We start from the raw sequence: 113254 nt of genomic DNA, 5'->3' as shown, positions 1-113254 counted from the left end.
CATCAAAAAGATTTCAGTTCATCTTTTTTTTTTAATGCTCCATGTTTGGCTGCAAAAACCTTTTAGGGGTTCCTGGTGTAAACTTAAAGTGAAGTATGAAGTATGATCTGTGTGCCTTATACTGATCATCCTTTGCCCACTTGCAGGTTAAATATCAGGTGTTCCACGATACTGTCGCTCTTTCACAGTTTGTTTTGGAGCAGGACTGTAATTGCATTTTGAATTTAAACCAGACAAATTTGAAGGTGCAGGTGCAAAACGTTGATCTGTGCATTGTCACCTGGCGTCATCTGTCCCTTCAGTCTGTGGCACAGCGCTATAATTCATGCACATCCAATGACTGGTGACTGCCAGTAGCTCAGCTTGACTTGATGCAGACTGTGCTCAATCATATTTTGGGGAATGCAAATCAGCACAGCTGCAGGTGGTTAGCTAAAAATGGATTCATCACACTGCAGAAATGAAAATGGCGACAGTAATCTGTCACGCATGCCGTGCAAATAAAACATGCTACTGCACTGTAATTTGTTAAAAACATAACATGTATTTTGCAAACGAGGTTGAAGTAGTTTCCCACCAGACTAAAAGAAGCTGATGGAAGTTTTGTGGAGATTTACAACTGCGCAACATTTACAGGAAGTGTTTTGTAGTACCCATAGGAAGGTGGCATTGCTTAACTTTGACTGACTGGCTTGAATTTGCCTTTTCATGACCAAGGCATTGTGTCAAAAGATTAAAATCTTTATTTTTCTGAGGCACAAAAAGTCTTGATCCCTAACATAATTATGAAGGAAGAAATGCAGAGAAAAGCTGTTAAACACTGCAGCCCAGAGTGGACGCACAGAGTGGGGAGCCTTGAAGTCATCTAAAGATTTCTAACCCTTGTTTTATCTTGTGCACATCTAAGTTATGCCTGTTTTTGACTGAACAGAACAGCTGACCTTTGTTCACATTACTGTGGGCAGCTCACATCAGAAACACATCAGATGTAGAGAAGCATGTTTTAGTTTCATTAAGGGAAAAACTATGAGACATTTAAGTTCCGCCAACCATAGAAAGTATCAAAAAGGTCGTAGATATGTGACTTTGGAAGGAAGTTGCCTGCAGCTTACAAGAAAACGTATCTGCTTTGTTTGCTGTGGTTGAGCAGCTCGAGCTGTCGGTATTCTGGCTTCACCTCAAACGTTCTCATCAGCAGAAGAATGTGCGCATTTGCTTCTCTGTGGTGAGTGCGCATACTCACATGTGCACTTTCAGGACAAACAGGAAAACTAACAGAGTAAAATTGAATATACACATAGTTTTTAATACATTTTCTTTACAATGACATCAAAATGGCAGAAAAGTACAACTTTGCGTGTGATGCCCCTCTTTCAGTTTCAAGTGTTGAGTTGACCATGAGGCCGTGACACGGTCCGAAAGCATGATGTCACACGAAAAGTTAAAAGTAGAGTGAAAACAACAGGGTGAATTCCCTCCTCTGTGTTCAGGTTAAAATATCAACATGAACGTGAGCAGCAAAATAGGTACAGGAACAGATAGCATACGCGTTAAAAACATGACAAAATGCGTGGGAAAGTGACAGACGAGAGGTGTGCCTTCCATCCTGGTGGTCAACTGCCACAAAGTCAACCGTCATTTCACGATGCTGCTGATTGAGAAGGGTGGAGGAGACTTCTTCACGCCGACTTTGCTGCAGACAGAGAGATCAAACGCGCCAAGCTTACCCATGCAACCATGAGGCAATTATACACAGGGAACTCAAACGTTTGATTTGATAAGCCTGTTAGGAAAAATCCACTTACTTGAGCACTTTGTCTTTCAATGACAGCTCTATAGAGGAATAAATGGAAATGTGTGTTTCAATATGACAACAGCGTGACAGATTCATCATATTGTAGTCTTAATGACTTTGCTCCTCTGCCCTAATACGAAGAAGGTCAGGGAAATTTGTGAAAAAGTGTTCACAAAAGTCTTTGAATTATTAACAGTAATCAGGTTGATGAGATGTTACCATTGGACTTTTTAAATGTAATTTTTCAATGCTGTGTGCATGATAATTTCCAGTCACTTCCATTGTATTGTGGAGTCAGGAAGAGAAACATATCTGAAACCTGGGCAGATTAAACCAAACCTATCTGCATGGCTCAATACCACTAGAGGTAAGATAGAGTGCATGTTTTCTTTGTTGCTGTCTGTCATTTAATTTGACTCATTGAAGCTCCACTCACCCTTTTTCTTACAGCACTTTTTGCACTTTTTGCATTTATACTTGCAGCAGAATTGCACAATGGCAATGGTGAAGAGGATCGCCAGGATCCCAAAGCCCACAAGAATCCCCACTGCTGTTGAGTTTACCCTGCTCTCTGCAAATACAAATACAGACAGGTAATTAGATTTTAACCATAGATTAACACACTTTCACAGATCACTTTAGAAGCCAAGCCAGCTAAATGACAAAAAGGTTCTTTCTGAAATTTACAGGGTATCGTATTCCTGACATAAATGATTACTAACTGAAAGACTTCAGCATCATGGGAGACTGAAAGTCTCCCATGCTGCCTGGGCCTAATTGGATCAATATATTTGTTGGTTATGAATGACTATAGACTCTGATGGAATGAGACTGGGAAATCAATCTCCTGAGAGATGCTGACTCTGCCTTCATTAGCAGTCTTCGGAGAGACACTGAAATGACGAGTTCTGGCACATGATGTAAACAGCTGAGATTTTTTTTAATGATACTGTCCTCCACTGCAGCAGCAACAGCAGATGGAGAACCCTTTCTGCTTAACTTTCTTCATTTTTTCACTTTTCAAGCAACAGCTATACCGTATACATGCAGTAATGAAGTTCTACGTTTCCAGCTAACACAGTGAAAAGAGGTTGTGATGTAGTTAGAAGAAACAAGCAGAGTAAAACTGTGAAATGCACAACAAGCAACCCAACAAAACATTAAAAGACACTGGTCTGAAGAATTCGTTGGAATTCAATAACAGCAGTGTTGTAAAAGTAAAATACAGGAAATCTGAATCACTACGATGAGCAACTGTCTGAAAAGTCACTGTAAACAGAACTGAAATCAACTCAGGGAAAAGACTCACACTTACCACCATTCCCCATAGCTGCCAGCCAGGATGACCAGTGTTCTGTCTCTTCTTGTCAGCTCCCTGGCCTTTCGGAGTTGAGCTCTGCCACCCACTTCCTTGACTTTACATCTGTGTTTGTTAAATGCTTTGTCTTGAGAACTCTGTAATGTTCCTCCTTCACCTACGTCTGCCTGCTCATACCAGTCATTCTTTTAAAACCAGTCCATCTTCTTTCTTTATTACACATGTCTGCCACCCTCCCTCCATTAGCAACTCTTATAACAAAGTGGATCTGAGGACCTGAGGTCGTTCCCACATGGACAGTCATGCTTAGCAACCCTTGCTTTAAAGTTTCACACTGGAGTACTTTGATACTGTGCAACCTTGATGTATGACTGTCTCACTGAGACCCAGCAGGAAACTAAAACACAACTAGAAACTCTTGAACACTCTCACCAAGCCCGTGGAGAACTATTTTGAAACTACGACAGAGAGGCCTCTGACACGAAGGCCTCCGATGCCAGCCTCTCCTTCTTTAACAAATCATTAACAGACAACCAGGTAACACCTGAATCAAGTGGTGTGTGGGGACTCCCTGTTGGATGACTGAGTTATTACACCTCTTCGTCGCAATTGTTGAAAAATAACGGTGCAAACAGTAGATGAAACCAAATTTAACTATGGAAACGGTACCAAAACAGAAGTGCTGATACTGTCATTAACAAAATTCCACTAAAAAAAAAAAAATAATGTTCTGACAGTAAATGTTTTTCAGTTAGCATAAAAAGTTACAAACCCAGTATCTTCCATACAATTAAAATCTTGTGATATAAGTAGATACTGTCTTGCTGTAGATGTGTTTTCTCAAGAGACACACAATTCTGCATCATTGAACGCATACATAAGTATGTGACTACTGGACTGCAGGACTGAATTAAAATAAAAGACCTGCATACACTTGCTTCAACATTGTCTCTAAAGTGCAAGTCTGGGGATTCATTTTTAAAGCTTTCATGTTGGGTAAACATAATAATTGTACTACACTTGGCAGCTGCTCTGACACATTCTGGTGTTGTGACCTTTAAAAGAGGAGAATATTAGAACACAGACGAACTAAATAAATGCTTCTTAGTAAGTAGGACATCAGCTTGAAAAATTTGAATCTTAAAGACATCACCCTTCATCCACGAGATGTTATCAGTGGTGGAAAGTTTCCTGTTATTTAAGCTGTGCGAGTGATTCACACTCTGACAACATGAGTCTAACGGCAGATCACGAGCCACGAAATGTGTGAACGGCTACACAGAGAGTTGCCTGCCTGCCATTTACCAACGTTCATCAGGATGGGAGACTGCTTTCTTATACTGATAAACATGACTCACTTGTACTGCTAGATTGTGCTGATAGACAGGAATTAAAATTAAATCATATCTGAAGTTTCTGTGTACATCTGAAATTTAAGTGGAATTCAAGTTCCCCCTTCCATCCAACACATGTGTGGAGTCAGCATTCTTTTTATGCTTCCTTTATTTAATTGTCTACGCATCCAACTGATCATGCAGATGCAGATTTTATCCTATCTCAACCTGTATGCCCCTGACAATGTGAATACTGCATGGGTCAAAAAAGTCAGTCTTTCTCTTCCTATTTCTATCTTTCTTCTCAGTCTTCTACTGTTTCTCTCCTTTGGTCCAGACGGAAATATCTCAACAACTACTGAATGGATTTCCATGAAATTTTATGAATGCGTTCACGGTTGGCAGAGGATGCAATCCACTGACTTTGCAAATCCCCTGACTTTTCCTGTGATGCCACCATCGTGTCAAAAATTTCATGTGTCCGATACTTCGGTTTCTTAACAAATTTTATGTAAAACTACTGACACCCCCATCAGTCTATGCTGTACTTTGCCTTTAGCGCTAATTAGCAAATGTTAGCATGCTAGCACGCTAAACTAAGATGGTGAGCACGGTAAACATTGAACCTGCTAAACAACACCATGTAATCATTGCCACTGTGTGCATGTTAGCATCTTAGCATTCAGCTCAATGCACCACTGTGCAACCTCAAAGAGCTGTTACCATGGCTATAGATTCTTAGGGTATGTAGCAAGATACTCACTATTTACAAGATAGTTCACCATATTTACTGCCATTGCACTTGAGTGTCCAGATTTTGAGTGTAGATGATGCAAAATGATGATTGTAAGTGTAAGTGTAATGATTTGTAACTGTCCAAAATGTCTCTGTTCTGCTCACTACTGAGTAAACTATGATATTCTGGTAGGTAGTGAACGAGTGAACAAGGGGTGATTTTGGATACAATCTTCATCTTGCAAGAATGTTCTAATTTGCAATTCCAAGCAAAACGTAAAGTGAGTTAGTCATGATCTGCCTGCTCTGCAATAAAAATGAAAATTCATGTTTTCTCCACATTCATGTTTAGTCCATAAAGGCCACATATGGTGGGTAATTCAAAATTTGGCACCACATATTGAGCTCCTGTATAATCCTCTGGATATTTTTCAAAATGTTTTAAGAAGGAGGGAGAATTTCATAGTCATAATTTAGTCAGATCCTGCTTAAATCTGACAATCTCCTGTATGTACGATTTAGTGACATCTGGTGGTTAGTTCGCAGATGACTAACCCCTTACCTCACCCCCAAATTCCAAAGCGTGTAGGAGAGCCAATGGTGGCCACTAAAATCTCAAAAGACTGTCTCTAGAGCCAGTGTTTGGTTTGTTTGTTCTGGACTACTGTAGAAACATGGCGGTGCACATGGTGGACTGTGGAGGAGGATGACGATATAAAGAACTTAATTATGAATGTTATATTTAATTTCTGCCAAAAGATCCCCTAAATCCTACACACCTGACCTTTAACATAAGTAGCGATTCCCTTCTGTATCAGTGCCATCGAAGGGAATTAATCTAAATTTTGACCTTTTTTTTTGTATGTATTTGACACGTTTTCAGTTTCCTGAAAGAACTCTTATTAATTGTTTTGTTGTACAATTGAATTTTCTTTTTCTTTTTTTTCAGCTGATATCCTACACTTATTAACATTATTGCACAGACTTATCAAAGATGCCAGCAGGCAAGGAAACAGAGTGAAACAGCTAGCCTCACTCCAGTCCAGTGGTACGCTAAAATAATCCACCTACCAGCACTTCTAAAGCTCACTAATTAACATGTTAAATCTCTTTTCTTAATCACTACACTACTTGCCTTAAGCATAAAAACAAGTTTTTGGTTTTACGCATCCCTGACAAAGTCTGATGTTATATTTCATAAATATAATAAAATCTCAGTAGAAATATAGATGAAAAAAATCAATTCTAAATAGTGGGTCAACATCATTTTGGACAAATGCAGTCAGTGCCTGTGTGTCTGTGTGTTCATGAAGTGAACAGTAACAGCAAGCAGGAAACAATGTCATCTCACCATCACGGCACAGTGAGAAGTGCCTCTTGATAAGTGCAGTGAAAACTTGTCACCATCTTATGTTGTATAACCAGTGATATATTTCACATTTCTCAGCAGACAGCATGAGTGCTTCCTTATACTGTAAATCCATTCAATTAAAGCTGTCCGTCAGGTGAGGCGGGTGTCAGCTGACACAATTAAACCATAAAAAAGTGTTTTGTGGTCCCAAAGGACAGTGTCGCAGGGCTTGTATCACACGCATCTCATGCTGCAGTGTCAATGTTGAAGATAACATATTTTGGGATAAATATATAGTAAATGCATACAATTTTGGGCAGAAATGATGTATTATCATGGACATTCTTGGTGGCACTTGAATGCATATTTTCAATTCCATTTTTTACATTACTCTGTTTAACCTAAAATGTATTGCGTAACTGACCTGAATAGTTATTGCTTGAAGCCTCTGAGACACTTTTCTTTCAAATCTGAAGCATTTCAAGCAACATTTGCCATATTTAAAAAAAAAAACAAAAAAAGTTTTGTTAAAACTCTATATATATATATGTCTCCTAGATGACGCTGGGATGACATACATTCTTCAGAGTCCAGGGAATATGAAATGTGGAGGTGTTAATTATTAACCAGTTATTTTTCAAGCTGCACTTCCCCTAACGTTTCTCAAGCTTCAAGTTTCACAAAATACACACCTGAGGAGGGTTTGGATGCCTTGGTGGGTGGGGAGATGTTGGTGTAATGACTTTGATGGGAAATTGGGGTGGTGCACCTGTGTGTGTGTGTGTGTGTGTGTGAGAGAGAGAGAGAGAGAGAGAGAGAGAGACTTTGTGTGCTGTGGAAGAGGACGGCAGAGAAGTGGGGATGAAGGAACTGTGAGGGTGTTTCCTGTTGGCAACATAAAAGGTGAGCGGAGAAACTCCTCAGAGGAAGATGCTGAACTTCAGACACCAGAAAACGTCTCTCAACCAGTTTGCTCACTAAGCTTATGAGGCTTTTCTGACAAGGAGTGGAAGCTGCTTTACAGGTGAGGAAGACTACAGCGGTATGAGGAATTATGCACAGCAAAAAGCGAAATCTAAGCAAGATGTAACGTCCTAAATCAAGGCTATATTTGATTTTTTTGTGTCTGACATGATCTATGTCTATATCGGAGCATCTCACTTGTTTCAAGCATTTTTTGTCCTTAAGTATTTTATGTAGCGATTACAATCTTGCTGAGATTTTCCTACTAGTTCTGAGCAACGTAATGCTTGAAACTAGAATTTCCAGAATTATAAAGCTGTTGGACCAACACTGAAGTACAAAACTTGCTTTGACGAAATCAGAATTTGTTTGTATCCAGACAAATGTGCTTATTTGTACAACTACATTTAAGGTTACTGTGGCCTCTTTGACACCACATATTGTAACTGGTTTTAAAAATCTTGGTAAGGGAAGTTCTCTGGCTCTGTTGGCAGATCATTTTGCTGTGTGTCTGTGTTTAATGAGGTTTACTTCTGTAGTTTGTGCAGACTTGCTGTTGCTGCATTTCAGCAAGTAATTGACAACCTAATAGTTTTTACTTTTTCCAAAGAAGTTGCTGGGGAGTAACTCATACAGTTGATTGAGAATACTTTCAGTGGACTAACTTCAGCTCCAGTTCCTCACTTGGCACCTACTCTTAATTGCATTGTAAATAGAAAAATTATTGATGACAACCCTAAACTTATCTGTTAATATCTAACCCATCTGGACTATACACTTTTGGGAAAGTACTTTCCATGCAGCCAGTTTCACGAGAAAACAGCAGTGATTTCAGCAGCAGAACAGGTGGTTTCATTGACAAAGAAATGAAGAATAATGGATGGATGAATTTCATCTGTGTGGCGCAGACTGTGTGTTTGGCTGTCATGCTGTGAGAGCTGATGGGATTATGATTAAAATGAAGCAGTTTGACTCAGCAGAATAATACAGGCCTAGAGTCAAACAAGGGTGTACAATAGGCTTGTTAGATCTCTGAACTGCTCTCATCTTCTCTTTTGTGGCATGTGCAAACATTTTGTCAGCCATTGCTAAACCATGTGACTGCATAATATTCATGTGCGCTACGGTCTAAACTCTGAGGGAAATGTGCTATACTAGAGGGAATGAAAAATGGGCCATTTACTGTACATACACTTTGTGACAGTACACTACATATACACACTATAGTTGTTGTTTTTTTGTCTTTACAAACATGTAAATGAGACGATTTGGATTTTAATTGGCAAACACAAAAAAGGAGGTCATGCACCAGACTTCATACCAGGGTGGAGCCTCTAAATGACTTGTCAACTTTATGGAAACCTGAATATCAGCAAAGTTAGCAAAGATTATTGGTTGAAAGAGACTTTGTACTTTTAGACGTCATTGACCTCAAAGCAATCCGCTCCAAAAGCTCTATGTATCAATCTATCTACCTATCTAAATTACCTCCCCACCTACATTTATACAGCTGTCCATTAATCTGTTTTTGGATATACTGTGTGCTCTGAGACAATCGCTGAGGCCACAGACCAAGTTTTAGAAATGAGGAAAGGTTGGGAGTGAGCTTTAAGGTTCATTGCATTTAATAGTCCAGGTCAGCTGCTGTTTCTAACAATGGCTCTTTCTCCTCAGCCAACCTTCTCGCGCTCCCAGTCTTCTCCCTCAGTTGTCTATGCTCAGTGTCCCATAACATTCACAGTAGCTTAATTTTTAGAAGCACTGACCTAGTGACCAGAGTGGTCATCAAGTGCATCCTTCAACACTTCAGTCGCATAGGACAGAAACCTGCTGCTATAGCGTTTTCTATATGTTGCACATCTGGGCCAAACCAATCAGCAGGATTATGGGAAAAAAACGAGAGATTTTCAAGAAATTGAAAAAGAAATTTCGCAGCAGATCTGAATCTGCCTCATGTGTTGGACACATTAATTATTTTTACATTTCCTTAACAGTGCAAGATAGGGCATTTAACCTTGGTGGAATAAACTCCCTTCTTGTTACAATATATTACAAATGCAGCCACAGGACCACAGGCTATGGCCACAGATATTTCTATCTGTTTGCACCAGACAGAAATATCTCAACAGCCACAGATGGATTGCCATAAAATTAAGGACAGACATTCATGTTCTCCTCAGGATCAATTGTAAAAACATGGGATACTTTCAATTAGAACATCATGTCAATTTTTAATTTGTCCAATGACCAAAAGCCTGCAAAACTAATTAGTTTCCCATCAGCCTCAGCTGCACCTTGTGTTGAGTCCTAATTAACGGTTATGGTTAACATGGTAACCATTATACCTGCTGATCATCAGCATGCTAGAATTGTCATTGTGAGCATTCGCACGGCTGCTAGCACGACTGTAGACTCTTGTAGGTTGAGGCAGATGGCCGCCAGCCCAGAGCTTGGTTCTTCTTGAGGAATCTGCCTGTTAAAAGGAAGTTTTTCCTCGCTGCCGTTACCAAGCGCTTGCTCATGGGAAAATTGTTGCAATTGTTGGGTCTCTGTCCGTTGAAGAACATGGTCTGCCTGCTCCATGTGGGAAGTGTCATGACAACAGCCATTGTTGTGATTTGCTGTTATATAAATAAACTGAATTGAATTAAAATAGGTCAGTGAGTATATTTGTCATATTCCTGTTCTGCTCATGCTACGTGACATGGCATGAGTCACAATTGGATGCCAGACGCAAACTCCTGACTGATACCAACTGGCTTCTCATCTGACTGTCAAAACACAGGTGGAAAAGACACACGCCTCAGCCTCAGGGCATATTACTGCACACACACACGACACCACTGCTGACTTCAAGTTGTGTCTGGGTTTGTGTGTGTGTGTGTGTGTGTGTGCTGCACTGTGCCACGTCTGTGCTTTTGCATGTACTTGTATCTGCACATATGCCTGGCTGTGTGGGTGTATGTTTGGGTAAAATCTGAGAAGCAAAGAGGCACAGGAGGGGAGCTAAGGTGTAAAGGATGCAAAAGGGGGGCAAAGAAAAGACATGGTGTGCTTTATGTCCAGAGGGCTTAAAAGTTTGGAGTGGGAGGGGTGTGTGGGTGGAGGGACAAAACTGGAGAGGGCATGCAGGTAGGAAGAGACAGGTAGTAAAAGAGAGGCGGGTTCAAGAGTCAGGTTACCTGGAATACTTCAGTTTAGTTTTGTTTCGTCAGCAGGGCTTGGTCATTCAAAAACAACTCTCTGAATCTGTGGAGCGCAGGAACACAACGCTACACACCAGCAAGTCAGACACCCTTCAAGCCAGATTTAGTTACACTGCCAGAGAAAGAAAAGGTGAGAGAGAGAGAAAGAAGAGAGACTGAATCAAACCCGGTTTTGTAGTTTAAGTCAGAGAAAAGGGAGGGTGAAGAAGAGAGTGGACCGAGGACTTACCGTGGACAGTGACTTACTGGGGAGTCCCACCTCCAGAGAGGGAGGGCAGTGTTTACTCTGTGTTCACTGTCAAAAGAGGTGCAACTGGGCCTCACGAAGAAAGACAACTACATCATGTGGGTGAGTCCATCTGGAAGCAGAATCAACATGTTCATTGAGAAGATGGCAAGTCAGGTCACTGCTTTGCATTGGAGGCGCCATTTGAATATCGTCATCACTACATATCCTGGTAACATGTTTGTTATCATAATGTGTACTGTACAAAGGTCATACTAAATGTAGCCTTTGTTTGTTAACTCGTGTCTAGCCAGTTCCTGCAGTGTAGCAGCTATGTTGCATGTTGGATATGCTATCTGCATCTACATGGGAGCATTATACAGTCGCACAGCTGTAGCTGATATGTTTAGACATATGTTGCCTTGTGCAGTATATACAGTATCTAGTAAAAGGTGTGGGATCAGTAGTAGCTACTGCTGCAGGGAGGTAGAAACATGCACCCAGCTGATACTCATTAGTTTTATTTGATTTGTGTGGAAAGAACAGCTACCTGTAGGACAGACTAGATAGCAAAATCTTCCTTCCACTTCTTCCAGCCCAAAGACATGCTGGTTAGGTTAATTTGCAACGTCTGTAGGTGTGAGCTTGAATGGTCATCCAACATGTCATGCATAGCTTCTCAGAAGCCCTTTTGTGAACGTTTCAGTTATGAGGAACATAATCCAACAAAACAGAGAAGCAGCGAGGGTAACACCTCGTTTGAACAAAAGGTTTACCATGTCAAGGCTTGTGTCTGTCAGAGGCTGACCCAGTTGTGCTTTTTTGCTGGGGCAGTTCCACTAATACTTGGTTAACTGGCTAGAGTCCACTTCATAGGTCAGTCTGACTCAAACAAAATCAGGTAAAACATGTTAGATGATGATGCAGAAGTAAGACAATAGACATGCTCATGCTTGGCTAATGCCACATGATTGTTTTGAAATATTGCCCTGTCTGGCTCATGAAATGGTTTATGTAAGTCTTGGTACCAATGGCGACATTTGTGCTTTTCAGTGGCCGCCATCATCATACTGGCTGTCATGGCATGAACAGATAACATGAACAGATCAGCCATCTTTCTGGTTTCCCAGGTTGGATGGGCCTCCCATTTTTTTGTGCTGTCTCATTTAATCCTGCCATTTTTGCTCTCCCACTTATTCAAGTCATACTGTATACTATCAGGTGATGATGACCTAGTTTCTCCTACTGTTTTTTTTTTTCAGCGATGAGTATGTGTGATTTTTTTTTTTTTGAGGGTGTGTTAGAGTCAAATTATTAGTGTCTACTGAGGGCTCGCTCTTATGCAGGTTTTGTAAATCTGCAAATCTGTATCTGTTTTAGGCTCCATATGCTGTACTGTATCGCATCAGTGCGACTGATAATTGATGACGCTTCGGTCTTTTGGGGAAATTGAGAAGAATCACGTTACATCCGGTTACATAAAGTGAAAAAGTATATGGCTATAAACTAATTGTATGAAACAAGCTAGCATTTTTACTGCAAGTGAGTACAACACTTACGTTACATACAAAAATGCTGCAGGGCTTAAGGCACATAAGTGAAACACTGCTTATTTCAGAAAAAAGAAATATGAGAGAGATTTGACGACATGGCATGCAACGCAAAGGATAAAGTGTCTGGGTCTTTGACGTGTGCAGCTTTTATGCTTTAAGATGGACGTGATCATTTAAAATGCTGTCTTATATAAGAGTGTCTCAGGGAATTTCCAAGCAAAACAGTAGGGACCGGCAGAGCTGATTCATGGCAGGATAAGGACAGCCACCCACCCCCCAAAAAAACCTGTCCAGCAGAATTCCCCTCTCTCTTTATAGAGTACATACACTTTACTTGTTCCCCGTACTTGACTGACAAGAGCTGGCTGTGGACATGAAACAGCCACATCGGCCATTATTTTCACAGAGAGATGCTTTCAGAACCTCACTTTTGAGCACTTCCTTTAATTGAAGTAATTACAGCAGAGCGAACCTGACAGCAAAGAAATATGAAAATCAGGGAATTTACCGAATACTTTAAAGCAGAAGTGAAAATTAGACAACACTTTGTACTGTGACAGTGTTCCTCATTTAGTCATCAAAGATTATGCACGAGATGCACACAAAGCATCAATAAACATCTGTAAAACAAACAACAACTGTATACTGGAAGCATGTTTGTAGTTCAAACAATGAACGGAAAGATGTAAGAACAAGCCAAAGGAAGAACAGCAGGTAGGCAAAAGTGCTCTTCAAACCATTACTCAGTAACTGTATATACCATCTGCTGAAATCCTCCAATGGGCCAGGTAGCAGCCATACTGATGTGAAACATGAGCTATAATGCTGTAAGAATAAAAGCACACACATGCTTCACTATCTATCTGCCATAGATGTAAAGATCTCTCAGAGCTGGTAGGGATTCAGTCACTTGTTGTGTCCAAAATTCAGGCCAGAAATGTACCCTTGTTTAGCGAGATATTGTGGTTTAAAGTCAACCTATGTTTTGGAGGTATTTGCTTGCCATCTTCAGCTAGCTTAACGTTAGCCCCGCTGACAGCAGGTAAACAGCACCAAACTGAAGCCACAGGGTTCACACACCCTCCAACTCTGAACAATGTGACTCCTGAATGCTGATGTACCAGTTTTTTTTTTTTTTTTAGCTTAAACCAGTCAAGAAAAGACAACATTTAAAGAGTACTTACCAGGAGTTGCATCTTTCTTATTTTGGCCACACACCGCCAGTGCTAAGCTAACATCCCCGACCCGTCGCTCCACTGAAGGGGCCAAACTGACCATCAAAGAGCAAAGATTATTTGAGGGCAACTTCCTGTATATATAAATGCAAATGTTTGGGATTTTATGAGACTTTAATGGGTCAAGTGCTAGGTTAGATCTTAGGAAGGACCTACCATCATGGGCCATGTCCTTCAGTGCAGTGATTCCCATCATGGAACCAGGCCAGGACCTAACAGGGGGCCACAACATACTGTAAATGATGAAAAAGCAGAAGGAAAGAGACCTTTCTGCTACACAGATATTTGTTTTGTTTTTTTCTCAAGTATTATTTTACCCCTTCAAGCCTCATTTTAATTTTTCAGGGGAAAATAATCTGAGAGGAAAATCACTCAATTGTTGCCGCTGTACTGGGACATAACTAAAATGACTCATTTTGTAATCTACCCTACACATTACACACACAAAACAGACAGAAATGTACATTATGCAATTATGCAACTGAGATACAGCTGATATCTTGCTCAAGGCTACCATAGTAGCATGGGGCTTTAACGTGGTTCCTGTTCCTGAACGGCAGCCACCCCTCTCACTGTACCGTCCTGCATCATTACAGGGTGTCAATATCAGTTGCATTTGAATGGAGGACTCACGGGGTCCCAACAGACCGTGCCACACTACACCCCACGATACTGTATAGTCACATCAGATCACTTTCATGGTGGGGTCTGTCTGATAACAGATTATGGGAACTGCCTGGAGCATATGGAGTGGCTGCCATATGGGTATAAGGTGACAATTCATAGTAGCACACTATGTTCCTTGTGTGCATGATGGGTAATCCTTCTTGGCTCCTCCCATGGATAGACATTGTATTGTACACCTGTTTTGCACGTGGCTCAAGTGTTCTATGCTTTGCAGGATTTTTGGACAGGTGTAATTCATTCTCAAATATATTTGGACAACCAGATGTAGATAAACACAAAAAGTCACATGCAAACTGCAGATGACAGCTTGGATAATTACACTGAAACCTGCACACACAATTACACAATCACCTAAACCTCCACCTAGACGCACACACTGTATATTTTCACTCAAGCCATGCAATGCACACTGTTGTTTCGACACCTGTGCTCATCTTGTCTAATGCAACTTTGTTATTCTGTCCTCAGACAATCGTCCAGGTGCCTGAAGAAAGCACAAGACCATTGAATCACAGGCAGCCAGGTAAGGTGCAACGATGGAGGATTTATTTATGAATAATAAATACGCAGAAACTATAGTGTAGGATAGTACTAAGAAGTAGCAGCACTTTTTTTCTCTTGATTCATTCCCTCCATTGCTACGCCTCTTTTTCTCTCTCTTCATTCCAGTGGTTCCAAAGCCAGGTCGCCACAGAAGGCCCATGACGGCTCCAAAGCCTAAGAAAGACAAGGCGTCTAAGACGAAGACAGTGTTGCTCACTGTCTTGACAGTTGTGGTGTTACTAGGCATACTGGCCACCGCAGTATACTTCAGTGAGTCACAGTTCCTGACATTAGTTTTCCCCCTCCAAGGAAATACACATACACCACAGGATTGCATCATATTTCTGTTTCTGTATCAGCCATACAAGTGACACATGTTTTGCAAAGGTGTATTCGTGACAGGATTATGTGACTATCTATCAAATCATCCAAGCAAAGTGTTGCTCTAACCTCCGTTCTGTCCTTCTCTGCCAATGTGCCACTCCTTTTCCCTGCAGTTAAACAGCTGATTGACAGCAAATATTTCTTCTGCAAGCATTCCGTGAAGTTCATCCCAATAGACCAGGCATGTGACGGGAAAAAGGACTGTGCAAAAGGGGAGGATGAAATTACCTGTGTGGCTGGCTTTAAAGTCAACACTACCTATCCAGGTAAAACAAACACTTGACTCTGTCTCCCTTGGTCATCGCAAAAACAAAGCCTGGGAATATAATACGACTCCTCTTTTCTTCCTCTCTGTGCCACCCGTCCCTCCAGTGCGTCTCACGTCAGCTCGCCATGTCCTGCAGGTGTACAGTCCTGGCTCAGGCTGGCGGAGTGTGTGTGGCGATGACTGGACCCAGCAGCACACACAGACGGCATGCAAGCAACTGGGATACACAAAGTGAGTTCACACCCACCAAGGATGAATAGACTGTGTTGCAAATTTAATGCGCGGGTTATCTGAAATTAAGCCTTGCATCGTCCCCCGTCTGTCTTCTGTCTTACCAGGGAACCTCGGAGCACCAGTGTCCCAGTGGACGTTTTGATATCTTCCCTGAAAACCGGACCTTTCACAACTGTCAGGCCAGGGACCACGACCACACTCATACATCAGGCTACCATTGACCGGTGAGCAAGGCAGCGCATCTGTCATCAAATGGGGAAATTAAACTTTTTAAATGTCACAGTTCATGGCATTATTTGTCCCTGCTGCACAGATCTGAAGTCATCTAAAAAACAGTGATGTTTAGGAAATTCTTACTGTGCGCTGTTGCTTTTGACATTACTTTAATGTCAAGGCCGATAAAGACACAGCTGCTGACAGAGAGCTGAATCCCCGGTGAACTAGAAAGTGGACATTGTATTCAAAAAGAAATCATATTATTCACTTCTTTCCTCCATACCTCCTATCTCTGTTAAAAAAAACACACACATTTAGTTTCTCTTTCTCTTTCAGCTTTGAATGTTCTCTGCTGCCTCATAGTGCCCTTCTCACGGTTTCTGTTCCTAAAAAGACAGAAACTTCCACAGTTTTTGTTCCCTCTCTATTTCAACCCTATGGAAGTGAACAAAACAGCCAAATTATTGACGCAAACAGAGCAGAACAGAAATAGAGAGAGAAAGTTCAGCACGGGGGTCAGTTAGGTCAGTGTTCGACTGTGTGTTTTGCCTGTTTGCCCAACTAATTGAGGGACATGTGTTACTCTAAATATTTGACGGATGCCTTTTTTTTCCCCAACAGCAATGAATGCAGATCCAGATCTGTGGTATCTTTGTCCTGTTCGGGTGAGTTTTATTGTCAGAAAAGCAACCACCGTCACTAACATTGTTTACAGTTTCAAGAGGCAGAGCTGTGTGACCAGTTTCACAATAACAGGCTCCTGCATGTCTGTGGAAAAACTCTTTCTTAGCAACATATGACGAACTAGTTCACTTTATCCTCATGACAAATCATACAGGGGGAAAAGAAGCTTGTCTAATCCAAACTTTACTGTTTGAATAGAGGGATCAAGATGGGTAAATCAGCAAAGACTAAGCTAAAAGGTAGAAGGAAATGCTCTTTGAAAATAACTAGAAACCTTTGTTTTTTTCAGACTGTGGACAGGTGGCCTCTCAGGACCGTATTGTTGGGGGTACAGATGCTCTCATTGAGGACTGGCCCTGGCAGGTTAGCCTGCAGGTTGGAGGCAGCCATATCTGCGGAGGCTCTCTGGTGTCACCGCATTGGGTTGTCACTGCTGCCCACTGCTTTACTGAGTCAGTATAGTTTCCGTATATATACTGTTTCCACTGCACTTCCTTTGTGGTTAACGTTTAATACATCCTCACACTCCCTCATTGCTCTCTTTTTCTGGGCCCTTCAACAGTAAAAAGGAGCTGAGTCGCTGGAGAGTTGTGTCAGGCCAGACATACATGGGCTCACTGGGAGGCTCCTATGTGGACAGGATCATCGTAAACGGAGACTACAATCCGGCTCAAAACGATTATGACATAGCAATGATGAGACTCAGCAGCCCGATCAGTGTTGGAGGTTAGAGTTCAGTTTAATACTGATAAAAAACACACAGACAGAAATCACTGCCCATTACTGATTAATGATTATATTTATGAGCACATTGGTTATTTAACCTGGAACAGTCTGTTGTTGAAATTTAAACCTGAGCAGTTCTGATAAGAACAAGTGAAGACATATATTCAGTAGGCTTTACTCTACTGCCCTCCACTGGTGGATATGCCAAACAACAAACTCTTCACTATAGATACTGTAAATCAGAATCAGAATGGGCTTTATTGGCCAAGTATGTGTGCACATACAAGGAATTTGACTCCGCTTTAAACATTGCAAAGAATATACTTGCATAGGAAAAAAGCCATTCAATTCAGCCAGTGTGACCACTCAGTAGTTTTAACTGTACCTTTCAACTGCCAAAGCTATGACAAAAGCAAAGGCTAACATTTTCAAAATGAATGCACTGCCCCTGTCTTTCAGCGAGCCGCATGCCGGTTTGTCTACCTCCTAATGCCTTTGGCCTTCGAGCCGGAGACACCATGACTGTGACTGGCTGGGGACACCTGAAGGAAAACGGTGAGAAACCCTACAAAAACCTCATCATCGTCATCAACTGCCACCTTGTGATCAAGAAAAGACAACTCGTCTGAAGTTACCTCTATAACTCAGACGTTGCATGTCTGTTCTTTCCTCAGGTAAGGTTCATCCTTCGCTGCAGAAGGCCTCCGTCCCTCTCATAGACCGGACTACGTGTTCCAGCCCCACAGTGTATGGTGCTTCCATTACTCCAAGGATGATCTGTGCTGGTTATCTGGAGGGAAAGGTGGATGCCTGCCAGGTAACTGAACCACTGACAATAATATTATAACCTAACAACTACATTTATAATGTTTTACACTGGATCCATCTCAAGTTATACTTGTATAGGCTTGCAGTTCAGTATTAGTAGCAGTTTGTAGAATGAATGGTTTGAGTATTAAAATGTTATTGTGCTGTTATGAATCCCAGGGGGACAGTGGGGGTCCTTTGGTGCACTTCACCTCCTCTCAGTGGCATCTGGTAGGAGTGGTGAGCTGGGGCGTCGGCTGTGGCCAGGCGAGAAAGCCAGGTGTCTACCACAACGTTGAAGAGACGCTAAGCTGGATTCACACAGTCATCGACGTAAGTGTGTGGTGTTAGAGGTGTGTTAGTAAGGTCAGTTTTATTTGGCAAAACAAATACTCAACTAATGTTTTACTTCATGTCTCCAGAAAAACCCCTGAGGTCCTCCATCCACCACGAGACTGCAGTCCAGTCCAGCTGGGACAGACCGTGAAACTGAAAAAACACTTTGGTTTCATTGTGGTTTACTGAGAGACTGATGGAGAGAAAAGGGGAAGTGGAAGATCGAGCTCAGCAGCAATGCAGATGAACTGTTAAACACAGCCTTATGCATGAACACACACACACAAAAACTTTTTTTAGGTGTGGTTTGTACCATTTCAGGTTCTTATCTCAGGGGACAAGTATATCTATGTTGTTTTGGTATGTGTCGCTGTCTTGTCTGGGACGTTTTTAGCTTTTACAGTGTTGTAATCTGACAAACCCAAACCACTGACTCCAATGTCTTTTAAAAAGATTATTATCAATTTAAAATGCTGCTGTTGACATGATGATTTAGCAACAAGTGTACAAATGGTGTAAGTGTGAAGACTAGGCTGGCAGACATAATGTACTTGATTACTATTCGCTATGATTTTGGATGTGCAATGTGATATGAGGGTTCATATGGTACAGAAAAGCAACGAGAGACAGGGTAAACCTGTATTATGCTAAAGCCATCAGACATCAGTGTGAAGCCCCAGGTTAGTATCATCAGTGATGCAAAGTCCAGGAGTTTAACGCATTGATGGTGCTGATTCAGTTGATCTGATGCGTGTCCGTATTAAAGGGCAAATGCACCTTTTCACAGCACAGATGTGTGCTTTTGCTCCTACCACACATCGACTTATACGAGCACTTTAAGTGGAAAGTGAAAATTACTTGACGTTGCTGCGAGTACTCAACTCAAGGAACTAGTCTACTGATGCACTGAAGACTATAACTTAAATAACACTGGTATGTGTTCACAGGACCTCCACACTGAGTGCAATCAGATATGCTTTGTGCCTTCAGAGAACTCAGACCGTGGCCAGAATATTTGCTTTCACATTTAAAAGGAGGGAGCATCGTATGTAAATATGTGCATCTATTTGTAGCAAAGTAACAGAATTCATTAACCTGTATTTTTTGTTTATTTATGATCTCTGGTCTATAGAGACTGACACTAATTAAGTATAAATTGGCACTTTTAAATTAAAAAAATAATAGTTAACATATGGTATTATACTATATGATATTTAAAAAAAATTGGGACAAGAACAGCGTTTCTTTTAAGGTTTGCCTACAGTTTGGTGAGTGCCATGGTGGCTGATATCATTTGACTATCTATGTTATGTTTTGTTGATTTTTATGTACCTGTAAAATAGGTTGTCAATGCAATAAAGGCATTCTTCTTTAACTTAGCCAGTCGTGTTGTCCTCGTTCCACGCAGACACACCCTCTGACTCAAAGTTAACAAAAGGAACAACAACAGGATTTATGGAAATCCAGGAGATGATGCAAATGACAAATTTCATGCACAATCAATGGTATATCCCTTAAACATACAGTTTGGGTGAAGTTTTAAATATCTGCCTTGCCATGCTGCATCTTGAAAGATCTTAAGTGTGAAAAATTTACTGCACCTTCACGTCTCTGACTCCACTCTTCCAGTGTCACCCAGAGCCTTTAACTTGATTATACCGCCCCCCTATGGTGGACAGATGTCATTTTCTTTGTGTGACTAGCTTTCCAACTTTACCTTCTCCTTTGCATTTGTACCTTGAATAGCTTCAGAATCAGTTTTAGCAGCAACGCAGCAGGAAAAAAAAGTATTTGGTGTTAAGACTCTGATAATTAGGAGGAATGTAAACAGACACAGGCTTTAACTCAAAAACAAAGAGTCATCCTTATATGAAAAAACATTTATTTCCTGAATATCAGAGAACTACAAAAGCCACGACAAAACCCAACATGGATCAGTGTTGATGTACAGCAGCAGATGCGCTCCACCTGTTGGTGCGTTCAGGTGGTGGCTAATAAATGAGGTTGTGAAAACTGCCACCTCCACCTTGTCCCCTTATAGCCTTTATCTTAAGCCCCTCATCAGAACTGACTGACTGGATTAGTTTATGCTAAGCAACAGTAGCTGCTCAACTTAATTATTTAGTGGCAACATTAAGTAGACTGCATACTGAGAAAACTGAAACATGCACTTAGAAGTCACTGCAGAAACACTGCAGCAGCTCACTTGCTAATTAGCATTTATGTAGTGTGTCACTGTTATCTCCGTGAACTAAAGCTGGGGCCTTTGAATGGGTTATCCTGCATCAGAATAAAAAAAAAAGAGATGAAGATGGAAAAACGATTAAAATGTTGGTCAGGGAGAACTGAAGAGTTAATCAAGTTCATTTTTAGCAAGAAAGTCTGAAATGGATTGTGCGGGGGGTACACATTGTTGCTAGAAATGTAATAAAAAAACAATATGTTTACATAGTTATCCCACTTCACAGTCCAGTTCACCAACAGAAAAACAATCACATAATCCCCAGCACTGCAGACACATGCCATATCATTTACACTGATCTCCTCTTACCTCATCATCATCACTGTCATCAAATGCAACTCCTCTAGAAGACTGGCTCTGGCTCTGAGAGCTGTACTTCGTGAAGGATGACGACGATGATGCTGCTCTGTGGTAGAAAGAAAATATTTATATGTATTTTAAAACATAAGGCTGGTGGAGGTTTTTCCTGTCTTGAAGGGCTGGATTACCGCTGACTGAATCAAACATACCTTGGCGGGGGTCGGGTAGCTTTCATTACAGGCATATCTTCATCTGAGTCATCAATGGTCATCTGGGGATGGATGAAGATGAGACGCAGGGTTGGAGGATAGTAGAGTTAACATACAGACTAATATAAGGAGGTGTGTGTGTTTACTGTATGTGCGTGTTTTCACTTGACACACTTCATCTGCTGTGTAAGACGTGGCGGCTCCAGTCCGAGACGATCTCTGGGATGTAGCTTGAAACGCTGAAGAATAAGGTAAAAAGAAGACACATTGAAGGAAACAGACTCATACTCTGATAAAACACCAGGTTTCTCTGTGATGCCTTAGTCTGGCACTTTGCTGTATACAGAACATTAACTTGTCCACAGATCATCACGCTCACACTCTCCTACCTTGCATAATGTTTCTGCTTTGTGCTGTTGCTGAGGATTTCTGGGAGCGGCCCCGACCGGCTGGCTTCGGTTCAGAGGAAGCTGCACCTGGATGGACAGATGAAGGATTTATGATGCACAACATCAGTGTACACAGTCGTTTGCTTTTTGCTGCATTAAATGAGCCGTTGCTCATTACTGAGCTTTGTTTAACAGTGGACTTTTCCCCGTTCTACCACATCAGTGTCAAAATACAAAAATTCAGGACAAAAAAAAAAAAAATCACACAGTGAAAACCTGGTATTTTCTGTAAAAAAATCTCATACATTGCAACTGTACAGTCTGAGATCTAAGAATTTCATTTCCAATTAATCCAGCAGATGCACATTCTGTTTGACTGATGTCTCTTAATCTGTTTGCAGTTATGTATATGTAGTGTGTATACAGAGCATTAACACTGGTTCTGTTTCGCCCTTCACAGCAACCATCATGTTTGGTCCAAGCTGCCTCTCAGACGCTCAGTGGTGTATTTGCTCTGTGTCACTGCCTTGTGCCAAGCCTCCCTTCTTGAATAAACCTTTGGAATATGTATTTACCACTGTGTATGCTCCTCTACCTCACTTCGTAATTGTGACAGATAATACAGTAACTCACCTCTCCCCCGCCCCCGGCCACCCCGGCCCCTGCCTCCTCGCCCTCTGCCTCTGGTCGGAGGAGGGAACGGGACCGAGCCTTCGTCAGAGTCCATAGCGACATCAGCAACCTCATCGGACATGTCCAGGTGTCCAGGGTCATTGCCACGCTCCTGACGGTGAGCTTTAGCTCTGCTGATAGCCTGAGAAGGAGAGAGATAAAGCTCACACAGATAGACACAGCAGACAGCACAACATGTCAGGCTTCTCTGCATCCATTACTTACCTCTTTGATTTCATTCTCTTCCTCAGCTGTGTTCTTTTTGGAGTCTCTGAATCGTTGGATCTGATAATGTAAAAACAAGCACTATTACAGTGACTACGTGTACATGCACAAAATATTCCAATTAACGCCTTGATTCCAAAAAAGACAATATTCCTAACAAGCCATTTACACGGCAAATGAAAATTACTACCTCCTTGAAAAGGTTGCCATATTTGCGTATATCCAAAAACCTACTGATATCCAAGTCAAAATGGTTAAAAGTAGGTGAGTTTCTCCTCCTGACCAGAAATGTGGTGGTTACTTTGTGCATGCATCTCTGTCGTCTAGGCTACACACAGAGCTGACCATGAACAGCAAACGGGGGTAAAAACCTCCGAATGAGACCTATATTCTAAATGTGTTGTACTGTATACACGTCCATAAGAATGCTCCTAAAACAAGAATAATATCGGCATATCCCACATGTCTTACCTGGAAAATGCTCCGTTCAGAATAATGCCTAACTCAGAAAATCCAACCTGTGCTGTTTACATTTATGAAATTTGACCAAAATTAGACCCCACCCATTACCTCTGTGTCTATATCCTGCTCTGTGGTGACTCCTCTGGCCTGGAGGTGGCGCTGTGTCTTCTCTAACTGGTAAGTGATCAGCTCCTCAATGGCGTCTTTCTCATCTTTGTCTACAAACTCCTGAATGGCCTTCCCCATGCCCTGCTCGGTCAGGAGGGACAGCTGCACTGTCTGTGAAGATATGCACACACAGAATACACAACACAAGAAAATAAGCGGTATGACACCCTGTAAATATGAGACTGTGAATCAGTGTGTGGCAGCACCTGTTCAGCTGCCTCAAAGTACTGTTTAACCAGGTCCTCCACTCTCAGCCCCTCAACTGCTGTGGTTTTTAACAGTTTGCTGTAGTCAACGTTGACCTCGTCTGAAAAGCACAATGATTGAATCGTCAAACAGGCAATACTTTATCGATCTACGATGCGTACTGCAGATCCAGAGATATGTATTTAGTCCACATCAGACCTTTAACGCCCTCCTTTTGCTCGCGACGTCTGAGAAAGTGAATGATGTCTTTTGGGTTGGCCACATGTTCCACAAACTTCTGGCTGAAGCGAGATGTGTTGAACGCCTCGAAGCCTCCACTGTAGTCCACCTGGGGAAGGTGATGAAGAGGATGATTTTGAAAGGAGCGTGAATATAAAGGTGTGCACACACGTGAGGTGGGTAAATCTTACCCTCAGGCGGATAAGAGGTTTCTCTGGGGTGAGCGGGCATCCGAGTCGTTCTCTTTCAGCTTCTTCTAACATCTCTGTGACCTGCAGAATGGCAGACAGACAGAAAAAAAGATACAAGGGGGCAGATGGGGGTTCCCACACATTTTTACCAATGACTTTTCAAAACTTCTCCATAACTTTTCCACAATATTCTACCACATTTCCATGACTTTAAGTACTTTAAAATAAGATGGCTTATAGAGCAATCATAGTGTCCAATAATGATGCACACCACACACAGAAACACAACAATGCTATTGATTCCCTGAAAACCCTGCTAAGATGTCTGAGCAACAGATGTAAGACTGGCTCTACATGTTTGATGGTGACTGCAAGTGTTACCTTTGCATAGCACAAGTTCTCCACCTTCTTTGTGACCTGGGGTGTATCAGGCGTGAAGACGTCTTGGTAGTCAGCCAGCACCACATCCTGGATTAAGAACTGACGCACCGTCTTTAAGGGGATCTTTTCCAGGTTCATCTTGCGACCTTTCACCCTCAGCAGCCCTATGTGCCTAGATCCAAACAAACAGAGTAGTTTTCATCAACTGTGTCACGTCAAAACACACTCAGAATATGGAAATGATCATTCGCTGTGTGCAGGTGTCTATTTGTACTTCTTGGTAGCCTCTCCAGGGGACAGGGAGGTGGCTACCGAGCTGCCAGGCTGTGTCACATAAAAGAGCTGCTGTTCATTTCTGGTCGGTGTTATCAAACACTCATGCTCGTGGCCCCACACCACCAAGTCAAGAAAGTCGTCCAGGAACTGCTCAGGAATGTAGTTGGTGGGGCCATGCTTACTCCTAGAAAAAAAAAAACACAGACAGAAAATACATAGCAAATAAACAAACAGGATGACAACTGACACTGAAAAATAAAGCCATTTAAATCCTAAAATCACAATCTGGGTTTGGCTTTGTGAGGTAATGCAGAAAAGATTTACTAGTCCCAATACGTGGAGAACATGCCAACCTATTAATCTTAAAAAACACTGCCAAAATTTCAGATCTTCCCTCGCAGCTCACATCTTCTTTTCTGTCTAACTTCGTCTGAGATACAGAAACATAGAGTATGACAGTCTTTCAATATATCTCTAATGTTTTGAACACTTGGTACTGTGTGACGAAAATGTACAGCTCTTCCCTCGCAATGGTTTGGTCTCCAATAGAATACACATGCATGAACACACCTGTTCTGGTGGATGGCGAAGAGGTTAAACCAATCATCTTGCTCTTCTCTGGGGCGAAGCATGGTTACCTTATTGTTGACAAACATCCTGTACAAGCGCTCATCTGGGATGGAGCCTATACACACATTCACACACACACACAATTAAGACTGAAAAAACAATGTCTATTTGTCTCAATTCTACAAGAATGCAAACAAAGTATACACAAAACACACTTACCAAGACCATATAGGGCTATCTTAGAGGTGCCTTTCTGCAGGAGGACGGGACTAATCTCAACCTTCTCCACTGAACGGGAGTGACCGAAGTGATTGACGAGACCAGAAGCACTTAGCAGATCCAATGCACACAATCCTTCAGCCTAGAGGAAAATAAAGCAACTATGGTTTTAAAACAAGTATACAGGAACAACAAGACAGACGCACAAATGCACATACTTGCTTACAAAGATCTTGTGTTGGATCTAACACATTTCCTTCACGCTGGATGCAACTCACCCCAGTAGGATCATCGTGGTTACCGTGAATGCTGAATACAGGAATTGAGATGTTCAGGTTTTCATCCTGATAGTTAGCCCAGGGGAACCTACAACACATCAACACTGATGTAACATTCGTTCAACAAATACATTGTTTTGGAAGAATAACCGCACAAACACAGCAGAACTGACTGAGTCGTGTTGAAGTTGACAGTCTGATCGCTGAGAATGTTGAAGCGAATTGGCGAGTCTCCCATGCAGTATTGTCTTAGCATAGTGATGCAGTTGTGGAGGCACCGGCGTGATGGCTTGTTGTCATGGAACAAATCACCACCCAGCAGGATGAAATCTACCTGAAAGGTAAAAAAAAAAAAAAAAAAGCAGAGGGCATTTAGAACAGGTAGGCGTTGTTGATGTCCGTTTTGGTTTTCACCTCAGTCATGCATCTGACCCTCCACACAACTCGCACGCACCTGGTTTGTCTTGGCACATTTCAGGATCTCATCTAGGGTATTATAAGAGTCATTGCCACGGATAGCATCCTTTTCGAGGTAGCCGAGGTGAATATCTGTAGCAATCAGGATCTTGAAGGTATCCTCATCATCCCTAGAAAAAACACGCACTATACAGTCAAGAAGAAGAAACACAGCCCATACCTGGATATACAGTATCTGTACATTAGACTACACTGCACATTAGCTGGGTATAAACATCATTTATAATTCATTTGGACATTTCAGGAGATCTGATAAGAGAACAATAACAATACGTTTTGTTTTAAAGTAGTAATTTAAACAGACTCACAAGGTGTTCCCCGAAGACATGATGATAATGGGAATTTGAGAGGTCTGTTTGCACTTCACAGGTGGTCAGCAACAGGTTTCCCTGCACAAAATTATATCAATTTCAGAGAATGACACAAAAATATCAACTAATATTACAAATGCTCATGACGTATTCGAGGATCTTGGAAATACTAGCGATATTTAGCTATAGTTAGCTATACTTTGAGACAGCTAGGTATAGCTAACTAATAAGCAGTAGTAGTAGTAGTAACATAACTCACGGTAACTTGTACCTGAATGGTAACTTCCTGCGACGATGGTGAATTAACGTTAGCTTTCACTTTTGCTAGAAAAGTGCTGAGTGCCAGCTATCAGTGCGATAGCTAACACGAACTAAGCTTATGTTTACACTTCGGTTGGCCCTTACTTAGAATCAATATGTCTATTAAACGTTAATTAATTGATATTTTCTATGTACGCTATAAGCTACAACGTGTGAAAAACACTGCTTGAAACCCACCTCCTCTCTAACCCCCAGAATCGCTAAACTCTCCATAAAAATCCCGGCAAGTCTTGCAAACCCTCTACCCCGCCCCTCACTGATGGCTCACAGTTATTGTAGTTTTATTCTGAAGCATCAGCGTTCCAAACAGGACCATCTACGCGGAAGAAAAACTACATTTCCGGTAAGCAAATGAGGAGCATTTGTTTTAATCACAAAGGTGTGCCGATCATGCTGTGTCATAAACGAAACTGTTACTTGCTTGCGCTCACTCTGACGGGCCACGCTGTGAATCACATCATTCAAACCGCTAGAAACCCTGTGTTACGAGGCTCAAATGATGTTTTCTATCCACAACCCATATTAGCACTGACAGCACCAGAAATGGTGCGTAGCTAGCGAGCTGCTAGTCGTATTTTAAAAGACCTTGGCTGTAGCTTTAATTGAAACTATTGTAAGCATATTTTGCACATTTTATTCCCCGGTTCAGCTCAAGCGAGGCAGACTGGATTGGCTGCATTTCAATGGAGACTATGTCAAAAACACCCGCTGCTGCTGCTGCTACACGGGAGAAGGTAGCTTTACTAGACGTTGCATGATTTAAATTAAAAGAAAGAACGCCACGGGTGATATTAGCCATAGAGTTAGCTAGAGTATACGGAAAGCTACCTAGCAGCAGTTGCTACAACTCAGACCAGCTAATATTGCAGAAGTAGAATCTTAATGTGTTGAAACGTTAGTTCTGTTCTGTTCTGTTCTGCACGATTTTAAGGTTTTAGCTGACATTTATTTTACTTTCTGCACTTTATTTGCTGGTTGTTGCTCGTTATGAAAAGGCTACCACCACCACAGTACCTCTCTCACTGATATAATGTAGCTATCAGTATTGAAAGCATGGAGAATATTCGCCAGATATTGTGGATGCTGTTCAACATTTAGCCCTGTTTTCTCTGCAGGACCCCTGTCCACTGCCACCCAGTGGAGTAGTTTCTGACAGCCTGTCACTCCCATCCTTCAAAGAGTATCCTGGCCACCGTCCCTTCATCAACACACTCCTGTACCACACACCCCAAACACGCACACATCAGTCCTGTCGCCCATCATCACCCAGCAAGGCTTTCCCAGAGACCAGCAGCGCAGGTGACTTTAATTTGTGCATCGGTATGTGTGTATTATTTTCCCTTTGCAAAGTTTCCAGTCAGGTATTGTGGTGTTTCAGAGCTCCATGGTTACAGCATGTGTAACATGATGCCACACTACTTGAATGTCTCAGCCGCACTGACATCTATTCATTCTCTCGCATTGTCCCTATGCGACCTCTTCTTCTTCCATCCGAACCTAAAAATCATATCTTATTACACCGTGACTATAATCATATCTATATGCATCACATTCTTGTGTCTGATCTCTCACACACAATCCCTATGTGTGTGTGTGTGTGTGTGTGTGTGTGCGCGTGTGTGCGTGTGTGCGTGCGTGCGTGCGTGCGTGCGTGTGTAGCAATCCTGTCTGCCTTGAAGAACCTCCAGGAGAAGATCAGGAGGTTGGAGCTGGAGAGAGGACATACAGAGCGCAGTCTGCGCACTGTGGGGAGCGATGCATCGCGCACACGTCTAGAGGGCGACACTGTCGTACAGCGGCACTTAAATGATCAGACGGTAACAGAGAGAGCGATAAGTGGCCAGTCCAACTGCAACCAAGGTGCTTGTGTGATTAAGATCTAATAGCTTTTTAACTGACATTGTTTTTATTTTGTCTTTATCTCGTCATCCTTTTGTCTTATGGTGTGTCATTGTTCTCCTCCACAGTGTTGATCACCCACTTGGCTGCTGCGGAGTCTCGCTGTGTGAAGCTGGAGCAACAGCTGGATCACATGAGGAGGATGTTGCGCAATGCCAAGGCGGACAGGACCAGCCTACTCAAACAGCAGGTTAGCACCGTGCTCCTAAGTTTCATAGGCTGTGCTATAGATGCTAAGACTCTTCACCTAAAAATACACTCATGCATGAATACTTTTCAGTTAAAGCCTCGCATGTGTGAGTGAGTAGATTGGTGGAACTGTATTGATTGTTCTCTTTCAGGTTTCCACGGAGACAACCAAGTCAGCTGATCAACAGTCTGACACAGTGTCTGAGCATGCCCAGTTGGAGAAGCTGGAGCGACTGGAGCAGGAGTATCTTCGGCTGACACGCACACAAAACAGCGCTGAGGTGCACACAGAGACACAGTTTCTACACAGAACAAATCACACCAGCGTGTCTGTCAGCAAATTAAACAAGCTATGCATTGATGAATGATCTCTTTAAAGCCAAAAGTCATGCACTATCCAAGAATTAGGGCTGTGGTTCCCAATCTTGGGGTCAGGACCACCACATGTGTTCCTAAGATAGATCTTGAGGGGGTCACAATTGCATTAAAGGAGTAAGAAAAGGAAATACATTTATTTATTTGACACAAAATTATAAATGTTTTTTGACATTTCCTTAGATTTTTGCTTTTTTTTCTTGTGAATTGCTGAATATTTTTAACTCTCTTTGCCCCAGTTTAAGAGTGGCTCTTTGATTATACTGCTTGCAGCATATGTCCGCATGAAGGCCATAAACCTGTGAAGAGGGTTCACAGAGTCCTGATGATGATGCTGATCTACCTCTGTTTCCTCAGATCAGTTCAGAGGCCACGAGGGCAGTGACAAGAAAAAAATGTATTCTCTTTTTATTATAACCACAATAATGATGACTGTGTGTGTCTGAATGTGTCAGATGAAGATCCGGCAGCTGGAGATGAAGCTACAGGAGGAGGAGCACCAGAGAAAGCTGGTCCAGGATAAGGCCAATCAGGTCACAAGGCTTTGATTTGTGATTCTCTCTAGACTTAGCCTCACTGTTCACAGCTTGTAATGTTTCTTATACTAGAAAGGAAAGTCTGTTGTTTTACATACTGTATGCCTGAGGCTAAATGTGGGGGGCTTGTGTGTGTGCATGTGTGCTCCTCAGCTTCAGACAGGCTTGGAGGCCAATAGGATCCTGCTGCAGTCAGTTTCACCTTGTCTGTCCACCAGACAGTTCAAAGAGAAGAAGACAGATTCAAAGGTGAAGACCGTCACAGCAGAGGTTCAGGGTTTTCCTTCTGTTTGAGCGCACTGAAAATGTTTCTTTACCATTTTATGAGCACTTTTCTCTAAAATGCACTTTTTTCCTTTCTTTTTTTAAAGAAAAGCTTTAAGCATTTTCCTGTAGATGATGCTATTACTTATGTTTATTTTCTCTTTCCAGAAATCTTTACCACAGCAGTCGTCCTACACACAGCCACACTACAGACTGAGCCTCAGAGATGTACCGTTTGTTGCTGGAATGGTAGTACAGGCGTATATGCATTTTTTTGGCTTTTACATTGGAATAACATGATAATGTTAATGTTAATGCTGCACTCCCCTTACACTCTGTCTCTCTCCTCCTCTCCTGCATGGCTCTCAGTCAGTAGGCTGCAGCCACTCAGTCCGAGCAAACGTCCAGTCAGTTTTATCTCTCCTGAAGCGACACCAGCCGCACCTCTGCAACAGCCGTGTCCTCTCTAACAGCGCAAACGGCTATGAGACAGGTAGTCGCAGGCATTCGGACACTTCCTCTTCTTCCTCCTCTGCCAGTGGGGGGGAGCTCACAGAGCTGCTGCAAGCACTACAGGAGGAGCTGCGACTCATGAGCCTGTGAGTGTAGCTGCATCTGAGGTCTCTCTGTAAGGAGTGAATTGCTTAGAATGGTGTTAAAGTCGATTCTGTGTGTGTTTGCAGGGAGCAGGACGAGCTGATGAGGCAGGTGGAGGCCAGTGTTTCTGAACAGGAAAGAAAAGAACTTCAGAGGGAGCAGGAGAGGCTGCTGCTGAAAATGGAGAGGAAGGGAGAGCAGATCAGTAAACTCTACAAACACAAAACGCAGGCAGGTTCTCACACAGAAACAGTTTACACACAGACACGCTGCATAAGTACGATTTTGTTGAGTGATTCCTGTCTTTTTCCTCTTCTTGTTTCTCCTTTTAGATAAAGAAGTTGAGAAAGGAGGCTAATTCTAGGCCAAACGGTGGGAATGAGGTCAGAGTGACTACCACTGTGTCCACCAGAGGGCGTTCTGCAGGAGCAGTCAAAGTTGGACCAGGAGAGAGAAGCAAGAGGAACCTGAGGCTGCTGAGGGACATGAAGGCTCTGCAGACCTCACTACGGACCTGAAACCCACCAAGGCATTAACGCAGCACACTAAGTTAATCTTGTTGGTGCTATCTACCTACCTACGACCATTATCACACCATCAACACAGTCACTGACTGATGATCAACACAGATTATGGCAGGACATTGAAAACAGGTGTATGTTCATGAACATATGATCTCTTAAGAAGAATATATATTTGTTTGCTAGGAATATTGTACCTAAAAAGCCTGTTACTGGGTCTCCAACAGCCCCAGTGCATTTTTATCAAAAGAATCTGTTGTCTGATTAGTCATCTTTTTCACCAGCAGAGGGCATGAAAGATCTAATGAGCGCTAGAAAAGATATTTGAAGTTTTTTTGGGGGGGGGCATGGAAGCAAGTTTTACAGTAATGCACAACATAAATGAGAAAAACCCAGAAAAACTTTTTTTTTCTCCTTCAAGGGAGCCAAAATCCCATGGTGCTGAAAAATTCCTTGGTTTCTTGATAGTCACAGATTGTCAAATTTCACAACTCTTGATGAAGTGGATGCATCAGCCTGAGGCAGTGTAAAGAAACTGCAGCGATCAAATGGGTTGATACATATTTCTGCTGAGTGATTAGCCGAAAGATGCCCTAAAATCTAAAAAAAATACTGTGGTTAAAACGACTGACTCTTGATCTATGTGTCATATTGCAGATTTTTACTATGTGTATTTGTACACACAGATGTTGTGTGTTATGATCAGAGTATTTGTAATTATTTCTACAAATATAAGCTGGGTTTTGATATTTTTTGCTATCATGGGTAGTCTATTTTTGAGTGAGCATTTCTCTAAGAAATAAAGTATTTATGTTTGCATGACTACTGTACTGTTTTCTTTATTTTGGCTTGTTTGGCATATGCATTGGCAGCCAACTTTGGCACGGTACTTGGTTTTATTTGAGGATATTCCGATTAACCACTGTGGCCTTAATTTATTATGATTTTCTTCACTCCTCTGATATCTTTTTTTTTTTTTTTACCATTTGTTTAATGAATAATTGATGTGAAGTACAGTTTTTTATGTTAATATTGTAAATGCTCTTGACTCCAAACCTGCAGTCTTTTTTTATGAGGAAAAAACTGAATTGAACAAACTTAAATATATAATAAAGTAAAGTGGCTCGTCATGCAGAATGACCCCTTTCAGAATAATGTACTGCATATTATTGTATCAGACTGCAATTATTAATGCATTAATGTCTACATGACTTTAATATTGTAGCTGGCAAAAGTGGGGTTGATTTTAATTACTTTATATACTGCTGGGTGGGTGTGAATTTCCTCTAGGGATCAATAAAGTTTTATCTTACTGTATCTTAACCTATACCAATACATTACAATTTATTTGTTGATTGCAGATTTATCATGTAAATCTGCAAAGTAACTAGCAAATAAATGTAGTAGAGTAAAAAGTACAATATTTGCCTCTGAATTGCAGAACATGGAAATACTCACGTAAAGGACAAGTATCTATCTGAAAAAGGAAGTATTTTTAGACTCAGTGAAGAAACTGATGTGATGATGATAGAGGTGAGGCAAAACAAAGGAATGAAATCACTTTAAAATGCACTCACTTCCTGTCTGGATCATACTGTCGGTTAATAACACGCACGTGTGATTGCCCCACTTTCCAGCAGCGCTCGTGGCATTTCAGAGTGGAAAACGGCAGTTCATTTTAACCAATAGGATTCCCCCCATGTGATCCCCGAAACCAATCGGATTCAACAGCACATTCCCGCTGGGTCAGAGAGTATAAAAGCGCCCTGTCCAGCGAAAATCATCAGCCACTTCTTGCACAGGACTCATAAAGACCAAGCGGTAAGAGCTAGCTTAGACAGTTCCTCTTCTTAATCTCAACCCCGACGGACTTCACAGTTTCAGGAAACATGGTGAGCATGAAAACATACCTTTTCTTCACTCTTCGTGTTGATTCAAGTAAATTTAAAACTTTGAAGTGTGTTGTCAGGCTGCAGCGCAGTTTAGCTATACACAGTTAACCGTTATTAATTTGAATAAGCACCGTTAACGGTCTACATTTGAGCGTTGTTTAAAATAAACACAAAACGTTTGAGTTGAAAGACTGTTCACCAAACTACACCTTCAGTGGGTTGTTTTAATCGTAACTTTGGTAATGTTAGTGTAAGTTAATTCGACAGGGGACAGTCCAAACTGAAGTTCAGTCTGAGCTGCCAATTTCCGGTTTTCGTGTCTGCGCATCGATCCAGTTGGCGGAGGTCAATGTGCTTTCAGCCTGAAACATTGCTGTTTGAAGCGGCCTGGCCTTTATGAAACTGCAACCACAGGCTTTTCAAGCCTATTCACTCAAAGCTCGCTGGGCCTTTTGAACTGAATCTTTCACGTTTTGTTGGCCTTCTGCCAATCTGTCTTTGTATGACAGTCTTTAGCTAACGTTACAGCTGTGTTTGTTGTTCCACCACAGAAGTTTTTGCTCTCAACACATGATGTTCTTAAGTGCACTGTATGCCTGAATAACCAGCCTCTTTGTGATATCTTTGTTTCGAAGGGGTTTTCTGTTCTGCAAATAAATAACTGAATGTGCAACATGTCATCAGGTGACCTCAGTCATGATGATCTGGTTCTTTACAAAGAGCCTTTTTTTTAAAAAAGCCTCCTCCATAGATAGTACATTAGCCGTAGAGAAGTTCTCACCATGTGATGAGTAGCCTTCAGCGTCAAATTAAGTTTGTTACAGATGTTAAAAGAGCTTTTAAAGATTCAGCCAACCAAGTGTGTTTTTTATAATTCCTAAACTTTCTCCCACCTCTTTTCACAGCGCGAGTGTATCTCAGTGCACGTGGGTCAGGCTGGTGTCCAGATTGGCAATGCCTGCTGGGAGCTTTATTGTCTGGAACATGGGATCCAGCCGGATGGACAGATGCCCAGTGATAAGACCATCGGAGGAGGAGATGATTCCTTCAACACCTTCTTCAGTGAGACGGGAGCTGGAAAACACGTCCCCAGAGCTGTTTTTGTGGATCTGGAGCCCACTGTCATCGGTAAACTCATGAAATATAAATATTGAGGGTGGAGGGGAGATCTTCTTAAAAATCCCCCAGCCAGTCAAACCCTCCTATAATGTACGGTACTTCCCCTTAGATGAGGTGCGCACTGGGACCTACCGCCAGCTGTTCCACCCTGAGCAGCTGATCACCGGAAAGGAGGATGCTGCCAATAACTACGCCCGTGGACACTACACCATTGGCAAAGAGATCATCGACCTGGTGCTGGAGAGGATCCGCAAACTGGTGGGTACATTCAGAGCAGATTTTGGTCCTGAATATGAAATGAAAAGACAGAACTGTATCTGATGTGTGATCATTGTGTCTTGCTCTCTGTCCTCAGGCTGACCAGTGCACTGGCCTTCAGGGCTTCCTGGTCTTCCACAGCTTTGGAGGTGGCACCGGCTCTGGTTTCACCTCCCTGCTGATGGAGCGTCTGTCTGTGGACTACGGCAAGAAGTCCAAGCTGGAGTTCTCCATCTACCCAGCTCCACAGGTGTCCACTGCTGTGGTGGAGCCCTACAACTCCATCCTGACCACCCACACCACCCTGGAGCACTCTGACTGTGCCTTCATGGTGGACAACGAGGCCATCTACGATATCTGCCGTAGGAACCTCGACATCGAGCGTCCCACTTACACCAACCTGAACAGGTTGATCAGTCAGATTGTGTCCTCCATCACTGCTTCCCTTCGTTTTGATGGTGCCCTCAATGTTGATCTGACAGAGTTCCAGACCAACTTGGTGCCATATCCCCGTATTCACTTCCCTCTGGCCACCTATGCCCCTGTCATCTCTGCTGAGAAGGCTTACCATGAGCAATTAACGGTGTCAGAAATCACCAGCGCCTGCTTTGAGCCAGCCAATCAGATGGTGAAATGCGACCCTCGCCACGGCAAGTACATGGCTTGTTGCCTTTTGTATCGTGGTGATGTGGTGCCCAAAGATGTAAATGCTGCCATTGCCACCATCAAGACCAAGCGCACCATCCAGTTTGTGGACTGGTGCCCCACTGGTTTCAAGGTTGGCATCAACTACCAACCGCCCACTGTAGTTCCCGGTGGAGACCTGGCCAAGGTCCAGAGGGCTGTGTGCATGCTGAGCAACACCACTGCTATTGCGGAGGCCTGGGCTCGGCTTGACCACAAGTTTGATCTGATGTATGCTAAGCGTGCCTTTGTTCACTGGTATGTGGGTGAGGGTATGGAGGAGGGAGAGTTCTCTGAGGCCAGAGAGGACATGGCAGCTCTGGAGAAGGATTATGAGGAGGTTGGAACTGATAGTGTTGGAGAGGATGATGATGATGAAGGAGAGGAGTATTGAGCAGGCATGCATTCCACTGTATTGATCTCAGATCTGTGCCTCTATTGATGAAAAATAAAGTTTGTTCATTGACTGCAGTACTGTTCACTTGAACTTTTTTTCCATAGGGCAGAAGTACTATTTGAGAGCATTTTAAATAGAAGTGCAGAATCTTCTGTTTCTGTAGTTTAATGCTAAGGGCAGCTGCTTTCTTGGACAGTATCAAACTGGTTTGTGTAGTTTCAGATGGCATTAGTTTTAGGAAAACCTTGTTGTAAAAAAGGACAGTTACTCTGCTAACATTGCACTCCAAGCCACTGATAAACATCTTTAAATGACATATCTGCCTTAGATCAGTAATTAATTTGGTTCCCACACAGATCTAAAATGTAAATCCACTGTAAATTTCAAATTACCTGTACATTACCTACCAAATGACTTTTACAACATCAGGTGTTACAGTGCACCACTTATAGATCTTTTACCAATTGAAGGTGTACTTTATTCTTGGCTTGGGAACTGCCTGGGAAGAACGGAGGCTCGACACTGGTCTGGTTTAAAATAGGGTGTGGTATTCACATTGGCCCAAGGGAGGGATAGTGGGTGTCTCATGCTGACCGACAGGTGGTGTTTAAGAAATCGTGACTCTGCTGTTACTAGACTCGGTTTCTTCTGCATAAATGCATATCACCATCTCCAGATGCATAAAGAAAACATGACTGATTCACTAAAGTGTTGTAAAAGTTATTTAATTTTGACCAAGTTTGGCTACACAAACCCATTTCTTCAAATTCAGCAGAGTTATTTGATTTCATTAAATGCACAAAAACAGACAAAACAAAAAGGCTTCTACATGACACTGACCTACATGAATACAGTTTATTGCACTAAGCATCCAGTTCATCTACCAATTTGTCTCTTATTTGTTAATGCATCGGCAGTTTCAGAATAAAGTATCTGCCAAACATGTATTTCAAATATGAGCTCATGGGAGATTTATTAAAACTAGATTTTTGTGAATTGTTTATTTTCAGTTTTGGTATGAAAACAATGCACAACCACTAGTCTGTACACTAATTTTCAAACACTGACTAGCTAAACACTCTTTGCTTCTCTTAAAACAGTGATGGGTAAAGGAACAAGGCAGAACTATACTTCTGGAGAGTGCTCTTGTCAATGTAAGACATGGAGTTTAGAATCATTCTATATTTTTCTCCATCTCACAGTCACGAGGTAATCTGAATCCTTTGGGAAATAAATTTAGGGTTGCATATTTCCTCTGACAAAAATCCTATGACAGAATATTTTGAATGCTGAAAAGATGTGCACCTCGAAAGTTGAACTGATATTTGGCTATAAAACACAACAGGCCCTGAATATAATGCTGTGGAAAAGTGTGGACAGTTTTCTGCACTGAAACATACATGAAACCATGAACGCTACGCTAGCTCACAGGCAAACAGCCCAGCCCAGCTCCTGCTGCTGCCAATATAAACCAGCGGCTCGAGCAACCTCACTGCAACATGCAGTGATTGTTTCAAATAAGATCAATCCCAGCCTTCAGTTCAAGTATCAATCTGCTTTGTGTAGTTTCAGACAATAGTTTTCAGCGATACTTTGTTCTAGAGGGACAGTTGCTCTGCTCACACTATATTCTAAGCCACTGTTAAACATTTACTGTAAAACATTTAGGTTGATACCTGTATTTCTTTGCCAGTGTATGATGCTGTAAATGGACTGCATAATTATAGTTTAATTTCTGTGTTTTCATTCACAGTTATATGATGTGAGGACGTGCTGTTGAGACACCTAATGGAGCTTGTTGCTTCACTTTATTACTTAACTGCATGAGGTATGTTCTTTATGGACAGCAGTTTTCTTTATTGATCTGAGAAAAGTAAATGACTGGCATATGCTTAACATGAAGATTACATCCGTACCAAAACATGAAGTGTCAAATTCTATTAAATGTTTTGTGGATGCATCGAAATTCATGCATTTCTTACATGCATGTAATCTGTGAAATGTTGCTCAGCCTAAATGTGAGTCATGCAGGTTATACAGCGGACTCAAGAACAGTCTAACAAAATAATATGTAGGAGGTTTGATCTGAATCCTTGTAGAAGGGATTTGCTTTTGCTCTACTCACATGATCATAATGCCTGAAGAAAATAGCTGAACAGAATTCATAATCCAAGCATGTTATTGTAATGTAACAGCAGCGACGTCAGACATACAGAAAGCACATATACTCATAGAGGTGGATCAGAGAAAAAAACATGCAAATATCTAAAATCTTGACCAGATACTGAACTAAGATTTAAAAACTTGAAAATGTGTCTGGTAATATTTTGTCAATAGTGCAAGTCTAGTACTCGCAGTACTTACTACAATGTAAAGTTGTTCATAATTGCTTAGATTAAAATAACTATACAGTGAATCCATATAGACACACAGGTGATACAATATACAAATGAGTATATTACAAACAAATGGCACTGTAAGACTTTGGATAAAAACTTAAAGATGAGGTTATGGTTTGAGGGAGAGTAAATTCAGCACACTGATTTAGAGAGAAACAACTTGAATTCAATACTTTACTGTGAAAACTCTCAAAAACAGATGTATAACAGGGATTTCTCTTGAATACAAATCCTTACACTCCTGTTTTTTGTGCCAGCATTATTCAACTGTTGGAAGGAAACAAGAAATATGTCTAAAATCATTTCATTCTCATTTCTAAAGAAAGCAAAATGGAAAGATTTCTCGGTAAATGGGGACCTCTGGTGGTGGTAGAGGGTGTAAGTGAAAGAAAGAATGTCAGTCCACCAGGTGACTACCTAACTCCATAGTCTTTGATGAGCAGGCACAGGTGGCCCTGTTCAAATGACAAATACGGTATATTAGAAGGGCTTTGTGAATTATTATGTCTGAAATCATTTATGAGTAATTGGATCACAATGAATTAACCGGAGTGATCCCGGTGCTGTCTGAGGCAGCTGGTGGTGCACCAGGCAGGGGTGAACCTCCAGAGAATCGTCCCTGCGCTCCAGACTGTGAGCATCCATCTGGACCTTTACTTCAGCATTGTGCATCCTGAAGTCACCTTCACCATCTCCAGCATCAGGAAGTTCATCACCAGCCACTTTGTCCTGCAGAGACGCTGGGATATGATGCCTGAAGCGTGGAAGGACAGGCCCATGCTGCAGCTCCGAGGTAGGTGACACAAAAGAAAATATCTCAAACTACAGATTGTCTTTCCTAAGCAGATAGAAGAAGTATTTATGTTTGCTCCACGCAGGTCAGATGATCTGGATGCCCTCTCTGCACTGCATGTTCTATCAAGCTTCTCCTCTGCTGAGAAGCCTTCAGGAGCTGGAGGAGGGGGACATGCACCTGTCTGACATCGCACCGCATGACATCACCCGCGACCTCATCCTGCTCAATCAGCAGCGGCTGGCTGAACTGGAGCTGTCCAATCAGCTGGAGCTCCGCTTCCTGTCTCAGCACCTGGAGGAGGAGAGGAAGAAGACAGACAACTTGCTGTATGCCATGCTGCCCAAGCATGTAGCCAACCAGCTAAAGGAGGGCAAGACTGTGGAAGCAGGTTCACGGAATGGAAATGCCATAAATATTAAATAATCAGAGTGTTTGTGTGTATGACTGTCTGATATGGCAGCTGTGTGTCTCCATGCATGTGTCTGTGTATCCTGTAGGAGAATTTAAAGAGTGCACCATACTGTTCAGTGACGTGGTTATGTTCACTAACATCTGCTCCCTGTGTGAACCCATCCAAATTGTCCTCATGCTGAACTCCATGTACCTGCGATTCGACCGGCTCATGACTGTGCACAATGTTTACAAGGTACACGCGACAGGTTGAACTTGTTCAGTTCTGTTTGTTTTGTAATTATATATTAACTGTATTCATTTGGTGTTTCCCAGGTTGAGACCATAGGGGACGCCTATATGGTGGTAGGTGGGGTGCCCATACCTGTCTCCACGCATGCTGAGAGGGTGGCCAACTTTGCCCTGGGCATGATTTTGGCCACTAGGGAGGTCATTAGCCCTGTGACAGGAGGACCCATTCAGGTGCAAGAATGTTTGTGCTGCATTTCTGAAATACACAGTGGTGGAAAGTAACTAAGTACATTTACTCAAATACTGTACTTAAACCTGCAGTGCAGAACTTTTGCCTCTTACACAAACACTGTCAACGTGCTTATGAGGCTCCGCCATACTTCTAGTTGCTGCAGCCTACTCCCTTACTACAGCTGCTCCCCCTTCAGCTCCTGCAAGTGTATCACTACCGGTGTGCCAGCACAAGAATGTCACCATGAACAACAGATTTATAACCTGGCAGTGAAAGGCTTTTTTGGCAAGGACTTGAATATAATGGACGTTCCTATGTAAAAGTCCCTCTCTCCAGCTTTAAGTACAAATTTACAATTACAAGTACTGCTTGAGTATTTCCATTTTATGATGCTTTACACTTCCCCTCCACCATATTCCAGAGGGAAATATTGGACTTTTTACTCCAATACATTTATTTGACACCTATGGTTACTAAAACATCTCATCAGTTTATAATAATACATATGGAAGAATCGCAGATTAAAGTGCCCAAAACCATATGAAACTGTGAAAATTAGCTCCACCATGACCAACTACAACATTAAAGTTCTGCTTACGAATGAATAAATCAATAATAATGACCCAGTTATGTAAATGAGTCTGCATAGTGAATATATTTACTTTCGTACTTTACTTCTGTACTTTTGCAGGATTTTTGACTTTAATGAAAATTTTTGCAGTGAGCTAATGCTACTTTTAGTGGAGTAAATGAATTGAATACTTCTACCACTGCTGCAAATGCACGTGCTTTAAGGCTTTAATGCTCAAAATGTTTTCTGCAGTCCGAACCGTTTATGGCTTGTTGTATTTCCGTAGATCCGAGTGGGTCTCCACAGTGGTCCTGTGCTGGCAGGTGTTGTCGGGGAGAAGATGCCTCGCTACTGTCTATTCGGAGACACAATCAACACTGCATCTCGCATGGAGAGTCACGGCCTCCCCGACAAGATCCATTTGAGCCCAACCGTCTACCAGTGATGACGCACATATTCATGCAGGAAAACATGCATTCACACACACTTGAACTTTTTTTCTCTTTTTGATTTCCTCATCCTTTGTCCACATATCCCAGGGCTTTGAAGAATAAAAGCTTTGTCATCCAGAAGCGAGGGGAGATCGAGGTGAAGGGGAAGGGCAGAATGACCACTTACTTTCTTGAGAGGAACGGGGGGGGGGGGGGGCAGCAGATTATGGGTGTTTCAGATCTACAGACTGGGGCCAGACAGCAGGATGGTCAGATGAGCTGCCAGCCAGGTCTCCACAGACCAGGTCTGTTTGCTGTCTACTGATTAACTCTGCATCTTTTAAATTGAAGGACTTTCAATTGGAAATGTTGTTTTTTAAATGTCCTGCAGTCTTTGTCTGATATATATCAATCTCTTTCCCTCTCATCCTCACTGTCTTCCTCCACTGTAGCTTCCCAGAGGCAGCGCAGGGATGACCTCTGCTTGATCCCCATGAAATATGGAGACAGCCTGAGCAAATCCCTGCCCTCCTCACATACATCTGATCCCCAGACCGGCCCAGCCATGAAGCCCCGGGACTCAGAGAGCTACGGAAGCCTGCACACTGATGATCAATCAGGGGGTGGAGCTCCGGACACAGAGGATCACCAGTGCCGTGGAAACCAACAATCAAAGCAAACACACGGGAACCAGGTTCTGTGTGGTCCTGTGAGCTGGTAACTATCTGCTGAATGGCTGACGACTATAAATGATTAATCAAACAAGGTCCAGCATACATAACATGTGCCATCTCACTGTATTACATCAGCGAGCTCGATCTTCTGCATTGACAATGTTTCCCTGGAGTGAACGTGTGATACCTTTGGATATAGCAGATCAAATGTTATATTAAAGGCGAAGTTGACAGCATGTGCTTGTAGCTCATGTCTCTGTCTGTCATGCTAAATAAGAAATGCATTTGCCCAGACAGTGACTGACTCACAATAAATCGCATGAGCACAGAGGATAAAAATATTCAGTTATGTGACTTTTCATCTGTTTTCCTGCAATATAGTGAAGAATCATCAGGCTCATCCTCGTTTACCTGCTGCACTTAAACCAGCTTATCCATCTTGTGGTAAACTGCACTCAGAAGTTAAAGCTTGAAGCTTATTTTCTTATTTTCTTATTTTTCTTATTTTCCTTTTGCAATGAAGAAACATTTTGGCTGATGTCTCCTGAGTTTTGGCTAATTCGAAAACATGAATATAGCAAATGAACTTCAAATGGCTGCTTTTCAGGAGTGTGACCCAATTTGCCTCTAGTTGAATTTCCACAACACAAAATTCAGTCTTGTAATTACATGAACGTGATATTAATGTAATATTTACAAATTTTAAACTGACCCACAATAAGGATAAAAGTGAAATATAAAATGATCGTCTTAATCATGTCAAAACTATTGATAATAGTACAGAGCTTACAATGCCTTTAATGCTCATATTAGTGTGTCAGGCAGAGGTATATTTACATACATGAGAAGCAGATGCCACACTTTGTGATTTGGACTAAAAAAATACACTCTTTAGGAACACTGTCAAAAATCAGGTCACATGTTTAAACAAGCACGTGGCCCCTTGACAACCCATTTAAGTTTACATTGTGAGAAGAGACAAAGATGAATAAATAATGAGCGCGACGTTGCTAACGAGGCCTGAGTCGGTGGCCACAACTGTCCGTAAAAGAGCTGTCACCTGCGGGTGTTTGTCTCACTCCAGAAACGACACCCCAGGCTGGGAGAGGAGTCCGGACATCTGATCCTCGCCGCAGAGGGCCCCGTGTCTCATCACCGCTGACCGGGCCTGGATCGCCATGGCCGGATGAAAAGCACACCTGTAACCAGAGTCTTCTGTTTGTGTGGTCAGGTGTGATAAAATCGGTCTGCTGGCTCGCACAGTAAGAGCCCAGTCTACGCTGACCTAAATGAAGAGGCTAACCTGTTTTGAGGTTTAGTTCATGTGTGTGCATTTTTGTCTTATGGCCGCAGCCAAAGTCCTCAAAGAGGAAGTTCTTCTCTCAAGAATCTGTCTCAGTTATGGAAGCCAGCTCGGTGATTTTAGGCTCCTTGCTCAGAACCGGCCGGTTGGTGTAAATGTCATCCACAGGTAGAAGGAACGTCACAGTTTTTACCTTGGCCCTAGAAATAAAAAAAAATCACAGTTATATGATGACAAAACTACATTTCTGTGTTTAGGCTGCATTATGTGCCCGCCTGTACCTGTTTTTGTGTACATATTCCTGCAGGGAGTGCCTGTTGGAAGCTTTTCCCACTTCTCCTCTGGCTGAGTGACCAAAAATATTGTTTCCTTGCTGGATTTCTCCCTGTAGTCTTCCCCATCCAGAGTCACTCCTCTGTGCCCTGTCAGTCGCTCCCTCTCTCATGGTCACCCCTGACAGGTTGGAGCTTATGGAGTACCTTCGGACAGTCATGACAGCGTTCTCTGCGAAATAACGTGAACACGGTGCATTGGGATGGTTTCGTTTGCACAGTGCAGATGTGGAAGGAAAACACTGAGGAAATGTCTCATTTGAATGTCGTGTCAGCTTTCTGCGCCAAGTTAAGAATGTAATAACTTTCTGTGCATTAAAGTAAATCCGTGGCTTTCTTGTCCCCTTCACAGTTTGCAGGCCGAGTTGCATTGTGGGAAATGTAGGATCCAGTGTTTTTGGAGTTTGACCAGCACTAAGGACTAAAATCAGGTCTTGTCTCTCAGATTTTTTTGAAAATTCTGTGTTTTATTCTGTGTTTTGTGAGACATCCCATTGAATGAGATTGTGATAAGAAGTTGGTGGAGTGCTCCTTTAACTTGTCCTTTATTCGGTGGTGCAGTATTGAAATAAAATAGTAGAAATAAACAAATAAATGCAAGGTTGAAAGCAGCCACCTGTGCAGCTTTCTCTCACCTTTGTACTGTCCCTCCAGGACTGGCGCAGACGCATTTCGCCTCAGGTTCACATACGGGTTTTCCTCCATTGCCGCCCGCTGCTCCGCGGCTGAAGACACCGGGCTGTCTTCCCCCGGCGCTCCCCCAAACGGCCGCTGACCGTGGTCCCCCCGCAGCTCCCGGTTCTCCGCCTCCAGCTTCTTGATCTCATCGCGCATCTCCATGATGACCTGCGCCAGGCTGCGGGTGCTCTCCATGGTGCCGCTGCTGCGCTGCCAGTACCACGGCTTCCCAAAAACTGGCGGGGAGTCGCGCAGGAGAAGCTCACCGCGCTGCTGCTGGGGCTTCAACATGCTGCCCCCGGACGCTTTTTCAGGTCCTCCTGCTGCGCGTCTCTGTCTCTGTTGTGTGTGGCTCAATCTCGGCCCAGATCTTGTTCTGGGGAGATTATGTCGCCTTTCACCACTTATACAGCTGAAAGGGCTCCGGTGATCAGCCAGCAGCACACAATAGATGTTTTATTAATCAGCACCCGGCGTCCAGTTTCAGGAAAACTAAGCAGGGGTCGGAAATGAAATGTGCACTGTACAAGAGCTTGGATGGCGGGAGACCTACAAAACCTGCAGGATAGCGAAATAACACCAGTTTTTGACAGCTTTTTCGTCCTGCAACACGTGTTCAACTTCATGTTTCAGCTCAAGAAAAGATGGGGGAGATCAGCTTTTTATTCTTTTTTTTTGGCACCTCACTCTTCTTCCTCTTGTAATGCCCTTGTCTGTGCTGGGATTACAATATCCTCCCTCTAAAATATTAATTACATCTGTCAGCAAAGATAAATCTAGGACGGAAACTGAGAAAAGGCTTTTTTTTTCTCTAACTGTGATGCAGGAGATCATCCACGTAAGCATTTGAAAAGAAGGTTAAACTGTGTAGACTCGGTGCACCGTGAGGTTTCATTCGCTGCACTCAGGAGACAGAAGACGCCTCAAATTTGCTGAAAGGCTGCTAAATAAGTGGCCCACTCCCTCATTAATATGCATACTGTTTAATAAAGGCACAGGTCAGGGGGTTGACCCAATGATGACAAGCAGTCTTGGTCAAAAGCACATGAAAACAAAACAGGTGTTTGATATAAGAGGAGGAATCAGTGCAACAGACATCAAATAGAGGCAGGCCACACACAAAAGAGGGAAATTACAGATAATTACTCTCAATGGGACGTCCACAGCTGGGATTGTGTGGTCAGGTGCTGCAACGGAGCTCACGTGGCTCAAGTTGTAACCAATGATGAATAGACCAGACAGCCTCAGAGCGCACCTGTTGCTTAGTTGGCCCAACTCCAGCAAGAAAAGATAGAACATAACGTAGAATAAAACAGGAAATATTGTCAAGACGAGCCATTGGCTTGGGACCCTTCAGTCTGTGACCTGGACTGAATGGTGCTGGCTCAGAGCAACCTGACCCCACCAGAGTCTGGGCCGCTGGGAGGGAGACAGGCACACAGAAGCCGGTTTGTAGAGGAGAGAAACCCAATCAGCCCCCTCTTTCTGGTTGACAAAATAGGCTACAGAAGGGGAGGGAGGCCAAAAAGATGAGGCAGAGGGAAGGAGAGAAATACCGACTGCCTGGGAGGAAGGGAGTGTGTGAAGAGGCAGGAGGTCAGTACAACTCAATCTGCTGCACCTCAGGCCTGCAGCCACAGAGGGAGAGTGAAGAGACAGAGGTATGAATGTGTCAGCAGGCTTGTCACGCAGAAATAAAGACAGAAAGACGGGACTGCACCCTGCCCCTATGTTCAGGGCCACTTAACCTCTTTTTATGTGCGGTGCCACAACCCCGGGCTTAGCATCAATAAATAAACAAGCACTCTCCTGCTCTCTCTCCCTCTGCATGGTCAGTAATTATACCCAGAAAAAACTGACACCAGATCCCACGGAAAGCCGTTCTATGTCAGAGCACATGCTGAATTTCACTTTCAATGAAAGCTCAACCTCAAATTTATACTCTCCTGTGCAGTTGGGCCGCATAATACATGCATTTAATCATTAAGTTTCTGCAAGTTTCTGACTGCATTACTTTATTTGCCTCTGGCCAAATATGGATGTTTTTGAATCAAATACTAGGACTGAAAGAAGCCTCAAGAGGGTATGGAGTGACGTGTGGATATCCCAATAACAAGGGGCTTTACCTGGACCCACAGATGTTACCCTCTGCAGTTACAGAAAGGTAAACACACAACAGCCTACACACCAAGGCTCATTTTAGCATTAGCTACTAGTTGCACACAAACTGCTGCGTGTAAGGGAGTGTCAAAAATGGGTAGTTTGCCAAGAAAACAGCTGAATTAAACCAATGGCGTATTAAAATTTCACATTAAACCTTACTTACAGCAAAATCTACCAGAAAGAAAATTCAGCAAATCAGTTAATCAAATGAATGAAAGGAAGACAATCTAAAAACTCATCCAGTCGTCTCCCTGTAATTAATTAAAATCACTCTCTCCATTCATTCCTATTTCCAGATGGCATCTTAGCTCTGCGCACGCTAGTAAAACAGTCTGGCTGCGGCGTCAGTTGTGGTTATAGTGAAAACTTGAGTCGAGAATGAAGATGCAAAGCACAAAGGAAAACAGAGCTGCTGGGTAAACACAGTGGAGACAGACAGACCAAACAGCAGACAGACACACAGCAGCGATGATGAGGGCCTCGAGGCTCCATCGCGTCGAAACAAACGGCTCAGATTTGGATTCATTTGGCTGCTGACTTTGTTCTGACCCCTCCGACTTTGAAAAAGAAATCAATGATCCAAAACAAAGGATTGTTGCTTTTGGAGTCTGCCCTTTCATTCCAGGCAGGATTACTGGACAGCAACGGTAATCCTGCCTCTCGGAGTTGAGAGCATGTTGAAACTCTCGCTGCAGCACGTGCATCGTGGAGTTCCTGCAGTACATCTGATGTGCACGGAAAATGGACGGTGGAGCGAGATGACATGACAAGTTGACCTAAAGCGAAATATCTTTCTGCTGGTCAAAAACAACCCTGACCTCTTTTGTCTGAAAGCTTTGACGCAGCTGAACCTTTTCATCTTTTGCACTGTTAAGCAAAGTACCACTGCATATTATTAAGTTACTCACTGACATTTAGTCCTTGAAGAAAATGCAATAGCAGACAACACAGAGCACACCTGAAGAGTGCTGTACAGGTTCACACATGACAAATGGAGGTTGAACCTATACAAACATCCTGTTGTCTTATTATGTGTCAGTCTGTACTATTATCTGTACTATTATATGTGTTGGAAACAGTGAAGTTGGCGTCAGGAGGTGATAGATTTAAAGATTTGTACATCATCTTCTGCACCATGGACCAAAGCAAAAAGTCATTATCTTCATCTTTGTTTCAGGCTCATTGTACAATTCATTTCACATCTGTTGTGCAGCTGAAGGACCTCACAATTACACATAATTAGCTGCTGTCTGGTGCAGTCAATAGACGGGATATGAGGGGCTGCTGTGCACAGCTGAGGCACAGTTTTCTTTTAGAAAGCTCTTTTCCCCCGTCAACATGATTGGAAACCTGTGCAATCAACATGCTGAGAGACCTGGAGAGAGGAGATGTGAGGTGCAACGTCCTACGAGAGACTAGACGACGTAGGATTGCAGCATCGCTGACATCAGGGCGGTGAATGAAGAGATGCTGAGGAAAATTAATTTTGGACATTAACAAAATTTTATTTAAATGTTATACGTAAAACTTTAGTTTTTGTTCTTTTTTTTAAATTCAGCTAAACAAATATTTATATATCGCATATTTTATAAAAAGAAACATTTCAAACATTTTAAATATTAATATTTCTTATTTACAATTCAAAACAGTACAGGAAATAATAACAGTAACAATGCAATTTCAATCATAAAAATGTTACAAAACATACTTTTTTTTGTTTGTTTCTATTTGAAAATCGGCAAGCTGATATTTCCAGAACGTTAGCAAGGATAGAAAGTAGCAATGTGGAGCTGCTCTACATTCAAACAGGAACTGGAGGTGCGTTCAACTCTTCGGATGCTTCGCTAGTCAAATCTTTTTCCTTTTTTTTTTAATTCACATTAGTCATCTCACGATATCGCCGGAGATAGTTTGAAGTACAATGATAATCCACAGAAAAAAAATGTAGAAAATGTCATCAAAATGCACCAGAAAGCTTTACATGACACACACAGCTGAACGCACCTCGAGCTCAGTAAGGTCACTGTTCTCTAAAGGGACAGAGAGAAGGCGCATGTTGTGTGGTTGTGTGCATGTGTGTGCGGACACATGCACTGTGTGTATTTGTGAGCGTGTCTGTCAGTATGTAAGCTGATGAGTCAGTTGGCAGGGTGGGGGGGGGGGTCCGTATGACACATGGAACGAGTCTCTAAAACCAAAAACGAACAGTAGCTAACAGTCCAGCAGCCTGGCCTCTACTGCAGATAGTTTTCCACGACAGGACTACAGACTATCACGACCACAGTCTACACACTTCTTCCCTTGTTTTCTCTACGCTCGCCATCAGTCACAGCTCCACTCGCCCGCTGCGCCCTGCAGCAGGAAATAACTACAGTCAGAACAAGAAAACGAGCCGCTTTGAGGCTCAGACCGGCCCTCCGAAGCCATTTTTTTGTTGTGTGTCTGGGGGAGGTGTCCTTTCCTGGCACAAAGCGATTCCTGTGAGTCTATTGGCCATTCAGTAGGCGCTGTGCCGCTCCGTTCCTGGTTGTCTTGTGTGAGGAATCTGGACAAGAATAAAAAGCTAGCATTGGAACAGGAAAATGTAAAAGAAGGTATCAAGAGTAGCAGTTTGGGCTCTGGGACGGGCTGGGAAAGCAAGCACAACTCCAGTTCCCGAAAAGTTGGGATGCTATGTAAAACGAATTAAAACAGAATGCAATTATTCACAAACTAAATGTGTTTACAGTGTTCCTGATCCCATGTAGTCATATCTTTCATACAGTCATGTGTTCACAAAGTGGTGAACCTCACTCCATCCTGGCTTGTGAACGACTGAGCCTTTCCAGGATGCTCCTTTCATCCCCAATCATGATCCTATCACCTGTTACCAATCAACCTGTTTACCTGTGGAATGTTCCAAACAGGTGTTTTTGATTATTCCAATTAGCCTTTAGTTGCTCCTGTCCCAACTTGTTTGAAACATGCTGCTGGCATCAAGTTCAGAATAAATTGCAGAAATTTACAAAAATCAATGAAGTTGATGAGGAAAACCTTGAATATATTGTCTTTGAACTGTTTTCAATCGGGTATATTTCAAAAAGGAATAGAAGGTTAGCGCATCCTGTTCTATTTGTTTTACACAGCGTCCCAGCTTTTTTTGCAAAACAGGCTTGTAGCAATGTGACGTGATGCCTTTCATGAGTGAATCTGATGATGTGACATACCGGCCTTAGAAAGAGTGGACAGAGAGCTGTTAGAGAGAGATGAGGCACTGGCAGCAAGAACACTTTTTTGTAGCTGTAATGAGAGAAAAACGTTCAAAACGAAGCAGAGAGAAGCATGAAGCAATCACAGAAGCTGATGCCCATGAAAATGCTAAATGTCTCGTAAAATAATGCAAAGGAAGAGATGATGCTCGTGATGCAATGCAAGGGAATAACAAGACAAAACAACGCAGGAGCGGTAGAAACAGAAGTCTGGACACTCATCGGCCGATGCATGGCGAGACCTGTTCATTCATGATGCCAGACAGCTCGGTCAGCATGTCCCGGTAGTGAGCCCTCATCTCCTCCTGGTACTCCAGCTGGTCCTCCTTGATCAGACGCTCGTTCACATCCAAAGCCTGACCGCAGGCTTCTGCAAACTGCCTGCAGGGGGCACACAAATGCGCACCGATTTATTAATGCTGCAAATCACGACTGAACCATTGAACCTGACCTCTGATGACATACACGAGGATTCTTTTCAAATAGTCAAAAACTGTGCAACTGCAAACAGGCTTGCCTGATGGCTGCTTTTGACACTGTCAGACTTTACATTTTGGAGGACACTGGTGCATCCTTTCCCTTTTATTTACATATTTTACAAAGTTTGACTTACTGAAAGATTCACGCTGCTAAAGAATTTACCTTTAATCATGTGAATAAGAATCTTTAGTAAAAAAAAATGTCACACATTGTCAAAATCATTTGCTGTTGATTTGTTTTTATCCACTTGTGAAATGTATTTAACTCTAAAACAAGCATTGAAAACTATTATTATAAGCATGATGGATGTGGACTATCACTGTTCTCACGAAGAAGATGCAGGACAGCTTTTCTGTCACTTGTGTGTTATTTCCTTTCCTTTAATTTCTTACATTTTTATATGTATTTATTGTGCTAAAACTTTTTGAAAACATTTTGTGGTATAAAATTCCCCTGCAGCTGGATCGTGTGAACTACAGATGTGTTGAAATACATTTTCCCATGTACATACAATAACACAACTCTAGTTCGTCTTATTATAAGCTGTTGGATTCCTCGGTATACATTTGCCCTGTTACAGTTTTCACCCAAAGTTTGGCTTTATTAAATGCTTAAAGGCTGACTGGGCACAAAATTCACAACACTTTGCACTGAATTATTGCTTTTAATCCTACCTGAAGATCTCCTTCAGCAGTTTGACCTGGTTGTCTGGGTATTTCTTGGCATTCTTCTCCTCTAAAAACGCCCTGGCATAAGCCATAGGCCCTGCGTTCACCTGGAAGGGGAAGATCAGGTGAGACAAACCAAAGCACCCAAATTCACCCAAGGACGTGTATTGTGGAAGAATCCCCACCTTGACGCTGACGCTGCCCTGCAGCTTTAGCTGCAGCCGGATCATGTCCACCTCCTCCATGTTGCAGAGCTGGTTGAGCTCCGAGACTTTGCGTGACATCTCATCAATGGCCACCTCAATCGGGTTCATTTCTGTGCTCTGCTGCTCCACCACCTGGATACGCTTCTTCAGGTAGGGGAAGCTGGAACTCGCTGAAGGGGGAGAAACAACAAGCCACCAATCAGACCGAGTATACGTTACAGGGCAGAAATTCCACTGACATATGTGAACAAGCTCTTACTGGTCAATATGGTGCGTCTCTTGCACTGCTCCTCCACGTCTCCATGCTTCTTCCCTGACAAGGTGAACGGCGTCTCAAACACAAAGCGGTTGATGTTGTGATGTCTCTCAAAATCTGTCCTTTTGTCCTGTTGTTCCTTTTCGTCAAAGTAGGGCACCACGTATGTCACCTGGATGTAGGCAAACTTGGGGTCCAGGTCTTTAGGATTTACCTGTTTTCAAAGGACGTGAAGCAAACAGTGAATATTTTTGCATATATGCTAGCAATAATACAAGAAAGGCGAATCATTCGGCTTTGATGACGTAACAACTTAACTCTTTTAAACAGGTCAAATTCTTTCTCGTACCTTGTTGGAGTCCTGGATCATCTTGACATTATCAGCTCCAAACTTGTCTGAGTAGAGTTTGAGTAATCTCTGGGAGATTTCTGACAGCCCTGTCAGCTTTGGTTCTTTGTAGATAAACTCTTTGCTCTCCTCCTCCTCAAAGAAGCCCTACCAGAACACACACACACACAAACACACACTAATTAGCAAAGCCTGTTGCATGCATGGGTGTTTTTATGTATGCAATGCAAGTGTAATATTTACTGCTCTACACTGTACACGTCATTCTGATTTGATACTGCCCCCTGGTGGTTTCTTGGCATAACGTGTTAGAACAACTCAGCCCTAACAAGGTGCCGGTGTTAAGTTCTGGATGGGAGAGGTCAGAGGTCATTTTCAAAGCAGCACTGGAGCCAGATGTCAAAGGTGAATGAGGTTTATTATGTAGCGTCTTCCTGTCCCGTTTGACACCAGCTCTTCTTAATGTTTAGGGGGGAAAACAGCTTCATCGCTGGAGATTATGGGAGGTAAAATGGACCACAGCAAGCTTGACACAGACCCTTCAAAGGGTGAGAGCAGCACATAGTGGTAGGTAGAGTTAATAGCGGTAGAAGGAGAAGAGAGGTAAAAGTGGTTAGCTCTGAGGACAATGGAAAATCAAAGACTTACAAAACTTACCGCAATCTTGAAATAGAATTTAATTTAAAAAAAAGGAAGAAAAGAGCACACAGAGAAATTAAGGACACTGAAATCTGGTCTCCTTATCTTTCAAGTCTTTGTATCATTTCCCCTCCTTCTTTCCAATAACGAGAAGATTTCATATTCTCATTATCAATTTTTTAAACCCTTTCTTCACGTCACAGTCGTGAAATCCCTGCATGGAAATATCATTCCCTCATTAAAAAAAAACAGGAAACTGTGTCAAGGATCCAGGTTCTTAAAAACCAAGCCCGAACTGCAGGGTGCTTCTCCACAGATGAAGTCCGGGATTCAAAAACTCATAAAGCAGGGCACCTTTACGATTTAGTTAGTTCACCTTATTTACAAAAAAGCAACGTTCCTAACATACCCCTGGTGGCATCTAGCTATGTGAATTGTTGTGGCTTTATTTGCAGTAACGAGATCCTGGCCTTGGTTTGACACACACAAATCATTGAGAGGCTGCACTGGAAAAATTTGCAGAAACTGTGTCCTTTATAAAAGAGTACATGCTTATATTTTGGTCTTCAAACGTCAGTGAATAATTATACATTTATTTGTCTGGTAAAGGGGACACTGGGGACTGCATGCCATCAGTGAAATCTGCCAGCTGCAGAGGTTTAGCTACTGTTGTCCTGCTGTGGCATAAGAAGCCATAGGTGTGTCTTTCAATGTGTGTGTGTCTACCCTCTGCAGGGATGAACTGTCGCTCACCTGTCCATAGAAAGCTACACGGTAGTAGCGACCAAAGAGCCGCTTTTCTGAGTTCACCACCTCAGTCACCTTGAGATAGGAGCGATGGATGTCATAGTACAGCTCCGACAGCCTCTGTGGGCACACACACACACACACACACACACGTACAATGAGTATCAGCCCAATATGCACGTGCACAAAGAGAAGAAGGTTTAGCAGCCACCTTAAAATCCCGCCTCTTTTCAAAGACAGCGATCACAGGTTTGTTGATGTCGGCGATGAGCTCGTGCCTCTCTGATTTCCACAGGTAGTCCACGCACAGCTCCAGCTGCTCCACCAGGGTGTCCTACACATGGCAGCAAGACCAGGAAGCATATTACAGAGAGAAATCAACGTCTGAGGTTTTGTCAGGATTAAAGGCTAACACTGACCTCTGTATAGGGTGTGTCTTGTGTACCAGTGTCTTCCTTCATGGCGCCCTCCTCCTTGACATTAGGGCTGATGCACATAAACGCTGCCCAGCCCATAGAGAACGACGCTGGTGTTTCAGACAAGTGAAAGACATATCAGGGCATGTAATCCAATAGATGCACACGTCCCATGAACGGTCCCACATTATTGCTAGTGTTATGTTTAGCTTTTAAACATACAGATGCATAAAATGCATCCGGCACACGCGTTCTTGTATTAAGATACAAGACGTTTTACATCGTTTTAACAGTCAAGCATTCCGTTCTTGCGCACTCAAAGGAAAATTAAAAACGTCAGACGTGAGCGTGCGTCATATCAAACCCCAGTGACACTGAACAGCTTATCCAGTGAGACTTGGGTGAACAGTGATGTGATAACCTGACACAATCTCATATCATTAAGGCAAGAACAGTGGTCCTCAAAACATTTAACTGCACAATGTAGACAGCTTCATCCATCAGTGGAGAGGTTGAGATTTGAACTGGCACCAGACAAACGGATGTCCCTTCAATCCAAACCATGTCCACCTGTCAAAATCAACACCTTCCACCCAGTTGGTTTAAACATATCAGTGCACACCCGCTCCCTCCCACAGCACCTTGTCTCTCCATCATTGTGTTCTGAACTCCCAGCCCCCACCACCCAGCAGGCCCCAGGCGCACACACTCACTGTCTTGATCTCGGGAGGTAGTTAGTAAGGAGCTACAGTTAAAGACAGGGCTTTCTTCAGGGGACACACTGGACATCCTGGCCTTGTCAGCTCTCCAGTAGCCTGTTTGGTAGGAGCGGAGGAGGAGGAGGAGGTTTACAAAGTTCACGTCCACTTGCTTTTGCCTTTTATGCTCAAGGACAAGGCTCACGAATCAGCCGAGCCGCAGGCATGCTACGCTAGCTATTGGCACACAGGCTCAGTGCGTTAAGATGTCAGACGCGTGCAGCAAAAGACGGACACATGCTGTGGTCTAAGCGAGGAAGCATGCACACATACGAACAACGAACGAACAACAGATTTGCAGATAGAGGAACATGAAGCACAGCGACATCAGTCTCTACTTCTACTGGAAATCGTGAATGGAAATGTTGTTTGGATGCAAAGACAGACCAATACAATCCAACTTGAGTTCCTAATAAATCTTCACCACACAAAGACACACCCGAGTCACCGGTGTGCTTGCTTTCAGGCATACACATCAGCCTGCATGGTGATATGAAGGACTGACAGTTGTCATGACCATGTTAGCAGCGAGAAAGAGAGATGTGCAGATTGACAAAAGATGGCAGTGATTGGTGTTTCTGGTTAGAAGTTATCATGTCTGCAAAGATGCACACACTACAACAGCAATACCATAACCCTGCATATGCACAAATATCTGCACATACACAGAAACACACAAACCATGCTGCAAAAAGTAAAGTCCAAGTAGCAGCACGTGAGCACTAACCTCTCCTCTTCAGCGATTCAGCAATCAGGGCTGAGATGTGGATGTAGCACATGGCAGCCTGAGGGGAAAGCCAGACACATTACCGTCAGATTTAAGTCATACATAATACTAAAAGCCATGAAGTTCCAGAAGTAAGAGCACACTAAAAAGTATAAGGTGTATAACCTCTGAGAGGTCGCCATTGCGGACGTGAACCTTGGCCATGCTCTCCAGCCAGGTGCGTCGAAGCTCGGGGGTGCTGGCGTAGGAGTTGGCCAGACTGTACTGAAGATCCACCAGCATCTCTGGATCCTTCTCATGCTCCTTCATTTGGGCTGTGGCCATCAGAACCGTCCGGATCCGTTTGGTCAGGTCCTTCACCTCAGCAGGGAATGGAGTGTTCTGTCGAAAGTGTAGTTTAAGTACGAAAGCAGAATGAAACAGGACTATGAACCAGAATTATTGATAATAAAGCTGCAGCACAACCCTAGAAGCTGCTCTACCTTGAGTGGTGCATCTCCGTTGGCAAAGTTGTTGATGATAGCCAGCGACTGCTGGAACCTCGAGCCTCCGATGCCAGCATCTGCTATCAACTGGCTCACCGCCTTGATAACCTGATGTGGAAAGAGGAGTGTGGGGTGACGACACACGATTCACAAAACGCACAACCGTGCAATGATACAATTGTACTACATTTGATTTCACTGACCTGCAGATGTGAGCGGACTATAGACTTGCCCTTGGTAAACTCAAAGTTTTTCCTCATGAAAAAGTACAGCAGGGCAGCTGCCTCCGTCTGGGTGGAGCTGGAACGATGGTTACAGCACTTGAGGATCTCATAGCACAGACAGCCGCACAGGTCTGCCTTACCCTGGAAGAATGCACTGGGGAACTACAGGAAAAGATGAAGATGAAACCACACTGAAGAAAAAACAATGGGAAGTTTCACTTATAAGTCATATGGGTACGAGAAGGTTTCCTGGACCTTTTGTACAAAGAGCCTGAGTGCGGCGAAGATATGCCGTAGTGTGGCGGTTGATTGGTTGATCTGAAAGAAGAGCAAGTAGGTGTCCAGCACCTTCTTCATCAATGCATTTTGTCCTTCATCCAGCAGCAGCTGCTTCTGTATGAATGTACAGTGTGTAGGAAGAAAAAGGCAGAAAACACACATTTTACTGTCAAAGTTTCATCAGGCAGTTTTTTTTTTCTGATTGCACAGTACAGCTCTTAAAAACTAAAAAAAATATATATTCTAGCCACCAGATGGCAGTAGAGTCTCAATGGCCGGGCTTAAGAGTGTGCATGATTGACACAGCATTTCATTTAGTCCTTCAGAATGGTGGCGACGGATGTCTGTTTTTAAGACACACTGACAAGAATATGATATGAGAATATGAGTATAATATGAAAAAAAAACTTCTGGTGTGACATACAACCTTTAAATTATGAATAAAGGTGCTAAAGCCATACATTTAAAGGCATTTGTTTGCATTTACAAGTAATTCTCACATCCAAAAGCTGAGGCCAGAGCTCTGATTCAACAAAGCGTTATTAATAAGACAAATGAGATTCAGAGGCTTCACATATCAGAAGTATTTTCATCTTAACAAAAGAAAATAGATAAGTAAGACAGTAATTGTACTTTCAATTGTACTTTTGCACGCCTGAGGAAGACCATGGGTCAACAAAACAGAACCATAACCTGATGAAGGTCTGTGTACCAAAAATCGGTTATCAAATATGTCTGACTGCAAGTGAAGAGGAGTGCACAGGAGGCTTTGGTTCATGGTTGTAATCCATGAGAGGAACACAGACCTTGTGATGGTGAACAAAGAGCTCCAGGACATCGAGCACAGTGAGGGACACCTCAGTGGACAAGTTCGCCTCAATGTCTGTCGGACTCAGCGTGTCTCCATCCTGAATATTTCCATCTGGAAACACAGTCACATATATGAATAACGCCAGTCCATCTTAGTAACTCTATACTCATCTCAGTGAAAACGTGTGTGCTACCTGTCTCCATCATCTGCAGCAGCTTCGGGTTGGTGAGAGCATTCTTGCCTCTGATGATGGGCATGGTCTGGGAGCGAGCATGTCGGTGACCATCCCCTCCAGATGATGCCATCCTGGAGGCGACAGCAGGGGTCAGCGGCTAGCATCGAACACAGCACTCGTATGCATCATTTTGTCTAATTTCACACAAAAGCTATGGTGCCAGGTGTAGGCCAACCATCTCTAAGGATTTTTGCACATTGCTGGGAAATATAAATGTCACCCACGTCACAAGGACACGCTGTTATCGGGAGTCTATTAACACATGGGAGTACAGAGACAGAGGCTGGCAAATCACACAAAACACTGCAGGTATGAGGAGGGGGCATGCTGAGAACACAGTCACAGTCTATAACATGGAAACACACAGTGGTAACATCAAAGATGAGTATACACAGGACAAGGATGTCTTTATCTAAATCCAAGTGTTCATATTATTGTTGTAGGTTGTACCTGTATTCAAATAATCTGGAGTTTCTTGCTATTAAAAGACAATATTTACATCTGGAGCCAATCACCAGACATCATTAGCATTAAGAACAAATTCCAGCAACCAAAGACTCAGTATCTCTGAAAGAGTTTAACTCTGTCATCATGGCTGAGGTGTTTTCCTGGTGGAGGGTGATTACCATTGTGGGAAGAGGCTTGAGGGATGAGAGGACTGGGAGGGGTGGTTAGAGCCCTTCAGGGTGCCATTGGCGTGGGCGGACTGGGCCAGCTTTACTGCCGCTGCTAGCTTCCTGTTCACGAGCCAATCACATCAAAGCTAGCATTAGTTAGTTTAGTCGAGACCGTCATTGTTTAGTGACAATCATTATCATCATTAGTCGGCTAATAGCTGCCTGCAATCAATGAAAAAAATGGCTTTACAGTGTAAAGGAGGTGCAGGAGCTCCAATTTGACCTTGGTGTGATGGGAGCGGCTAGAGTCAGAGAGGAAGCTCAAGCATCTCATATAGAGAGGGAGGTCAGCCAGATGGAAAGGTTAGTGGCGTGGCAGAGTTAATGGTTTTGTTTGCCATTAGTACATGTAGTATCGCATGAATCAACTCTTGGTCAAGCGTTAGTGGAGAGCAGAGGCTCGCAGTTAGCATTAATGTTAAAAAGTGGACAGCGAGGAGATTAAGATGTAGAGATGAAACCAGTACAAGCTGCAGCACAAATCAGCTTAGTAACTGGATTTCAACAAACAGATGCTCAACATATCATATTCTCATGACGCCTGAATGAAGCTGGATCCGGAAAACGACTACCAGTTTAAACAAAGCAAAAGGTGCCTCTGCTGGCCAGAGGAAAGAGGACACAAACGCTGTGTAAGGCAATCAACACAACAGCCTCAGAGCCCATTGAGGAAACTCATTCGAGCCAAGCAGCGGGTGGAGTCCAGCCAGTCATGAGGCAGCACATGGAGACAGGTGGACATGCAACATCAATGAGGAAAATGTGTAAAAAATGTAAATAAAACTACATAGAGGACAAGCATAAAAAAAATTCCCTGGTTATTCATCATACATGTCAGTACACAAAGGGTCACTGATGCAACGGGACATCAATAATGTGCAGCCGCACTGATCCATTAACAGCAAGCAGCATGCACAGAGGGGGGGAGGGGGGCCATGAGGCATGCACTGTGGTGGAGAAGCTACAACAGCAAGGTTGAACACAAATTATTTGTTGGTGTCATGTAGTTTAGACTGTGCATACGCGCAGGCCTGTACCTTAGCTGAAGTCTAAAATATGGCTTCGGTTAAAGAGGTGAAGCTCCTGGAACAACACACAAGCTACTACTGACTATAGCTGCTAGCATCGCTGGCTAACTTAAAGGCGCTGACGATCTATTCGATCAATCAGCTTCTTAACAAACGCTGGAGCACGACAAGAAAGCAATTTTCTGCCAAATTTGGAACAATTGTGTTTATTTTACAGGACTCTGTATTTTTCTTTTTCTTGGTTCCCTTCCGGCTAGCTTGAAGTGGGCGGGGCTCAGCTAGAAAGTCATGATATCGCGCACCTCTCTGCACCAATCAGGTTTTAGCAACAGTTGACGACAGTCTAATGACAGTTATTGGGTTGTTTGCTTATGTCGCCGAGCTGCTGTCAATCAATCAAAATTCTGATAACTTTCATTGTTGCTTTAATGATCATTTTTTAATATCATTTAAATGTTATAACCACCTTTTTTAAGGGCTTTAATGATGACTCGTCTCATTGTCTTTCCAGCTTGCTGGCTGGCTTCACACTGCTACTATAATTCATCGCTCCTGAACTTCAATGGGTGCCTACACTGACTCAGCCGGGCATCAAATAGCTAACAGAGAGAGACACTGAGACAGACACAGGCGTAAGACTGTGAATCCCCCATGGCCTGGTATTACAGACGAATGTTAAGTAGCTAGCAGCCCCAGACAGGCTCAAATGCGTCTGCAGCTATCTTTACTCTGTTAATGCCTCCACACACAGTAAAGCAGTGTGCTCTCCCAGCCTTTTGTTGGCTTACATCTCAGCATCTCATTGCTGAAAGGAAAAAGAGGGCTAATTTAATTAGCTGGGAGGAACCAGAAGATGGAGGAGTCGAGCGGTGCCAATGGCTCCGCTCCAGTAGGAGCGCGCACACACACGATGACAACCCCCATCCTGTGCCTGCCAACTACTACAATACAATATCCAGCAGTGCTTTTCTCTCAACAGCAAGATCCAGGAGTCCCCCCCCCCCCCCCTTGAAGCTCATCCCTGAGCGTGCACACGCATACAGAGCACATATTAGTATTTCTGCCTGACTGTGCCTGATTCATTTGTTTGTGTGTGTTTGCACATAATGCGTCTGCGTGGCTGCATTTGCACATGTGTGCATTCACGGGTGCGCATGATTATATGAATTATGTATCGGTGGGGGGGTGTTACGACCTTTGGCTGCAGCATGTATGTTGAGTTAATAAGCCATTTCCATATCTGCGGCGCTACGATAAGTGCTTGTGAACGAGACCACGTCTTTGTCTCTGGAGAAGGCAACGAGGACACTCACCTGGCTATGTGGCGTTTTCCGAGGAACCTGAAGTGCTGAAGACACAGCCTGAAGGGAATGCAAAAATATCTTGGGTGACGGGTGAAGGTTTTGCTTGTTTTTAAGCGTTTTGTAAGTTAAGGACAGAGAATAAAGGAGGTGCATGTGATCAAACTGAGCTGCGGCCTCGATGCTGACAAAACAGGAAACACAGACAGTTAATTAACTGCGCTGTGCAGTGGAGCTCTCATTGGAAGCACAGTCTGTTTTTCTTCTCTCTCGCTTGCTGCGTCATTACTTTCATCTGTTCCCTTCTGGCTACATTCTTCACCCCCCTTGTCTTCTCCTCTCACTCTCCTGTCCCCTTCCCCGTCTGTCTCTCTTTCTCCCTGTGCATCACTAGCTGTGGTAGCACTCTGCCATGAAGAAAGACGAGCACTCACTCCAGGATGTTAAAGAAGTCTGAGATCTCCTGGTGAATGGCCCGGTGCCAGTAGGACACCAGCACATCTGGAAACAGGCAAGCAAAGAAGCATCATGTCAAACATACACAGGAGCAAAAGATGGTATTGGAGTGATTGAAACACAAAAAAAAGAGTTTTAAACCTGCAAAAAAGTGCAGATATCTTTGGTGGTAAGTATGAGAATAATTCAGAATTGTCTTGATCTGAGCATATGAGGAACCCGTACATGTAGCATTATAGCAAATATAATAACCCATAAATAGCATTTGCTGGACTGGAATGTGTGAATCCTCTGCATGCATGTTTTAAAAACATAATTTCTCACCCTCAGATATGGTTTTCATGATGTGCAAAAAGCACATGAGCAGACTGCGGGTCTCTGCCTGGTCCAGCTTGTCACAGCGAGAGCCGTAGCCTATGAGGGACTGCGGCCGTGCGAACTGAGGAGAAACATCCAGACAGAGGCACAGTCAGTGATATACGGCTCGCATGAGGGTTGTTTTTTTGTAGGTTTCAGCAAGCTGGAGAGAAACTTGGGCACAATGAGGATTTCACAAGCTTTGAGTTTTCAGACAGTTCTTGCCAAAGTTTGATTCCAGGCAATGTGGAGAAGGTTTATAGACATGCTTGATGGCATGCGGCAAAGGTGCTCAGCTGCACTTGAACACAGGAATTACATGATTAGTCCAAGACCACCTGGGCTAATTTCAGTTTTTCTTTAGTTGAGATTGGAGCAGAAGTCCACTATCTCTGGTCCAACATGGAAGTCAGAGAGCCATTTATGATGTAGAAATTATTATGAAGCACTCACTTGCGCACTCACTCATTGCAGAAGATGTGTGTTTATACCAAACACAAGTACCAGAGGTATCCAATCCACCTTGATTCTTTTGACGGATGTGCTTGCTCCTCTACCAAAAGGACTATATCTGACGTGTCACAACACAGAAGGTGTCTCTGCTCTCTTAACTCTTTTCTCACCTTCTCACATCCGTCCATCTTCTCACTGTTCCTGTCACTGTTGCTCGGGTTGGAGTCCACACTGATCAGAGAACCACGAGAGTCAGCCTGGTTTCCCGTGGCAACTGCCAAGGATGAGAAGGCTGGTGTGCAGCGGGCGAAGGGGGAGGGGGGTCAGTATCAACGTCCTGATTCACACATTTTTATATAGAGACACTAGCAATAGACAGACAGTCACACACAAGCACATCCCAAGCTGCTACCTGTGATGGAGTTGAGTACTTCTTTGGAAAAGGAGGCATCTACGGAGTTGCCATGGCGAGTAACAGGAATTACCCCTCCAGCCACTCCTCCTCCCACACTGAGGTCATCTCTGGAGCCCTGGTATGGGCGCAGACAGGGGAGAAGACTTATTCAAAGGAAAAATATGTTTTGTTCCACCTGAGTCCCAACATTTTATAATCTAGGCTATTATTTTTTACTATCCTTCTATATTTCACAATGAAAGATAACCTTTAAAGCTCCCCTCATGATCAACCAGTGCGTTGCAAACACAGATTCAGTCAGTTCATTTTATATCATCCACTCTTACTTGGTCACTAGAAGTGAAGTAGATGGGGAAGAGGTCCCTGAGGAAGAACCGAGGCATGTTGTCCAGGATCAGGCCGTACAGCGGCAGGTAGAGAGACGCTATTCTTGCCTGCTTCTCCTGGAGAGACGGTCAATGAGAGGGACACCGCATTTTAAAGAAATGCACACATTCTACAGCCTGTAACAGTATTTTCAAACACCCAAATTAACAACCTCTTTTTAATAAGCCTGTAATGATACATTTAATATGTTTGCAAAGCCACTCAAAGTCCCCTTCTATTAAAACCGCTCTTGTGTCCCTGGAGAGTGTATCACTGCTTAATTAAGGCTGTATTTAAAATCTGATGGTTTAAATCTCTACGGTCTTTAGGTAGTCCACAGATTTTTCAATGCACTTATATAACATCCAATATATCCTGCCTAGTAAAATTCAAAAAATTCAAGAACTTTTCAAGCTCTTTCAAGGTACCTCAACCAAACATTTCCAGACTCTTAAAGCCTTTTTCATCACACTTGAATTGTCACTTTAAAAGGCAAATGTGAAAAATAAAGTGTAGACAATGTCTTATACCCACAGCAATCAATGTATATCCTCACTTTGTCTATTTCACCAGTTGTTCATATTAACTTTGATTGTATGTTTTGATCATGTTTATCTAATGCCTGCGAATATCAACACCAGGAGACGGCTAAAAAATATGATGATTATTATTTCATTTCAAATATGATGGTTTTCATGATGACCGTGTCGACGAATCACCAGACTGTGTTGAAAATCAAGCATTTTTCAAGGAGGATATTTGGCTTTAACCATATAACTAACCTCAAAATGGTTAATATTAAGCATTTTCCATTCTCTCGAGACTTTGTACGAGCCCTGAAGGAAATGTGGTCTTTTATGAGACATGATTTTCCCAGTGTTGCCTTGCATGTGGCCTCTGCACACATTCGGTTTTGACTGCCTTGACTACAGCTCTGCTGCTGCGCTGTGGCTGGCAGTATCTGGTGGTGTTAAACAGTGGGCAGATTACTGACTGGAAGCTTCCCAGCACTCAATAAGATATGGTCTCTGCAGCTTGCAGCTGCTACTAACAATCACACGTCAGTGTGTATCTGTCTGTGTGAGTCACATGGGAAGAATCTCTCTGTGTTCTGGCTACCTTGGTGGCGTAGCGTGCATCCAGAGAGTGTTTGGCCATGAGAGTCTTCAGGGTGGCCAAAGCTAGATGTCTGAGGTCCTGCTCGTCCTGGAGGGCCAGCCCCAGTTCCCGCAGCAAGATACCGGTCAGGAAGTGCTTCCTGCAGAACTCTCCGGTCAGGTTGTACTCGGGCACCGACACTGAGGAGAGAGAGAAGCGTAAAAGATTCACATTTTAAATGGAAATTTCCGTGATTTAAATAATGCGTGTGCCAATGTTTGCTTTCCATCAGGGAGTTAATTAATCCTTTTCTAAACAAAAATCTGGTTACAGTGAGCAAATAATGTGACAGGACAATTTTCCTTTTCATTATCATCATAGCGCTGTAGCACACAAACACACACACACACACTGCAGCACATACAACATTACAGAGGAATGAGTGAACATATTTACCATGAGTACTTTGTGGCTCTGGGGATGCATGGTCTGACATGGACAAACAGTCAGAGAAAATGACACAGAGAGAGAAAGACGGAGCGTTAATAGACAAATGAGAGTGTGAGAGCTACTCGATGTTATGAGAGTCACCACGCTAACGCCGAGCCACAGGCTTTGACTCGGGCTCTTACCTGAGATGCGAGCGGAGGGTAAGGGCAGGCTGAGAGGGATGTAGTGTTCGTGGTTGCACACCTCTCTTAAGAATTCAAATTTCAGCTCACACAAGACCTGTCAGACACAAAAAAGATATTACTGCTCTGCAAATGTGCGTCTAGTTGCATCTGCAGTCACTGATGTATCCTTACTAATCATCGCTTGTACCTTGCTGTCAGTAGCAGTAATCATGTTTATGTAGTTGCTAATCAGCTTGAATGTGAAGCCTCTGTCCATGAGAGTAAAGCAACGCTGCAAAGAGACAGACAGAGAGCAGAGGTGAGACCCGGCATCAGCTGACATGACAGTGACACATGTTCATGAAACACAGGTGGAGGAATCAATAGGCAACAATAGTAAAAAGGGAACAATTTTCATTTGCAGACTGTTTGTACAGTTTGTATAGATTCCTTCCCAGAGTATTAGAAGGTAAGCTTAACAGTATGCTCCATTCACGTGTGCTCAAGCATCCACGAGACAGTTTGCCTCCCACCTTGACAAAAGCTGCTACAGCTAAATTGGCGCTGCGCGTCTCTTCTGGCATGTCTTTGTTTTTCCAGAAGATGTGCTCGGACACCGTCTCCACCAGGGTCTCCACGCGGCTCAGGTAGGATGAAGGGAAACGCTGGGGCCTCGGCAGCTGCAGGAACACAGAGTCAGCACAGCTTAATCATGCACCGTGTTTCAGGTCGGATTACAAACACCAAGAACCAAGAATAACAATTGGTCCAAAGCAGAGCGAGCAACCTCACCTTCACCTTGTCAGAGTCGACCAAATGTTGGGCCATGGACTTGACAATCAGCTCAAAGAAGAACCAGGAGAACTGAAAGCAGGACAGGTCAAAGCAAGGTCAAACTTGTTCCAGTGTGTATCTGTCTAATCAGCTCCAGGAGACACACATGACTGCTCTTTGCATTAATTCACTCTGCTCCAGGATACTGGAGGCATAGATAGCAGACTCAATAATTGGTTATTTCAAAATCAAGTTTTCCTTTTTAGAACGGATAAACTGAAGAGTAGGTGGGAGACAAACCTTCAGGACATTCCTGACTGCTGCCTGCTCGTTGCTCTTCAGGTCAAAGGTCATTCCCTTAGCCAGCTCCTCGTGAACGGTCCTGAAGCCGTGGGCCTCTGACTTGAACACATACTTCACACAGGAGAGAAGGGAGAGGGGAGAGGGAGGTTAAAGGAGCATATGAAGTAGGGCCTGCAAATAACAACTACTTTCATTATCGAGTTGATCTTGTTTTAATTATATTTTGGGGGCATTTTTTGCTTTTACTGGACACAGCAGTAGAGATAACAGGAACAGAGGGGCGAGAATGAGAGGGCGTTACACGCAACAAGATCCCTTCTCATGCGGTGTGCTGCAGTTGACGGTCCTGACTAGAGCTGACCTGGTTGATTGAATATGTGGCTAATCAATTCATTGTTAAAGTCATTTTTCATTTGCTACTTTTGTTTGTCTTACATATTTTGGACCACATGAATTGACTAGCTATGGAACAATGTACATTTTTCATTGTTTTTCAATGTTTAATAAGACCAAGCAATAACTTAATGTATCCGAAAATTCTGCAGATTAATTGACCATGAACCTAACTGTTATTTGCAGCTCTAGACCTCTGCAGATTACTGTATTTTCTATTGTATTTTATACTGATTCTCTGAAAAGTGTTTTACACAGCTTATATACAGCTTTTAAAATGTCTTGTTCTGTCTGACCAACAGTCCAAAACCAAATATATTCATCTTACAATGATGCAAAGCAGAGAAAAGCAGCAAATCCTCACAATTGGGAAGCAGGAATGAGGGAATATTGAGCTTTAAAATACAACTATAACCATGAATGCATTATCAAAGTGCTGGCTGATTAATTTTCTAATTGATTCATTTTTTCAGCTCTAATATGTATTAAAACACAGATTCACAAATACTGTAGATGCATGTGAGCAATAACACTGAAACAGCAGTCTGGAACGAAGCCAACGTGAGGTTTGATTCAAATCGTATTGCTGCACACTACTCCATTCATGCTACAGTGAGTTCAACCCCCATCTCACTGAGCACACACACACGTTCCCACACACACACACACACACACACACTCAGCAGTTTCAATTGGGCACCACTACTACTGAACATCATGCCAATCTGTTACCATGGCAACCCCAGTTCCATTAGCTCTGCTAGTCCTCTCCTCTTACCTCCCACCATTCATCTTTGCCACTAGCTCTTCAAGCGCTGCGGTTTTCCTTCACTGTGGCCAACATGAAACAGGTTGTGTGGTTCGTCCTGCTCTCTCCTCTAGCTCTCTTACTGACTCTTTACCCCTAAACAAACATGCCTTGTGTTTGTGTTTGAGCCGGTTGAATGTCCTAGTTTGACTCCTACACAATCACCTCTTCTTCTTCTTCTTCTTCTGTGTTTACACTGTGTTCTGGGCACACGGCCCTAGCCACACTCCTGCTGGCCCAAATACACACAAACGACGCACATACAAACACATAAATCCCTCTCTTCTAATTTATTTAGTCAGATATTAAATGGTCTGCACAGAGATTCATGGAAAACAATAGTAATCAAATTTATCTTTTCATCTTCCTGAGCACACACACTTGGCTGCAAGGATTACTATAAGCACACCACACACACCACTTCTGTGTTGTTATACCTTGATATAGGAGTGCAGGTAGTGATCCAGGTTTTCTTCATGGCACTTTGCAACAATGTGGACCAGCACTCTGCAGACACGGGACAACAACAACAACAGTTTTTAGATTACTGGATTAATAAAACGACAAAATCCAAATATAAAAGCCATAAATAAACTCATAAAAAGAAAAACTGTGCTTTAACCAGTACGTTTTCCTCACTGCGTGCTTTTACCACATCCACTGAACTCCCACTCCGATGTGAAGCCGGTTGTTATTGACACTGTAGTACCACATCCTACCTGGTGGTGGCAGTGGTGACCTCATCGTTGTCATTCTGAGTCAGGACCTTGAACAGCTGGTTGAAGAGCACTGGCAGAAATCGGATGATCACTGGGATTCTCTCCATGCTGAGAAGACCCTGGAGAAGGGCGGAAAAGAGGCGTAGGCGTAGGCGTAGGAAGACATGGAGAAGGGTGGAAATGAATACGAGACAAGGCAAATGCAGCAGGGTTCAGCACTCAAGGCTTCAGCTTTCGTCTCAGTCACAATAAATGAAAACTGAGGGGACACGGTGCCTTTGCTCTGACCTTCAGGCAGTTGAGGAAGTTGGAGGTAGGAGGTAGCGAGAGGTCCAGCTCTCTCTTCTGGCACTGCTGGAAGAATCGGTTCAGGTGGGGGTCCTGGCACAGAGAGATGAGCTCATGATAATCAGCATCAACATCTGCTATAAGACCTAGTGAACTGGTTCCTATTTAAGTTACAATTAATCCTTAAATGTGAACTATCAGTCAAACTTTCATCGAGTTGTAAACATTTAAAGTATTTTTTATAGAATATGAAACAATCACCAAGTTGTTATCATGACAAGCTGACTGTACTATGGAGGTTATGCACTATAGTGAGCTTTACTATCCATGTGGTTAAAAAGCTCAGTTTTGTTGCATAGCAAGGCTTCACAGTGGTACAAAGAACATCAATATCCATTAATATTTCTGAAAATCATCCTTAAATCTATGTTTTCTATTTAGCTCAAATGACAACATGACTTCACATCTCTATTACTCATAGGTTGCCTGTGGATTGATTTATTTGTCTTGTTTATTTATTATGTATCTATTCTACAACTCCAATGCCAAAAAAATTGGGGAACTTTGTACTGTTTTCAATTGTATATATGTCAGAGAGGGTTAGCAAATCATCACAAGTTGCTTTATTTACGTTTTACACAGCGTCCTAAGTTTTTTGGAATCAGGGTTGTAATTCTAACTTCTCTGTAAACACAACTTTCATCGTTCATTAAGAATCAATATACTTCATTTGTCTTTTAAAGTACTGCAAGTGAAACTAAGATAACCAAACAGCCAATCAAGACATCCTGTAGTCGAAACTATCCATTTCCTTGTTTCATGCCCACAACACATAAGAGGAAGTTACCACTTTTATCATCCTCTAATGCTGATTGTGCATCTTGGCCTCACATTGCACTTATTTATATACTTTTGCATGCTGTATAATTTGTTTAGGAGCTTCTAATGGTCGCTGGAAATGGCCAATTACCTCATTCCAAAGTAAAGTGTTCCTTTGAGCAGTGCATGTTCACATTCCGGCTCATTTTACAAGGATGTAGTGGTTGAAACAATACGTAGAAAGCATCCATCCATCTATTTTCTACACCGCTTGTCCCGTTCAGGTTCATGCAGGGCTGTAAAACTTTCCCAGTATTCAGTGGGTGAACTGTGGAGCATACCTTGGACACATCGCCGATCCATCACAGAGACTGCAGAAACACACATGTGGTCCTACCTGAGTGTATACGGTGGAGACGACATTGGTGGACACTTTAAAGATAGCTTTTCCTCCATCGACCCATTTCACATCTGCTCCGTTCTGTAGAAGAAAGGAAGGATGTTTATTCTCTTCAAACGCTCCTTTTATCACAAGCTTAATATTCTTCTTCTCACAAAAATTCCAGTTTTTTATCATTCATGACGATGTTTCATATCCATCCACCCCGTAACCCCGTCCTCCTTCTCCTCCCTTACCCTCCTCCCTCTCACCTTGGTGTTGCTGGCTTCCTTGATGCCCAGGTATCCAGGCGGCAGGTTGCAGGAGACAGGGATGCTGAACTCCTGAGACGACAGGCGACCTTCTTTGAGGAGAGGCAGCCAAGAATACCCCACTAAAAGATGCAAAACACAAGAGTACAGGATGGTGGAGGAGACCAACCACGCAATCACCTGCTGCACTGTAAATGTTTCACCAGCTCACCTGGGGTCTCCAGGGATTCTTTCCTTTTGGCATTTGTCTTGGCGTTGATGTCGCAGGTGACGTGGTAAAAGGAGAAAAGAAGGTGGTGCTTTTCATGAAGTTGAGTAGGAAGCTCAATCTTCGCCTGGGGACACAACGGATGCATGTAATGGATTACAGCCATATTATATTACAGGCAAGGGATGCTGCAGATTGGCAAGCAATCCACTCCCAGGTTCTAATGATGTCTGCAGCATGTGATTATTCCTCATATCTTTCACCTCATCGTAGAAGTCAGGGTTCTGGGAGTGGTGCAGAACAGTGGAACAGGCTGCTGTGGTGAAGACTGGACCCCCCGGCTTGCCATAGATGCACTGGAAGAACAGCGACAGAACAAGAGGGGCAACGTAGAGTCGTGCTCAGCCAGTTTTTCACGATAGACAGAGTTTAAACAGTCACATAAAACCCAATAACTGTCCCATCAGCATGTTTTTGGACTGCGTTCTACCTTTAAGGGTTTGGCAACTTCTTCGTCTGAGCTGCGGAACTCAACGTAGACTGCGAGGTTACGAGCCTGCAAACAAGAGGAGCATTGTAACATTAAAATTGTCCACATACCAAAAACAGTTGATAATAAAAGTATATGAAGTATGGAACGAAACAAGAGGCACGCTTTTGGATCATTTCCACAACCTTCACTCAGGCCCCTCTCAAACTGTGTCTTTGTTGTTCAAACGCCTGAGACGTACCTTGGCAAAGCTCTTCTGGCTGTCATACTTGAGGTGTTTAGGGTAGACGTAGATGTGGTTTCTGTAGACGCGGTGCGGCTGCGTGAACTTGGTGGAGTCCTGGACGAACTCCTCCACCTCCACAGTAGGCTGGTGTTTGCTCAGCTCCTCAAAGGGCTTCACCGGTACATAGGAGGACGTCACACAGTCTAAAAGCACAGAGGAGAGAGAGAGAGAGTGTGAGCAGACAGACGGCAGTGTGCGAACATGAATGAACACAGAGGGGATGTAGCGCCTGGACTTACTAGGATGCTCCATTGGAACGTAGTCGACTGCGATGTCCAGCGCCCCGGGAACAGTCTGCAGTTTGCTGGTCTTCTCAGCTCTGCGCACGCAAAAATTCAAAGAAAATGTCGTAAGAAGTGTTTATCTTGACTTGCGGAAGACGTGACCTGCAGTCTGCCTTACCTCCTGTACTCAGACACCAGCTTAATCAGGTCATCAGTGGAAATCTTGTTGCTCTCCTGTTTGAAGAGAGGTGAGAAGCGAGACTCTCTGTCCACTGCGCCATGGTTGTCCTTAAACACTGGCCTACAACAGACAGACAGATTAGATCCTGTGAAGTGGACATTGTAGATACATTTCTAAATATTTAGACAACTGAGCCTCCAACCAGGGGCACTGACCTGACGGACCAGGCGAACGGCATTCTGTACTTTCCCAGTTTACTACAGAACTGTTTGTTGGATTTCAAAATCTTCTGAACAGTCTGTGCAAGACACAAGCAGATGGTGAGAGGGTTAGCAGGAAGTCTCAGCTGATATTTTAAATACAAAGGGATGCGATCAGCCCTAAATTCTGGTTGACTGGGACAGAGTGACAGACTAAATCAGAGGTTGTCTAACACAGGGACTCTGGCAGCAGGTTGAACGTCTGGTGACTGACTTTAAACAAGGACCACATGGAGCCCTGCCAGCCGGGCAGCCAGGAAATGTGTTGGATAGGATTTCGGAAAAACCTAATTTCTAAACTATCCGGCCGGACTGGAAGATAAACTCCGGCCTTACAGGAAAACCGTTTTGTAAATGTCATGCATTAAACTGTTTGAGTAGATTAAGCCATTTCCCTTGCAATAAAGGCTCTAACAGCATGTTTCAAGAGCCATTTTTCCCAGCATGCTTCAAGAGATAAGACAATGTAAAAGCTGCACTGCTGCCCTTTTTTTTAAATGTTTGGTTTTACTTGATTCATTTTAGGTTCATTATGGCATTCTACCCCTGCTTTCATGCATCTTCATCTTATTTTTCCATCTTATTTTCCATTCATTTTCTATGTCTGTTTTGAGGGTAATTCTTTGTCTTTTTTATGTGAAGCACTTGATGCATGTCATTTATTTGTTCTAAAGCACTTAGAGCTGCAATTCTTGTATGAAAGGTGCCATAAAAATAAAGTTGTATTATTATTACGACTATTAGCTTTATGTTGTTGGTCAATGATAGGAAATAAATCAATCAAGTCATGTAAATACTGATTTAAAACTATCAGTAACAATGACCAAAGCTTTCTGACCTTGCTGGAGTCTGTATTCTTGATATACGGTTCTGTCCCACAAGCTATATTTCCCATCAGCACCTTCTCCACTCTTGCCACCATCACTATGTCTGTGTGGGGGTTGGTCACAGAGAAGATGGCCTGCATGGAGAGCATTGGACAGGAACATTAGAGTCAGTCTAAATGTAAAATGCAGCGTAAATGATGGATGGGTTCCTTTGACTGGTACACATCATACTGGAGGAGTAACATCCTTGTACCTGCTTGGGAAAACATAGCCAGTGATCCATGTCCAGGCTGAGGTAACAGTCCCCTGGCTTCTTCTCAGCAGGAGAGCACAGGCCATTCTCCTGAGCTCCGACACCGGTCCCTGTACCACCTGTGCCGTTACTGCAGCCTCCAAGCATCTGACGCACAGCCTCGTGGTTGAGGTCTACGTGGAAGTCGGCCGACACCTTTCTCCCCTCTCGTACATCCAGCAGAGCCAGCGACACGAAGAAGGGTTCAATCTAGTGGAGCAGATTCAAGTCAGTCACTCAAGAAGCAGTTCCTTCATATATAAAATGACCATAGCGCTACAGATTCGAGTGCATTGACCATTTGTTTCACAGAGACTCAATGCATAAATTTACTCTCTCGCATGTTTGAGTAACTGTCTGAAATATGTTTCTAATCCTCACATTAGTGACCGGTCCAGTTTCACTCTCGTTGATGCAGCCCTGCAGCATGAGGTTGAGTGATCGGCAGGTTATCATGAATCTTCTGCCCAGTTTCTCCTCAAACGGACGCACTGCTGCGTTCTCGGCCGAGGAGTGTTCGGCCCGGGGGCTCCTCAGAACCTGGGGCGGGTGACACACACCAAGGTGAAATCACAGAGAACTACTGAGAGAACATTACTAGTAAGATCTGAAAAAAAAAAACAAAAACTGCAGCATCATGACAAGTCAAACCATGATGCAAGTCACGTCAAAACAGAGAAAATAAAAAACAAAGAACACATGCAGATGTGCAGCCACATTCAGCATACTTACAGGAGTGTCAGGGTCCAGCGAGAACAGATTCAGCCTCTCTTCTCTCCTCGCAGAGCGAATTCCTTCATCTGTCTCAGAGATATACTGTTACAGAAGAGATGGGAAAAAAGACAGAAAGAGGCAGTAAGGGACCAACTTGATGCAAATGATAAATCGCTCATTATGCAATATGATATCGGCAGAAACAGCGAGGCTGTCTTGTTTTTGCTTTTTCAGGGAGTTTTAATGGTTTGGACTTGAAGGTAGCCTGTGGAGTTTTCTTCTACACAACCAGTGTTTCTCATCAAAATGCACTGTGGATCTTTGGGGCCAATCAAAACATGACAAATGTATTTTATTCTTCATAAAATATTTATAAAAGCCAACTTTTTGAATCTCTCTAATGCATGCATGTTTACACTGATGAGCAGTCTTACTCTTTTCTATTCTACTCTTTCTTTGTGTGTCATCACCGTTGATCAGTGGGAGCGTGAAACCATGAGCAGGAATGTGTATTGCGTCACGCTTGTGTGTGTCCATGTGCAGAACAGTGTTAATGGTCAAAAACTCTAATGGGTACCATTAAATAGACACTGACAGGTGTGCATGAACCGTGCATTATGATAATGGTAGCCATAATGGAGTCGTAGAGGATTAAATTATATCATCTTTTGCAGTTTCAGCTCAGCTAACCTTTGCTAGCTCTGGATTGATGCCGTTCTCTGTCGTAGTATCTTCATTCTCCTGCAAACAGCTGTCACTCAACGACAGGTCAAACACATCTGGAGAGAGAACAAACACAATCAGGACTCCAGAGAGTGACTCCTGCTCAGAGAACGTTTATCTAAACAGTCCATCCCCCCCCCCTGGAGGTTAAAGGCCATATGGCTTTTTCTAAAATAGGTTCAGCGGTACACTAAATACACACTAACCGGAGTCAGAGGACATATATCCATCTCAGAATAAAATATGACTCCACTTGTGGTATTTATGGATAATACAGAAGGCAGGCAGGCTTCTGCAGAAATACAACCTTCCTGCGCCTGGAGCAATTCTTCCCAAAGGCTGCGCTGAACAAAACGGCTCATTAATGGTAGGTCACCACATGCTCGCAGCCTGATTTAAAGGCACGCTAACAGACCACAGAGCCATGACGGCTGAGGCTATTACATCATCCCACCACTTTTCACTGGGCCAGGTCTCAGTGTCAGTGTGCGTTATGTTACAGTCCCATGACCAACGTCTCACAGCACTGGCACTTTTTGCTTCCATGTAAAGTTTTTTTTTTTTTTTTTATTAATAACAAGGTATGATGTATTAAACAAAGGTGGAGTCAAGGTTGGTGTCAGGCTTCATTTCCTCATAGTGATGTTTGGGACTGAGCACCAACCCAGCAGAAATTCCCCATTACGGTTGTGGCAGAATGGCAGAAATTATTTAGTTACATTAAATCGGACAGAGAGGAAAGGTCACATTTTTGCTGACACTGACTATATGTCATTGGTCTCTTAAGGGCACCACGATTTATACATGTGTTGGAAGTATCCTCTCTTTAAATACCCCTTTCTCCTCTAAATTACCACTTGTGCTTCCACCCCCTTTGCTCTGTCCAACTGTTTTTTCAGTTCCCTCTCTCTGCAGCCGTCGTAGGTGGACCCTGTGTATTCCTAAACACCAAAACGGAGCCAGTCTCACCCTGCCGATGGTCGGTGAGGTCCAGGCTCTTGCGGTCGGGGGCCGGGCCGTCGTGGGGGCTGATCTGTAAGATGCGGGTCAACGTGCTAATCCACTCCTCCATGTCCTGCTCGCTCTCCGCGGCCAGCACGAAGTACGTGACCTCGTTCATCTTCAGCTCAAAGGCGTGCTTCCTCAGACGGTTATTCTTCAGGGGGGGATGAGTGAAGGACGGATAGGATAATGTGGTTACACGACAAAACCAGAGCTCGGTTCGGTCTTTGGAAAATTTGATTCCCTCTTACACATAGAGTTTCTGAAGGTAGTGGAAACAATCATAAACTTAGCCTAGCGTAGCTTAGTTTCTGGATGTCTGATACATACAAAACTCCCTCTAAAAATATCTAAAATATCATAAAGCCTCTCAGCAGTTGTCTAACAAAGACATATTAAATCATAAAAATAAACTGATGGTTTGTGTGTTATAACAAAGCACCGTATGCACAGCTGCAATCCTCTTCAACGCCTGTGGGCACTCGTTGTATGTAAGCTCGATATAGCAGCATTCCCTTTTAATTCAACTGTATAGTTTTGTTACCGTTAACTCTACATTCAGATTTGTCTGACAATGCTAAAGGTAAACACAAGACTGCACACACACACGCAACATAAAAACACAATAAAGCTAAAAGCTCATTTCCATTGTGGTCTCTGGAAGGAAGAGGAAGCTGCAACTCCCAAACCCACATACAGTACATCCAGCAATTACTACAATTACACTTGCTGCAATTATAAGTTCAGCTAGACAATTGCGACATTAAACTGTTGAAACAGAGACATGAAAATGACATCCATGAGGTTTTCCACTCACTGGTTAAGTAGGAAAAACAAACATAAAAGGTTAAATTCTCCCAACAACACAATAACGTCTTGACCTGGGCATGCAGTGTCATTGTGCCCTACATTATCATGCCGCGAGCCACATTTTACAGCAGTACAACTATAAAACACAATGTCTCCTCGTAAAACATAATACTGGCTCAGTGAAAGCTGAATGTCACTTGTTCCTCAACGACCTGATAAAGGTCTTTGTGAACGAAAGCTCAGAGCCGATACAAAATTTAAAACAATGGAAATAAGTTTTTAGGCTTTTTCTTTTTCCTTTGCTGCTTTTTGCACCTTCTTGTTTTATGGCAGTGTGCAGAGCTTTAGGAGGGAAAGGAGCCCGAAAAGAATAAATGCTTTCAAACCCACCTGTACCACACCGGTGCACGAATCAAGGAAGATGCATCCTTTGGGTTCCTTGGAGATCTTTTCGTCTTTGTAGAAGTTCATGATGTAGGAGTTATCTGTCAACTGGGTGAGCTGGAAATATCTCCTCTTGAATGACTGCACACACAGAGTGAGGTCCAAACACATTAAAACTGTTTATGGACAAAGTCAGAGGCAACTAATTATTTGGACCTTGTGCTAAAACAGGGGGAATCTGAGGATCGGGGTGAACAAGTGAGACAGAAAAAGTGTGTGTGTGCATGAAAAGGAAGAGCGTCAGACATTTCCTCACCCGAACAGTGATGCTATTGTTGACGGTGCTGTTAAAGTTCCCTTTGTAGAGCCAGCCTGACCGAAACACACCGATCCCTCCACCTCCTCCTCCACCACCACCTCCCCCTCCTCCTTTGGACGAGGACAGAGAGGTGGTATCCTGTAAAACACAAACGCAGTCAGCGCTGACACCGAGGAGCAGATGATCAATAGAGAATAGGAGACTTTCCAGGACTTATTCTGTCTCAGGATGGCCATTTGTCCGCCATTTTATGTTCATAAACAATGTCCCACTGACCTGTAATGAGCTAAATGCTCTCACAAAGTATTTTTTAACAGCCTTGAGGCTGCGATAAACTAATAGAAACATGAGGCTCAGGATGTATCCAGAATGTAATGCACTCATTTGTCAAAACGATGGTCTTTACTGACCTCATCCTTGTCCATGTCCTCATAGTCAATCTCAAAAGAGTGGGATGGCAGCTTCTCTGCCTTGTACAGTTTCCTATGAAGGAATGGGGAAAGAGAGAGGACACATGTGGGATTGATAATGAAACATATTGATGGAAAGAGAAAATGATTTCAGGAATGCAATTAATCCACTCTATCCAAGTAGTGCGAATGACTGCGGGTGGCTGACTCCGCTCCATCGTTCTCTGTCAGGAGTCAACAATAGGTAGCCCTCGCTCGATCCCGCTCCGCTGATTTCACAGGCTGACCCGTCTTTGTGCGTGAGCCACGGGATAAAATGCCTTTGTGTGTGTGCTGTGAGCTGCAGACAGCGAGGCTGCAGTCTGTGGAGGACAACGCTGGAGCCACCCTCTGCTAAAAGTCACACAGTCGTAAAAAAAAAAAAAAAAAAAAGCTGTCTGAAAGAAAAAAAAAAATCTCTTAAAGGGACTATGTTTAGAAGATTTCTGGTGATTGCGGGCTGGCCACCGACAGAGGAATGCTAATATTGGCGTGCACGGATGAAGATTGCTCCACTCAATCGCAGCAGCGACAAACACACATATACAATAGCTGCAGTTTGTCATTGTGCGATGGTTTTCCTGGTGTATTTCAATACAAACCCATAAGCCTACAGTTTATAGTTGGTTAGCTTGTCCACCATTTAAACAAACATTATAATGGTCGTGTTTGTGCATTTACAGCTACAAAGAGACAACATAAGTTGGCATGATTGTGCTCTAACCAGCGTTTACTGCATCTTGCTTTGTAGTTCATCCTGGTTGACAGTCCAGAGGTTATGAGAACAGACTGAAAGAATACAGTGGCAGCCCATGGGACAGAGGAGGGACATTCCTGTGGCTGAGAGCAGGAACTGCAGGGCTGCTCTGGATCAGCCTCACTGGGGCTGACACAGCTCCAGCTGACTGACTGACGGCCTGATTCAAAGGAACGACCCACTGAAAGGGTGTCGGCATTTAGAAAAGGGCACCGAAAATCAACATTCGCCAGAGGTGTCCTCTCCTTTCTCACTCAGCACCGGCCATCATCTTGTTCTTGTTCGTGATCCTTCACCTCGGTTTGACAAACTGTGGTTATGCAACTGGGTGGAAAAATAAGTAGGGAAAAACTAATATACATTACTAATGGGAAGCTGGGAGCTTTCGAAAATATGTGGGACAGCTTCATGGAGTGATTAGCAAAGAAAACACCTATAAGGACATTTCAGAAGTGTACAGATCCCTCCCCAAGAAAGTGCATTTCCCAAATCAACTACCTATTGCTTTAAATCCCACACAGCAGACGCAGCAGGCAGGGCGACAGAGTGAAGGGGATTACCTGGGCAGCAGGCGGTAGTCTCCAGCGTAGTCGTCATACTTGAACTGGACCACATTTAGCTCAGAGTTGTAATACTTACAGGCCTGCGGGAGAGAACGGAGATTAAGCTGACTATGATAAAATATTAACAATCCAAAATGACGGACCTGGGGCAGCTAGAGAGTCTGCAGACGATGAAGGCAGCTTCACCACAGTGAGAGTACAGCCAGAGCTCGGCTCGCTCTCCTGAGGCCGAGCTACTGACGTGCAGGCTGGGATCCATCATTAGATTATTTAAATTATACAAAGGAACTGAATTAAGACTCTGTCCCCAAGGAATCTGCAAATAAAGACATCTTAACATCTGAATGGATGACTTGTCTGTCTCAGGGGTTGAAACAGTACTCTCACAGGGTGTGTCTATATTGTCCATATACACAAGTCGCAAAGACTGGGAGGCAGCTCCACATCCTCTGTCTGCCTGCTGAAAGCCGCGCCGCTATTCTCTTTAATCCATTTGTTTAGAAAGATTGTGATCTTCTGTTAGCAATGTCCCAAAGTATAAACAGACCCCACATATTATCAGCTACAATATCAACCTCAGACAGGACAGCACACACACACACACACAATGCGTCAGACACACATGCTAGTCTACAGTGAGCTGTGACAGCGACGTCTGGGGAGTTTACGTCTACTCGGATATTATTTCTACACCTAGCCTTGATAGCCCTGGTCTACACACACATGCACGCACACACACCAGTGAATGCACACCAAGATACACCAAGATACACCCACACATACACACACACACACACACACACACACACACACACAGACACATCTGGTTTATTTTAGAAGTATGGTGAAACCGCTCCACTGGTATCAGGATGTCCTATGTTGAGAGCAGAGTAAGATGACAAACCTAACCACCACCAACTGACAAACCTCTTTCATTCCAAACCTCAGACCTGTACACCAACACACACACACACACACACACACACACACACACACACGCACACGCACACTCTAACTCCCTCACCTGTCTGACCAGCAGACATTCAGCCTGTAGCTCCGCCCCCTCTGGAACGGTTGACTTGAGAGTCCGACTCTCCTGAGGCACAGTGGATACCTGAAGAGACAAAAGCATCCGTAAGGGACTGTTAATATGGACAGGAAATTAAATTAAATAAAAAAAACACCTCCACCAGCATTAAAATAATATACTTTAATGAGATAAAACACTAACCGCCAGAGGAAAAAGAGCAGAGGTGCTATTACACAAAGCAAATGTCATGTTTAACAAATGTGGGTGTTGTTCATGCTGCTATATATCAACAAAAGTGATCACAAATCAAGATGTGTGAGGATCAGAGTGAGTCATCCCTCCGCTAACAAAAATCCCCTCGAGGGGGAACTGATTATTGTTAATAGGAAGTAATTCATTGATCCATCTAGTCAAGCCAATTACTCTGTTCCAGGTCACAAGTAGCACAAAGTCATGGCCACTGAGAGTATGTCTTTCTATACATAAATATTCATCGTTTAACAGTTAAACTATTGTTCTAATCAGAACACATCGTCCAGGTTGATGACAAATGAAAGAAAAAAACCTAAATAAATGAGTGGAGAAACATGGTAATGGTTTGGTGAGTAACAAAACGATGTGAATCTTCAGAAGACCCCAACCAAACTGTCAAGCCGATTTTATTGTTATAGCTCAGTATCATAAAGCACAAGGCCGAGGTGTTAAACAGCTCTCTCCCCCACCGTCATGAAAACACCAAAGGAGGGAACATCTCTTGAATGAACGGCGTTCAAACGATTGGATGGATTTGTACAGACTTCCATGGTCTCCAGAGGATGTATCCTAATCACTGGAGATCATTAATTTTAATCTGCTGCTGTCAGCAGGTCAAAATGTCATAGTACTTCGTTTTATGACTAAACAAATGCAAAACTAAACCGAACTTTGCTTATTTCTAATTTGAAAATGCGTGCAAGCTAACAACTGGGATGATAAACACGATCAAACATTATACCTGCTTATAATCAGCATGCTAAACCTGTCATTGTGAGCTTCTTTGCATGTAAATGTAAGCATTTCTCTAGGAGCACTGCTGTGCATGAGTTTAGCCCCACAAAGCCGTGGGCATGGCTGTAGTCTTGTTTTTCCTCATCAGGCCTCCTTGTCGACCTTTATTGCTAACATACACACACCTCATGACGCTGACGATTAATGCAATATTCATTTAGTCTCCTCTTCATGAAATTCTTTCTGGCCGGCTTTATTACAGTGAGGATGAATAATTCAAGTCAAATCTTTTAATAAGTATTCCCTTTCTAAGAAGTTAGACCTAGAACTAATAACCTAACCTATCAATCATGCAGCTTTAATTACATGAAGTATATTGTATGACGCATGAGACAGAAAATCAACATTCAATTTTTACGGTGCATGCTCATTTTCAAAAAGAATGGGAATGGGAATTTTGTTCAGAATGGGAATGAAAACAAGTGAGCATTAAAGATCTTAGTGCCTGAACGGAGACAGACTTTGATTTATACAACCCAATCAACTGGCTAGAGCGCTGAGCTCACTAACCAACTGGCAATGAGGCAGATCTAGTAAATGCCTTTTGTGCTTTAGCAATACTCTGCCAAGCCGCTTTCACTTACAATTATGGAAATTGACTGTAGGCTGCGGAGACAAAGAAAATCAGAGGAGCTTGTGTTGTAGCCAGACAAAGCTGGGAACCAGCAGAGTCATGCATTAAAGCCACAACTCCAGGGGTCCACGAGCAAACGTTCCCCTTTACCACAACAAGCCAATTAGGTCATCATAATGTGCAGTGGATCTGCGTCTGCAGAAACACATTAGCACAGTAATGAAAGTACTAATGAACAAAGAGCTAAAGAAAACCAGAGAGAAGAAAGTGTTGACTGTAATGTAAACACTGCAATGCTTAACATGCATGATGAGTGTGAATAAGTCTATTAGATGTCACGTGTTGCATTTTAAACAACACATCATTGTTAAATTAGGAACTGACATCTTGGCCTCTGTCCAAAGTCAATCAATACCTACTGTAATGCTCAACATTGACTGTCTGAATTCTGAGTGTAAAGTTTCTGCACAACTGTTAATGTCCATGGCATGTACAATACTCTCTGCTAGCAACCCCACAATGCAATGTGTTGCATTTCATAGATGAAAATTACAGGGTCAGAAATGATGCGAACGATTATTCATACTCGTCAGAAATATGAATTTACCGCTCAGCGGAGGGGGGTGAATGGGGAAAAATATGGAGGGAAACAAAGTCGAATAAATTTGATTCATGTGGGAAAATAAACAAACAAGGGTTTGCTGATGTTATCGTGCTGACCTTTATTTCACTAAAATTCAAAATGGGATCCTTTGTTATTAGTACTTCCTCTGTACAGTTAACTGTCTATTAAATAGTGAATGATAGATTGAAGGAAGGATTTTGGTTCAATGACACCGATCTGTATGTTTCCATTTGTTTAATAAACTGGTGAGATTTCTACAAGGGTTTGATTGATATTGAATTCTTCTTGCCAGAGCTCCAGTCCTGTAGAGGCCCAACTCATCCCCTGCAATGCACTTTACCTTGACCTAATGTTATGACGTGTGTGGACGTGTGTTTAATAGATTGATTATCAGGCCTGCAGTCAAGCTAAGGCTGAGCCAAACCCAGCACCTCTGCTGCAGAGATTTGAGGAGACTGAGCAAAGACGTACCTCAGTCTCATTTACCAAGAGAAGGTCTCTGTGTTTTCTTTGCAACTGAACTGGTGGCGTTTCAAAACAATATCTAGTAAATCTAGTTTGTGCACAAATCCCTTTTGGTTAAACAGTACAAATCAATTAAATGTGCTTAAGTCGAATATATTTTTAATTAAAATGAAAGCTTTTATTTTCATCTACTTCAGCAGAAGGTGCTGTCCACAGTATAGCATGATATGATGCAGCAAGGCAACATAAGGCTTGCTGTAGCCGACAATAGTAACAATGACAATAACCTCATAAATGTGGCAAGTTGCTGCTTTTTTCAATCTACAAATATGGATTTTTCACAAATTTCAGACAATATTTTAGTTGCCTTGGGTTTTACAACACTGAAAATATCATCTCAAGGTCCTTGTATGGTTTGTTCCTGGGTATGAACGATTGTTGCAATCTCACTTTTCCCTTTAGCTCTCTGCTGTACACTGTCTAATAAAGTCAAAAAATGCCCATAAAAATACTTCCAAAAATCATCATGCCAGCCTCTGGAAACTTGCAATGAATCAAAACAAACCGATGAATAACTCAATAACAAACTGATCTGTTTGTCTGAGAACCAGGACTGAGATTTAAATCAAGGAACTTCTTGTTATGACTGCATTAACCACTAAACCATCAGGCCATCACACGGACACACACACACACGTACACAAACACTTACTGAGAAATCATTGTCAGGGAATAGGAGCAGGTCTCTGAGGGGGTCTTCCTTCAACTCGTCCCCCAGTTCAGAGATGACAGTCTCATAGTCGAGAGGATCGATCAGCTTCGGCTTCTCCTGCTGCAAACAGAAACACAGAAACATCTGATCAGCATTCAGCTGCTTGACTGAGCATCATACATCGACACGATACGAACAGATAAGATGCAATAATTAGTGAGAAGTGTCAAGGGTTGAAAGTTGGCATTGAATTGATCAAATATTTCCTGATTAGCAACATTTTCTAACTTTCTATTGTGACAATTTCTTTATTTAACACTTGACGCGAAAGGAGACAAACGCCTCAGTGTAATTAACTTGAACCACATCATTATTGCATCACACAGATTTTATCAAAAGGAGCATCCAATGCACACACACACACACACACACACACACACACACACACACACACACACACACAGTCATGATCATTTCCTGTGTTTTGCCATGACATCATTAGGAGCTAAAAGAATCGAAGAGGAAGTAGCACTGCAGCTGAAGCTGAAGCTGAAATGAGGCTCAGACACACCACCACCACAGAACAACACACTCAAAATAGAAATATTAGTGCGAGAGGGCTTCATCTGAGCGACAGAGGTGGATTTTCCGTTCGGTGAATGAAAACCACCAAACTGGAACCTGTGATACGATGCTGCACTACAGACCCTTACACACTGACTCTCTCTTTCGTCAAAGAGGTTTAAAACAGTGTCGAGGGATTATGTAACGGGTCAATGAGTCATTTCAAACATGTGTTTTACAGATAGAGCACAACACTAAATTACTGCTGTCGTTCAGAGAGCAGGAACAGCAGCAGGGCGAGAGCTGGAGCAGGCTGCGGTGAGGCAGGCGGAGGAAGTAATGATCTCGTTTGGTTCACATGCAAACGGTCCAGGCCGGGGCTTTTACCCACCACAGCTAGCTCAACAGTCAGAACAGGCCTCTTGGCCCACCACCAAGAGAGCGCACAGAGGGGAAGAGCAAAGAACGTAAGTCAACTGAAGGTGATGTCTGTTTCAGGGCAGCTCTTACCAACCATACTGCATACTGTTAAATTCTACAAGTGAGCACAGGGATTTACACTGTCAGCATGATTTATACTCTCTCCAGACCTGCAACATAGTCCCCTGCAGTTCATCTAAAGTATTATTTTCTATTTTTTTTGTTCTATTCAGTCAAACTTTTTCAATAAAACTGTCAACAGTGATAATAATGGATTCAGAATTTAAATTTATTATATTATTTAGGCAAAAAATAATAATAAAATTGACTTACATGACTGCAAATTAAAGATCTTTGAGTTCTGGACAGCTGATTGGAAAAAGCAAGCAGCCTAAAGGTGTCAACATGGGCTCTGGGAAGCAATGATGGACATTTTTCTTATAGACAAGCATTTAATCAGAAAATCAAATAAAATGCTTGACAGATCGATACTGATTAACTCAATGGAAATACTTGTTTTTTGCAGTTTTTTGGCAAGCAAAAACAAGCAGATAAATTACATGAGAGAAGCAATAGGCAGGCCGGTATATTTAAGCCTGAGTGCTGTGACTCTGCTCTGACCTACGTGACGTCCCCCCACCATCAGCCCACATCTGTCAGACGCAGTAATGAAGCATTAGCTGTGCTAGGTGTGCATCATCGCTGCACGCATCATTTAATAAGCCGACTTCAAAGCGCTCTGCTCTCTTTTCCTGTCACAGAGCCTGAGTCAATGTAACAAGCAAACCTTCAAAAGAGGAGGAAATGAAACACACGCATATCATAAAGCACAGAATGGCCATAGGCTGTGGGCTATAATCATTAAAGTTATATAAATCAGAGCAAAGGCACTATTCTCATGTGTTCGTCAATAAATACAAGAGGAGTAATGCCTTGACACTTTAACAACTAGCAGAGATACAAAGTAAATACATACAATTCTCAGGTGGTTGAAATCCGATCGCACTCGTTTGCTCTTTATTCTCTTCCTGAAGGTGATTTTGCTCCTGAAGCTCATCGTGAGCAGAATCGAGCGTGTGAGGTGTCGCGTAGAAAAAAAAAAAAAAAAAAAAGCGGCCGAGCTCCCACCACTTGGACAGGGTTAAAGTTGAATTAAAAGTGAGCTAAACAGAGCGCACGTCGGCGGGCATGTGCTCCATCAGAAGCAGAACTAACACTGAGGGTGGGTTTTTGAGTGTGTGTCAGCGCACGTGGATGTAGAGGAAGTTAATGTTTGATGGCCGATGCGCACACATGCAACCAAATGCACAGAAAACCCCCGGCAAACATGAAACCAAACAACCGGGCCCCGCCTCGCACTCTCAACGTCTTTCACTTTCTGGGAATTCAGCAAGATACAGTGATGTAAGGCTGTTATCTGGATTGAACAAATTAAGGGTACAGACAGTCAGTTTTTTTACGCTCTACGCTACTAAAAATATGCACACACACACACACACACAATAAGAGACCACTCTCTATAGTCAAGCACTATCATGTACTCACACACACACACAAGTCAAACTCTTATTATCTTATCTTCTTCTGCACAGAGTTATCGATAGCACACCGACCATCACATCACACTTTCACACAAAAACACCGCGACTCAGCACACAAACCATCAACTTCCTGTTCTAAAGCTCGACCGTCCTCCTGCGCCTCCTGCACGACACAGTCTGCAGTGCAGTAACGTATTAAAAAAAAACAAAATTAAAACACACACAGGTATTCACTGACGGGTGAAAACACACACAGGTATTCACTGACGGCTGAAAACACACACAGGTATTCACTGACGGCTGAAAACACACACAGGTATTCACTGATGGGTGAAGCCCTTGGGAATACACACCACTATGTTAATGCACGAAAAACAACTGCATCTGTGTTGGCCTGCACACACGGAGACATTCACTTCCCCCAGTTTAAACCTCATAGCAGAACAGAGATCTGCACAAGAGGAAACACTCCAGATGATACAACAAACTGCTATACCTGCTGCGAACACATCACATATGGTGCTGTCATTACGCTTTTTGGGCGCACTGATGGATTAAACGATGCAAATGAGTCAACGCACTGTATCTTCCAGCTTTAAAGGGTTGATTTGCCTATTTCAAAGGAGAACGTACGGGACATGTTGTATCGCTTACCTCTTGTGGTCAAGACCTGCAGGTGGTTTTTTATTTGGCCACATTTTGACTGAATTTTAAGCCTCTGCTTCAATATAATGGAGGTGAATGGGATTCAATTTGTGGTGGTCACAGCATTGAAAAACAGCTGTTCCCATAGAAACTGTTTACAGCGATATTTGTGGATGTAGGACATGCTGAATGGTAGACTTTTTTAAAATGGTATTTTCCAATGCTGTGAGCACAAATATAACACGTAAAAACAAACACAAGTCTGTCTGCACGGCTAGATACCACAAGAGCTGCATGACAAAAAGTGATTTTGTTTATAAAAATGTACGCGTACCGAGCCTTTAACGCATTTGTGATTAATTAGAAGTGGAAAAGTAGTATTTTTAAACATCTGGCAATCCTTTATGCACATCTGAGCCACTCATTGCACTCCACACTCTCCTGTTGAATGTGGCGGTAGGTGCTGTAACTTACAGTGCGTGTCGTCTGTGTCGCTTTGAGATAGCGTCTTGCTGTTTTTATGACATTTCATGATTCAGCAGAGGCGACGCTACAGTCTGTCTCATGACTGCAAAGGGTGGAAGAGAGTGAGAGAAAAACGTGGCCCTGCAGGACTACAAGGACAAGACGTTTCAAAGCAAGCATTAATCTTAATCTACTGTATGTTTTCTTAATTTAATAACCGTTAATAAGTCTTTGATGCTTTGCATGTGAAACAGTGAATCATAATTACGCTCTCGGCACTGCACTCCTTCAAGCCTATTTAACGTCAGCAGCAACCTCCTCTTCCCTCACTCTTTCCCTCCCTCCATCCGTCCTCTGTTCTGCACCAGCTGCCTCAGCTGGCTCCATCCCTCCAGTCCTCCCTCCCATCCCCTCCTATCGCTTCCTCATTTCATCAAACATCCTCAGCAGCGTACTCCTTTATTTCTTCATCCTTTGATTCTCTCCCTGTCTCTCCCCTGCTCCCTTGTTCTCACCCTATTAAACATCCCTTTTAACATCTCTCCCTCAGTCCCCCGCTCCTCTGTCTTCCCTCTCTCCCTCCCTCTTAGCAGGGGTGAGATAGAGTGGGTCTTGGTGTTGGTAAACTACAGCTGTGTGGAGGGCACAAGTAGAGCACTAGACTGGTGGCTCACAGCATGGCTTTCCTCCAGCATAACTTTGAAGAGGGGAGCGAGACAGAGGAAGAGGAGGGAGGGGTCTGAATTAGTCAGAAGACAAAAAAAAAGGAGCAGAATGAATCTAAGATGGGAAATGATTAAGACAAAAGATGAAGCGAGGGTTCACCTCTTTGCACATTATGCGCACAAGCTGGTCTGTGTCATTTGCAAGCACAGATTTAAGGGCTTATCGTTTCCTTGGGGAAAATTTGTGAGGAAAGTGTGACCGAAACTGAGAGAGGGGGAGTGTGGAAGTGAGAACGAGTGTGAAAGATTGATAGGGAGTAAGAGAGAGAAAGGGGGAGAGAAGGGGACAGAGACAGCTGAGACAGCAGAGAGGAGAAGAAACAAGACAGAAGCCATCTGCTTTACATCATTAGAGCAATACAGAGTTCGGGGAGAGACACAGTGGGATTAATGGAGCTTCGTACTTCTAAGAGAAGCTGATCCGCTTTGTAGCTGCAGTTCTTTTCTAACTTTCCTTCAATCTTCCAAAACAAATAAAACACTGTTTTTGTGGTGGCTGTCTACTTAACACGTCTGTTTCTGACTGTCCGTTCAGCCGTGTGAAGGTCACTCTGCAGACTGTGAATGGACAAATGGTTCCCAAAAATCAAACTTCTTGTCAGCGGCCAATCAACCAACCGCATCATCGAATGCCACTCGAGAGGTCTAAAGAGAGCCAGTGCCAAAAGAGGACTGACAGGGGCCAAAGAGAGGCTGGAAGATTTGGATTCTTTCCCCGACTACAGTGTCACCGACAGAGGGATGGACAGCGTGTGGAGCCTGGGGGGGAGATGGAGGGAGGTAAAGGGGGTCTCTGACAGCAAGGGGACAATGTTTTTTACTATGTAGCAAGTGTTGGACCCTTGCTTGTCCCACAGTCTGTCATTTTCCCCCTAACACACCTATATCCTATTGTGAATTGCTTATTATCATTGTTATGATTTATGTATTTTATTTTTGTTTTATTATCATTTTTTTATTTTTTGTTTACATGTTTTACATGTCTGTTAATTTCAATGCTAAAAATAAAATGGTGCATCTCAAGAGGTTTGAAATTATTAAAATTATGTGATGGCTTCTGTTAAGGACTCTTTGAAAAGCCCTTGATGGAAGCCGTGGGTGCAATAAAGCCTCTTTTGATATTCTTAGTGCCAAATTCCTTTTTTAAAAAAAAACAGCTTTACCTCCTGACAGTTCTAAATAATATGCTGACCTGTGGTACTTCTCTCGCTCAGCTTAAAACTGAAGGAATTTAACCGCTTTTAGAGAAACTCTCTCTTGATCAAACTGCGTTTAAGAGCTTAAGACTGTCTTCCGGACATTTCTAATGAAATACATGCATGCCATCAGTTTCATGACCACAAATCAACTTTTCAAGACATTTTCTGACCAGAATTAGGAGATTGCTCTCATGTCATTAAGTTATGATTGAGTTTTAAATTGGTTTCATTTATATCTTCAAAATAGAGCTGTGTTTGACCTTTGGAGTTCCACAGGGCTCATTACTATTCTGCATGCTGCCACTTGAGTATCACTTTTATGCAGATGACACACAGCTGTGCTTTTTTGTTTTATCCTTTATCCTAATATCCAGCAACCTCACTCCCTACATGAGTGTCTAATACAGCTGTATGCAACAAAACCTATTGAAACTCAACACTGACAAATCTGGCCTGGACACTGGCCTAAATCTCCATTAATGGATCAAACATTAGATTACTGTCTTATGCATGAAACTGTGTTGCAGAAATTGTCTGTTATTGACAACAGTGCCATCTGTGTTCTATCTAACTAACAGAAGGAAACTGACAACGGCTGCATTTTGGAATAAAGTTTTTTAAGCTATTTAAGCCTGAAAAGGTGTAGAAAACATGCAGCACTGATGACTCTCTTACTGACATGGAAATACCTGGTGATAAAAAAAGATCAGCAAAATGAAGAGTCAGTGCAATAGCTGCTCATGTCGCCTGGCCAGAATACATCCTGTTATACTTTCAGAACAAAATTCAGCAGGCAAACACTTTGCAGTGTAAACTGTCATGACTGTAGCTTGCCACAGAGACCAGAAAAGCGGGCACCAGAAGAGATGGTTTATAGAGGCAAAGAAAGAAAGGAGAAACAGAGAGGGTGACTCTAAAGAGCCCACCCTGCCAAAGCTCGAACATTTTTTCCACTAGGCTCACAGAAACCAGGGTCTTTCTGGGAATAAAAAAAAATCTGGCCAACACTAACGGATACAGATACCAAACAGATGTCTGACATGCAGCGCTGTACTGAAAAGAAAAGTCAGTAAAGAGAAGCACACATGTACTTTCATGTAATTCATTCATCGACTCCCTCGTCCAGCCATTCATTCTCTCATGTATCCGTTGATTCATTCACTCAGCCGAAACAACTCTCGTCCACCATCTTATTCTTCTGTTCTGTTTGAGCAGCTATATTTATCATCTTCTCTGTGGGGCCATATGCAGAGAAAGCAGATTTTTCCCACAGAAACTAGATTCCTCATGTCTGACCCCACCACCCCCCTCTATTCTCCCCCCATCCATTTCCGTCTTTCTGCCTCTCAGCTGTGAAGAGAAACAACCAGGGCCCAATCATTGATCATACATCAACCTCTGCAGCAGAGAAGAAGAAAGAGGCAGTGAAAAACAGAGAGTTGGACAAGAGAAGGCAGAGAAAACAAAGCAGAATGCCAAAATTGCCTAAACTGATTGCCTATGATTGAAGTTCTCCTAATTTACTGTTTTGTACTATTGTCTTAATTGTAACTCATGTTGATTTGTGGTGAAACCAAAGACACTTTTCCACAAGTTTCTAACCTAAATAAAGTTTGTAGACCTGGTAAAAAAAAAAAAATCTGGCTCAGGACTTCCATCCATCCATCATCACAAATTAAAATACTCCCCAAAATATGCATTCATGCTCATCCAAATATGATGCCATTGTGCGCACAATTACTCCACACTCCCATACTGTAGTCTCCTCTGCCTGCCCACACATGCATTAGGTAGGAAGTTAATTGGGAGCTGGAGGTGCTGGTTACCATTACAATGATGGTCAGAGGTGATGTGGTGGAGGTGTAACCCTCTAAGGTGGGAGTGGCAGCATCCAATGACATCTGGTCCTGTCGTGAGCACATGTGACCGCAGTCAGCCCCGCCCACTGAGCGGAGGAGCAGGACCACACTGGCCGAACAACCCATAATCCGCTGCTGTCGACTCCCAGTCCAGCCTGATCCCGTCCTGCAGTGTAGGCGTCACCTGAACTGAGGTTCCTCGTTTACCAACCTGAACTCAACTGTCTGCCCTGATGACACAGTCAGCCCCTGGTCCAGCCAGTGGTGCTGTGCTCTGTTCAAGAACAGTAGGACAGCCGAGACTCCATCCTACTCTTCCCTCCCCTGCCTTGCTTCACTACAACCAGTCCTGCTTTGCAAGCTTTCCGTGTCTTCCCTGCGCTGCTCCACTCCAGCCTCCAGCTCCTAGTGTTGCTGTTGCTGAGCTTACACACTGGCAGTCTTACATGGCTCTCTCTCTCTCTTTCTCTCTCTCGGTCTCTCCCTCTAATACACACACACACACACACACACACTGACTGCAGCTGTGCACGGTTCAGCCCAGCCCAGCTCACCCAACAAATCACAATCTGCAATGGCTGTCAGCTGACCAGAACCAGCTGCCACACACACACACACACACACACACACACACACACACACACACACACACACACACACACACACACGAACCGACATAATTTTTCTGATTTTCATTCTGCAGCACTCTCCTTCACCATTTCCCTCCCAATCACACCAGTCCTTTCAACTCAGAGTCCTGCTGGCTGCGTTTGTGCTTTTGCGGTTTGTGCAGGACGAAAAGCGCGCACACACACGCTATCCCACACTCTGATTGAGGAAAATAAACTGTTGCTTTTCTTAAAGAAAGAGTATGAAAAAATGTGTGCATCTATGCATATGCATGGGTTCGCTACAGTGAATTCAGCATGGAGGCTGGCAGAGTGTGTGTGAGGCTCCAGGAAAAGTGCTGGGGAGCGGTGAGAGAGGCTATTGAACGGAAAGTGGATGAAAAGTGGGGAGTGGGCGGCTTTACAGATGAAGCATGCATTTGGAGTTTTAGGGCAGGAGAGTTAATGTGAAATTCTGCTGACTTTGGTTGAACACATAGACAGACAATAGGACATTAACTGGGCTTTTTGTATGTCCAAAACAAGCGCTTTAAGTATAAAATTGTATTAGATCGGTTGTGATGTCCCTGAGTGCCAGCCACTATCACTTCTGTTCTCATGTCACCGTAACATCTGGTCTTGCTTTTCTTCTTGCATTTTCAGTGTGTGTGACTGAATAAAAAGACAGAAATGTGCATTCTGAGAACAAAATGGTTTTCGTATGTTTTGCAGCAATTTGAAATTCTCATTATAAAATTCCCCTTGCTCTTCCTTGCCAGCCGTACTTGCTGAACCAGAGGCTGTCCAAAACATAGATTTTAGAAAAGATATGGACGAAGCAGCAGTTGCGCCACCCAAAGGGATGCTTTGAAGCCGGGGTTTTGGTTTGCTGCTCTTTGCCATCTTTGTCAGTCAGCCAGAAACCTTTTAATTTGATTAAGGGGGAGCAGGCGGAGCAAGATGGAGCTGAACTAGAACAACAAACTCAATGTGACGGGCTGAGACATCTGTCAATCAAACACTGCCCAAAGCAAACTTCTCTTTTATGTTTCCTCAGTGGATCAATGATCATCAAATCATGGCTAAGACACACAGAACGCGAAGTCAAATAATTATCATAAGAGATATATCAAAAGAGAGAAGTTGCGGGAGTTTTTAAGCAACCAGCCAATTATTAATATGCAATGCAATATTACACAACATACAGACACTGTCACTGTCAAATAAAAACCATGCATCTCCAAAGTTGAGAGGATTAAGAAAAATTGTCCTAATTCTTAAACAAAATAAACAATTTAAAAACTCATCAGATTGGATGAAAAACTCAAAATCAAAGTGCTGAAAAGAGGCTTTTTTTCTTAACTTATAAAAAGCTGACAGTTTGGAGATACATAGTTTTTACATGACAGCGCTGAGACTTTATATACATGATAAGAGCTAATTTAAACAATGAAGGAAGGAACAGAATGAGTAACACAAATAAATTCGAGTCAAATTCACGTTTGACCTGCGATACATTATAATTTAGCTCTGTGTATGCCTTGTTTTCAAAGGCTGTCAGCGGATCTGTAATCAAGTGACACATAATGTATAGGTGCACACTCTCAGCTCCCTGCAGAGAGTAGGAGGTAGCCATGGTGATGCCGTTGGGTCATGATTAAGGCCATTAGTGTCCATGCCAATGTGGCAGAAAATCCTGCCCACCACCCACATAAATGCTCATTATTATAATGCTTTACATAGCTAAATATACAGCAGCACACACAAACACACAGAAGACGCACATGAGCGTGTACACATGTGGAATCGCTATTCCTCACCCACACTGCACAAATATCAACGGGCCCCACTCAGTAGGAGATGACAGTGCATACGTCCAGTGCAATGTGCAAAGTGGAGAGAAACATTAACCGCACCCACCGCCACCCCTCCCCAACGCCTCCGAAACCACCAGCCTCTCACTGAAGGCTCTTCAGTGCAACATGCCTGATGGCAGCAGCTAAAACACACACAAGTCACAGAGATGGGCTTTGTTTGTACGCCAGGCCTCCACAATGGTCCTGTCATGCTAATATGCCCACACACTCATGCCCTGTAGATGCCAGCAAAGCCTGCGTGTTACACAGCTAGCTCGGTGTTACGCTCTCATTCACTCCGCCTGCCTTCACACTGTTTTCAAACACACATTAGATCACCGTGCTGGCTGCTGTAAGTACGCTCGCATCCAAATGTTCGTTAAGGTTTAAACTAATGCTACTAATGCAACCCATGTGTGGATGACAAGAGAAGATGATTGAATTCTTAAATTGTGGAATTTAATTGATGCTAAATTGGTATTTATGTCATTTTGTTAAACAAATTTCTCTGTCCACACACATTACGAGGCATTTTTATGTGCCACCCTTTAATTTCCTACATTTAAGTAGTTTTTTTCCACATGATTTTTATGCACAGATGCAAAATATGCATAAAAATAGCAGCTGGAAACATAGTTGCATTTGATATTAAGAGGGTTTGTGGCCAGATCACACCACACTCATGCTGGGAGACTTTCACCAATGATGTTATATATTAAGCACTGTGGCCATCAATTAAATCAAAATTCTTGGCACGTTTCCCAGAAGAAAACACTGCAGTCTTAATGCAGAGCCAGCCCAGGAGGTAAACTAAGAGAAAGCTACAATAGCTACAGTCTTCACTGCACTCTGTTTTGCTGTAGCCCTTTTGTAATTGTTTCACTTCACCTCCTTTTAAACTAAAAGGAGAGGGAGAGATGAATTTTAAGCAAAGTGCCCGAGGCGACTTTCAGCGAATGAGGTGGAGAGCGTTGAATAAGTGATGAGGACCTCGCACTTCCACGGGAGGGAATGAGGAAACTGACACACCCTCTGTGGCTGGAGACACAGACACGGAGATAAAGCAGGGTAAAGCAGCTCAGCTCCCAGGACACTTGTCCTCGAGTTAGTGTCGGTTAGGAGAATAAATAAATCACACAATGAATGAATGAATGTGAGAACAAAACTCTACCAGGATGGCGTCACATTCCTTGACCAAACCACAAACACCCCTACCACTGTGCACACAACGAGTCGGAATAATCTGCTCTTTAATTCTATCTGTCGTTATCTTTAATGCTTTATTTTATCTGTTGTTTCCAAACAGTTTCCTAGAAAGCAACTGAAATGTATAGTAACTGTTATTTCTGATAGTTCTGTGGACAGTATAAATGGCACTGTTTGTTTGAGGAAACAGAGAAAGTGTTAAATTGGTACACATGGTGAGTCCTTGCAATTTTCGACTGTAACTTCAGGAGAAACAATAATGATATCGTAAGCTCAGGCGAGCTTTTAAATAATTTGAAAAAAGTATGACGAGCCATTTCATAACAATAATAAAGAGAGTGTTAGAGGTTAGGTTAGAGGTTAATGATAATGAAGTATTCTATTGTCCACATTTGTTTCATACTTACATACTATATAGCGCTTTTCTAGTGTGCCGACCACTCAAAGTGCTGCATTCACCCACTCCCACACGGTAGCTAGGCCACCTGCTCATTACAAGCATTAACACACTCACACACCAATGCACAACATGGAGAGCAACTTGGGGTTCAGTATCTTGCCCAAGGATACTTCTGCATGCAGACTGCCGATGCCAGGGGTCAAACCAAGTGTTCGACCACTCTACCTCCTGAGCCACAGTCGCCCCAAATGTAATGTAATTTCTGCCACTGGGGGCTCTCTTAGTCAAAACAATGACAACAACAGACACAGTTTGACGACAAGTAGCGTGGGATCATGGGAGTTATTGTCTTTGAACGTTGTTGGAAACATTTGGGACAATGTAAGCACATAATGTTGGTCTGCAGGTCTAATCGTTTTTACACATTTGAATGCAAAAAGTTACATAATATACCTTTAACTTTCACTTCAGTGCTCAGCATTTTTACTCTTAAACTAACTTGTAAGAAGTGTTTTAATTTCAGCTGGTCAAGGTCTTACTCTAATTTATAACAATGCTAAATATTTTATGAGCAAATCATTTATTTCGTCTGTTAGGTGCAAAGCTATAAACTGTACCAGTCAAATATGTTCTTCCAAGAAAAATCTAAAGTTAGCATTCAGTTGGTGTGAGTGTGTGTGTGTGTGTGTGTGTGTGTGCACCTTTGATATTGTTTGGACCTACAGTATCCCTGACTATGTGTCGTCCTTGTGCTTGCCTGTGCTTCCCTGTGTGACCGGGGTTAAGCAGTGTGTAAATCTGAACCTCGGTAAAGGATGACATCACTGGGGTGTACAGGGCAGTGTGCCGCCATCATTTGTGGAGTTAATGTTTTCCAGCTGTACAGCCTCAGTCTCTACAATCCTCCTGTTCCCGGCAGAACAGTTCCTCTGCTGAACAACACTGAAGGTGACAAAGCAGCAGTTATGTACAATGGATTTGCACGAGTTTGATGTGTGTGTGTGCTTGTGTGTGCACGCTGCATAGGCATGTAGATGAACTTTTTAGACAAAAGACAAACATAAGCCATTTTACTGACTTCAAATACCTCAGCCAACTAGGCCAAGTAGGAAACCACAGTCCATTAAAAACTCCTGTGCACTGCCTTGTAAGCAGTTAGCCTTGCTATAGTTAGGCTCCCTGTAGAGCTGCAGGCTGACTCATGGCAGCGGTGTTTGATGTGGCGCAGAGCTCCACTCAGTTTACTTGGGAAAACACTCTCCTGTTCCCATGGTGACCACAACAGGAAGGATGCTGTCACTCAAGGGTGCTGGGTTCTCAGCAAACTACGGCTTGGCCCCTTGCACTCGGAGAGCAACAAAAGGGACACAGGGTCAGCCTCCTTCTGGCTGCACCACCCCCTCCTCCTTATTCTCACACAGCAGGCACACACAGTGTTTCTCTCTGACGCGAGATGCAGAAGGGTTACCGACAGTACCGGAAAGTAAGGATTCAAAGAACTGAGCAGCTGACGAAAAACAGAACGCTGAAGACTACAACCTTTCAGATCAGGTTTCACTTTCTTGAGAACTCAACAGCAGAGAATTTGAGAAATATCGTTTCACATTTTGATCTGATTTGTTCAAAGAAGATGAACTTCATCACATGACAGCAGACTGGTGGTTAGCTCGTGCAATGATTGCTGTGTTGTTTCTAGTGTTGCTAATGATGTTAATATCGTCTCAAACTCATCCTGATGTGTTGTTCTCAGTAAAACCTCAGCCTGCGGATGCAACACCACACTTTGCACAAACAGGAAGACAGACAAGGTCTAAACTGAGTTTGTTTTTCATCTGATGCACTGAGGTTCTCCTGAAATCTATTTCTGCACAATTCAAGGCAAAATGTCTTACTAAGAACTGATTACAGAAACCATTTCAATAAAAAATCCCCAGCTACTGTTCCTGTAGGATGTTTCAGTTTTCATGACTTTGACTGATTCATCATATGCTATGATGGTGTGTCAGGTGGTTGTACACATGTACGGTATTACCCTGCTGCGCAGCCTCTGCTGTCATGTGTCGTCTTGTTGCTTGTTGAAGGGGGAAATTAGAAGCGCTGGGTTTGATGAAACAGATCGCCCCTTTAATGCACTAACACTGCAGAAATATGCGAGAAAGCAATTGCAAATATGATTCAAAGTCCCCTATTTAATATGCAATACATGTTGTGAACCTGAAGACGGAGCGTGTGGAATGTCTGACTCAGTTGTATCTGGCTCTGAGTCCGGCTCTTCCCTGGAGGAGGTAACAGGAAGAAGTCAGTGCTGAGCCACAGCACGCTGCCAATGCCATCTAGTGCTGACAACTGGACACAGCAGGCTGCGTGGGCGATGAGTGCGCCTCTGTGCCAGTCTCCACACCTCTGTGCGGCAGCTGCTCTCACTGCCACGTCTTTAATGAACGACCTCCAGGAGGCGCTCTGTGCCAGAGATGCTATCTGGTCTTCTGGCAGCTGGTTTGTTTAGAAAAGGAAGCTATTAAAATGTCTTTAAATGTGAACTAAAGTCCTGAGGCAGGAGGGATGTTGGGGGAGGGACCAAGAGATTGGAGATGAGGTTGAGAATATGGCAGAGGAGAAGTTGGTGAGAAACAAATGCCGGGAAGGGGGGGGGGGGGGGGGCCACATTGTTAAAAATTTCCATTCATTCTCTTTAGGCTCACCTCCCTGCTGAAGTTCACCCACCCGTCCCAAACAATAACCAGCCTCACCTTTTCTCCTGTCCATCCATCTAACCTGCACTCCAAAGCACTGCTGAACTCTTTTCTATGCAACATTTATACTTTTTTCCAACAGTTCAGGGGTGAAAAACACAAAATGCAGACACACACACATACTGCTTGGTTCTTGGGACAATTATATCTGAGAGATTTGAATAACTTTATTGAGACAATCAGACAGCATTAAATCACACAGAGCCTCACAAATTTAAATGGTAAGATATCAACAGGAGAGTAATTGGAAGCTACTTTATCTTTAACCTGTATGGCGTCACATGAAATATGAATTGGATGTGGTACATGTCAGAGATGGCTGTACATTCAACATCAGGGAATCCTCCAAGAAACAGATTCACTGAGGTGGTAGGCCACCTAGATGTGATGTCAATTTAATTAGCAGATTAATAGTCACACTCATGACTGAATGGTATTTGCAATGTAATATAAAGCCTCTGCTCCGTGACCTTGTCCTTAAAAGTTTATGTTTTAGTTTAAAAAAGTAGATGAGTTTTTAAGATATTAGAGGAGGAGGCCCACATCTACCATAAAACACTCTGGAATACAAGCTGGACTTTGTGATGCCGCGAGGACATTCCTGGTTCTTGATCTACTCTGTGAAAGAACTCCTTTTATCTTGGCCTCAATGGAATAAAACTACCGCCTTTGTCTGTCTACCTGCCGTTTCGTTTTAAGATTCACTCTCTGACTCACTAAAATGTCTAATCGGGAAAAATCTGGCCGGTGAGACGTGAAAAGCTGGTGTCATTTAGGGGCCGTGCAGCAGCAGAAACACACACAACTACTGTGCTGTCACAGAGATGGTGTCTCATTAATTCATTCTCCCACGTGGCATCTCTCCACATCTCCCTGCTGTTTTCTACTCCCTGCACTCCCCCCCTCCCCCTGTCCTGTGTCGGGCCTCAGCCGTCAAGCGAAGACGGCTAAGGTCACCGGCTCCTATGCACTCTGCAATAGATATTTGCAATTACACCTATACATGTGCAAATGCATGGGGCAGCAATGCTGTATTTGGGTCTGTGTTGTACTTTTAAAATGTGAGCGAGTGCCCTTATGTTGTTACTGTTACTGAGAAACTTCAAGGCTAGTTTACGGTTATAACAGCAAGCAGAATGAAAGAGCTGCTCCTTTAATTGTAATTTTTCCATCCCGGAGAGAGAACATTGATTAAAAACAGAAAAATGGACCGCGCTGCAGCCGGAGGAGGTCTATGCCAGTATTAATCTGTTCATCAAAACCTGATAACACTGGAAAGAGTACTGCAGCAACATAACAAACACCGGTCCAGTCCGGCGGTGGTGATTTTTCTCTCAGCACTGCCATATATCCGATGTTTCTCTGTGATCGTATCGGGGCAATTTACACAGCTGTTAGGCCTCTCCTGTTTCCTGTCCAGGTAAGAGAGACTCCAACCAATAAGACAGTTCACTGACTAGTTCATGCTGGCCAAGTCAAACTCTCCTCTACCTCCACTGCACGTCTGAGCCTCTGACACTCGGAAACCGTAACTATTCCTTAAGCAATTATCCCTAATGATTTCTGCTTCCTGTAACTCTGTTAGCTTGAAAAATATGTCCTCACTCTGAACCTGCCATATTCATCCTAAATCAGGCCCGAGCCAATATTTACTTTTATGCAGACTTGCCAGAAACACATACCGGCGCGATGGAGGCTATGGTTATAAGCTACTATGGTTATGAACAGTCACATCAGCCTCATTACAGCCAGAGTAAGAAATAAATCATAAGACTTTATGCCAACCCCCAGTCTACACCCTCACAGTGGAGAAAAAGCTGACTAGAATGCCTGCTTTGCAATAAATCATTCAGTCATAACGCCTACATATGACACCTACACAAAGCCTACATGTAACCTCTGTGTAACCTCCACACCAGCGCTAACTATCTACCAGACGCCCACTCAGCACAACTCCCTGAGGTCCCAGATTAGACTGAGGACGCAGCTGGTCTGAAGACTTTTCCTCATGCCTTTTCATATGATCCTCCCTTACCTTTCCCCCCTTACCCCCCATTCCCTCCCTGATTTCTCTCCTTCAAAAATCCCTCCTCTGTCTCCCCGTCTGAGCTCTTTTTTCCTCCCTTATTTCTTTTGCAGATCTCCTTTCAGCTCTTTGGCTGACATTTAAGGCACACAAAATTGATGTACGCACACAGAAAGATACAGCGTCAGACATGCAGCGAGCCAGCGCAGACCCGTAGAAAGGCCAAAACAGAAAAAAAAAGCAGACTCATGACGGACAGTCATGGATCTGAGTACTGTTTCTTCACCTTTACTACCTCACTTATGTAACATTCTGGCTCGGCGCTATGTTTCCTGTGGGACGCATGTCGGAGAGACACCCCTTTGTGTTTACGTTAAAAATAGTTGGAGACTTCAGGAAATGCGCTTTCTTGCCGAAAATTTTGTGAAAAGATCAATACCACTCTTGTGTCGGCATGCTAAATATGAAGCTACAGCTAGGAACTGTTTAGCTTAGCCTAGCTTAGTTTAGCTTAACGTAAAGACTGGAAACGGCTAGCCCGGCTCTGTCAAAAGGTAACAAAAAAGCTCACTGATCAAGACAGCATATCTTTTGGTATCGTGACCCTGAAACTCACTGCTCCCGGCCGTGAAATTGTCTTATAAACCACACCGTGTCATTTTTCGTGTATTTCGTGTAAAGAAAACATGTTGATAAGTTAGCTTTGGAGGAGCTGGTAGGCAAATTGCATTACCTTTGGACAGGCTAGCCATTTGACCCTGATTCTTTATGCTAGCTAACAAGCTAGCAACTTCGTATTTAGCGACGTGCCGTGGTATCTACTGTACTAATTTAATAAATTAAAACATCAAACATTCCTCTAGTATTTTCCAAAATGTCAAACAAATCCTTCTTATATTGTTGGTTTGTTGGTTGAACTTCTGGTTGGATGTCAGTGATCTTTGCAGCCACAGTTAATGAAAACTGTAAGGTAAATCTAAGCAAACTGTTTATTGTCCAGCTCTTAGATAAGTAGAATAAAAAAAATAACGTGCCAGAAAGTCACCAGTGAAAAATATATATGTTTTCACCCAACGAAAATATTAATAGGAGCCATATCTTTCAACTTTTTTTCAGCCAGTTATCTTGTGCTCGGAGCAGTTATGCCAGCTATGTCCTCTTGTGCGCTGCTACTTAAGACAACACATTATCTGTAAGTGAAAACAGTTCTGCACTATTTCTAACAGCAACATAATAATGTGTGTGCCTTTATCTCTGCGTATGTGTGTGAAGGGATGTGGCTAACTGGTGGTGAAAATGTAATAATGGCTGCTTGTTTCTGTCTCTTCCTTTTTCACTTTTAGACTTTTACTTTTTACGGTCAGACGGGATTATTGGTGGGTCAGCCAGGTTGATCAAAGCCGGCGGGGAAGAGTCAGACAGGCGGAGCAGAGAGGCACTAAAAGATCTTAGAGGATTTGACCATCTAACAAAAACACGGTTCTTAAGATTTACTGACTTTGAGGACAGCTTGTACAAATGGCGGACACGTTTCCTTTACATCCGGCCAATTTGTTGCCAAATTATATCAATCCCGTACTCTCTCTGTCTACACCCTGTCCAGCCAGTGTTAATGAGGGAAAGTCCACATCACGCATAACTGCCACACAGTGTGTATGACTGGGTATGTGTGTGTGTGTGTGTGTGTGTGTGGATACAACAGGGCGAGGGCAGCAGGGCATGGGGGTCGGACGGTAATGGCAGTGGCACATTCAGGCCTCCTACTCCGGAATGCAGAGTGAGGGAGAGACACAACACTGCGATTCACTTGCGGAGAACTATTCTTAGTCCAGTATGTGAAGTGGACCCCTCCACCCTCACCACCACCCTGGGGGCCGTGGAAAGAGTCTGGACAGACGAGTGGACATGGTGTCTGTCTATTAAGGTACGGGGCAGGGTGGCGAGGCTCGATGGAGAGAGAGAGGGGATAAAAGTTAAGCTCCAGCGAGGCAAAGCTCGGTCAGCTAAGTCTGAATAGAGCAGTTCACTGGCTGTGAAGCCTCTCCAAAGAGCCTATTGTAAACGTACATTGGCACAATGCATGGAGCCCCGGGGACCTCTCTCTCCTCCTCTCATGTGACCTCTCACGAACACTGACACACAGACGCACACTTTCTCTCGATCCAGTTTTCCTACCTAGACTAAACAGACTTTGTGTCTTCTAATACAATTCAACAACTGGCTGTCTGACAGCAAAAAGTTACATGTATGTCATACAGGGGGGGGGATGAACTTCCTGTGCTCACACGCCACTGAGATCACTGTGCAGCATCATGCAGAGTTCAAACAGTGGGGGAATTCAGCCAGAGAAAGCGTCACTAGTGACAGTGACAGGCTCAGATTTATTTTTTCTGCTTGTGTTCTCGTCTCTTTGCTTTTATTTCTCTGTCCTTTCTGAATGAGTCATTGAGAGGATGGGGACAGACGCACACCAAGGCCTGGCAGTGCACGGTCCTACTGTTATCGGGCAAACATGGCCGAGTCGTCTGCAGCTCAGTCATAACAAAATGTCAAAGAGCTATTCATCTCCTCTAATCCCTCTCTCCATTCTCTTGTCTGCATGCTTACACACACACACACACCGGTGACACTAGAAGCATTCACTCAAAATAACAAGGAGTGAGAACTGAAGAGTCGGGTGAATGTAAATCCAGTTGATTTGGAGAACGCAAGAGGGAGCAGAGAGGAAGTGTAGGCAATTAGGGAATTCATGTAGAGACGGAAAAGGCAAAGTGAGGAGAAAGGCAGAAAGGGAGCAGAGCGGGGGGGCGCTGGAGGTAAGAAGTGAAAATATAAGAGGGAGCGGTAAGCAAAGTGGAGGGAGGAGGAGTGGAGGGGGAGACGGGGTGAGGGGAGGTTTGACAGGAGGAAGAGAATAAGTAAGCGTCAACCCGCCGATGAAATCTCTCAAGTGATATGAACACACATTTAGGTTGCGCCACATGACAAAGGCGCCATGAGGAACTGCGCAGCACGGCTTCTCAGAAAAGCTGCACGCTGAGTTGTTCAGCGAGACACAAAATGCGTGGTGGGTGTGTGCGTGTGAGAGGGCAAGATACGACATCCTGTCTCACAAAGTGAGAGCGTGCACAGACACAACCGAGGACACTTTCATGGCCCGGTTTGACTCAGACAGCTCAGCCTATAAGACACGACGTGCAAGCAAACCGGGGTGTTGAGGGGAAACACAGTGTGTTAGCGATGCATCACGTGCACCAGCTACAATAAGATGTGAAACAGATGTAAATTAGACACAAATTTAAGATCCAACAGCGTTGTTATCACTTCTGCATTTCGCTTTTCATGGTGCTAGTCCGACAACGTGATCGATGTCATATAGCGCCATGTATCAGTGCTAATTTAGCCACGTTTTAATGAGGGTCTCCCAGAGGAAACTGTTTAGCAGAGGGGGGTCATCCATCTGGATCACAATGCATCTTATTTTGCGATCGATTTCTCTAGTGGACAATAACTTTAACAGTAGCCACAGTCATTAAAAACATGGTATTCGTTGTGTGAAATAGCTCTGCTCTCGTTCTTCATAAAAGTTATTTAATTTCATGTTTTATAACATGGGCAGGGGTGGTCTTTATTCTAGGCAAGGCGTCCCAACTCCACAATAAACCCTGATAATCATCCTGTAAAGGACTCTCTAATGGTGCCATTGCGATGTTAAAAGCCAAAGGCTCCTTTCTTGATTGTTCTTGCTGGGAGAGCCTCTTTTCTTTCATAGTCTTATTTATATGGTTATACAATCAGACTTTGGTACGATTTCCAAAACCCCAACTTATGTAAGAGAATGACTCTGTTGGCAGGCAAGGAAAAGTTGCCTCTGTTGATTTGTGAAGCAGCTTCATATCCGACTCCATGGATATAAAGACAACAGCACAGTATTTGTCCCTGAGTGTTGGGAAACCAAATTTCTTCAAGAGCTGGAACGCTGAAATAAACGTCCACGGGGACCTGAAAAGTTGCTAGCGTGCAAACTTGTGAATCTAGCACGAAGACACTAACAATTGCATGCAGACTCAAACATGAGGCTGCTCAAGCTAAAACCCTGACATGTGCAAATACTGCACATAAATACACTGCATTAGAGTTGGACAATAGCTTGCTGAACACAAAAACGCAGGACAGAGAGTTTATAACAGGACAAGTTATCTGCAGTGCAGCCTCAGTGTGGACTCCTCTGGGAGGTGAGACAGACATCTCTCTTCCTCTTCTCACCCTTCCTCCCTCATTCTCTTCGTGGTTTCCCCCCCTTATGGTCTAGCTCTCTGAACTGATAAGACTGGTGACGTCTGACCCGATTATAAGCTTGATTCTGGCTGCAGCTCCACTCTGTCATACCTTGCCTTGATATAATAAGAGGCATGTGACAGAAATGTCAGGATCAGCGCAGCTCTCCTTCAACGACTACAACCCGGTCCACTGTTCAGGCCTGTCATCGTGCAAGCACTAACCACACAAGAGCGACGCAAAATAGATAAATAAAATAAGAATATAGTATTAAATTTACGAAATACTTGGGAGCGAGGGAACAGAAGAGCGATAGATGAGATGAAATAAGACACACTAGAAGGCGAAAAAGTAGAGATATGCAAGTAGCGATAGGAGTGCTTCCTGTTAGAATTCCATCCCAATTGACCTTCCTCTGTTGCCGTGGTAACAGAGGCATGGCTGTGGGAGAGTAGGCTAATTACTGGTAATCTAACCGGTTTCTCTCCCCTGGGACAATTGATTTTCAGCATTATCAGTCAGACTAACTCGCATGAGACGGGCGTATTAGCTGGTGTTGCATGCTGCCAGCAACTGACTGAAGTGACACTGACAACTCTCTTCTTGAAACAGAGCAGCCCACTGCGGTCAAATCGAGATAAAACCCACGCTGAGACAGATGCAGTGCAGCTACAAACCCATGCATGCATGTTGGTTTTCTATGCAGCCTAAATGGCTGGTTTTGCAGAACCACAAGTGCCACACACACACACACACACACACACACACACACACACACACACACACACACACACACACACACACACACACACACACACACACACACACACGGCAGCTGTGCATGTATGCTGGACAAATACGCAGGTCAGCAGTCATGCACAATGCATCCCAGGCAGTTGACATGATGTGTCATGAGGAGAGAGCAGAGTCAGACTGACAGCACCCCGCCCAACGAGCACACACACCCGCAGCACATCACCGGGTCGCGCTGGGTAGATGTGCCCCCCACCAACAAATGACTGCTCCACGCTGTCTGACACACATTTTAGCTCCAGACAGACAGACATGCCCAGCAGTGGTCTGTTACTAGAAAAAGCACAGACACATGCATGCAGAACATGACTAGTAAAAGTCCAGAAGACAGACACACAGGCCGGCATACATACAGTTTAACAGAAAGCAGGGAAAATTAAACTAATCTAATGTGACAGGACAAAAACAGTCCAATTTCCAGAGAGCAGGACAGAGGAAAGAAACAGAGATCTAAAATATCATCCTTCCTTCGACTGAGTGTAAAGTGAGATGAGTTAGGTAAGAAACGGTATAAATCCTGAGAGGGAGTGAAAAACAAAAAAGACAAGCTCAGGGCAGGTCAATGAAATATGAACACTTTTATCAATATTTGAGCACATCCAGCAGAAGCTTTGGGGCATATAGCATAAAGTGTGAAAAAGCACAGGGGTGTGAAGGTGAACCTCATTGGTAAAAGACCACCATAGCATAGGTTTTTTCCTGCACTTTTAAGCCCATTAACTATAAATCACATTTATTTAACATCACTGTCAACCAGCACTACATTTTTGTTTTTGAGGAATTTCATACCTTCCAGGCATTTCTTAACAAATAATAACAATGACAAAAATAATGACGAAAACTAATAGAAGAGACTTGAAATAACCAGCAACAGTCAGCTTTATTCATGCTCTCCTTTGGAAAATGGTCAGCAGCAGCAATGTAGATAATGATACAGTGATTAGCAGTCAATACGGCTAATCAGGAAAATATAAAATAAAAAATCACACACACCAGATTACAGAGCCATCTCTGTGACTGGACAACAGATGCTGTTTGTAACAAAGTGGAAAATTCATGGTAAAGGTTTGGAGACTGGGAGTGGGCACCAAAAATAGTCAATATGTGATCAGGCATGAAGCAAGCACCATAAGGGTGGAGGCATGGAGGGCGCCAAGTGCAAGGAGTGGCATTATCTGCAGCCAAAGGAAAGTCAGGACCACAGCGATATCACACCAAACATAAGGATACCATGTGGAAAAATGCACAGGCGTGCATATGGCCTTCAGTGACGGGCGCTGGTGACTGCATACCAGCGATCCTGTGCTTCTGGGCGAATAAGCTCTGAGCTGCAGTGGGATGCCAGGGTGGGCATGTTGGCCTGAAGGTCTGGCTGTGTGGTTGGTGTGGCTGGCATCCCCCTGACATGTGGTTCATCCCAGCAGGCAGCCAGATTCACAACAAGAATGGCACTTGTGTCTACACGGCTACGCTGCTCACTTCTGCTGAGAGTCGTAATAAGCACACCCACCCCAGTGTCAGTATCTAAAATACTGTTAATGATGTTGTTTATGTGATTTTAATTGCTGAAACTTCAGGCAATCTGCTTCACTATCTTTTATATCCAACATATCGTACATATGTCTGCTTTCATGTTTAATTTCATTGTTTGGTGTACAGCAGCTTGGAGCCAGACAGAGGCCAGAAAAGATGTAATGGAAAAGATCCCATGGTCACTGAAGCAGCAAACCATACTTGGAAAAAAAAGCAAAAAAACTCAACCACCATTACATCCCTCTGCTTGTATCTATCTACCCTTCCATGCTCCCTGCATATTTGAGGACGGGTGGGCCGACCAGTATGAGAAACAGTGAAGTAGTCAGAAAGCAGTGATTGCTTTCACAGAGAAGCTCATCAGAGGAAAATGCAGCATGCATCAGGGGGATTTACCAGGTATCATGTATGCTCCACACACACACACACACACACACACACACACACACACACACACACACACACACACACACACACACACACACACACACACACACACACGCTATGGAAACTGATCTAACCTGACCGGGGACTCACGCAGAGCCGTGGGGAAACACAGAGGAAAACAAACTAAAATACAGACGAATCTGAATGAATGAAGGCATGGAGGGATGGGTGGTAAAGTCGGGGGGTGGCGTTAAATGAATGAGGAAAAAAATGGCTACTATGAAAAGAGAGAGGGGGTCAGTGGGAGAGAAAAAGAGGCTCACGCTTCGATGAATGTTACGCCATAGGGGCTGATTCTGCTGACCTGGTTTCTTTCACCAACAAAAGGCCATGCATTAACACACTCGCAAAAACACCCACACACATGCACAAAACGCCTATGGACATTTACACACCCACTTAACCCGAGCATGTGCATACAAGCGTCACACCTACACATTTACACACATGCTTATTATTCCAACCGGCTTCGCCCCTCTCTCTTCCTCCCCACGTTTCTGCATCCTATATCCACACACAGAATGACTTCAAGTAATTGTTTATGTCATCTTTAGAGACGTGTTCAAGGTGTAGGGAAGAACTGAGTCAGCCTCTCACGCTGGAGGATGTCAGAGACAAAACAGCAGGTGTGTTTGCACACACTGACGTAGATTAAAGTATCAGTCATGGTTTCACCGTGGTGAAATAGCAAGGTTTTCTGGTCAATTCTGCATAGGAATGTGAGATATGACTGTATATATACGTGAGAATTTATTAATCTGTCAGCCATCTGAGATTTTGCTGAACTTTTTCATGTTCATACCTTTACTATCTCCGGGTGTGTTGAGTTATTGTAGTCAATGTTAAAGTCTGTTGTGGTCAAAGTACAGGTACTTTAAAATTGTACTTAAGTTATGCACTCAATGTACTGAAATAATGTACATTCCAAATATTACATAGACACTGGAACAGAAAAAAAATGTGGGTTTTAAAGGAGAATCCAAACATGTTGACAGACTTTTTGTCTTAATAAGCACAACTGTTTTTATTTGATAGTGTAAAGCTGATGGTGGGACCTCAGGCCTCTTGTTTCAGAGATATTTTCTGTCACTCAGCACCTTTCTCTCTCCATTTATCTCTTGTATATCTTATTTTACTTAAAACTTCTCTGTAGTGCGTTAGCTTAAAAACCTCAGACTCGATGTGTGAATTCAGCTGCGGCTTTTAGGCGAGGCGGTGAGCTCAGTGTGCTGTTACTGCAGAGCAACCTGTATCAGTGTCCTAAATGACACCAACACAAGGTGACCCACCAGTCAATTTCTACACCCAGTCAGGGGATCAATAAACACTATTCTGTTGTACTCTATTTGGGGACATGACAAATGCATGCTGTCAGCGAGCCTTTACTCTCAAGGCTCATGCGAGTCTGTCGTATTCTGCTCTTTTCAGCTGACCCAGCGCCAGTGGGAACATCTGGATGCTCTGAGAAAATGTCTACTTTCCGGTGAGAAATACACTGTAATAGCACGCTTTCCTTCCCTGCGAGTCCATTCAATTCTCTTCCATTTAAATCCCCTCTGCCGGTCACCCCCATTTGACAAATATTACATTTTCCCTCTTTATTCCAATCAATTCTCACTGCGAGCTGTTCTGCATGTGTCCCACTGACACACTAACACCAGAGTGAAGAGGATGTGGAGTAGCAGCAAAGAGACTGGAGTGGAGTGACCTTTCTCTATGCTAATCTCTACAGAATGGACACACACACACACACACACACACACACACACACACACACACACAAGCAAAACGCAAGGTAGAGGATTTGTCCTCTGCCATGAATCAAAAGGACATCATCAAAACATAAATCCTTCTCCTAGCGTGTGTTTGTGCGCGTACATGCGCGCGTGGCTGTTTTTTTTTCCTGGATTACCCCTCCTCCCACTATTTTATGTGTCAATCAGAGCCGTTCATTATAAGGCGTGACACACCCACTGGAGCATGCATTTGGCACAATTCGCGATATAACAGCCTGATGATGGGAAATAGTCGTAAATCGAGCCCAGTGGTCGAATTCATCTACCTCTCTGCTCCTCCCTCCATATTTCCCGGTGTCTCTGTGCACCGCTGGGCAGATGTAAAGCGCTACCCGTGTCATGCCGCATCCCACTATCCCACTACCAAGCCGCTGTTTACTGCATTTCATTCAGCCAGCCACACTGAAATAAACTCCATCCCACAAGGGGATATGATAGGCTATGCGACTTTATAGCCACGCTACCAGCCAATACCAGCCAATCTTCCAGATAGTGGAAAAGAAATGTGGCGATCCCCGCACCTACCGAGCTCTATCAATTTAAACGCACTGAATTGTTCCCCCTGCAGGATCAATAGACAGAGGCTGAACAGCCCTGCTGCACCGTGCTCATCCACTGCGAAGAAAGATGCAACATGAATGCCAATGTCAGGTCCGCAAGAGCTGCGGTGCAGCGGTGCGGTGCGTCCTCTGGTACAGATGAAACCACATCTAATTCACTTCCACATGGAAAGCTTTCGGGGGTCGCGCCGCTTAAAGCTCACAGCGGTGGAAAAAGCTTTGGGCCCACAGGTGGTGATGCGTTTTTTTTCCACTACCACCATGTTTTTACGATTCATACGGGTCCACTCACCGTCACTGCGGAGTGTCTGACTGCGTTGCACGCCGTCTGCCGTATCTCCGCCGCGCTCCCCGGTTTCAGCAGGTTCTTGGTGAATCTCCGGGTCGATTCGGCTGCCATCTCCTCATCTGAGCGGCCACCGAGCGCTATTCAAGCTGGTAGTTAGTGCTGCAGTCAGACCTGGCCCTCGCTCCTAACATGAGCCGACCGAGCTGTGTTTACACACACACATACGCACACACACTCTCTCTCACACACATACACAGACACACGCGCGCACATATACGCTTCACACACACAGCGTCGGTCCACACGCGCAGACAGAGCGCGAGGCGCAGGAGATGTCTGTGTCGAACTGGGCTGGATCAAAAGCAGCACTTCCGGTTGTGTCTTTCAAATTAATCCACATTTGGCGAACCCGAGCGAACTGGATTCTTGGCTAAGAGTGGTGCAGTTATTTTGAAGGCTAGCAGCATCAAGTGCAGTGTTTTTTTCTATCTCTCTGGCTAGCTTGACATGTGAAAGGAAGCAGATAAATTTTAGCACTGCATGTGAATTTTATTTTCTATTCAGCTTAATTAACATGTATTTTCCCTTTTCTTTGTTTTTTCTTGTTTTTCTTTCTTTCTTTCCTTTTTTCTTTTTTTCTTTTACAAAATATGGCCTACTTGAACTGAACGTAATGTTTTTGCAGGGACTCATTCGACATTCAGCAGTCTAAACTGCCAACACTGATTTGATCAGTGTGTTTGAGGCTGTACTGTATACATGATGCATCTCAAGGGGAGCTCTGAAATGTCAACTACTCATCTGCAGTCCAGTCACGACCAAGGAAGGATGGAGCAGCATTTCTGTGGAGGGTAGAGGATGTGGGAGACACGCAGGCTAGCAGCGACACGCAGCGGTCGCAAATGGTTACCTCATCATTTCAGAGTTGCTGTTGTGAACCGCTGCAACACAGAGGAGTATGAGTTGAAATTTAGCTTGTTTAAGCGTGGTACCGCTCTTTTCATTTCAGAAACAATTTTTTATGTATTTTTCTTTTCTTGTAAATTATTTTTAATATATGATTCTTGTGAAGTACTCATTTTATTTTGTATCGTCTTTTGCAATATTTATTGTTATGTACCAAAATACCAAGGTAAATTTCTTGTATGTAAAAACCTACTTGGCAATAGATGCTGCTCCATAGATGGTGGTTTACAAAAGGGTTAATAATCATAGTCTTAAAAGGCACTATTTATCCTCAGTCAATAGTGCTCTGCCTCTCTCTTGTGTGCATAAGCAGCATTGCAGCATAAGGTGAGCTCCTGTCGGACTTCAAAGGTCATTTTGTCCAAATTACAAAAAACATTTTCTCACCTAGTGGCTTTTATGAAGATAATTTTGGTTTTATTTCCAGTGTTTTTGAGATACGAGCATCCGAGACGTCCACCACTATATCATGGAGATGAACACGACTTGTGGTGGTCAGTGAATTAAAGCAATATTTAAAAATGCCACAAAACAGAAAATTGAGCAACACTGTGTCTCTAAAATGTCATGTACACGGTTCCAGGATATCAAATATAGTCCCCAAATGTTATTTAAATTAACATTTTTAATAATTTTGTCTGTCATACATTTCCGCCGTCATCTCCTCCTCGTTTTAAATTATCTCTTCATGGGTGCAACAGCGCCCCTCTGGAATGTGACGGTTAGTCAATGTCAGCCAGGCTGTGTGGTCAAAGTTAGTATTGCAGTGTTGCAGACCAGGTTATCGTGTCAGGTCCACTGATAGGGAAGTAAAGGTGAAGTGTATTTAAAACACCCGTCAAACAATCATATGTGGTAATTTCCATGAAACTTCGAATATAACGTCCTCTGAGGAGAATCTAAAACATCTAAATTAATTGTTAATCACAAACTAAAGAAACTTAACATAATTTAAGATAGCTGAGGAAAACAACCAAGAGAGTTAGTCAGCGTTAACGGTTAGTCTTCTAGTGATATGCTAATGCTAATATGCTAATTATACAAGCTAACACGGTTCAAGCTAACACGACTAGTTAGCTAGCAGTGGTGGAAATTAGACAGGAGTGCGGTCAGCAAACAAAACAACAAAATGACCATGTCTTCAACAAGTTCAGTTGGATAAAATATGGACAATTCGTAAAGAAGACTGGGCTTTAGGGACAAATAAGGTGAGTCAGATACACCTTTTGTCAGCCTCTCTGTGCTTTGCTGCTTTGTTTCCTCGTGGTTAAATGTTTTGACTTGGCTGTCTCTGTTTTTAAACTCCTTGCTATGTGCTTGTTGGTGTTATTGAGATATATTATAGTAAGCCTTTGTAATGTACCTTATTGAATGTTGCAGGGAAAGTGCCAGCAGGGCATTTAATAACTGATAAATGATAGTTCACTCACCTGTTGACTTTTGTGATTGAGTCCCTGTGAGAGATCTGCTCGTTGCTTGTGTGAATTTTTCATTCTTGTGTTGTCTTTCAGCTCTATAATGAGTCATCAGCTCTAAAAATGTTGTTGCCTTGTGGGTTGTTTTTGAATGGCAAGCATAAAACTGAGTAAGTCATGTGTTTGATACATGCACTGGCACTGTCAGATCTGTCAGTGTTTTTATTGTTCAGTGAGTAGAAGCATTGGTTGTGTGGTATATATTTTTAAAGCTAAGATATTCATGAGATTTCATGATATTCACAACGTTGATTTTAATGTGATTATAAATCTGTTGTCTCAATGTCATCCCGCAGATTATTAATTGTATTCAGTATTCTGAATTCACTTTGATGGTAAAATGACATACAATCTTACTTTATACCTTATTTCTTAAAATGATCTGTCTGACTCCTTCTCCTAAACCACTCCACTGCTAAAATGAACACACAGTTGATTTAACTAGCCCCTCTGAAAAAGCAGCCGACCCTCGTCTGGCCCCTGTTGTTTCCAGTATAGCACCGCTGGATGGGCCCTTGGGCGCCTATGCCTAAAATGAACACCCTTGCCCTTCCACCTTGAGTAGTCCCATTCACCATGTTCTTCATCGGAATTTTGACTGAGCCCTTTGACTCTACAACAATAAATATTAATAACAGCGGCTAACTGCCTCTTCACACAGAACCCTGGAGCCTTTTTTTTTTGAGCAGATAGTCATGTTTATGATGGGTTAAATGTGGGGTCAAAGTCCATTGGACATATACACTAAGTTGCCAGTTTATTTGGTGCACCCAGCTAAAGCTACTATAATGCAGTCTAATATACAACAGCAGTGCAATAAATCCCACTTTTATGAAGGTTATAATGTTATATCAATACGTATAGACAAAATAAAATAAAAAAACTCCTCTCAGTATAACACAATATACAATGTGGTTCAACAGCACCACAAAGTAGAGCCCCCAAAATGACCATAAAATTGAACGAACACCTCCCCCTCACAGTTTCAAGAAAAACTTGACATTTTAACCTTCATGAAGGTAGGATTTATTACAGCTCTGTTGTGTTGAACTACTTCAACTGAACTGAACGTAAAGTTGGTATACCAAATTTGATCTCTGGGTGGCAGTAACATATCAGACATCACCTTACATGAGCCTGTGCATCAGGGCACACCATCGATGTAATATTACAACCAATCCAATGATATTGATGCATGATCTATAATTTTAAAAAACACCTGTTAAATCTTCACAGTGAAGGCTTTGGCAACATAACTGTCTCTTGTCATGCAAATGAAGCCATCTTGAATAGATAAAAATATATTCTGTATCCATACGAGTGAACTGCATGCACACACACTAGCTGGCCAATTTAGGTAGACTTTCCACCTGGGTAATATAGTTTAGATATAACAGATGTGGCTGCACACATTTGGTTACTCATACAAAAGATTTGATGAGCAAAGAGGTTGTGAATACATAACTGTAGCTCCATCAACAGCAGGTCTTGTATTTATAACTTGACAGCCCAAATTAATCGATCCATTGACAGATTAATGAAAGCTGCTTTAAGAACTGGCTGCTAATGGTGAATGTGGTACACCTTTACCTTTGTAGGCTGTTTGATAGGGTAACAATTGAGCCATGTTTGAATATCTCAGTCCCCTCATAGCTGCAGTCTACCCACCCACATATCCAGTAACATGGTAGTGACTTTACCTTAATCCAATGGACTGCATAGTCTCCAAGTCTTGAGCTGTAAATGGACCACAAAAACTCTGCAGGAATGGTATAAAACTTTAAGTGTGGACCAAGTTCCTTGGAAATACCCAGGGTTGAATCCGTGCCCCGAAGAATACAGTCTCCTCCAGTAACTGGGCGGTGATGCGTTTCTCAGAAAATGCATTGTCAATTTCTCAGAAATGCATCCCAAATGGGACTACAGAAGTATAGTAAGGGATTACATTTACTCATACTCTGACATTTTAAGACATGAACCCAATCCTACCAGTCATTTCTAGATGTCTAGAACTATAACCTAACTTGAGCCCTAACAACAAGGGGAAACAGCCTTAAACACAACACATCTTGTCACGACTGAAATTCTTAATCAAGTACCAGAGTCTAATGTGCCGCAGATTTCTCTTACATCGATTATATTTTTGTGCTTTCACCTTAGTGTAGCATGGGGGCTCAAGAGTGGTGCAAAAGGACAGCCTCACTCTGCTAGGATAGTTTTTCGTCTTTGATACATCTCCTTAGCTTGCTGGCTAACCACTGTTATATCCACGAATCACCTGGTTTTTGTTTAAAGCCGGGAGGTTGAGTGAAGCTCCATTGTTAGGATGAGGCTTCTGAAGTGCCTTGTGGGGTCACTGGGGCTAAGCTGGCTGTTCGTGCTCAGTGAAGCTCCAGCGTGTGGGTGTGATGGCCTTAGAGGTCCTCTGACAGAGCTTGGCTGTGTAACAAATAATCAGTAAATTTATGTGATTATTTTTTCCAAGTTTGAAACATAATGAGCGGTTTGCACATTGAGCTTGCCCAACATTTCTGCTCTGTGGCCGAACCAGTCCTTGTTGTACTACTACAGTGTGTGCAACTAATAAAGTGGCCGCAGAATGTAGAAATACTTTTTGGACACATGAGAAAATCCTGTGCGGTCTGACAGACATCTAGACTCACCTCAGAGCTGCAGACAGAGGCAGCCAGATGGGGAGGGGCGGTTTTTAAAGAGGGGATGGAGGCAAAAGAGCAGCAATGAGGAAGACATGTTAAATAGCCAAGAAATAAGTGCTGGTGCACTCATAAATGATAAATCTATCTCAAAATGCGTTAGCCAGACAGTTGTGAATGCATTGTGAGTTGTATCCTAATCCCAGTCCTGTGTGGCTGACAGCAAATGTTAACTGAGAGGTGAGAGTGAAATGCAGGATATGGAAAAGAGAAAAGAGAGCAGCCAAGACAGAAAAAGAGGGAGTGAAGAGGTTTGGTGAAATGCTGGATCTCCTCTGGCTGGGGTTGGACATAGTGCAGCTTTAGGCAGCCTATTTTTCTTGTCAAGTCCTCAGATTCAATAATAAGATAGCACTCTCCAGTGTCCACATGTTCCTCAATCCAGAACTATCTTGAGGACAGAGGGAAGAAAAAGAGCATTTGAAACCCTCAAGGAGAGGAGCAGGATCACATTTCTGCAGGCCAGCCTTCGTCTGAGTGTCTAATTCTAATTTCCTCTTTCACAAGCTAACACAAAAGCAGCTTATCTCCATCTGCAATAGGGTCCCCCAATGGGAAAGAGAAGAATGGTGTGTGTGAAGGGGTGAGGGTCTGATGCCTGCATGTGTGCTGCTGAGTATGTGTGTGTTTGCACTTGTGAGATTGTTTAAAAGACGAGGATACGATGTGATGTAAGTGACTGGACTTGTGTAAGATTGAGAGAGTATGGGAAATGAGAGCTTTTGCCAGTGGAGGACAAGCTGATGGTGGATATACAACCACAGAGAGGGACTTAGATGGAGGGAGAATTGCAGTGATATTAAAAAGTAGATGGAGGCAAAAACAGAGTAAAATGAAAACAGAACATTTGCAAATAACATATGGACAGTTGAGGGTTTTGAACATATGGGCTTCGAACAGTGGAGGACAAGTGAATGTCAAGGGAAAAATCCACAGAATAACTGCAGTTAGACTTTTTTTAGACTTTTTTTTATAACTCTAAACACATCAGGCAGTCAGGTCTTAACTCGTGAGGTTTGGAAGAGTCTGACTCATGTATGCAAACTGAGCAAATATGTTTATCACTGTTTTCTTCATATTCTGAGCTTTGCAAAGTAACCACCACATGCAAATGCAGTAAACAGTAAGTTGATATGGTTGATGTGTTTGTCAGAGATGAATTAGCTCATAAAGAGACACACAGTAATAGATGTACAGTGCAGACTTCCTGCCAAACCTCAGTTGTTTCATAAATTATACTGGCTAACAGAAGCAATCTGCACATCTACTCAGTGTATTTATGCACCTGAAGCCAGTTGAGGGCTGTAAATATTTCTAGAACCAGTCAAAAAGACAGGCAAAGAAATGAATAAAGTACAGACGTGGTACTGCATATTTTCCCTAAATGCCAAACACAAACAGACATTGGTGTTTCATATCCTGTTCAATATCTGAAGTATGTTCATAGCACTGAATA

The 113254-nt window shown here is 43.1% G+C and overlaps 6 protein-coding genes across 11 annotated transcripts; 4 read left to right on the top strand and 2 right to left on the bottom strand.

Annotated features, from left to right (window-relative positions):
* Positions 1-10701: 10701 nt before the first annotated feature.
* tmprss4a (transmembrane serine protease 4a) lies at positions 10702-19974 on the top strand. Of its 2 annotated transcripts, none has more exons than XM_041940474.1 (13): positions 10702-11051; positions 14872-14926; positions 15073-15216; positions 15444-15596; positions 15703-15829; positions 15937-16056; positions 16670-16713; positions 17022-17184; positions 17295-17458; positions 17918-18013; positions 18133-18275; positions 18446-18598; positions 18688-19974. In XM_041940474.1, exons 1-13 carry the CDS (start codon positions 11046-11048, stop codon positions 18697-18699), a joined length of 1380 nt encoding a protein of 459 aa, XP_041796408.1. In that variant the 5' UTR covers positions 10702-11045; the 3' UTR covers positions 18700-19974. The 2 variants fall into 2 exon arrangements, with proteins under 2 accessions (XP_041796408.1, XP_041796409.1); XM_041940475.1 differs by having other exon boundaries at positions 11032-11160.
* Positions 19975-20477: 503 nt separating this feature from the next.
* On the bottom strand, positions 20478-26942 carry mre11a (MRE11 homolog A, double strand break repair nuclease). 3 transcript variants are annotated; one of them, XM_041940689.1, is made up of 20 exons: positions 26896-26942; positions 26395-26475; positions 26064-26196; positions 25783-25943; positions 25610-25697; positions 25332-25473; positions 25113-25227; positions 24541-24726; positions 24267-24438; positions 23886-23966; positions 23674-23803; positions 23475-23575; positions 23209-23379; positions 22639-22698; positions 22375-22555; positions 21742-21828; positions 21527-21591; positions 21353-21414; positions 21153-21249; positions 20478-20881 (listed from the first exon to the last, which is right to left on the bottom strand). In XM_041940689.1, exons 2-20 carry the CDS (start codon positions 26412-26414, stop codon positions 20840-20842), a joined length of 2094 nt encoding a protein of 697 aa, XP_041796623.1. In that variant the 5' UTR covers positions 26415-26475; positions 26896-26942; the 3' UTR covers positions 20478-20839. The 3 variants fall into 3 exon arrangements, with proteins under 3 accessions (XP_041796623.1, XP_041796622.1, XP_041796621.1); XM_041940688.1 differs by lacking the exon at positions 26896-26942 and adding an exon at positions 26657-26889; XM_041940687.1 differs by lacking the exon at positions 26896-26942 and adding an exon at positions 26669-26889.
* A 333-nt stretch (positions 26943-27275) lies between these two features.
* On the top strand, positions 27276-31921 carry cep57 (centrosomal protein 57). Its single transcript, XM_041941352.1, has 11 exons — positions 27276-27452; positions 27834-28017; positions 28378-28578; positions 28686-28807; positions 28959-29087; positions 29637-29714; positions 29871-29966; positions 30150-30230; positions 30351-30580; positions 30665-30809; positions 30911-31921. Exons 1-11 carry the CDS (start codon positions 27402-27404, stop codon positions 31094-31096), a joined length of 1503 nt encoding a protein of 500 aa, XP_041797286.1. The 5' UTR covers positions 27276-27401; the 3' UTR covers positions 31097-31921.
* Positions 31922-32903: 982 nt separating this feature from the next.
* On the top strand, positions 32904-35446 carry LOC121609667 (tubulin alpha-1C chain-like). Its single transcript, XM_041941353.1, has 4 exons — positions 32904-32991; positions 33897-34119; positions 34220-34368; positions 34466-35446. The coding sequence occupies exons 1-4, from the start codon at positions 32989-32991 to the stop codon at positions 35444-35446; spliced, it is 1356 nt and encodes a 451-aa protein (XP_041797287.1). The 5' UTR covers positions 32904-32988.
* Positions 35447-38178: 2732 nt separating this feature from the next.
* LOC121609201 (guanylate cyclase soluble subunit beta-2-like) lies at positions 38179-42356 on the top strand. The gene is made up of 9 exons (XM_041940774.1): positions 38179-38226; positions 38425-38641; positions 38727-39032; positions 39142-39290; positions 39371-39517; positions 40376-40530; positions 40629-40825; positions 40973-41229; positions 42279-42356. The coding sequence occupies exons 1-9, from the start codon at positions 38179-38181 to the stop codon at positions 42354-42356; spliced, it is 1554 nt and encodes a 517-aa protein (XP_041796708.1).
* A 5071-nt stretch (positions 42357-47427) lies between these two features.
* dock10 (dedicator of cytokinesis 10) lies at positions 47428-106927 on the bottom strand. Of its 3 annotated transcripts, XM_041941240.1 has the most exons (57): positions 106647-106927; positions 80661-80780; positions 77232-77321; positions 76205-76287; positions 74849-74921; positions 74436-74576; positions 74126-74260; positions 72893-73079; positions 71891-71979; positions 71219-71302; positions 70868-71026; positions 70448-70696; positions 70206-70328; positions 69323-69405; positions 69105-69227; positions 68942-69021; positions 68658-68845; positions 68417-68482; positions 68190-68282; positions 67930-68053; positions 67719-67840; positions 67465-67548; positions 66249-66341; positions 65961-66079; positions 65679-65748; positions 64038-64151; positions 63756-63827; positions 63497-63643; positions 63172-63255; positions 62982-63078; positions 62806-62838; positions 62371-62549; positions 61212-61328; positions 60883-61000; positions 60641-60762; positions 59985-60099; positions 59639-59705; positions 59217-59264; positions 56825-56935; positions 56157-56269; positions 55959-56074; positions 55129-55266; positions 54853-55035; positions 54647-54757; positions 54330-54545; positions 54165-54222; positions 53393-53494; positions 52683-52789; positions 52475-52597; positions 52270-52383; positions 50878-51024; positions 50532-50742; positions 50252-50442; positions 50073-50173; positions 49161-49299; positions 48877-48949; positions 47428-48215 (listed from the first exon to the last, which is right to left on the bottom strand). In XM_041941240.1, the coding sequence occupies exons 1-57, from the start codon at positions 106752-106754 to the stop codon at positions 48157-48159; spliced, it is 6612 nt and encodes a 2203-aa protein (XP_041797174.1). In that variant the 5' UTR covers positions 106755-106927; the 3' UTR covers positions 47428-48156. The 3 variants fall into 3 exon arrangements, with proteins under 3 accessions (XP_041797174.1, XP_041797171.1, XP_041797173.1); XM_041941237.1 differs by lacking the exon at positions 48877-48949 and having other exon boundaries at positions 106647-106925; XM_041941239.1 differs by lacking the exons at positions 48877-48949; positions 106647-106927 and adding an exon at positions 82621-82721.
* Positions 106928-113254: the final 6327 nt, after the last annotated feature.

This window comes from Chelmon rostratus, chromosome 7, assembly GCF_017976325.1.
Source record: "Chelmon rostratus isolate fCheRos1 chromosome 7, fCheRos1.pri, whole genome shotgun sequence".
Taxonomy (NCBI): domain Eukaryota; kingdom Metazoa; phylum Chordata; class Actinopteri; order Chaetodontiformes; family Chaetodontidae; genus Chelmon; species Chelmon rostratus.
The sequence above is the reverse complement of the archived record's forward strand: the minus strand, read 5'-3'. Positions and strand labels throughout refer to the sequence as shown.

Excerpts from the sequence above, each read along its gene's own strand:
- tmprss4a (XM_041940474.1), top strand. Across the intron at positions 15,830-15,936 it reads AAGCAACTGGGATACACAAA|GGAACCTCGGAGCACCAGTG; the intron begins GTGAGTTCACAC and ends CTGTCTTACCAG. Across the intron at positions 17,185-17,294 it reads GCTGCCCACTGCTTTACTGA|TAAAAAGGAGCTGAGTCGCT; the intron begins GTCAGTATAGTT and ends GCCCTTCAACAG.
- mre11a (XM_041940689.1), bottom strand. The coding sequence starts at position 26,414 with ATGTCTTCGGGGAACACCTT. Across the intron at positions 25,228-25,331 it reads GATAGCCCTATATGGTCTTG|GCTCCATCCCAGATGAGCGC; the intron begins GTAAGTGTGTTT and ends ATGTGTGTATAG. Across the intron at positions 21,415-21,526 it reads CGTCTTACACAGCAGATGAA|ATGACCATTGATGACTCAGA; the intron begins GTGTGTCAAGTG and ends ATCCATCCCCAG.
- cep57 (XM_041941352.1), top strand. The coding sequence starts at position 27,402 with ATGGAGACTATGTCAAAAACACCCGCTGCTGCTGCTGCTACACGGGAG. Across the intron at positions 27,453-27,833 it reads CTGCTGCTACACGGGAGAAG|GACCCCTGTCCACTGCCACC; the intron begins GTAGCTTTACTA and ends TTTTCTCTGCAG. Across the intron at positions 30,581-30,664 it reads GAGCTGCGACTCATGAGCCT|GGAGCAGGACGAGCTGATGA; the intron begins GTGAGTGTAGCT and ends GTGTGTTTGCAG.
- LOC121609667 (XM_041941353.1), top strand. Across the intron at positions 34,120-34,219 it reads TCTGGAGCCCACTGTCATCG|ATGAGGTGCGCACTGGGACC; the intron begins GTAAACTCATGA and ends ACTTCCCCTTAG. Across the intron at positions 34,369-34,465 it reads TGGAGAGGATCCGCAAACTG|GCTGACCAGTGCACTGGCCT; the intron begins GTGGGTACATTC and ends CTCTGTCCTCAG.
- LOC121609201 (XM_041940774.1), top strand. The coding sequence starts at position 38,179 with ATGGAAAGATTTCTCGGTAAATGGGGACCTCTGGTGGTGGTAGAGGGT. Across the intron at positions 38,227-38,424 it reads CTCTGGTGGTGGTAGAGGGT|CTGGTGGTGCACCAGGCAGG; the intron begins GTAAGTGAAAGA and ends TGTCTGAGGCAG. Across the intron at positions 40,531-40,628 it reads TTGAGCCCAACCGTCTACCA|GGCTTTGAAGAATAAAAGCT; the intron begins GTGATGACGCAC and ends CACATATCCCAG.
- dock10 (XM_041941240.1), bottom strand. The coding sequence starts at position 106,754 with ATGGCAGCCGAATCGACCCGGAGATTCACCAAGAACCTGCTGAAACCG. Across the intron at positions 64,152-65,678 it reads ACCTGCACTCCTATATCAAG|TATGTGTTCAAGTCAGAGGC; the intron begins GTATAACAACAC and ends TCCTGTGTGAAG. Across the intron at positions 60,763-60,882 it reads AGTACTCAACTCCATCACAG|CCTTCTCATCCTTGGCAGTT; the intron begins GTAGCAGCTTGG and ends GCTGCACACCAG.